The sequence below is a fragment of the Protomyctophum bolini genome (assembly GCF_963924005.1).
Source record: "Protomyctophum bolini genome assembly, chromosome: 2".
Classification (NCBI taxonomy): Eukaryota; Metazoa; Chordata; class Actinopteri; order Myctophiformes; family Myctophidae; genus Protomyctophum; species Protomyctophum bolini.
Genome location: NC_137863.1, coordinates 668,395 through 812,573, shown reverse-complemented (window position 1 = coordinate 812,573; position 144,179 = coordinate 668,395). Strand labels below are relative to the sequence as shown.

Sequence of the window (144,179 nt, the reverse complement as noted above, 5' to 3'; positions counted from 1 at the left end):
TCCCCCGCTGTGGGTGTGGTGTGACGATGACCTCATCAGGAGGTCGGGCCGCTGCAGGGATGGGATGGAGACCGGCAGACTGCAGCGCGACCGGCCGGGGCTCGGGTCCACGGAGGAGGAGGGGTCCTGGGGTTGGGGAGGGGACATGGGTTAGGGAGGGGACATGGGTCATGGGTTAGTACAGGATCTCCTCATTGGTCAACAAAAACACCTTGAAGACCTTAACAGGAGGCTCCGGGGACCACCAGTCACCAATCAGTGTGTTTAGAGTGGAATAATAAATATTTATCTTATAATAAGAGCGTACAGAATGTCACTAACATGACTCTGTATGAGGGACTACCGAGGGTGAGCCAGAAAATAGCAGCCAGGAGAATGAGACTAGCAGGACACTGCCAAAGACATCAAGAACTGCCAGCCAGCAAACTGGTGCTCTGGGAACCAACACACGGCCATCGATCACGAGGACGCCCCGTGCTAACATACGTGGATATACTCAAGAGCGATGCAGGAGTGCAAAGTACCAACGAACTGGCCGGATGTATGGAGAACCGAGATGACTGGAGACGACGATGGAGGGCTCGTCTGAGGACGACCTAGAGAGAGAGAGAATGACTCTTTACGGGACTGTTTCATCCAGCAGAGAGAGGGTTAAATTATCGTTGTTCGGCAGTAAAACGGTGGCGCTGAATTTGCAGCTCCACAAAAATCTACTTCCTCCCGGTGTACAGTAGGGTGTACAGTGACTGTACAGTACGACATTTCACCATACGATTATCGCGAGTGTTTTCTTTACCAGGACAAAACCATCATTTAGCCCAAAATATTCATGTGCACTCCCGGCTTATATGAGACGATATAACAATGAACCTTCTACGACGGTGCCGACACGTTCGGTCGCACATCGCCCTATATCAAGGCGTCTTATTGGTAACGAGTGTAGAGCGTCGCAGTCCCTCCCCCTTTCAGAACGACGAGTGGCCCAGGAAATGAATCCCAATGCATTTTTCCCTCATAGGCATTTCTTAAAGTATTTATTTAAAGACGGTGACGCCGCGGACAAAGCCAACTCGGATCGTGACAAATCATGACAATGAACACAATGTTTTGGGGCCGATCAAATAACTTATAAGAAGAAAAACAAAACAAATAGTGTTGCCTTTATTTTCTTCTTTCTAATGATTTGATCGGCCCAAAAACATTGTGTTCATTGTCATGATTTGTCACGATCCGAGTTGGCTTTGTAACCGCGGCGTAACCGTCTTTAAATAAATACTTTAAGAAATGCCTATGAGCCTCCACGCGCTACGTCCAACCAGGGAAACTCCCCCCTGTCAGGTGTAAAGGAGCAACTTGGACACTCGGGCATGAAGGAAGCATGAGTTAAGTCCGTTGCTCTCCCCAGGTTGGCGGAGGGTGTGTAGAGCCCAGGATCACAGTAGATGATTGACACAGGGGTGAAAAATGGGTTACAAAATCGTGGGATAAAAATTATATCTAAAAGAAAAAGAAATGCCTATGAAGGAAAATGAACGGCGATTTCTTTTCCGGGTCTCTCGAGGGGGGGCGGGACTGCGACTCTCTATTATCGGGCGGTGTCTAGTATGTCTACTGTACCTGTGACGATGCCACGATGGAGACCGGCAGGCTGCAGCGCTGTGAGCGGCTGGCGTTGGTCTCCGCGGCACCATCCGGTGGCGTCATGGAGGCGGGCAGGCTGCAGCGTGAGCGCCGCCCCCCCACCCCCCCGCCCCCGCCTCCTCCTCCTCCGTTCAGCCCCTTCAGGGACAGCAGCGGCGTGGGAGCCGCCAGCGGGACGTTCCCGCCGTAGAGCTCCGTCTGAGGCCGCGGCGTTACGTCCGACGGCGCCCGGTGGGCTACGCCCCCCTCCCTGTCCCCCCTGCGTACCCCGCCCCCCTCCCCCCCTCCTCCTCCTCCCTCAGAGGAGGAGGAGGGGGAGGGGGAGGGGGAGGCCCCCGCCACAGAAGACGATGCTCTCATCGGGTCTTTGATGACGACGGCGGGAGGAGGAGGAGGAGGAGGCGGGGCGACGAAAGAGCCCTTTTTTCTACTCGTGCGGATAATCACTGCGTCTTTGGAGGCTCTGCCGTGATTGGTCGGCCTCGTCTCGTCCTCCCGGGCGGGGCCGCCGCCGCCGCCATGACGCTCCTTCTGCGCCGTGGGGGCGGGGTCTCCTCCCGAGGTCTCCTCCCCGACGCGCGTTGCTCCACCAATCACCTCCTCCCTGTGTGTGGCTCCACCAATCACCTCCTCAGCAACGCGTGTAGCTCCACCAATCACCTCCTCAGCAACGTGTGTGGCTCCACCAATCACGTCCTCAGCGACACATGTAGCTCCACCAATCACCTCCTCAGCAACGCGTGTAGCTCCACCAATCACCTCCTCAGCAACGTGTGTGGCTCCACCAATCACCTCCTCCCCAAAGCGTGCGGAGGAGGCGATTGGTGGAGCAGGTATTTCAGGTATTATTTCCACCATTTCGTCCGCCCTCCCATTGAACTCATGCTCATGTTTCTCAGGACCCCGTCCCTCCTCTTCCTCCTCCTCCTCCTCTCTCCCCAGGAGAGCGCTGCTAACGTCGTTGGGGGTGGGGTTAGGGGGCCCCCCCTCCTCCTCCCCCTCCTCCCCCTCGTCAGAGGACAGTGCCTCCACCTTCACCAGGGTGAGGGAGATGAGGTAGGTGGTGGTGGTGCGTTTGGGTAGCTCGCCCATGGCTGGCGGTGGCGTCAGAGGCAGCACGACAGGTACAGCTACAGCTCCTCGCCGATAGAGGAGCGCCCGCGGACAGAAGACCCTCCCCCGGAGGAGACCGCCGCGGCATGACGGTGAGGACGAGCCGCCATCTTGGCCAAAAAAAAGCAGGAAGGAAGAGAAGCTGGATGGAGGGAGGGAGAGAGAAAAGGAGAGTGTATTAAGAAATCACACCCGTGTGAATTGAGGGGCCGCTGTTCTGTCTGGCATTGGCAGCCCATTCATCCAAACAGAAAAGTCCTCTCTAATAGTATTAAACGTTAAACTCAACATTGCAGCTGTTACGGAAAGCTTGAAATCCGCACTGTAGACTGTATGTTATTATGAGCTACTTTGTGTCCTTGCAGGTGATTATTTTTATTATAAGTGCTGGAGTTTGGAAGCGCTCGTTATATATCACTCAACTGCCCTGTGTGTCTGCGTACCACCTGTTTTGAATTAGCACATATAATGCAGGAGGCAGCAGGACAAATATTGCTTTACTGAAAACTTTAGCCCAAGGTGCTATTAACACCTTGTTGTCCCTAAACTATACTTTGCCCGTTTTTTAAATAGTTTAACTAGCCGATCTACGACGCATTGTGGGCTTGTAGATCTACGACACATTGTGGGCTTGTAGATCTACGACACATTGTGGGCTTGTAGATCTGTACGACTAATTGTAGATTGGCTATTTTAACTATTCAAAAATGTTTTTAAAATAGTAGAAAAATAAATAAAAAATAATAATAATACAAATTATGAAAAAAAGGCAAAGTAGTTTATAGGGTTAGCATAACATTGAGCCAGACAGACTGGCTGGAATTATGCAACAGGGTCTATTAAAAAGAGGGTGCTTGGTCCATGCATTCTCTCTCTCTCTCTCTCTCTCTGAACATATAAAGTGAATGAGGCTCTACCGACGTGACTTATTCATTTATGTATACAGGCTATTTGCTCAGCTACCCAAATTCAACCCTTTCTTACCTTTATTAATTATTGTTGTCGACGCTGACGAAGACTATTTAGCTGTCCGTCCGTCCGTCCGTCCGTCCGTCCACTCCATTCACCGTGGCGTTCATGTCCAGTTGTGTAGGCTACATGCTGGACTGAGGTCTGCGTGCTTCCATCACATCCTTCCGTCTGTGTGTGTGTGTGTGTGTGTGTGTGTGTGTGTGTGTGTGTGTGTGTGTGTGTGTGTGTGTGTGTGTGTGTGGAGGCTATTAGCTCTATGCCTCATGAATATCAAACGGAATATCATCAAACCAGGGGGAAGAGAGAGAGAGAGAGAGAGAGAGAGAGAGAGAGAGAGAGAGAGAGAGAGAGAGAGAGAGAGAGAGAGAGAGAGAGACAGAGAGAGAGAGAGAGAGAGAGAGAGAGAGACAGAGAGAGAGAGAGAGAGAGAGCAGCGGTTGATCACGTAGAGGTAAAAAAAAAAAGATGAACAGCAAAAACAGGTTCAGAAATTAAGAAAACAAAATGATAATCAAAGCCTTCATATAAATAACAATTAAAAGGATAATGAAAAGCCTTCCGAGCAGGAAATCCGTTCACACGCAGCGCGTGTGTGTGTGTGTGTGTGTGTCAGCCTGCAGCCATCAGCTGGATGGATGCAGTCAGTCAGCGACACTAGCATGCATGCGATGCAAAACACGCACTAATGTCGCGCGCACGCAGGAGGAGAAACACACGCACGCTGCCTCCTGCAAAAAAAACAAAAACAACGTGTTGTTAAATTAATCCATGATCCTCCTTCAGGCCGCGTGCCGTACGTGGAATACAGGGAGTGTGTGCGTGCGTGCAGGGTGCACGTACGTTACGTGACCGTGCGCGGAATGAACGTGTATGTATGGATGTGATCAGATCTGCTAGCCTCTCTCTATAGCAGCCGATAGGCTAGTCTGGAGAACCCGTAGCGTGGCCGTGATGCGCGTGCGTTCATCCTTCCATCCATGTGTGTGTGTGTGTGTGTGTTGTGTGTGTGTGTGTGTGAGAGATGCTAAGATGTGTGTGTGGAGACTGTAGAAGAAGCGATCCTCTCGGTCACCGCATCCTCTCTCGCTCTCTCTCTCTCTCTCTCTCTCTCTCCGACGTGTGTGTGTGTGTGTGTGTCTCTCTCATCCAATGGATTCTTCTTTGCAAAAATTGCATGTGACGTCCCGTACCCCCCCTCCATGATCCCCCCCTATCGGGGATGGAGGGGAGGGGGGGGGGGGGGGTAACTGAATGATCAACTGAACGACCACCTAATCAACGCATATTAAATATAGTCTTTGTAAATTATAACCGCTCCTCCTATCCAGCAGAACAACAAACGCTCCCAACTGATATCTCAAGGTTGTTTATTTCCCCAAGACAACGTGAAAAACTGCAACACAAAACATAACAATATTATTTTTAAACACAATGAATTAAACATGAAATATGAATGTCCTTGTTGTCAGTCAATCATGACGTCCGTATTATACGTAAACAAACAATGAAACGATCGACAGACTTACACCACACTGTTTACAAACAAAGAAAACACCAACATGTGACATACCGTGTGCGCCTTCTGCAGATTATTGTAGGAGAGCTACGACGTTATCTTCTCTTATATTCTTTATTTAAGGACACTCTTTTTAGACGTGGGAAGAGCTCCTTATTGCACCACTGAAACTCAGCTTGTTGTGACTGAGTTCGGCTCACACAGGTGCAATGAATCAATGCTGCCTCACTCTAATCACAGGGCTCTGCTCCTGCATGCATGCCCTTCCAGGTCATAATGAACGGCAATAAATGACCAGGCACCACACACACAGCATACAAATACAGCGTCCAAACTGTTCATTTGAGGGACAGAAGTAGGCTAGTGTCCCACTTGTCCCACACAAGCGATACTGGGGTACGGGGTTAGTAAGTTACTACTTGAGTTGCAATTAAATGCCTTGATGTCATATTCAAACCATAGGCCTATATTAGCTATAATTTATAAACTCCTCTGGTGTTTTACATTTTGTTTTAAAAATCATGCTATATTTTTATGCTATTTTAACAGGCTTAAAAACACATCTTGCACGAAGAGACAATGAGAGAGCTTTGCCATTGTTTTATCATTTTAACTACTTGTGTTTTATTGTATTCTATTTTTGCCCAGTGAAGCACTTTGAGCTGCATTTATGTATGAAAGGTGCTATACAAATAAAGTTTATTATTATTATTATTTACAACAGAAGGCCAACTATTGGGGGACTTAACTATTAGGGGCATTTGGACACTGCCTGTCAGTCACAATGTGGGACAGACAGGGGTCTCAATTTGTGGGACGCCTGAAAAGTCTTGGAAATGAGGGACTGTCCCACGCAAAGAGGGACATCTGGTCACCCTAAATATGTACCCAAATAAACATACATACAATGTTCACATATTATTATCCATTTTCAGAAAGGTAAGCAATAATAATAATAGAATATTACAAAAATACCCATCGCTGGGAGGGACAGCTACACTGACTGCCCCCAAAATACAGTGATTTATTACTGCTTTGATGAACTATTTATAGGCTGTAGAAATCTGTATTTTTCTTATTAATTGAACCCAATAAGTGTCGCATCATTTATTTTATATTATTGACCTTTGAAACCAACCAAAACAATAATACCTTTTGTTCCCCTTTTTGTTTGTATTCTTAACCCATTCTAGGCGGGAACCCCTTTTGGTGTTAGCATTACGTTATGCTTTAGCTATTGAAAAATTAGCAGACCCTACAAGCTACGAGCTTGTAGGGTCTGCTATTTTTTTTTAATCGAAGAACGACTGACATAGAAACATGGCTTTTTCAGAAAACTGTCATTTTCAAACAGACATTTTTTTAATCTGATCTCAGGTCAGAATGGGTTAAATAGCAACTCTAGGTTTGCATTATTTGAATTGGAGGCTTAAGTTTTTGTCAGACACTTCTTTCCTAAGTTTTCTTTCCTTTCCTCCTTTTTCTCTTCCTTTTCTTTGTTCCTTCCTGACAGTCTGGCATCCTCTAGCTGTCCAGGCTGTGGATACACATCAGAAATGATGACGACGTTCTTCTCCCGTCCTCCTACTTCAGTGGAGTTCTTGGATGCTTAATATCTTTTCCTTCTTTTTTCAGCTTCTTCCTAGTTTCCTCCTCTTGTGGTGGTACCGAGCTCTCTCGGCCAAGCTACACCAGGCAATTGTGCGCGCGTGCGTATGCGTTTACTGCGCGCATTTACTGCGAGCGTACAGTGCGTTTGGACAGGACCAATATATGTCAATGATACCAGCTACACCAGACGCACGGATACCGCGGGCCATCCTACGCGTGCTCTAAAAAAATAGGATCGGTTCTAATTTTTTTACGTGCGTATCTATATATCCTCCCGGAAGGTCCCGCACAAACCTCCCGCGCGTCTGACAGATCGATGTAGCCAGGACATTTGGCTTACGCACGTTTAGAGTAATCGCGCGAGAGAAAAGCCTGGTGTAGCTCGGCCGTCAGTGCCACACTCAGCCTTCCTTTTGGCCATCACTGTACCGTACTGTACTGTACCGTACTTGGCCTCTTCAGGGTTCCATGTTTTGAGCGTGCACCCGTTGAGCATCCGACCACACTCCAGCCTAGGTCAGTCTTCACCGCGTATGGCTTATAATCTTCCCCATCTATTACTATTATTCTTGGTTTCAGTGCGCACAATCATAGCCAATTAGGAGTCCTACTGTATATACAGGACAGTCCAACAGATCAGGCATCTCCTCAGACATACTGAGAAGAAGGTGAGTCCAGCGCGTCGCTGTTTCTCTATAGTGGGAATACTGTTTTCCTCCATTTGGGATGTATTCTCGAGTATTATGCCGGTGGCAAGTCAATGCTCTCCTTTGAGAAGTATAGCCTCTTGACTGGCTCTGGTGCTGGAAGTTTATTCAGCGTCAGGTCATCTCTTGTTTGTTCTCAGTGGAAGGAAGGATTGGCGAACTGCGAGGTGCCTTGATCACATGGAGTGCCACTCCGTTTATTATTTTTATTATTTGCTGGTTCCACATCCCTTCTTTGGGTATTCAGCTTCAATTCCTCTTCAACATAAGTGTTATATTCAGCTTCTAAAGCTCCCACGTCTCTCGGTTTCTCCAATTTACTCAACTTCCTTAAATTCTGACGGAACGGAAGCTCCGATCATGAGTAAAATATAAACGCTTCCGTCGTACAGTCTGGAGCAACGGAAGCTCTGATCACGAGTAAAATATAAACGCTTCCGTCGTACAGTCTGGAGCAACGGCAGCTCTGATCACGAGTAAAATATAAACGCTTCCGTCGTACAGTCTGGAGCAACGGCAGCTCTGATCATGAGTAAAATATAAATGCTTCCGTCGTACAGTCTGGAGCAACGGCAGCTCTGATCATGAGTCTAATATAAATGCTTCCGTCGTACAGTCTGGAGCAACGGAAGCTCTGATCATGAGTCAAATATAAATGCTTCCGTCGTACAGTCTGGAGCAACGGAAGCTCCGATCATGAGTAAAATATAAATGCTTCGGTCGTACAGTCTGGAGCAACGGAAGCTCTGATCATGAGTAAAATATAAATGCTTCCGTCGTACAGTCTGGAGCAACGGAAGCTCTGATCATGAGTAAAATATAAATGCTTCCGTCGTACAGTCTGGAGCAACGGAAGCTCTGATCATGAGTAAAATATAAATGCTTCCGTCGTACAGTCTGGAGCAACGGAAGCTCTGATCATGAGTAAAATATAAACGCTTCCGTCGTACAGTCTGGAGCAACGGAAGCTCTGATCATGAGTAAAATATAAACGCTTCCGTCGTACAGTCTGGAGCAACGGCAGCTCTGATCACGAATAAAATATAAATGCTTGCGTCGTACAGTCTGGAGCAACGGAAGCTCTGATCATGAGTAAAATATAAACGCTTCCGTCGTACAGTCTGGAGCAACGGAAGCTCTGATCACGAATAAAATATAAATGCTTGCGTCGTACAGTCTGGAGCAACGGAAGCTCTGATCATGAGTAAAATATAAACGCTTCCGTCGTACAGTCTGGAGCAACGGAAGCTCTGATCATGAGTAAAATATAAACGCTTCCGTCGTACAGTCTGGAGCAACGGAAGCTCTGATCACGAATAAAATATAAATGCTTGCGTCGTACAGTCTGGAGCAACGGAAGCTCTGATCATGAGTAAAATATAAACGCTTCCGTCGTACAGTCTGGAGCAACGGAAGCTCTGATCATGAGTAAAATATAAACGCTTCCGTCGTACAGTCTGGAGCAACGGAAGCTCTGATCATGAGTAAAATATAAAGCAGAAGTGGAGCCTCCTCCCCACTTCCGTTAAGTCTTTACAGTCGCGCAAATTTATCCTAATATAAATATAAATCACCTAAGCCTATATAACTTGTTGCTTAGCAGAAAGGAAATACTCAGACTAGTGAAGAAACACAGGAAAGGTTTATATGTGTATATTATTAAGAGAAGGCGATGAGGTGGGTGTAATTAAGTGTCATCCAACCGTTTCTCTTATTTCTTTGAAAGTGTCCATTTCCCTGAGCCATAGAGTAGAATCGGCTCGACGGTCGTCCTAAATATTTTTACACACACACACACACACACACACACACACACACACACGCACACGCACACGCACACGCACACAAAAATAAGCTCTTTTTGTGAGTATTAGGACAGTTTATTGTTGGTCTTTGCAGCAGTGGTTCAGAACAGCTTTAGCTCTTGGAATGAAGGGAACAACGTACATCTTGTACAAGTATAGGCTACACCTCTCCCACAAACACAACCAAGTATAGGCTACACCTCACCCACAAACACAACCAAGTATAGGCTACACCTCACCCACAAACACAACCAAGTATAGGCTACACCTCACCCACAAACACAACGGAGGAAACTCTGTATGCCCAAAAAACTTTCAGGAAATTAAAAAACACAAATAAACAAACCTGAGTTCAAATATATCCAATAATGTAGTCGTTATACGCATCTAAGGTGGTTGCACACTGGTGTGTTATTTATCTGTAGTGACTTTATCACTATAGCTGTCAGCCTGTCACCATCACCCCACTAGACAGTAGACAGTAGTAACTATCACTATAGCTGTCAGCCTGTCACCATCACCCCACTAGACAGTAGACAGTAGTAACTATCACTATAGCTGTCAGCCTGTCACCATCACCCCACTAGACAGTATAGTAACTATCACTATAGCTGTCAGCCTGTCACCATCACCCCACTAGACAGTATAGTAACTATCACTATAGCTGTCAGCCTGTCACCATCACCCCACTAGACAGTAGACAGGAGTAACTATCACTATAGCTGTCAGCCTGTCACCATCACCCCACTAGACAGTAGACAGTAGTAACTATCACTATAGCTGTCAGCCTGTCACCATCACCCCACTAGACAGTAGTAACTATCACTATAGCTGTCAGCCTGTCACCATCACCCCACTAGACAGTAGACACTAGTAACTATATCACTATAGCTGTCAGCCTGTCACCATCACCCCACTAGACAGTAGACAGTAGTAACTATCACTATAGCTGTCAGCCTGTCACCATCACCCCACTAGACAGTATAGTAACTATCACTATAGCTGTCAGCCTGTCACCATCACCCCACTAGACAGTATAGTAACTATCACTACAGCTGTCAGCCTGTCACCATCACCCCACTAGACAGTAGACACTAGTAACTATATCACTATAGCTGTCAGCCTGTCACCATCACCCCACTAGACAGTAGACAGTAGTAAATATCACTATACAGTAGCTGTCAGCCTGTCACCATCACCCCACTAGACAGTAGACACTAGTAACTATATCACTATAGCTGTCAGCCTGTCACCATCACCCCACTAGACAGTAGACAGTAGTAACTATCACTATAGCTGTCAGCCTGTCACCATCACCCCACTAGACAGTAGACAGGAGTAACTATCACTATAGCTGTCAGCCTGTCACCATCACCCCACTAGACAGTATAGTAACTATCACTATAGCTGTCAGCCTGTCACCATCACCCCACTAGACAGTAGACAGGAGTAACTATCACTATAGCTGTCAGCCTGTCACCATCACCCCACTAGACAGTAGACAGTAGTAACTATCACTATAGCTGTCAGCCTGTCACCATCACCCCACTAGACACTAGACAGTATAGTAACTATCACTATAGCTGTCAGCCTGTCACCATCACCCCACTAGACACTATAGTAACTATCACTGTAGCTGTCAGCCTGTCACCATCACCCCACTAGACAGTAGACACTAGTAACTATATCACTATAGCTGTCAGCCTGTCACCATCACCCCACTAGACAGTAGACAGTAGTAAATATCACTATACAGTAGCTGTCAGCCTGTCACCATCACCCCACTAGACAGTAGACAGTATAGTAACTATCACTATAGCTGTCAGCCTGTCACCATCACCCCACTAGACAGTAGACAGTAGTAACTATCACTATAGCTGTCAGCCTGTCACCATCACCCCACTAGACAGTAGACAGTAGTAACTATCACTATAGCTGTCAGCCTGTCACCATAACCCCACTAGACAGTAGACAGTATAGTAACTATCACTATAGCTGTCAGCCTGTCACCATCACCCCACTAGACAGTAGACAGTAGTAACTATCACTATAGCTGTCAGCCTGTCACCATCACCCCACTAGACAGTAGACAGTATAGTAACTATCACTATAGCTGTCAGCCTGTCACCATCACCCCACTAGACAGTAGACAGGAGTAACTATCACTATAGCTGTCAGCCTGTCACCATCACCCCACTAGACAGTAGACAGTAGTAACTATCACTATAGCTGTCAGCCTGTCACCATCACCCCACTAGACAGTAGACATTAGTAACTATATCACTATAGCTGTCAGCCTGTCACCATCACCCCACTAGACAGTATAGTAACTATCACTATAGCTGTCAGCCTGTCACCATCACCCCACTAGACAGTAGACAGGAGTAACTATCACTATAGCTGTCAGCCTGTCACCATCACCCCACTAGACAGTAGACAGTAGTAACTATCACTATAGCTGTCAGCCTGTCACCATCACCCCACTAGACAGTAGACAGCTGCGGAAAACGGATACAATCAGATAAAAAACTTTATACGGACGAAATATTCGCTGGCAGTGTCACTTTGGTTTTTTTAACGTCCTTTAACGAAATTCGGCCGAAACAAACGAAAAACCAATGTGCAAACACCTTTTCATTCGCTGAATATTAACACAACTCAAGAGACGCGAGAGAACGTTCGAAAAGTAGCAAAAACAAAATAGCCAATCTACACACGTTCACAGCAAGCTATTTTTTCTACTTTTCGAATTTGCGTCGATCTGTTACTGTAGGTAAGAGTATGAAATATGGGGATACAAGGGGCTGTATTTTGCGTGTCTTAACTAGTACCAGGTCTTATTCCCTAAACTTGAGTAAACTAAAGACCTGGAGGCGTGATCAATGCTCTTTGGCCACTCAGAATAGCCAAATGGCATTGATCACGCCTCCCAGGTCTTTAGTTTACTCAAGTTATAGGGAATAAGACCTGGTACTTAAGACACGCAAAATACAGCCCAAGGTGTGGTGTGCACAACAGCGACGAAATTCCACAATGACAATTAACATTTAACAATTGCATAATTATGTGCACAATTATTATTGTTACTGTACTGCTATTCTTACAGTATTCCTCTGTCTGTGTGAATACTGTACTGCTATTCATATACAGTATTCCTCTGTCTGTGTGAATACTGTACTGCTATTCTTACAGTATTCCTCTGTCTGTGTTTTAATACTGTACTGCTATTCATACAGTATTCCTCTGTCTGTGTGAATACTGTACTGCTATTCATATACAGTATTCCTCTGTCTGTGTTTTAATACTGTACTGCTATTCATACAGTATTCCTCTGTCGGGTTGGGGTGAAATAGTTCCCACTAAGGTTAAACATAAGGTTTTTCAGAAAGCTTTTTAGGATTTAGAAGACTTTTTAATTATAATTTTTTTAACCCATTCAGTCAATGGGTTTTAAAGGGTCCATTTGGAACCCCCCCCCGGCCCCCTATACTCCACAGGAAATCTGAAGGGTCCCATTTGGACCCCCACTTTGAGAGGCACTGAACCTGGAGCTATAGAAATCTCCACCTTCACAACGGCACGTCCATATAAGGCATGATGTGGTTATTAATACAGTAGATACAGTAATGGTCACAAAGGAAGCAGGATAACACGCATGTATACCAAACACTGGTACCGCTTTGGGGTGCACACTTAGTTTACACTAGGCATTGGTTAGACATGGGCTAAGGTTAGGTTTAGGGTGCATACTTAGTTTAGACTAGTCATTGGTTAGACATGGGCTAAGGTTAGGTTTAGGGTGCATACTTAGTTTAGACTAGTCATTGGTTAGACATGGGCTAAGGTTAGGTTTAGGTGTGCTGCCCCGTGGGAGGTTAGGTTTAGGGTGAGGGTTTGAGACTGGTCTAAACCAAATGACTAGTCTGAACTAAGTACTGTCTAAACTAAGTACTGCACCCTACCAAACACCGGTACTGCTTTCATGATGAAAACTAACGAAACACTATGAAATCAAATAATCAATTACGATATTCTAAAAGTTCAAAAAGTAAGGAAAAAAAAACAGAACCTTTCAGTCTGTTCTTCCTTTTTTCGTATTTATATATCCCAGACACCAATCAACCAATCAATCAATCAATCAATCAATCAATTAATCAATCAAGGAAGGAATGCATTTTGGGCGCAACAGATTATATTATGTAACGACCGATATCACACCGCCACGGCGGACGAGCCTGGAAGTCGTTGAAGGCCGTAATGCCACTGAAACAACGAAGCGTCGCGTCTAGAAACATAGAAAGACAAGACGTTTCCCTGAACCAACATAGAGTCGTGTCTAGAAACATAGAAAGACTGAAGGAACGCAGAGTCGTGTCTAGAAACATAGAAAGACTGAAGGAACGTAGCGTCGCGTCTAGAAACATAGAAAGACTGAAGGAACGCAGAGTCAGGTCTAGAAACATAGAAAGACTGAAGGAACGTAGAGTCGCGTCTAGAAACACAGAAAGACAAGACGTTTCCCTGTCGTTGCTCAGCCGTTGCTCTGAGTCACTGTGTCGTCGTCCTGAAAATAAGGATGTTCTAGAGAGTTGAGGGCAGAGATCCTCCTCACAGGGTCAAAGGTCAGCATTTCCTGTGGTAGGGGGAAAACAAGAGTGACACGCGAAGGGTTAACAATCTAATTGCCCGGGGTTTATTTAATCCATTAAATCATATTAACGCCCAATCGACTTATAGCAATGGACCCCTTTCCCCGGCGGTCCGGATGTTATCCCGGATGTGGCTGGAGCAGCTAAATGCTACATGTAGCCAAAACACTCTAAATGCGATCGACAACAACTGGAGGTATGATTAAATCGACTAGCGACTGGACAGTCTTTTTATTTTTATAATATATATATTTTTATCCCACGATTTTGTAACCCATTTTTCACCCCTGTGTCAATCATCTAATGTGATCCTGGGCTCTACACACCCTCCACCAACCTAGTCCCCATATATGGGGGACAAGGGGAGACCAACCTAGTCCCCATATATGGGGGACATGGGGAGACCAACCTAGTCCCCATATATGGGGGACAAGGGGAGACCAACCTAGTCCCCATATATGGGGGACAAGGGGAGACCAACCTAGTCCCCATATATGGGGGACAAGGGGAGAGCAACCTAGTCCCCATATATGGGGGACAAGGGGAGACCAACCTAGTCCCCATATATGGGGGACAAGGGGAGAGCAACCTAGTCCCCATATATGGGGGACAAGGGGAGAGCAACCTAGTCCCCATATATGGGGGACAAGGGGAGACCAACCTAGTCCCCATATATGGGGGACAAGGGGAGACCAACCTAGTCCCCATATATGGGGGACAAGGTGAGAGCAACGGACTTGAACTCATGCTTCCTTCATGCCTGAGTGTCCAAGTTGCTCCTTTACACCTGACAGTAACGCCCAACGCTCAGCACGGACATTAATCACAGGACGGAACATTAATGATATCATAACGGAGCACACCGCTCCACAGGCTGGGAGCGCCTGTTGGGCAACATGCGATGTCATTTACGGTTGGGACGTCATCCAAAGTGATCCCCATCCATTTTAGTGGATGAGACCTTAAGTCTTAAAACGTGAATAACTCTTCATCTAAATCAGGGGTGGGCAACTTTGACGATGGAGAGGGCCATTATATTTCCATGCTCACTCCAGAGGGGCCACAGTGCATGCATGTCGTACCAAAAATTGAAATCCTGAATAATATTTTTTGCTATTTTTAAGAGATCCTGAAAAGTCATTTTAACTAAATACAAATATACTGGACATAAAAAAGACTGACATTATTTGTAACACAGCAAGCTACTAATTTAGACTAAGTAATTCAAGCGGGTCATGTTTGCATGTTTGGAATTGTAAACAGCTTAAATCAATAACATATCAGTATTCCGAAATTAGGGAAAGGAACTGGTTGGAATAATGTGTTCCTTCCACGCGCTACGTCCAACCAGGGAAACTCCCCCCTGTCAGGTGTAAAGGAGCAACTTGGACACTCAGGCATGAAGGAAGCATGAGTTCAAGTCCGTTGCTCTCCCCAGGTTGGTGGAGGGTGTGTAGAGCCCAGGATCACAGTAGATGATTGACACAGGGGTGAAAAATGGGATCTTATATAGGATCCATTAAATCAGAGCGCCCGGCGATTTGCAGCAACGGACTTCCAAGTCCGTTGCTGCTAATCGCATCCTACATATATCCCTACATACATCCTATGCGATCCTACATCCTATCCTATCTACATCCAAGATGGCGCCTGGTGCGTCTTCAAATCGCCGGGCGCTCTGATTTAATGGTCCTAAATGCCCCCGGGCATTCGGGGTGTTTAAATTCACCCCATACATTTATAATTTGGATAAATTCACCCCACACAGTTTTTAATTTGGATAAATTCACCCCACACAGTTTTTAATTTGGATAAATTCACCCCAAACAGTTTTTAATTTGGATAAATTCACCCTATACAGTTTTTAATTTGGATAAATTCACCCTATACAGTTTTTAATTTGGATAAATTCACCCTATACAGTTTTTAATTTGGATAAATTCACCCCATACATTTTTAATTTGGATAAATTCACCCCCCACAGTTTTTAATTTGGTTAAAATGTTAATCCTTACCCGCAGCAGCTGTGCCCCCTGTTCGTCTATTTCTGGAACAAAGTCTGTGATTGGTCGAGAGAAATAAGGGGGGAAGTTTTTTCTTTTCAGCGTGACGTCACTCGGCCACTCCTCTTCTCGTGGTAATCCAATGAGACTGAAATGCACGGGTCACATGACGCGTCACACACCACATGTTATCCAATGAAACGAAATGCACACCCGACACATTACATGGAATAGAGCGTCGCAGTCCCGCCCCCCCCTCGAGAGACCCGGAATGGAAATCGCCGTTCATGTCCCCTCATAGGCATTTCCTAAAGTATTTATTTAAAGACGGTTACGCCGCGGACAAAGCCAACTCGGATCGTGACAAATCATGACAATGAACACAATGTTTCGGGGGCCGATCAAATCATTAGAAAGAATAAAATAAAGGCAGGAAAGACAACACTATTTTTTTTGTTTTTCTTCTTACAAATTATTTGATCGGCCCCAAAACATTGTGTTCATTGTCATGATTTGTCACGATCCGAGTTGGCTTTGTCCGCGGCGTAACCGTCTTTAAATAAATACTTTATGAAATGCCTATCAGGGAAAATGCATTGGGATTCATTTCCTGGGCCACTCGTTGTTCTGAAAGGGGGAGGGACTGCGACGCTCTATACACACAGAATTAAGGCAACTCAACGATTATTTTGCTTTGCGTTTGTTTAACATTGTTATTGTTTTACATTGTATTGGTTGTTCAAACTCACTCAAATATCTTCGCCAGCTGGTCCACTTCCGATTCTCCACAAAACAAAGGTCTGAACGGAAGAGATTGTACAATACATGTTAACATGTTGACGTATAAATGTGTATAATCTGCTAGTTAATAAAGAGATTGTACATGTTAACTTGTTGACGTATAAATATACATAAACTGCTAGTTGATACAGAAATAACTGAATAATTAAAATGAAATAAATGAAGTTAAGCTTACAGATGCAGTTCCATTAACACCTGAGAACCCAGATCTCTGTCCTTTTCATTAATTACATGCCACGCCCCATTGATGAAATTATTTGTATAAAGTAGCCCAGACCAAGTATTGAGTGCTTAAAGTAACATACTTTTCAGATGGTCTGTATTGTAAACATGTTTTTTTATAGTGGTCTCACGAAATATTCTAATATTTTGAGAAAGGATTTTATTTTTATTTTCATGAGCTGTACAGACACCATAATCATCCAGATTAAAACTTTTCTTTTTAATGTTTCACTTTATGCACAATTATTAATCTAGAATAGGTTTATAATCATGTAAGGTGGATTTAAAACACCCAGAAAGAGCCAACGGTGGGAGTTTGCTGCCATCTAGAGGCCACAGGCCGACATGGGTATTGTGTTACAGGTAAATGATAAATGGTGCATTTATATAGCGCCTTTATCCAAGGAGCCACACAGGAGTGTGTGTGTGTGTGTGTGTGTGTGTGTGTGTGTGTGTGTGTGTGTGTGTGTGTGTGTGTGTGTGTGCTGTGCTGCATACTAATTAGGAGAGAGAGAGGACGAGAGTTTAGGCGCGGAGCAAGAGAGATAGAATGTAAAACACGTTGTTTCAAAGTCTTTATAGTTTTGACCAGATTTTAGTGTGTGTGTGTGTGTGTGTGTGTGTGTGTGCGCGCGCTGCTGAAGCAAGTCCAAGTCGGAAAATTAATATAACGTTGCGCGTGAGTATTATTGCAGTAATATTATTATTTGTTTTTATTAATTCGGCAGGCTTCTTAGCCTATATCCTAAAGCTATTATTTTTTATTATTATTATGTATCTGTTGCTCCGCACAGCATGCAGTGTTCAATCAATCAGCTAAGAGGCTCAGTGCGCCGAGTCATTAATAATTATTGAGCCAAGTCGTTAACCAAACTGTCTCCGTTCTTTGCCATGCCAAAGTTAGTTTACTCCCACCTTGAGTAAAAGTCTGCTGCAGGCCTCTGTGTGTATTTTAAACTTGCTTTATTGTATTGTATTTCTTTTCTGTTTTGTTAGGCGACCTTGAGTGACCTGAAAGGCGCCATATAAATAAAATGTATTATTATTATTATTATTATTATTATTACTCTGTTTGCATTTTATTGTATTCTTTGAGACAGTCATAGAGCTTTATGCATGCCTATTAGGGCTGCGAATCTTTAGGTGTCCCACGATTCGATTCGATTCAGATTCTTGGGGTGACGATTCGATTCAAAAACCATCTTTTCGATTTTTCCGATTCTCGATTCAAAAAAGATTTTTTTTCCGATTCTAAAGCAGTTTTTTTTTGTTTTATTAAAAACAATTAAATAGAATTTTAGCATGATCTACTCCAGTCTTCTGGCATGAAAGCAGAGTACATTTAGTAAAAAGCTTGTATAATTGTAAAGGTTTTATCAACTGAATGATTTAAACACACAAAAGGTTAAATCCAAGAGTAAGAACATATGTCTCATTTATTTAGCTTGCACAAATTTGAACCAGTACAAAAGTTACAAAATCTCTTCTCACTCAATACCAGAACAATACATTAGTATTAAAACAGGTGTAAAATAAATACAATTGGCAGGCTTAGCTTATAGCTGGTAGTAAATGCACTATGCAGAAACCCAGGCCATAATCTTTGGAAAATGAGAATAGATTCTGAATCGGACGGCATTAGAATCGCGATTCTAACTTGAATCGATTTTTTTTGACAGGCCTAATGCCTATATCATGCAAGAGATTAATTTTAGAGTAGGCCTATCCTAGCAGCAGTATATGCGGCAGGCCTGGGCCCGTAAGGCCACATTTATTTGTTTTATATACCGCCCAAGTTCGAGTTGCGGACAACTGTCAGTCACTTGTGAAGTTACAGTATTAAGAAGTTATTTCTAACAGTTTATTTCTATAACAGTGCTGTACAGATAAATGATAAATAAAAGTTTGCTCTGTAGAGTAAGTTCTGCTGTGGTGGCTCTTTTATTTTTGCACTGTAAACCCTCTTTGAGGCGCATATTCATAAGGTCAGCGCAACTTAATGCAAATTAAGCCAGATCTTAAATGAGTTTGAGTTTAAAAATGCATTTGTATGTCAAGAAGCCGGTGTTTCAGCCTTCTTTTTTCTGAGCCACTGTTGTGTATGTGTAATTGTGTATATACGGTATATTAAAAATACACACACACACACACACACACACACACACACACACACACACGCTGCTGTTTTGCAAATAGGTGCATCTCCTGAGTCTCAGCTGTCCTGTCCGTCTGTCTGTCTGTCTGTCTGTCTGTCTGTCTGTCTGTCTGTCTGTCTGTCTGTCTGTCTGTCTGTCTGTATCACTGTGGTCCGTCAATGACACCGTGACCATGCACGTTTATATGAAGAACGACTGACATAGAAACATAGGCTTTTTCAGAAAACTGTCATTTTAAAACAGACATTTTTTAGAATCTGATCTCAGGTCAGAATGGGTTAAACAGGAGGAGATTGCATATAGCCTACCGTAACTCCAGACAGATGGTGATGGGTCTGCTGTAGATTATACTAGACTTGTATTGACTCTCCAGACAGACATGATGGGTCTGCTGTAGATTAGGCTATAGACTTGTATTGACTCTCAGTTCACTCTGCACTACTCAACGTCCCGTCATGACAATATTCCAGCAGAGGGAGCCAAATCCTCCCATCATGCAAAACAATGTTTAAATGGCTTAAGCATCTAAACTTGCAGCATTGTTTTTAATTGCTTGTAAAGTTGGAAATCTCCTACCAATTTCATAATATGACACAAAGACCTCATTGATGTATTCCTTTACATTTTTGGGGGGTAGCCCATATACATACAGTTTTATATAAACATTTTAGGGGTGAATACATATGTTTCGATGCCTGTGACAGCCTCTCAGCTGGTCAGTCAACGCTGCTCCGCTGTTCTACGACAGAAAAAACAGCTGAGGACAAAGCCTATACGACAGCTCCCGACCTCACGTGATATTTGTCCCGGCTCACGTTCAAGTTCAAAGGTTTTGCGGAAATGATAATAAATGACGATTAATTAATTGCGGTAATCCCGGGCGTGCACCCATATGTTGGCGTACGCCGCGTCGATAAATGAGGGCCACAGTGTGGAGGAAGTGTCCTCGAGCAAGACTCTGAACCCCTGAATGCTCTCCTGATGTGCAGCTCGGTGCCTTGCATGGTTTCCTCCGCCATCGGTGTGTGAATGTGTGTGAAGAGAAGCTTTGAATAAAAGCGCTATATTTACACGTGAGATTTGATGCTTTTGTATATTATGAACGAGTAGGACGTTTATTTACGAAAACTAAAACTATAGTTAAAGGACAACTTTAGTTTTTTTCAACCAAGGTTCATGTTTTAGGTTATTATTAGAGAAAGTAAAAGATGAGTGTTCATTTTTCTTCATTTGCTGCTTTCTTTCATTTTAGGGATTTTAGCTGTTTTTGACAGGGGGGCGGGGGCATTCGAGCATGGGGCTAAATATGTATTTTTTTTACAAAATATTATGGCGATTTATTATTTTATTATTTACTATAGTCCTAATAGACCCCAAGAAATTACATCTAGCCACAAAAGATCACGGGATCTACTGAATGTGAAGGTAGCCTACTGGGGGGAAGCCACACTGTGGGCTGTATTTTGTGTGTCTTAAGTACCAGGTCTTATTACCTAACTTGAGTAAACTAAAGACCTGGAGGCGTGATCAATGCCCTTTGGCTATTCTGAGTGGCCAAAGAGCATTGATCACGCCTCCAGGTCTTTAGTTTACTCAAGTTAAGTAATAAGACCTGGTACTTAAGACACGCAAAATACAGCCCTGTGTGTCATAGGCTCAATATGTCAGTTTGACACATTCAGTAGATCTCGTGATCTTTTGTGGCCAGATGTCATTTCTTGGGGTCTAGTAGGACTATAGTAAAGAATAAAAAAATAAATCGCTATAACATTTTGTAAAGAAATACATATTTAGCCCCATGCTCGAATGCCCCCAGCCCCCTGTCAAAAACAGCTAAAATACCTAAAACGAAAGAAAGCAGCAAATCCTTTACTTTCTCTAATGACCTAAAACATGAACCGTGGTTGAAAAAAACTAAAGTTGCCCTTTAAAACGTGGAGATCAGTTATTTCTCTGGTCACTCACTTGCGTCTGAACATCTCGGCGAAGATGCAGCCGGTGCTCCAGATGTCGACGGGCGTGGCGTAGGACGACTGGAGGAGGACCTCTGGAGGACGGTACCACAGCGTGACCACCTGGAGACACAAGAAGAACCCGTTGTATCTTATCCCATTCTGACCCGAGATCAGATTCATACCAGGTTATTCCACTGGACAACACACACTGGTATGATTTAACCCATTTTTCAAAAATAGCAGACCTACAAGCTCATAGCGCGCCACTCGGTGGCGCGCTATGAGCTTGTAGATCTGGACTCTGAGCCCTATACCACACCCGCTCGAGTGGTTTCCCCAAATTCAAGGTACCAAAAGTTAACTCTGAACTTGGTATAGATCTGCTTTTAGCTTCTGTGGCCCAAATACATGCAGAATGAGCTGCAGACGACATTGAAACTGACCACCTTGTAAAACAACTGCCCCTTTTACCCGTCTGTAAAACAACTGCCCCTTTTTACCCGTCTGTAAAACAACTGCCCTTTTTACCCGTCTGTAAAACAACTGCCCTTTTTACCCCGTCTGTAAAACAACTGCCCCTTTTTACCCGTCTGTAAAACAACTGCCCCTTTTTACCCGTCTGTAAAACAACTGCCCCCTTTTACCCGTCTGTAAAACAACTGCCCCCTTTTACCCGTCTGTAAAACAACTGCCCCTTTTTACCCGTCTGTAAAACAACTGCCCCCTTTTACCCGTCTGTAAAACAACTGCCCTTTTTACCCCGTCTGTAAAACAACTGCCCCTTTTACCCGTCTGTAAACCAACTGCCCCCTTTTACCCGTGCCATACTGGAAGGAAGGCAGCATTCAGGAGATTTTTTTTCTCCTGAACTATTTTGTTTCTAATTCCATGTCGTTACACCTGCAGATAAAGCAGATGAAGAGTGCAGGGTTGCGTGACAGCTGTACTGTGCTGTGCTGTACTGTACTGTACTGTGCTGTACTGTACTGTACTGTGCTGTGCTGTGCTGTACTGTCCTGTGCTGTGCTGTACTGTCCTGTGCTGTGCTGTACTGTACTGTACTGTACTGTACTGTACTGTACCGTCTCTCACCACGGGGGTCAGGGCCATGTGACAGCTGTAGATCCGCGCCAGGCCGAAGTCGGCCAGTTTCAGCGTCCCCTGGCTGGTCACCAGGATGTTCTCTGGCTTCAGGTCCCGATGCATCACCCGGTTGGAGTGGAGGAACGCCAGGCCGCACAGCAGCTGGTTCATCAGGTCCTGGAACACAGCAACGCAACGTTTAGCCCATAATCTGACCTGAGAGCAGCTGGTTCATCAGGTCCTGGAACACAGCAACACAACGTTTAGCCCATAATCTGACCTGAGAGCATCTGGTTCATCAGGTCCTGGAACACAGCGCAACGTTTAGCCCATAATCTGACCTGAGATCAGCTGGTTCATCAGGTCCTGGAACACAGCGCAACGTTTAGCCCATAATCTGACCTGAGATCAGCTGGTTCATCAGGTCCTGGAACACAGCGCAACAACGTTTAGCCCATAATCTGACCTGAGATCAGCTGGTTCATCAGGTCCTGGAACACAGCAACACAACGTTTAGCCCATAATCTGACCCGAGATCAGCTGGTTCATCAGGTCCTGGAACACAGCGTAACAACGTTTAGCCCATAATCTGACCTGAGATCAGCTGGTTCATCAGGTCCTGGAACACAGCAACACAACGTTTAGCCCATAATCTGACCTGAGATCAGCTGGTTCATCAAGTCCTGGAACACAGCGTAACAACGTTTAGCCCATAATCTGACCTGAGATCAGCTGGTTCATCAGGTCCTGGAACACAGCGTAACAACGTTTAGCCCATAATCTGACCTGAGATCAGATGGTTCATCAGGTCCTGGAACACAGCGTAACAACGTTTAGCCCATAATCTGACCTGAGATCAGCTGGTTCATCAGGTCCTGGAACACAGCGCAACAACGTTTAGCCCATAATCTGACCTGAGATCAGCTGGTTCATCAGGTCCTGGAACACAGCAACACAACGTTTAGCCCATAATCTGACCCGAGATCAGCTGGTTCATCAGGTCCTGGAACACAGCAACACAACGTTTAGCCCATAATCTGACCCGAGATCAGCTGGTTCATCAGGTCCTGGAACACAGCGTAACAACGTTTAGCCCATAATCTGACCTGAGATCAGCTGGTTCATCAGGTCCTGGAACACAGCAACACAACGTTTAGCCCATAATCTGACCTGAGATCAGCTGGTTCATCAAGTCCTGGAACACAGCGTAACAACGTTTAGCCCATAATCTGACCTGAGATCAGCTGGTTCATCAGGTCCTGGAACACAGCGTAACAACGTTTAGCCCATAATCTGACCTGAGATCAGATGGTTCATCAGGTCCTGGAACACAGCGTAACAACGTTTAGCCCATAATCTATCTGACCTGAGATCAGCTGGTTCATCAGGTCCTGGAACACAGCGCAACGTTTAGCCCATAATCTGACCCGAGATCAGATTAAAAAAAAATGTCTTCTATTGTCAGTCGCTCTTCGATTTTTCAAAAACAACAGACCTACAAGCTCGTAGCTCGCCACTCGGTGGCGCGCTACGAGCTTGTAGATCTGCTATTTTTCAATAGCTAAAGCATGACATAGTGCTAACACCAAAAGGGGTTCCCGCCCAGAATGGGTTAAAATGCATGCACGCACACACGCACACAGCGCGCGCGCACACAGCGCACACAAGGTCCAAAGTTCTGCTCTGCTGCTGCAGCGTTGAGTCCGATGCGGTTATTCAAGTGAAATGCAATAACGGCAATATTGGGGATAATATGCCAATAAGTACGACACTGTAAAATGCTCCCGGACAGCATCATCTGAGAAAATATGGCGCAGTGTGTACGAGCCATTACCTTGATGCAGCTCTCTGATAGGCCAGACGGAGGGGCCAGAGGGAGGGGCCAGAGGGAGGGGCCAGAGGGAGGGGCCAGGCCGGAGGGAGGGGCCTCGTTACCTTGATGCAGCTCTCTGATAGGCCAGAGGGAGGGGCCAGAGGGAGGGGCCAGGCCAGAGGGAGGGGCCTCGTTACCTTGATGCAGCTCTCCGATAGGCCGGTGGGAGGGGCCAGGCCGGAGGGAGGGGCCTCGTTACCTTGATGCAGCTCTCCGATAGGCCGGTGGGAGGGGCCTTGTCCAGGAAGGTTTTCAGGTCTTGGTCCACGTGTTCAAACACCAGCGTGACTTTAGTCTCCTGGTCGGTCCGTTTGGACGCACACACGTCCATGAGCCTGAAGGGTACCACGCACACACACACACACACACACACACACACACACACACACACACACACACACACACACACAGACTCAGGGTCCTTACTTGACGACGTTGGGGTGGTTAGGGCTTAGGGGGTAAGGGTTAGGGGGGTTAGGGCTTAGGGGGTAAGGGTCAGGGGGGTTAGGGTTTAGGGGGTTTAGGGGTTAGTGTTTAGGGTCCTTACTTGACGACGTTGGGGTGGTCGAACTGGTCCAGGCGTCTCAGCAGCGCCACCTCCCTGACGGTGGAGACGGGCAGGCCGTCCTGGTCCGTCTGCACGCGGACGCTCTTCAGCGCCACGAACGTCCCGCTCTCCACGTGGCGCGCCTTGTACACCGTGCCGTAGGCCCCGCCCCCGATCTCCGCCACGCGCTCGTACTGCAGGGCCCCGCCCCCAACGCCGCCGCTCTGCGCCATGGCCATGAGGCTCATCGTCTAGGACCACACCCCCGCTGGACGCTCTGCACGCACACACACACACACACACACACACACACACACACACACACACACGCGGCACGCGCACACACGCACACACGCACACACACACACACACACACACACACACACACACACACACACACACACACACACACACACACACACACACACACACACACACACACACACACACACACACACACACACACACACACACACACACACGCACACACACACACACACACACACACGCACGCACACACGCACACACGCACACACGCACACGCACACACGCACACACACGCGCACACACGCTGTCAGGGCTGATGTCACTAGCCTGGTTAATAATAAACCAGACCGAATCAGCCGTTGGCAAAAAGAAAATTGCCTGCCGGCGGATTACGGTCTGGAGAGGCTCAATTGTATACGCCCATTTCCTACACCAGAGAAATGGGGGCGGCCAATCGGGACACGGTATGCAATCTGGGCGGGCTTTGGTACAGTGACTTTCAATGCTTGACAGCAGCTCTGACCAATTGCGTCAAAGAGAAAATGTTTCAACCCGCCCCCCCTGGAAATGAAATCCAAGCTGAGCCTCCCCAGACTAATATCCCGCCGTCCGTGCGATATTAGTCTGGTTTATTAACCAGGCTATGATGTCACGCCTATACCTAGTTGTGACGTCATCCCCTCCTTACATAAGGCATCTCGCCAGAATCGTTCTCTGTCGGATCATAATCTTCAATCTAGTCTGTATGAGAATCTAAACCCAAGCCTTTCTTAACTTGTCCGTAAAGATAAAGATATCGCCCCCAAGACCTAACTTCGGATTATACCAGCTGGTCAGCACTTCCCCGCTCTTGTGACCATGAAGAACCTTCTCCAACCTTACACACGCACACGCACACGCACACACACACACACACACACACGCACCCACACACACACACACAACAATGGAATTGAAAGGGCAAACCTGTCCCCACTGTCTGTGTCTGATTAGGACAGATAGATATAATTATGCGCTGCTCTGCCGTTCACAATCGCGACGGGTACAAATCACAACTATACAGTACAGAGTCCACTGTGCCCTGCCGGTTCTGAAGAACCGGGGGTACCGTTCCCCAAGCGGGGTGCGTTTGGGGTCCATTTGGTTCCAAATGGAACACTCTCAAGAGTTAAATTAACCCATTCTGACCTGAGATCAGATTCATACGAGGTTTCCACTGGACAACACACTGGTCTGATTAACCCATTCTGACATGAGATCAGATTCATACGAGGTTTCCACTAGACAACACACTGGTCTGATAACCCATTCTGACCGAAGATCAGATTCTAAAAATGTCAGTCGTTCTTCGATTTTTCAAAAATAGCAGACCTTCAAGCGCGCTATGAGCTTGTAGATCTGCTATTTTTCAATAGCTAAAGCATAACATGATGCCAACACCAAAAATGGGTTCCCGTTCAGAATGGGTTAACATTGATTTTATAAATATAAATTGGGGGTCCCAGAGATGGAAATGCCATTAAATGGGGGGTCCCGTTAACTAATGCATGTCAAACTGTCTCAGGGGGTCCTGTCTCAGAACTGTCCATCCATTTACAAACAGCATTTAACCCATTCTGAACGGGAACCCATTCTGGTGTTAGCATCATGTTATGCTTTAGCTATTGAAAAATAGCAGATCTACAAGCTCGTAGCGCGCCACTGGTATTTTTGAAAAAATCGACTGAACGACTGACATTTATAGAATCTGATCTCAGGTCAGAATGGGTTAATCAGACCAGTGTGTGTCCAGTGGAAACCTCGTATGAATCTGATCTCAGGTCAGAATGGGTTAATCCGACCAGTGTGTGTCCAGTGGAAACCTCGTATGAATCTGATCTCAGGTCAGAATGGGTTAATGTTTGTGTTTTACAACAAACCCTCAAAACTGTCCATCCGTTTACCAACAGCATTTAATGTTTGTGTTTAGGCCAATGTGTTTACACAGAGCCTCAAAGTTGGACATGGGAGGGGCTAGGGAGGGGCTCAACAACATTGATTGATTGAAATATGTATAAGCACAAACTCAATACAAAGACTGTTAACTGTGACCCATAATTATAAGCATTACACTTCTTGTTTACAAGAGGCCATGTTCAATTCATCAAAACAAGAGAGGAACTTATTAATTAATTATGTATTTATGTATATTCTCCACTTGCTGCTGATTGGCCAGTACCATTCGCCTGCCCCAGAGCGTCATAACATGATGAAATGTGGCAGGACACGACGTCACCCCCCCCCCCCCCCTCTCTCTCTCTCTCTCTCTCTCTCTCGACACGTGGTGATCTTTCCTACCGCGTCCATTGTGTTCATTAAATCGGAGCATAAATTATAAACAAGTTAGTAGTTGCTAACAATAAGACAAGTTAAGACAACACACAGACAGACACACACGCGCACACACACACACACACACACACACACACACATGGGCGCACACTCTGGTGCTAACGCGCACGCACGCATGTGCACTGACGTGGCAGAGAGAGGAAAAGCCCTTCTTTGGTCGCATGTTGGCGAGTATAAAACTTAGCAACATGTTCCAACATTGTTGTCTCTCCTTCTTCCACAGATATAACATCCTACACGAACAAACAAACACAGGACAGTGTAATCATGTGACTATAATAGTTGGTGTTTCAGGGACCCCCGGCCCCGCCCCCACCACGGACCCCCTAGCTGTGTTCTAAACTCACCAGGACTGTGTTGTTGTTTGTTGACTGTTGTTGATCCGCTTTTCGGGGTGTTTTTTGGGGGTAAAGTAAAGCAGATCTCAGCCCCGGCTCCGACTCTCCTCTGCTATGTTCTGCTCTGAGGAGACTTCCTGTTGTTCTGACTGAGAGTCGGAATCAGTATCAGAGACGGTCGGAGGCGGAGCTACACAGCAGCAGATGTCCTTTCTAACTCGGTGGTTCCCAAGGTGGGGTCCGGGGACCCACTAGGTGGTCCGGGGACCCCCCCAGGGGGTCCGGGACGTGCAGAGAGAGAGAGAGTGTAAAGGCTAGGCATACCATATTCTGAATTACCAAAAAAGAGGACACATGCGCGCGTGCATGTGCACTTGTCAAAAAAGTTTGGCTCCTAAATTTGATCAAATATGCTCTATATTAGTTATGTATTTATTTAAAGCAGTGGCTCTCAAAGGTGTGATTCCAGGGACCCTCATGGTTCCTTGAGGGGGTTCCAAATGGACCCATTATAGGTCTGTAACTCTGAGAGTGTAACACATGGAACCAAATGGACCCTTACAGGTCTGTAACTCTGAGAGTGTAACACATGGAACCAAATGGACCCTTACAGGTCTGTAACTCTGAGAGTGTAACACATGGACCCAAATGGACCCTTACAGGTCTGTAACTCTGAGAGTGTAACACATGGAACCAAATGGACCCTTACAGGTCTGTAACTCTGAGAGTGTAACACATGGACCCAAATGGACCCTTACAGGTCTGTAACTCTGAGAGTGTAACACATGGAACCAAATGGACCCTTACAGGTCTGTAACTCTGAGAGTGTAACACATGGACCCAAATGGACCCTTACAGGTCTGTAACTCTGAGAGTGTAACACATGGAACCAAATGGACCCTTACAGGTCTGTAACTCTGAGAGTGTAACATGGACCCAAATGGACCCTTACAGGTCTGTAACTCTGGGAGTGTAACACATGGAACCAAATGGACCCTTACAGGTCTGTAACTCTGAGAGTGTAACATGGACCCAAATGGACCCTTACAGGTCTGTAACTCTGGGAGTGTAACACATGGAACCAAATGGACCCTTACAGGTCTGTAACTCTGAGAGTGTAACATGGACCCAAATGGACCCTTACAGGTCTGTAACTCTGAGAGTGTAACATGGACCCAAATGGACCCTTACAGGTCTGTAACTCTGGGAGTGTAACATGCTATAGGTCAGCTATCGGTCAGGAGGTAACAGGGGGTTTGGGAACCACTGGCTTCATTTAGGACAATGACCATCCACTATAGGGCTATATTTTGCGTGTCTTATGTACCAGGTCTTATTCCCTAACTTGAGTAAACTAAAGACCTGGAGGCGTGATCAATGCCATTTGGCTATTCTCTGAGTACTAGTGGCCAAAGAGCATTGATCACGCCTCCAGGTCTTTAGTTTACCAAAATGTGGAACGCCCTACCAACAGTCATTAAGACATGTGAATCCCTTGACTCCTTCAAAACCGCTCTCAAAGGGCACCTATACGGATGGCTGCAATTCGAAACTGGCCTCTGTAAAATCTGAATCCCCGCCCACCCCCATTTCCCCTCACTGTATATGTATCTTTTCCCGTTTTGCTTCCTTTATGATGAATTCCTGTTCTGTTCTTTAACTACATAGAAGTGTCTATTTGTACGTCTCTAAATTTTTTGATGAATTGAACAATGTGGACCCTGTTGTAAACAAGTGTAATGCTTAATTGGGTCGTCCACTCACAGTTAACAGTCTCTGTATTGAGTTTGTGCTTGAAATGTACTGTAATTCTGCAAACTGTTAATAAATATTTCAATCAATCAATCAATACTCAAGTTATAGGGAATAAGACCTGGTACTTAAGACACGCAAAATACAGCCCTATAGTGTCATCAACCAATCAGTGCATGGGATTGGGCCCATGTGTGCTTAACCCATTTTGGTGTTAGCATCATGTCGTGCTTTAGCTATTGGAAAAATAGCAGATCTACAAGCTTGTAGGTCTGCTATTTTTGAAAAATCGAAGAACGACTGACATTTTTTAGAATCTGATCTCAGGTCAGAATGGGTTAATCAGACCAGCAGTGTGTGTCCAGTGGAAACCTCGTATGAATCTGATCTCAGGTCAGAATGGGTTAAAGGCAGGAAGTGACTCTCTGCCTAGTACAGATTCACATTTGTTTGACGTTGAACTTGACGCCAACATTGTTCCACCTCCCTTTTTCCCAACGTTTCTTTAGTATTGTTAAAATATATAGGAAATAAAATTGATTTTAATTGCAAGCAAAGAAGTTGTTCCCGTCTGGCGGTATTATTGGCCCCTGCTGCAGCCCTGCTCAATACCGCCCCCATCTGGCAGAGTCAGGTTAGGTATTGGCACCTCTGCAGCCCTGCTCACATCTCTCTAAATGGAGGGTCACCCGTTGTGGGCGGGAACCCCTTTTGGTGTTTTAACTAAGCATTATGTTTGCGAACGCAGTGAGCACTAACTATGAGACCTAGCAGATCATGTCTGTCTGTCTGTGTGTGTGTCTGTCTGTCTGTCTGTGTGTCTGTCTGTCTGTCTGTGTGTCTGTCTGTCTGTCTGTCTGTCTGTGTGTCTGTCTGTCTGTCTGTCTGTCTGTGTGTCTGTCTGTCCCGCTGTTACACCACATGCCCGCCAACAGAGGGCGCAGCTGTATCACACACAAAACACACACACACACACACACACACACACACACACACACACACCTTAACTTAAAAAAAAACGTAACTTAAAAAAACTTAACTTAACTTAAAAACTTAACTTAAGCATGAGTTAAGTCTGTTGCTCTCCCCAGGTTGGCGGAGGGTGTGTAGAGCCCAGGATCACAGTATGATTGGCACAGGGGTGAAAAATGGGTTACAAAATCGTGGGATAAAAAGAATATATATAAAAATAAAAACTTAACTATGTACGAGCTGCGTTCGCTTCCCGCGTTTGCGCGTCTTACTTGTATACTTTTAGCTATTGAAAAATAGCAGATCTGCAATTGTAGGTCTGCTATTTTTTGAAAAATGTTGAAAATGCAGCACAAATCTTTGAATATATATTATTCTTTCAGAGCGAACGTTTTTCTTATTTCGTCGTCAGGCCCAAATGGACCATAACGTCCACGTCAGACACACGAGGACCGTCCATCTCCGATTAGAAAGATAAGAAAGAAGAAAAGAAAGTCAGGAGACAACACTATTTGTTTTGTTTTTCGTCTTATAAATTATTTGATCGGCCCCAAAACATTGTGTTCATTGTCATGATTTGTCACGATCCGAGTTGGCTTTGTCCGCGGCGTAACCGTCTTTAAATTAATTAAATAAGAAGTGCCGATGGGAGAATGCATTGGGGTTTCATTTCCTGGGCCACTCGTTGTTCTGAAAGGGGGAGGGACTGCGGCGCTCTATATCCACTACAGTTTACTAGTCGGGACGTCGGAGGGGATTTAAACTTTTAGCCAATTGCAGCGCGAGGCAGCCCAGTAGTATTATAATGAAAACGCGATGCGATTTCAATGTATAATATTATCCCCATATCTTAGTTTCACCAGGAATACTGCATGTTTTTTGTGAGGGTATACCTAGGGGACACGGGGAGAACATGTGAGGGTACCTACCCTAGGGGACACGGGGAGAACATGTGAGGGTACCTACCCTAGGGGACACGGGGAGAACATGTGAGGGTACCTACCCTAGGGGACACGGGGAGAACATGTGAGGGTACCTACCCTAGGGGACACGGGGAGAACATGTGAGGGTACCTACCCTAGGGGTCCGGGGACACGGGGAGAACATGTGAGGGTACCTACCCTAGGGGACACGGGGAGAACATGTGAGGGTACCTACCCTAGGGGACACGGGGAGAACATGTGAGGGTACCTACCCTAGGGGACACGGGGAGAACATGTGAGGGTACCTACCCTAGGGGGACACATTATTTGACACATTTGGTTGTTGAAAAACAGCACCTAAAACATTATTTGACACTTTTGGCTGTTGAAAAACAGCTTCTAACCATTATTTGACACTTTTGGTTGTTGAAAAACAGCTCCTAAAACATTATTTGACACTTTTGGCTGTTGAAAAACAGCACCTAAAACATTATTTGACACTTTTGGCTGTTGAAAAACAGCACCTAAAACATTATTTGACACTTTTGGCTGTTGAAAAACAGCTTCTAACCATTATTTGACACTTTTGGTTGTTGAAAAACAGCTCCTAAAACATTATTTGACACTTTTGGTTGTTGAAAAACAGCACCTAAAACATTATTTGACACTTTTGGCTGTTGAAAAACAGCTTCTAACCATTATTTGACACTTTTGGTTGTTGAAAAACAGCACCTAAAACATTATTTGACACTTTTGGCTGTTGAAAAACAGCTTCTAACCATTATTTGACACTTTTGGCTGTTGAAAAACAGCTTCTAACCATTATTTGACACTTTTGGTTGTTGAGAAACAGCACCTAAAACATTATTTGACACTTTTGGCTGTTAAAAAACAGCTTCTAACCATTATTTGACACCTTTGGTTGTTGAAAAACAGCTTCTAACCATTATTTGACACTTTTGGTTATTGAGAAACAGCTCCTAAAACATTATTTGACACTTTTGGCTGTTGAAAAACAGCTTCTAACCATTATTTGACACAACGAAACATATTATGTTGTATGTGCTCGTCTGTAGGTGTGTGTGTGTGTGTGTGTGTGTGTGTGTGTGTGTGTGTGTGTGTGTGTGTGTGTGAATGGAATGCACAATCCCTGTAAAGCGCCTTGGATAAAGGCACAAATACACCATTTACCATTCATAGACCCAGTGATGTAAATAGGTTTTCAATGTAATGAGTCCCAGGATGCAGGGATGGTCTTTTAGAAATGAGTCCCAGGGACATTTTGAGGAGTCCCACTTCAACAACGTTAGGAGTCACATTTTGCCATTTATACAAATTGCAGCATTTAAAGTAAGTAGGTACTACCAGTAACCTATGAGCTGGAGGGAATAATGCAAGAGAAAATACTAAACTAGAAAGAAATTAAACTATTAATGTGTGTTTTATTCAGTCAGGTTGATATCGTCAGATTATGTAATTCCTCTACATTTGCATCATTGTCATCCCGGATTAGACTGACTGATCATAATTGTGTCTTAAAGGTTTTATGACATTCATTTTCATTTATTTTTCTTTTAGGTTTTATGACCTCAATTACACCCAAAAAACCTGAACTTTGAACATTCAGTGGATTTTCTGTGGTCTGAAGTTTCCTTTGGGGTTTGGAAGCCTTTTGAGCTACAATGAAAACAGTGAAAACAGTGACATCTGCTGGCAAATCCCATTGACATATATGGGATTTGCAGGATCTTACATCACAAACTGCCGGCAAATCAGAGGCCTGTTTGAGCCAGAAAACCCCAGATCACAGAAAATCTACTGAATGTTAAAAGTTCATGTTTTTTGGGTGCAATTGAGATTAGAAAACCTAAAAAAAATAAGAACAATTCCAAAACCTTTTTTTTAATGTCACAATCCCTTTAAACTTTTCCCCCTGTGTGAGTTCTCATGTGTTTTTTTACACTACCCGTCTGAGTAAAGCCTTTACCACAGACTGTACAAGAAAATGGCCTTTCACCTGTATGAGTCATGATGTGTCTTTTTAGATCAATCATCTGAGTAAAGCCTTTACCACAAACTGTACACAAAAATGGCTTTTCACCTGTATGAGTCCTCATGTGTGTTTTTTGACTACTCGTCCGAGTAAAGCCTTTGCCACATACTGTACAAGAGAAGGGCTTTTCGCCTGTGTGAGTGCTCATGTGTCTTTTTACATCAGCTGCCTGAGTAAAGCCTTTACTGCATACTGTACAACTAAAAGGTTTCTTCCCTGTATGAATCCTCATGTGTTTTTTTAGATGATCCTTTCGATTAAACACTTTTCCACACTCTGTACAACTAAATGGTTTCTTCCCTGTGTGACTCCTCATGGAGTCAGTTTGTTTTGATGATTTCAGGTCCTGGGACAGTTTGCGCTGTCCTCCCACATTTTGTGTGTTTTGTGATTTCAGTGTGTTTAAAGCGGACTGTTCTCCCCTAGGCTCCTCCCACTCATCACTGTCTTCAGTGTCAGATTCAGAACAGTGTGAAGAGTGGAGCTGCTCATCACTAGTTGGTTGTGATCGTACCCAGTACTCCATATAAGCTTGTGTTTTCATGTGTTCAGTTGAGGTGCCGGCTACAGGCTCGGTCTCTCTGTTTTCATCATCATCATCATCATCAACAACTTCGCTTTTCACTGCTAGTAATGTCAACGTTGACCCACCAGCCACTTCTGCTCCTTGAAGTATCTCCTCCTGTTCCTCTTTAATGTGTGGAGGTTGTGGTTCCTCCTGGACCAGACTGGAGCTCCTCTCCTCTTCAGATGGAGCCTCCTCTTTACACACAGGGACGAGCAGGACGTCTAGGAACAGCAATACAAGGAGACAATAAAAGGTTTGAATCCCGTACCTCAGTGCAGGCTAGTGGATGGAAAAAGTACCAACAAATAACATATAACATATAAACTATACATATATACTACTATGCTATACATAGTAGTATAGATGTATAGTTTATATGTATAGTTTCATTATATAGATATTCCACTGTTACTTTCTTAGCTTACGCATGTTTCATGATAAATGCTTTTATGTGATGTATTCCCATGCTTTTTTGTTCTTGCTTAATGTAAATCGCTCTGGATTAAAAGCGTCTGCTAAATGCCTAAATTGTAAACATACTGTGGTTATTAAAAAACGGCAGATCTACAAGGTCACAACATGTTGCTTGTTAGATTAGAATCGATAAAGTGATATATTATTGTATTTACCTGAGACGGTGTCACAGCTCGTCTCCCAGTGTAGTGATGTCAATGTTGACACATCAGCCTCCTCCTGTTCCTCTTTAATGTGTGGAGGTTGTGGTTCCTCCAGGACCAGACTGAAGCTCCTCTCCTGATGTTCATCAGCAACCTCCTCTGTGGAGGCGAGGAAGTCTAGGGGGAAAGAAATGAATAAGGAAAAAAGCAGGGAATGTTTTTAATTGACACTTTCTGTCTCTCTTCCTTACACTGGGTTGCCATAGACTTATCGGTTGAGTCGGTTAAAAATAATAATTCCACATTTTGGTTCAAACTGATAACTGTGACTGACTGGGGAGGGAGTCTGGGAGTCCAACGATCATTACATCCTGGTGTGAAAATAAATAAATAAATAGAAGGTACACAATAAATGTTATGTACAGCCTGTGGACTAGTGGTTTTCAACCAGTGGTCCGGGGACCACCAGTGGACCTTGAGGGGGTTCCATGTGGTCCCCAGCTAAATGGTGGAGAGTTGCTATCCAAATGGACCCTTAAAAGGACAACTTTAGTTTTTTTCATGTTTTAGGTCGTTATTAGAGAAAGTAAAAGATGAGTGTAATTTCTTTTTTCATTTGCTGCTTTCTTTCGTTTTAGGGATTTTAGCTCTTTTTGACAGGGGGGCGGGGGCATTCGAGCATGGGGCTAAATATGTATTGTTTTTACAAAATGTTATCGTGATTTATTTTGATATGAATGTAAAGGTATCCTACTGGGGGAAGGCTCATACTGTGTGTATAGTGTATAGGCTCAATATGTCAGTTTGTCACATTCAATAGATCCTGTGATCATTTGTGGCCAGATGTAATTTCTGTAAATATGTAGTAAATATTTTCAAAATAAATCACCATACAATTCTGTAAAATAAAATACATATTTAGCCCCATGCTCGAATGCCCCCGTCCCATTGGGGGTCCTTGAGTGGGTTCCGGGGGGTCCCCAGCTAAATCACTAGAGCATCAAACTCTGTTTTTTGATTGATTGATTGAAATATTTATTAACAGTTTGCAGAATTACAGTACATTTCAAGCACAAACTCAATACAAAGACTGTTAACTGTGAGTGGACGACCCAATTAAGCATTACACTTGTTTACAACAGCTAGGCTCCACATTGTTCAATTCATCAACACATTTAGAGACGTACAAATAGACACTTCTATATAGTTAAAGAACAGAACAGGAATGTTCAAACACTTTAGACTTATATATATACTTTGGCTGTTTAAAAATAGCTGATCCACAAGCTCAATATGACTTAAAGCTTGTATAACATAATTTCAAATACATGTATATTAATTTAAACACACACGCACACACACACACACACACACACACACACACACACACACACACACACAGACCTGCAGCGGTGCGCACACACACACACACACACACACACACACACACACACACACACACAGACCTGCAGCGGTGCGTAGCAGTGTGTCCATCTCTCTCTGGAAGAGGCTGCACATGAACTGTGCGGCCACGCTGAGGCGCTCTAACACAAACACTCTGAGCCGAACGACATCACCAGATTCACCGCTTGTTGTGTGTTTGTCCAAAACACACAAGATCTGCTCTCCCACCGACGTCATGTGTCCGTTTATCTCCAGCCGTACAGACTCCATTTGATTCGCTTTAACTGCTTTACGAGACATTTAAACTTCTTTAAGACACGTTTTAACTTCTTTGAGACGTTTTAACTTCTTTGAGACGTTTTAACTTCTTTAAGAGACGTTTTAACTTATTTAGGAGACGTTTTAACTCTCGGCACTGTCTAGTGAGCTAATCTAGTGAGCTAATTTAGTGAGCATCAGACTCCTCTTCCTCTGCAGGGGAGAGCAATCGATGATCAAAGAGACTCAACAAGCAGATCACAGATTCTATGATACTTTTAATCTTTCACAGGACGGATGTAGACTGTATTATATATCTGTACATTCATTTGTTATCACGAAGCTGTTTGTGATTTCATAGGATTTATTTTCATTTTCATTTCATTTTCTGCAACTCATTTACAATCATCAAATCTACAATTCAATTTGCACAAAGACATTTATTAGTGACATCTTTTCAACAGATCTCCATCTCTCTGCCTCACTGAGCGCATAACCAACGGGACGTCCATACGACGTCAAACAGACCTCTCTGTAACCACCAACCAACCCAGAACGTCCAGGTCGCCGGCCGTCACAGCCAGACGTCCATACGACGTCCAAACAACGTCTTCGATACGACGTGACAGTCAAACTCAGGATACGACCTGCAGACTCAGTCCGTTGCAAAAAGACGTCCATACGACGTCCATACGACGTCGACAGCTGTGGGTACCAGATCTTCTCGGCTCGGCTGCAAAATGTGCTCGCTCGGTACACTGACGTCATCCGTTTCTCACTAACTTTATTGAACCACGTACGGTACAAAACAGCGGTTTTACAGCACAGAGGTTTAATCTTATATTATGCAACATAACATGACGTCACAGATGTATGTTGTGTGTTTAATATGCTCTATGGTATGACGTTCATCTGATGAAAGAAATAGGAGCTAATCTAGACAAACACATTGATAGACAAACAGCAATAAAGCTCTGCCTTATTTACATCTTGTTCAAGGGTCTATTTTGATGAATTGAACATGGTGGACTGGAGAACCTATTAATTATATTTCCCCAGAAATGATTATTGTGGCTTTCTAAACATAACTGAGCTATAGATAGTCAGTCAGTCAGTAGACCTATTTATTAACATAACTGAGCTATAGATAGTCAGTCAGTCAGTCAGTAGACCTATTTATTACATAACTGAGCTATAGATAGTCAGTCAGTCAGTAGACCTATTTAAACATAACTGAGCTATAGATAGTCAGTCAGTCAGTCGACCTATTTATTACATAACTGAGCTATAGATAGTCAGTCAGTCAGTAGACCTATTTATTACAGCAGATCTAAACATAACTGAGCTATAGATAGTCAGTCAGTCAGTAGACCTATAACATAACTGAGCTATAGATAGTCAGTCAGTCAGTAGACCTATTTATTACAGCAGATCTGCTGAGCTCACAATGTTGTGATCTTGTAGATCTGCTCATTTCGTATAGGCAATATGTATTAGGGTAAAAGGTTAATTATAGTGAGAATGATGTCATACTGTGCAGATTGCAGATTGTAGGTCTATTCACATGACAGTAACTTATAGGCAAAAGTGTCACAAAGGGAAAAATAGACCACTGGTGCTATAGTGTGATGCTGAAGGTTACTTGCTTACGTTAGGTTCATATACATTAAAAATGAGACACGGAGGCATTAAACTCTTTACCGGTCACAATGTTTTCATTAAACTCTTTACCGGTCACAATGTTTTCATTAAACTCTTTACCGGTCACAATGTTTTCATTAAACTCTTTACCGGTCACAATGTTTTCATTAAACTCTTTACCGGTCACAATGTTTTCCCTCCATTTTCAGTACACGACCACACCACACAACAACAAGCTCATAGCGCGCCACCGAGTGGCGTGCTACAAGCTCATAGCGCGCCACCGAGTGGCGTGCTACAAGCTCATAGCACGCCACCGAGTGGCGTGCTACAAGCTCATAGCACGCCACCGAGTGGCGTGCTACAAGCTCATAGCACGCCACCGAGTGGCGTGCTACAAGCTCATAGCACGCCACCGAGTGGCATGCTACAAGCTCATAGCGCGCCACCGAGTGGCGTGCTACAAGCTCATAGCACGCCACCGAGTGGCGTGCTACAAGCTCATAGCACGCCACCGAGTGGCGTGCTACAAGCTCATAGCACGCCACCGAGTGGCATGCTACAAGCTCATAGCGCGCCACAGAGTGGCGTGCTACAAGCTCATAGCGCGCCACAGAGTGGCGTGCTACAAGCTCATAGCGCGCCACCGAGTGGCGTGCTACAAGCTCATAGCGCGCCACCGAGTGGCGTGCTACAAGCTCATAGCGCGCCACCGAGTGGCGTGCTACAAGCTCATAGCGCGCCACAGAGTGGCGTGCTACAAGCTCATAGCGCGCCACAGAGTGGCGTGCTACAAGCTCATAGCGCGCCACAGAGTGGCGTGCTACAAGCTCATAGCGCGCCACCGAGTGGCGTGCTACAAGCTCATAGCGCGCCACCGAGTGGCGTGCTACAAGCTCATAGCGCGCCACCGAGTGGCGTGGTACAAGCTCATAGCACCACTGATACAGAAACATGAGGTGTTAAATATTGAGCACCACTGATACAGAAACATGAGGCGTTTCAGAAAACTGTCAGAATTTAGAAGACATTTTTTTAATGTCGATGTCAGGCCTAAATGGGTTAAAGTGATCTCTGGACTAGTCTCAAAGTGTGGTCCTCCAGGGGCTCCTGGAAGCTAAATGATCAAATATTAACCACATACTATGGTATTCCAAAATAGCAGATCTACAAGCTTACAATGCATCACAATGTGACACGTAAAGAAAGTACTCTTCACGTGACCACCGCGCTCCGACTGTAGGTGGCGCTACCCGCTCAAAACATATCAAAATAACGGTAGTGGGTCGCACACACCAAGACTGCAGTTCAACATGTTTATTTCAATATTGAACAGGGACAAACGTTTGGGCTGTCCAGCCTTCATCAGTGTGGAGTGTGACTGAACGTAGGTTCCTTTTAAAAGGAGTGGTGACAAAGTGCAGGTGCACAGAATCACCGCTTATCACCTCATCACAGATTACTGGGACAGTGTGATGAAGTCTCTGTTCCCCCATCTGTTGCTCAATCAACAATGTGACTATAGCAATTACATCTCAAAATATACATATATACAAAGCAGACGACAACACAGCATGTATAATATAGGATACAGAGGACAACACATGTATAATATAGGATAATATAGGATACAGAGGACAGCACAGCATGTATAATATAGGATAATATAGGATACAGACGACAACACAGCATGTATAATATAGGATAATATAGGATACAGAGGACAACACAGCATGTATAATATAGGATAATATAGGATACAGAGGACAACACAGCATGTATAATATAGGATAATATAGGATACAGACGACAACACAGCATGTATAATATAGGATAATATAGGATACAGACGACAACACAGCATGTATAATATAGGATAATATAGGATACAGACGACAACACATGTATAATATAGGATGCATCAGAGCTTCTCAAGGTCTTTGTCTCTCAGGGAACGACTCAGGTGGAGAGAAGTGGATTGGGTGGATGTTTATCGGAGGTGCCGTGCCCCGTCGCGGTCCATTTGGTTCCATTTGAACCATCTGGACCCAATGCACACACACTGTGTGTGTGTGTGTGTGTGTGTGTGTGTGTGTGTGTGTGTGTGTGTGTGTGTGTGTGTGTTTCCTTGAGGTATATGATTGTTATAGAGTAGAATATAAATAGAATAGAATACAAAAGAAAAGAAAAGCCAAAAACTAATCTTAAGAAAAAACATGTTGGGACCCCCGAGGGTCTCGACCCACAGGTTGAGAACCACTGTGCTAATTTTACATGTCAACGACCCCAGATGACCCTAACGGTGACCCCAGATGACCCTAACGGTGACCCCAGATGACCCTAACGGTGACCCCAGATGACCCTAACGGTGGCCCCTAGATGACCCTAACCGTGACCCCAGATGACCCTAACGGTGGCCCCAGATGACCCTAACGGTGACCCCCAGATGACCCTAACCGTGACCCCAGATGACCCTAACGGTGACCCCAGATGACCCTAACCGTGACCCCAGATGACCCTAATGGTGACCCCAGATGACCCTAACGGTGACCCCAGATGACCCTAATGGTGACCCCAGATGACCCTAACGGTGACACCAGATGACCCTAACGGTGACCCCAGATGACCCTAACCGTGACCCCAGATGACCCTAACGGTGACACCAGATGACCCTAACGGTGACACCAGATGACCCTAACGGTGACCCCAGATGACCCTAACGGTGACCCCAGATGACCCTAACAGTGACTCCATGGAAACCAAAACATATTGATTATGTAAACACCCCCCCCCACCACACCTGTTCCTGATTATTACATTATGATACAACACACCGTCTGTCTGTCTGTCTGTCCTCACAGCCTGTCTGTCTGTCCTCACAGCCTGTCTGTCCTCACAGCCTGTCTGTCTGTCCTCACAGCCTGTCTGTCTGTCTGTCCTCACAGCCTGTCTGTCTGTCCTCACAGCCTGTCTGTCCTCACAGCCTGTCTGTCTGTCCTCACAGCCTGTCTGTCTGTCTGTCCTCACAGCCTGTCTGTCTGTCTGTCCTCACAGCCTGTCTGTCTGTCTGTCCTCACAGCCTGTCTGTCTGTCCTCACAGCCTGTCTGTCCTCACAGCCTGTCTGTCTGTCCTCACAGCCTGTCTGTCTGTCTGTCCTCACAGCCTGTCTGTCTGTCTGTCCTCACAGCCTGTCTGTCTGTCTGTCCTCACAGCCTGTCTGTCCTCACACAGAGACACAGAGGAGTCAGTGCTAACATAGAACCCAGCGTAGAGCGGTTGAGTGAAGGTGGTCTGGAAGGTGTACAGGTGAGTCAGAGTGTCCTCTAACACTCTGTAGAAGGACAGAGTCCCAGAGGGACGGTCCAGATAAACTGCTACTCTATTAGAGGGTTCGATAGGAAGGGCAGTCCCCTTACTATTGTGACTGACAACGTAACGGTCACTATGCTGACCATCAGCACAGTACAGACTCCAGGACCGTTCATTCTCTCCAAGCTGACAGTCCCGACCGTCTCCTTTCCTACTGATGTCTCCGTCAGTCACTCCTATCTCAACCGCTCCACTGAACTGTACCTCACTGTAGCAGCGTTCATCTAGACTCTCTGAACTCAGGACCTGAGGCAGTCTATCAAACCTGTCAGGATGATCAGGATATGAATGACGCTGATCATCCTGACGGGTCACCTTCCTGTTGTTCTCAGACAGAGAGAGGAGACAGTGTGCTGTGTTTGTGTCCAGAGTGAGACGCTGGAAATCTGATGAGAAAACAACACAGTACACATTAAATACACATTAAATACACATTAAATACACATTAAATACACATTAAATACATCCTTCACTGAATGATACGTGCACGGACCACACACACACACACACACACACACACACACACACACACACACACACACACACACACACACACAGTATCAGATGTACAAGCTCAAAGCGCGGCACGCAGTGATGCGCTGTGAGCTTGTAGATCTGCTATTTTTAAATAGCCAACGTATAAAATATGGATAAAGTGTTTAACCCATTTTTGGGCGGGAACCCCTTTTGGTGTTAGCGTCATGTTATGCTTTAGCCATTGAAAAATCGAAGAACGACCCACGACCCACGGACCCCCTGGAACCCCCCAAGGACCCCCTGGAACCCCCCACAGACCCCTGGAACCGTCCACAGACCCCTGGAACCCCCCACGGACCCCCTGGAACCGTCCACAGACCCCTGAAACCCCCCACGAACCCCCTGGAACCCTGAACCCCCCACAGACCCCATGGAACACCCCACAGACCCCTGGAACCCCCCACAGACCCCTGGAACCCTCCACGGACCCCTGGAACCCCCCACAGACCCCTGGAACCCCCCACAGACCCCTGGAACCCTCCACGGACCCCTGGAACCCCCCACAGACCCCTGGAACCCCCCACAGACCCCCTGGAACCCTCCACGGACCCCTGAACCCCCCACAGACCCCCTGGAACCGTCCACAGACCCACTGGAACCCCCCACGGACCCCCTGAACCCCCCACAGACCCCCTGGAACCGTCCACAGACCCACTGGAACCCTCCACAGACCCCCTGGAACCCCCCAAAGACCCCCTGGAACCGCCCAAGGACCCCCTGGAACCCTCCAATGACACACACACACACAGTATCAGATGTACAAGCTCAAAGCGCGGCACGCAGTGATGCGCTGTGAGCTTGTAGATCTGCTATTTTTAAATAGCCAACGTATAACATATGGATAAAGTGTTTAACCCATTTTGGGCGGGAACCCCTTTTGGTGTTAGCATCATGTTGTGCTTTAGCTATTGAAAAAATAGCAGATCTACAAGCTCATAGCGCGCCACTCGGTGGCGCGCTATGAGCTTGTAGGTCTGCTGTTTTTTAAAAATCGAAGAACGACCCACGACGCACGGTCCCCCTGGAACCCCCCACAGACCCCCTGGAACCCCCCACAGACCCCCTGGAACCCCCTGGAACCCTCCACAGACCCCCTGGAACCCCCCACAGACCCCCTGGAACCCCCCACAGACCCCCTGGAACCCTCCAAAGACCCCCTGGAACCCTCCACGGACCCCCTGGAACCCTCCACAGACCCCCTGGAACCCTCCACAGACTGGAACCCCCCACGGACCCCCTGGAACCCCCCACGGACCCCCTGGAACCCGCCAAGGACCCCCTGGAACCCTCCACGGACCCCTGGAACCCTCCAAGGACCCCCTGGAACCCTCCACGGACCCCCTGGAACCATCCACAGACCCCCTGGAACGCCCCACGGACCCCCTGGAACCCTCCAAGGACCCCCTGGAACCCTCCACGGACCGCTGGAACCCCCCACGGACCCCCTGGAACCGTCCACAGACCCCTGAAACCCCCCACGGACCCCCTGGAACCCTGAACCCCCCACAGACCCCTGGAACCCCCCACAGACCCCTGGAACCCTCCACGGACCCCTGGAACCCCCCACAGACCCCTGGAACCCTCCACGGACCCCTGGAACCCCCCACAGACCCCTGGAACCCCCCACAGACCCCCTGGAACCCTCCACGGACCCCTGAACCCCCCACAGACCCCCTGAAACCGTCCACAGACCCACTGGAACCCCCCACGGACCCCCTGAACCCCCCACAGACCCCCTGGATCCGTCCACAGACCCACTGGAACCCTCCACAGACCCCCTGGAACCCCCCAAAGACCCCCTGGAACCGCCCAAGGACCCCCTGGAACCCTCCAATGACACACACACACACACACACACACAGTATCAGATGTACAAGCTCAAAGCGCGGCACGCAGTGATGCGCTGTGAGCTTGTAGATCTGCTATTTTTAAATAGCCAACGTATAACATATGGATAAAGTGTTTAACCCATTTTGGGCGGGAACCCCTTTTGGTGTTAGCATCATGTTGTGCTTTAGCTATTGAAAAAATAGCAGATCTACAAGCTCATAGCGCGCCACTCGGTGGCGCGCTATGAGCTTGTAGGTCTGCTGTTTTTGAAAAATCGAAGAACGACCCACGACGCACGGACCCCCTGGAACCCCCCACAGACCCCCTGGAACCCCCCACAGACCCCCTGGAACCCCCCACAGACCCCCTGGAACCCTCCACAGACCCCCTGGAACCCCCCACAGACCCCCTGGAACCCTCCAAAGACCCCCTGGAACCCTCCACAGACCCCCTGGAACCCTCCACAGACTGGAACCCCCCACGGACCCCCTGGAACCCTCCACGGACCCCCTGGAACCCCCCACAGACCCTCCACGGACCCCCTGGAACCCCCCACGGACCCCCTGGAACCCCCCACAGACCCCCTGGAACCCCCCACAGACCCCCTGGAACCCTCCACAGACCCCCTGGAACCCCCCACAGACCCCCTGGAACCCCCCACAGACCCCCTGGAACCCTCTGGAACCCCCCAAGGACCCCCTGAAACCCTCCACAGACCCCTTGGAACCCCCCAAGGACCCCCTGGAACCCTCCACGGACCGCTGGAACCCCCCACGGACCCCCTAGAACCCCCCAAGGACCCCCTGGAACCGCCCAAGGACCCCCTGGAACCCCCCACAGACCCCCTGGAACCCCCCACAGACCCCCTGGAACCCTCCACAGACCCCCTGGAACCCCCCAAAGACCCCCTGGAACCCTCCACGGACCCCCTGGAACCCTCCAAGGACCCCCTGGAACCCTCCACGGACCCGCTGGAACCCCCCACGGACGCCCTGGAACCCTCCAGGGACCCCCTGGAACCCCCCAACAGACCCCCTGGAACCCTCCACAGACCCCCTGGAACCCTCCACGGACCGCTGGAACCCCCCACGGACCCCCTGGAACCCCCCACGGACCCCCTGGAACCCTCCACGGACCCCCTGAAACCCTCCACAGACCCCCTGGAACCCCCCAAGGACCCCCTGGAACCGCCCAAGGACCCCCTGGAACCCTCCACAGACCCCCTGGAACCCTCCAAGGACCCCCTGGAACCCTCCACAGACCCCCTGGAACCCCCCACGGACCCCCTGGAACGCCCCACGGACCCCCTGGAACCCTCCACGGACCCCCTGGAACCCCCCAAGGACCCCCTGAAACCCTCCACAGACCCCCTGGAACCCCCCAAGGACCCCCTGGAACCGCCCAAGGACCCCCTGGAACCCTCCACGGACCCCCTGGAACGCCCCTAGTTCCACAAAATATTTTCAGCAGATTTGGTGTAGAGGGAAAAGGAGGGTCCGAGGATAGATCCCAGACAGACAGACAGACAGACAGACAGACAGACAGACAGACAGACTCACGTGTTGCAAGGAGTTGAGGTTTAGTCCAGTGTTCTCCTCCATGATTCACACTGTAGGAAGTAGAACAACAATGACACATCACACACAATGGTACCATATCTCTGTGGTCATGTGATTAAGACTCTGTCCAAACATCACACACATTGGTACCATATCTCTGTGGTCATGTGATTAAGACTGTCCAAACATCACACACATTGGTACCATATCTCTGTGGTCATGTGATTAAGACTCTGTCCAAACATCACACACATTGGTACCATATCTCTGTGGTCATGTGATTAAGACTCTGTCCAAACATCACACACATTGGTACCATATGTCTCATATGGTCTCAGATTTGGATTAGATTGAGGAGTGTCTCGTTTTGAACAAAATGCTTCAAATCATGAACCCCCCACGGACCCCCTGGAACCCTCCAAGGACCCCCTGGAACCCCCCAAAGACCCCCTGGAACCCTCCAAGGACCCCCTGGAACCCCCCAAAGACCCCCTGGAACCGCCCAAGGACCCCCTGGAACCCCCCAAGGATCCCCTGGAACCCTCCACAGACCCCCTGGAACCCCCCAAAGACCCCCTGGAACCCTCCACGGACCCCCTGGAACCCTCCAAGGACCCCCTGGAACCCTCCAAGGACCCCCTGGAACCCTCCACGGACCCCTGGAACCATATCTCTGTGGTCATGTGATTAAGACTGTCCAAACATCACACACATTGGTACCATATCTCTGTGGTCTCAGATTTGGATTACATTCAGGAGTGTCTCGTTTTGAACAAAATGCTTCAAATCATCAACGATTGCCTGTGAAACATTGCTGGCCCACAATAAGCTACCCGTCCTGGCGGAGACCTGTGTTCTGAGGAGCACATGTTTCTAGTTCAAACAGTGTTAAATTAGAGATATGATTTATAACACTGATACTTCTATCATCTCTATAGATAGATTATAGACATGTTAAATATATCAATACTTCTATCCTCATGTCTTTAGACTATGATGTCATTTAGAACACCGTTTAGATTCAGATGCCGTTTATCATTCTAGTATATCATGGTGAACATCATAACACTCACTGTAAATCACTGTCTGTATCAACCACTGTACATTCAACATGTTAGAAATAGAACCATGGAACACAGACACCGACTATATTGTATATTAATGTTATAAAACTTTGTACTTTCCCCCCTAAAGGAACGCTTGGAGGAAGCTGTCACCAGGTTTATTGACTAACACTAAGACTAGACTAAGACTAGACGATTTCAGATGAGTAAAATAGGACTAAAACTAAAGCGTGTGTTATTCAAAAGACTAAATTGGAATTAGCTGTCAAAATGAACACTGGCCAGGCTACCATATTGCAGCGTTGCAAACTGCATAATATTTTAACCCATTTAGGCCTGACGTCGAAATTAAAAAAAAATCTAAATTCTAAATTCTTTTAGAAAGAGCCATGTTTGTGTATCAGTGGTGCTCAATATTTCATGTCAAGGACCCCAAAATGATATGTAACTGGCCGCAGACCCCCATCTGAAAATATGTTGTTCCAGGGACCCCTCCCCCCACACCCCCCACAAGCAAAGATCTGAGTTAAAAATGTTCGCTCTGAAAGAATAAATATTCAAAGATTTGTGCCACACTTTCATGATTTTTGAAAAATAGCAGACCTACAAGCTCGTAGCGCGGCATGAGCTTGTAGATCTGCTATTTCCAATAGCTAAAGTGTAACATAATGGTTCAAACACCCGGGACCCCATGTATGTTATATAGAACCATGGAACATAGACACTATCTACTGTATATTAATCTATGTTATAGAACCATGGAACATAGACACTATCTACTGTATATTAATCTATGTTATAGAACCATGGAACATAGACACTATCTACTGTATATTAATCTATGTTATAGAACCATGGAACATAGACACTATCTACTGTATATTAATCTATGTTATAGAACCACGGAACATAGACACAATCTACTGTATATTAATCTATGTTATAGAACCATGGAACATAGACACTATCTACTGTATATTAATCTATGTTATAGAACCATGGAACATAGACACTATCTACTGTATATTAATCTATGTTATAGAACCATGGAACATAGACACTATCTACTGTATATTAATCTATGTTATAGATTATAGAACCATGGAACATAGACACCATCTACTGTATATTAATCTATGTAATAGAACAATGGACCATAGACACTATCTACTGTATATTAATCTATGTTATAGAACCATGGAATATAGACACTATCTACTGTATATTAATCTATGTTATAGAACCATGGAACATAGACACTATCTACTGTATATTAATCTATGTTATAGAACCATGGAATATAGACACTATCTATTCTATATTAATCTATGTTATAGAACCATGGAACATAGACACTATCTACTGTATATTAATCTATGTTATAGAACCATGGAACATAGACACTATCTACTGTATATTAATCTATGTTATAGAACCATGGAACATAGACACTATCTACTGTATATTAATCTATGTTATAGATTATAGAACCATGGAACATAGACACTATCTACTGTATATTAATCTATGTTATAGATTATAGAACCATGGAACATAGACACTATCTACTGTATATTAATCTATGTTATAGAACCATGGAACATAGACACTATCTACTGTATATTAATCTATGTTATAGAACAATGGACCATAGACACTATCTACTGTATATTAATCTATGTAGTAGAACCATGGAACATAGACACTATCTACTGTATATTAATCTATGTTATAGAACCACGGAACATAGACACTATCTACTGTATATTAAATCTCTGCTAGAATGAACCATGGATCATATGATAATATGATATGATAATATGGGAAACTGCATTTATAAAGGGCTTTACATTACAATGTAGTTCACATTCACCCACCGATGGCAGAGGAAAACATGCATGCTCATCGGGAGCTGTTAGGGGTTCAGAGAGTCTTGCTCAAGGACACTTCGACATGTAGCAGCCAGGAGGAGCCGGGAATTTAACCTGGAACCTTTGACGGCCGCTCTACACAAGTCTACTCACTTGACAGTCTCCAGGGCAGCAGACAGCTTCTTCAGAGCAGAGTCTCCTAAGTGGCTGAAGTTCAAGTCCAGCTGTTTCAGCTGGGAGGAGGGGTTGGAGGTCACAGCTGAAGCCAGAGAAGAACAGCCTTCCTCTGTGACTCCACAGCCTGACAACCTGCAGAGAAATACACATTTAACAAAGTGCTGTGTTGATGTTCAAGTAGAGATCCACACAGAGAGAACACACATTCTTTACCCCAGGATCTGCAGTCCACACTGTGGACTCTTCAGTAACGCAGAGAGCTGGAGCAGTTGTGATTCCTGCAGGCAGATGAAACTGAGGTCCAATTCTTTCAGATGGAGAAGATTAGAGCTGAGAGCTGAGAGCAGAACTTCAAATCCTGTCTGTGTGAAGGTACAGCCAGCAAGTCTGTAATTACACATGAAATATCTGGACTGAATATCAGAGGTTTGGAGTAAAGCCCCCAAGAGATGGAAAGAGAAGGCAGGCAGGGATAATGTGAAGTAAATCATCATAATCTTAATCTTCCAACATAGGACTTGTGTGTGTGTGCGTGCGTGCCAACATGACTACATACTGTAATCACTGTACCCCATTAGTTCACATAATGATAATCCCCTAGCAGCCATGATGGATCACATATTGTAGTTACTGTACGGTAGCATTGATAATGATAATCCCCTAGCAGCCATGATGGATCACATATTGTAGTTACTGTACCGTAGCATTGATAATGATAATCCCCTAGCAGCCATGATGGATCACATATTGTAGTTACTGTACCGTAGCATTGATAATGATAATCCCCTAGCAGCCATGATGGATCACATATTGTAGTTACTGTACCGTAGCATCGTGATGTGAGAGTGTGAACTAGACAACACAAACTCTGACCATATTATTATTCTAATCAGTGGGATACCATGATGTCAACTTTATTAACACTAATTATTATTAAGAATTAAACAATAAATAATAAAACAGAACTAATAATAATAATGTGACCTCAGTATCTCCAGATGACAGTTTGGACTCTTCAATGCAGCAGAGAGCAGGTCCATGGATGGATCCGTTATGTCATTATAACTGATGTCCAATTCTCTCAGATGTGAAGGATTAGAGCTGAGAGCTGAAGCCACAATCTCATATTGTGCCTCTCCGAGTTGACAGCCAACAAGTCTGTAAATGTAGATGATGTGAAATCAGTGATCATCAACACAGATTAGATCAAATTAATGTTCAATGAAATGAACTATAAAGTGTAATGTAAATGTACCAATGTCTATTTGGTCAGATATTGACAGGTCATATAAGAACAGTCTAGTTGGTCAGATATTGACAGGTCATATAAGAACAGTCCAGTTGGTCAGATATTGACAGGTCATATAAGAACAGTCTAGTTGGTCAGATATTGACAGGTCATATAAGAACAGGTCAGATAAGAACAGGGAACCAGAAAACATCAAAGTGAAAGACAGATAATCTGTATTAACCCATTCTGACCTGAGATCAGATTCTAAAAATGTCTTCTACATCCTGACAGTTTTCTGAAAAAGCTGTTTCTATGTCAGTCATTCATCGACTAAAATAGCAGACCTAGATCTGCTATTTTTCGATAGCTAAAGAATAACATGATGTTTAAAACACCAAAAGGGGTTCCCGCCCAAAATGGTTTAATACTACAGTGTGTAACGTGCATTGATCTATGACTGTTATCTTATTTATTCTTTTTACTTTGTTCTCTGTGCGTGTACACACACACACACACACACACACACACACACACACACACACACACACACACACACACTTTGAGACCTGATTATTATTATAGTAATTAGGTGTGATGGTAGATTGATTCTAACAGGTTTTCTATCCACATGACTACTAACCGAGCCTTTCTGCTGTTCCTCACAGCTGGGAGTAGTCTGAATGTCCCCCATCCTGATGATGTGTCGTATTGTTGCGGGTCAAACTCCTCCAGAACCTCCTCTGACGTCAGCAGAATGAAGGCCAGAGCTGAACACTGGCTCTGAGACAGTTCTGTCTTTGATCTGTCCGCTGACTTCAGGTACTGTTGGATCTCCTGATGTACTGAGAGGTCGTTCATCTCCATCAGACAGTGGAAGATGTTGATGAATCTGTCAGGAGAGACACTCGTATCTTCCATTTTCATCTCCTTCAGGTTGTTGATGACTCTCTGGATGCTCTCTGGACTGTTCTCTGTGTGACCCAGCAGGCCTCCTAACAGACTCTGGTTGGACTCCAGTGAGAGGCCATGAAGGAAGCGGACAAAGAGGTCCAGGTGGCCGTTCTTACTCTTCAGGGCTTTTTGAAAGGCTCTCTGCAGGAAGTCGTCCAGGGTCATTTCTCCATTCATACTCTTCAGGGATTCTTCAATGGAATCTTCTTCTTCTCCTCCTCCTCCTCCTTCCATGGCTCTCTGCAGGATAACGTCTTCTTCTTCTTCTCCTCCTCCTCCTCCTCCTCCTCCTCCTCCTCCTCCTCCTCCTCCTCCTCCTCCTCCTCCTTCCATACTCTTCAGGGATTCTTCCATGGCTCTCTGCAGGATGACGTCTTCTTCTTCTTCTCCTCCTCCTCCTCCTCCTCCTCCTCCTCCTCCTCCTCCTCCTCCTCCCATACTCTTCAGGGATTCTTCCATGGCTCTCTGCAGGAAGACGTCTTCGTCTTCTTCTTCTTCTCCTCCTCCTCCTCCTCCTCCTCCTCCTCCCATACTCTTCAGGGATTCTTCCATGGCTCTCTGCAGGATGACGTCTTCTTCTTCTCCTTCTCCTCCTCCTCCTCCTCCTCCTCCTCCTCCTCCTCCTCCCATACTCTTCAGGGATTCTTCCATGGCTCTCTGCAGGAAGACGTCTTCGTCTTCTTCTTCTTCTCCTCCTCCTCCTCCTCCTCCTCCTCCTCCTCCTCCCATACTCTTCAGGGATTCTTCTATGGCTCTCTGCAGGAAGACGTCTTCGTCTTCTTCTTCTCCTCCCAGGAATGTCTTCAGTACCTTCATGTTCTTCTGTGTGAAACAGTGCATCAGGTAGACTGCAGCCAGGAACTCCTGGATGCTCAGATGAACAAAGCTGTAGATCTTTCTCTGAGATCGAACGGTCTCTTCTTTGAAGATCTCTGTGCACACTCCCGAGTACAGCGCGGCGTGGTTCACATCGAGACCACACTCTTCCAGGTCTTCTTGGTAGAACGTGATGCTGCCTTTCTCCAGATGTACAAACGCCAGCAGGCACAGCTGCAGAAGAACATTCCTGTCAGTCTCGCCATACTTCGTCTTCATCTTTTTTATCATGAGCGATATGAAGAGGCTGAACATCCCGGTCAGGTTCTTGGGCATCTGTCCTCTCTTGCCTGTCTTCACCAGGTCCTCCACAACGGTAGCGGTCATCCAACAGAAGACTGGGATGTGACACATGATGTGGATGCTCTTTGATGTCTTCACGTGTGAGATGATGGTGCTGGCCAGCTCCTCATCATCACTGAACATCTTCCTGAAGAACTCCTCCTTCTGGGGGTCTGTGAACCCTCGTATTTCTGTCACCATGTCAACGCATTCAGGAGGGATCTGATGGGCTGCTGCAGGTCTGGTGGTTATCCAGAGGAGAGCCGAGGGGAGCAGATTCCTCTTGATGAGGTTCGTCAGCAGCAGGCCCACCGATGATGTCACCGTGACATCAGAGACGACGTCATTGTTGTCGAAGGCGTCAGAATCGACGTCGATGTTCTGGAATTTCAGCGGAAACCTGCTTTCATCGAGGCCATCGAAGATGAAGCCAACTTTCCAGGCAGCGAGCTCCTCTGCTGTGACCTTCTTTAACGTTGGATGGAAAACATGGATCAGTGAGAGAAGACTGTGCTGCTCATCTCGGACCAAGTTCAGCTCCCGGAATGCGAAGAGAACCAGGAGATTGATGTCTTGGTTCTCCAAACCTCTCGCCCAGTCCAGAGCGAACTTACGCACGGAGAATGTCTTCCCGATGCCAGCGATGCCATTGGTCAGAACTCTGCTGCTGGGTGTGTCTCTGCCAGGGAGGAGGGTCTTAAAGATGGAACGGCACTTGATTAGGACGTCATAGAGGGTCTTCATGCTGGAGGCGGTCTCAAGCTGCCACACCTCATGTTGCTGATTAACCCCTTTACTCCCTCCCGCTGATAGGTGGAGGTCTGTGTAGATGTCGGAGAGGGAGGAGGGCTCTTCAGTGACGTATGCCACATGTTCAAGACCGTCCAAAGTGACCCTATAGACCTTTAAATACTCCGGCAGACGGACATCTGATATGAGGAGACAATTAATACATGTTAAACATTATGCTTCATCTACAACTTTACATTGAACAAGCCATAGCATTAGAACTACTATGTATATATCCTACAGAGAATCTGAATTTGTAAAAGAAAAAAGGAGAGAATTGGCTAAAATAAACATTGGATGGTTTTTTTAGTCTAAATGGTATGTGTTTATCATCAGTATTTGTATTTGGACAATGAGACAGGAATACAACGAGTATATTTCATCTGATGAGTCTGCTGCTGTTTAAACATTTCATTCATTGAAAAAAAATGTTGGTGTAAAATGTGTCCAGTCTTACTGTGTCCAGGTGTGGTTCGACTGAATGTCTTCTGTCCAGGTGTGTTTCTGAATGTCTCTCTGTGGAGATGAAGACAATAGAATATATACATATAGATGAAGACAATAGAATATATACATATAGATACATATAGATGAAGACAATAGAATATATACATATAGATACATAATTGTATCTAACGGTTAATTTTCCAGCCGGGTAGCCGATGGCCCTAACCTAAATGTAATATGCATGTATAGGCTACAATAATTAAAGTTGGTAGACGAATGCTATAAATTTATTCAGGCTCATTTTTAAAAGACAAACTAAATGTTGTTAAAGCAACATTTAACAATATAAATAAATAGTTGTAGGCTTAATCATCAATAAACAACACATCGCATCTGCGCGTCTACAGTACAGAGGTCCGCCGGTTCTAGTCCAAAACATAAATAAGTCCAGTCCAGATCTGAGCAGCCTATAGCCTAACTATAAAGCCACTGGACGCATCATGGGCTGAGCCTTTTTTAATTATTAACCCATTTTAGGCGGGAACCCCTTTTGGTGTTAGCATTACGTTATACTTTAGCTATTAAAAAATAGCAGATCTACAAGCTCGTAGCGCGCCACCGAGTGGCGCGCTACGAGCTTGTAGGTCTGCTATTTTTGAAAAACCGAAGAACGACTGACATAGAAACAGCTTTTTCAGAAAACTGTAATTTTCAAACAGGCATTTTTAGAATCTGATCTCAGGTCAGAATGGGTTAAGGAAGATCAGCATGCATGTCACCGTGTTCTGTTTGTTGACTTTTCGCTGACGAGAAACCCCTCAAACATGGATAGCACATGGCTAACTTGATAGCCGTAAGCCGTGCCAGTGTGGGGAGACGGAGTACAACAGAGAACTTTGGGACATGTGTGCAACATGACAACTGTTTTGTACAGTATTGTACAGTGACAACTACAGTCTCTGTAATGTTTATGTTGTACTATTACTAAAAACAATCTAAAATAAACGGTCGGCTAACCGGCTAGCCGGTTACCCCCTGACATCGGGTATGGGCTCTGATGACGCAGAGGAGAGAACACGCCCCCAGCGCCCAAAGCGGGAATCGAACCCAGGACCTTCTAGCTCTGAGGCGACAACACTACTGGCTGTACCACTGTCCCCCCTCTTGGTTTTATTTTTGATAAAGATTTTAAACTTAATAAACAAATCAGCTCCGTCGTTAAAACTCTCTTCTTCCAATCATCGCCACGGTCAAATCCTACCTCCCCCTAAAAACAGCTGGAGATGGTTATCCATGCTTTGATTTCATCAAGAATAGATTATTGCAACTCTTTGTATATTGGCATCGACCAGGCGTCACTCAGGCGTTTACAGCTAGTGCAGAACACAGCTGCCCGCCTTCTCACCGGCACTATAAAATATGTTATAGTGTAAATTGTATAGTGTTACAGTGTTATAGTGTTGTATATATTTATAGGAGGGTTGACATACTGTGAATCAGGAGGTCCAGGTTCGTTACTGAATGCAGGAGGATTTCCTATAGACCTGTCACTCTTCACAGACAGAAGGCTGGGAGTTGGAGACACTGCTCTGTGGTGGACACTTCTGGAATCATACAGAAAGAAATAACAATACATAAACAACAGAGACAGTGAATAATACTACTAGAAATAATACTAAGTAAATAACAGACAGTAATTAGCATAACAGTAGCTTGTATTCCATGTAGTACAAACGGTACAATGGAATGATTTGTCCAAGGAGATAAAGACAAGTGCCTCTCTAAACACTTAAAACTTAGGTCAGGATTGAGAAGGCGTTTTTAGAATCCTGAATGGGTCTGTTGAATTGAGCAATTGTAACGGTTTGCTCCTTAACACATTCCTACCAGGATTACTTCATGCTTTTGTGAGGGTACCCTAGGGGACACGGGGAGAACATGTGAGGGTACCTACCCTAGGGGAAACGGGGAGAACATGTGAGGGTACCTACCCTAGGGGAAACGGGGAGAACATGTGAGGGTACCTACCCTAGGGGAAACGGGGAGAACATACAAACTCCACACAGAAAGGCCCTTTCGCCAACCCCGCCTCGGGTATGGGCTCTGATGACGCAGAGGAGAGAACACGCCCCCAGCGCCCAAAGCGGGAATCGAACCCAGGACCTTCTAGCTCTGAGGCGACAACACTACCGGCTGTACCACTGTCCCCCCTCTTGGTTTTATTTTTGATAAAGATTTTAAACTTAATAAACAAATCAGCTCCGTCGTTAAAACTCTCTTCTTCCAATCATCGCCACGGTCAAATCCTACCTCCCCCTAAAAACAGCTGGAGATGGTTATCCATGCTTTGATTTCATCAAGAATAGATTATTGCAACTCTTTGTATATTGGCATCGACCAGGCGTCACTCAGGCGTTTACAGCTAGTGCAGAACACAGCTGCCCGCCTTCTCACCGGCACTATCAAATATGTTATAGTGTAAATTGTATAGTGTTACAGTGTTATAGTGTTGTATATATTTATAGGAGGGTTGACATACTGTGAATCAGGAGGTCCAGGTTCGTTACTGAATGCAGGAGGATTTCCTTTAGACCTGTCACTCTTCACAGACAGAAGGCTGGGAGTTGGAGACACTGCTCTGTGGTGGACACTTCTGGAATCATACAGAAAGAAATAACAATACATAAACAACAGAGACAGTGAATAATACTACTAGAAATAATACTAAGTAAATAACAGACAGTAATTAGCATAACAGTAGCTTGTATTCCATGTAGTACAAACGGTGCAATGGAATGATTTGCCCAAGCAGATAAAGACAAGTGCCTCAGTATTGAGAAGGCGTTTTTAGAATGGGTTAAAGGTGTCTGTTGAATTGAGCAATTGTAACAGTTATCTCCTTAACACATTCCGACCAGGATTACTGCATGTTTTTGTGAGGGTACCTACCCTAGGGGAGACGGGGAGAACATGTGAGGGTACCTACCCTAGGGGACATGGGGAGAACATGCGAGGGTACTAGGCATGTGAATCTCGTCTCATCTCACGATTCGATACGCATCTCGATGCACTGCCAGCGATACGATACATTAGAGATACATGGAATCCCCTGGCGATACGATGCGATACGATTCTCCCTCTTCCCGATGCGATGCGATGCGATAACCATTTAGTTCAAATCAATGCGATACGATTCACCCCTCTACCGATACGATTTGATGGCGATTCATCACAATAGAAAGGATTTATATTAAAGCTCTATTAATTTCCCAAAACATGTAAAAATGCATTACATTTAAATTCAAAGCAATTTATTGTTTTACTGTAGGTTAGTATTATAGCTCTGCATCTCAAACAACCCAACTTATAGAATTCTGTAAGTAAACAAAGGGTCTGCTCTCTGCTGGTTATTGTGGAATTGTTAGATTACTAATAATCATAGGCTATAGTATAATTATTATATCTCAAAGGTCAATTTGAGGTTTTGAGTATAGAGGTTTCAAGAGATTAAAATGTAATAGCCTATCGTTCATCAATTAATGTTACCAACATATAAATAGAAAATAAACAAATAAACAAAACAAAAATTACAGGTCACACTTGTAGTGCTGTCAAACAAGTCTATGTCTAGTTTAATTTGCAACAGTTTTATAATATAATTGCCTATATGGGGGTCCCTACTTGATCTCTCACTCTCAGCTAAGTGGTCCTTGGCTTGACCTGAAAAACATTGAAGACCCTGGCCTGCATGTATTATTAACGTTATAAATACATAGCAGATGTACAAGCTCACAACGCGTCTCATCCACGCCCCGCTGTGAGCTTGTGGATCTGCAATTTTAGGCGTGCGACACCATCTTGCTGCAGAATATAAATAAGGCTTCTATCCCAGAGAACAGCAGGGGAAAGCTGGACAGTGGAAAGTTGCTGTGGCGTTGTTGTTGTTGTTGTACACGTGTGTGCAGACTGAAGAAGCTTTCTTTAATTACAAATTGATAATGATCGCGACGCAGATTTGCGTCGGATAATCAGCAAGCACAGCTGTGGAGTGTGGCTCATTACCAGCAGTCCAGCACGCAGCGCTACAGTGAAAAGTCAACTGATCGACGGACAAAGCTACTCGGACAGCTATTTTATAAAGCTAAAGAGTAAAGGTGGTGCTTCTTGTTTAATGCGTGGGGCTCACTTCTGTTAGTCGCGGGTGCTATTATAGTCTGAGTCTGTCTGTTCTCAATGTGTCTCCTCTGCGGGAAGCACCCTCTGCACCGTCGTACGGTAGCTTCTGTTCACTGACTGTGGGCGCGTTCGGAAATACCACACCGGAGCACACTCTCCTATTAGTTTGCATTGCACAGTGGGCTCAGTGCGCTATTTCCGAACGCGCCCTGTGTCTGCGCTGCGACTCGCGAGAGGCCTTTTTTTTTCTTCCTTTCTGATGGTACGTTGAATGCGCCTCGGAAACACAGGATAGGGTGAAATTTACCATGAAAAAACAGTGCAACCACGGATTTTACCGATACAAGCACTCCGCGAACGATCCATCGAGATTTCACCCGTCAATTCTACCGACACACAGTGAATGAACCGATTCACTCGCATCGCGCACGTCATAATCGATGTATCGATACGTATCGATTATTTTCCACATGCCTAGAGGGTACCTACCCTAGGGGACACGGGGAGAACATGTGAGGGTACCTACCCTAGGGGACACGGGGAGAACATGTGAGGGTACCTACCCTAGGGGACACGGGGAGAACATGTGAGGGTACCTACCCTAGGGGACACAGGGAGAACATGTGAGGGTACCTACCCTAGGGGACACTGGGAGAACATGTGAGGGTACCTACCCTAGGGGACAAGGGGAGAACATGTGAGGGTACCTACCCTAGGGGAAACGGGGAGAACATACAAACTCCACACAGAAAGGCCCTTTCGCCAACCCCGCCTCGGGTATGGGCACTGATGACGCAGAGGAGAGAACACGCCCCCCAGCGCCCACAGCGGGAATCGAACCCAGGATCTTCTAGCTGTGAGGCGACAACACTACAGACTGTGCCACTGTCCCCCCTCTTGGTTTTATTTTTGATAAAGATTTCCAACTTAATAAACAAATCAGCTCCGTCGTTAAAACTATCTTCTTCCAATCATCGCCACGGTCAAATCCTACCTTCCCCTAAAAACAGCTGGAGATGGTTATCCATGCTTTGATTTCATCAAGAATAGATTATTGCATAGAGCTTGGTCGATTCAGCTAAGAACCATACACCGATTACAGATCTCACCTAGCCTTCGCCATAAAATGAATCCTACTCTATCTCCGCTCTGTCTTAAGTGTAAAACTGAAGAGGGAAATTATATTCACTGTATATGGTCATGTCATAAGATTAAACGATACTGGTTGGGTATCGTGCAGCAGTTGAATGAGATCTTTAATATGGAGTTTGAACCCGACCCTGTGTTTGATTCTTGGGCTGCCCGATGAAAAGATTGTTAACAAGTTCCATACACGTCTGTTTAATCTCTTAACTTATGCTGCTAGGAAAAATATTCTGTTGTCTTGGATTAACGAGAAACCACCAACAAAAAAAGATTGGAACAAAATAATCATGCAGTGCATGCCGTTGGAATTCCTAACCTGCCTGCTACGCTCCACCACAGATACCTTCTATAAATATGGGACCCATATTTGAGATTTGTTGGCCCTCAGTTAGCTACCACCTTGACCATAGGGTTCCTGGACAGAAGCGATGCCACTAACCTTGATGGATAAAGTTATGTATATTATTGTTATGTATGTATGTATATCTTTTATTTTCATTAATTTTCTCTGGAGTCGTTAACCCATCTAGACTTTCAAGCGCCAAACTGCAAATGTGTCCATATTTGTATATTATTTTTGTATTTAATGTTTTGGTATGTGTATAACTGTGTCCTTTGTTCCACAACATGCCTGAGCTGAGCCGTCTGTTTTTGTTAGTTCGTTTTGTTTTTCATGTCTTGTCTTTGTCATTGTCATAAAATGTGAAAATCAATAAAAATATTATTGAAAAAAAAAGAATAAAGATTATTGCAACTCTTTGTATATTGGCATCGACCAGGCGTCACTCAGGTGTTTACAGCTAGTGCAGAACACAGCTGCCCGCCTTCTCACCGGCACTATAAAATATGTTATAGTGTATATTGTATAGTGTTACAGTGTTATAGTGTTGTATATATTTATAGGAGGGTTGACATACTGTGAATCAGGAGGTCCAGGTTCGTTACTGAATTCAGGAGGATTTCCTATAGACCTGTCACTCTTCACAGACAGAAGGCTGGGAGTTGGAGACTCTGCTCTGTGGTGGACACTTCTGGAATCATACAGACAGAAATACCAATACATAAACAACAGAGACAGTGAATAATACTACTAGAAATAATACTAAGTAAAAAACATACAGTAATTAGCATAACAGTAGCTTGTATTCCATGTAGTACAAACTGTGCAATGGAATGATTTGCCCAAGCAGATAAAGACAAGTGCCTCAGTATTGAGAAGGCGTTTTTAGAATGGGTTAAAGGTGTCTGTTGAATTGAGCAATTGTAACAGTTATCTCCTTAACACATTCCGACCAGGATTACTGCATGTTTTTGTGAGGGTACCTACCCTAGGGGAGACGGGGAGAACATGTGAGGGTACCTACCCTAGGGGACATGGGGAGAACATGCGAGGGTACCTACCCTAGGGGACACGGGGAGAACATGTGAGGGTACCTACCCTAGGGGACACGGGGATAACATGTGAGGGTACCTACCCTAGGGGACACGGGGAGAACATGTGAGGGTACCTACCCTAGGGGACACAGGGAGAACATGTGAGGGTACCTACCCTAGGGGACACTGGGAGAACATGTGAGGGTACCTACCCTAGGGGACAAGGGGAGAACATGTGAGGGTACCTACCCTAGGGGAAACGGGGAGAACATACAAACTCCACACAGAAAGGCCCTTTCGCCAACCCCGCCTCGGGTATGGGCACTGATGACGCAGAGGAGAGAACACGCCCCCCAGCGCCCACAGCGGGAATCGAACCCAGGATCTTCTAGCTGTGAGGCGACAACACTACCGACTGTGCCACTGTCCCCCCTCTTGGTTTTATTTTTGATAAAGATTTCCAACTTAATAAACAAATCAGCTCCGTCGTTAAAACTATCTTCTTCCAATCATCGCCACGGTCAAATCCTACCTTCCCCAAAAAACAGCTGGAGATGGTTATCCATGCTTTGATTTCATCAAGAATAGATTATTGCATAGAGCTTGGTCGATTCAGCTAAGAACCATACACCGATTACAGATCTCACCTAGCCTTCGCCATAAAATGAATCCTACTCTATCTCCGCTCTGTCTTAACTGTAAAACTGAAGAGGGAAATTATATTCACTGTATATGGTCATGTCATAAGATTAAACGATACTGGTTGGGTATCGTGCAGCAGTTGAATGAGATCTTTACTATGGAGTTTGAACCCGACCCTGTGTTTGATTCTTGGGCTGCCCGATGAAAAGATTGTTAACAAGTTCCATACACGTCTGTTTAATCTCTTAATTTATGCTGCTAGGAAAAATATTCTGTTGTCTTGGATTAACGAGAAACCACCAACAAAAAAAGATTGGAACAAAATAATCATGCAGTGCATGCCGTTGGAATTCCTAACCTGCCTGCTACGCTCCACCACAGATACCTTCTATAAAATATGGGACCCATATTTGAGATTTGTTGGCCCTCAGTTAGCTACCACCTTGACCATAGGGTTCCTGGACAGAAGCGATGCCACTAACCTTGATGGATAAAGTTATGTATATTATTGTTATGTATGTATGTATGTATATCTTTTATTTTCATTAATTTTCTCTGGAGTTGTTAACCCATCTAGACTTTCAAGCACCAAACTGCAAATGTGTCCATATTTGTATATTATTTTTGCATTTAATGTTTTGGTATGTGTATAACTGTGTCCTTTGTTCCACAACATGCCTGAGCTGAGCCGTCTGTTTTTGTTAGTTCGTTTTGTTTTTCATGTCTTGTCTTTGTCATTGTCATAAAATGTGAAAATCAATAAAAATATTATTGAAAAAAAAAGAATAAAGATTATTGCAACTCTTTGTATATTGGCATCGACCAGGCGTCACTCAGGTGTTTACAGCTAGTGCAGAACACAGCTGCCCGCCTTCTCACCGGCACTATAAAATATGTTATAGTGTATATTGTATAGTGTTACAGTGTTATAGTGTTGTATATATTTATAGGAGGGTTGACATACTGTGAATCAGGAGGTCCAGGTTCGTTACTGAATTCAGGAGGATTTCCTATAGACCTGTCACTCTTCACAGACAGAAGGCTGGGAGTTGGAGACTCTGCTCTGTGGTGGACACTTCTGGAATCATACAGACAGAAATACCAATACATAAACAACAGAGACAGTGAATAATACTACTAGAAATAATACTAAGTAAATAACATACAGTAATTAGCATAACAGTAGCTTGTATTCCATGTAGTACAAACTGTGCAATGGAATGATTTGCCCAAGCAGATAAAGACAAGTGCCTCAGTATTGAGAAGGCGTTTTTAGAATGGGTTAAAGGTGTCTGTTGAATTGAGCAATTGTAACAGTTATCTCCTTAACACATTCCGACCAGGATTACTGCATGTTTTTGTGAGGGTACCTACCCTAGGGGAGACGGGGAGAACATGTGAGGGTACCTAACCTAGGGGACATGGGGAGAACATGCGAGGGTACCTACCCTAGGGGACACGGGGAGAACATGTGAGGGTACCTACCCTAGGGGACACGGGGAGAACATGTGAGGGTACCTACCCTAGGGGACACGGGGAGAACATGTGAGGGTACCTACCCTAGGGGACACAGGGAGAACATGTGAGGGTACCTACCCTAGGGGACACTGGGAGAACATGTGAGCGTACCTACCCTAGGGGACAAGGGGAGAACATGTGAGGGTACCTACCCTAGGGGAAACGGGGAGAACATACAAACTCCACACAGAAAGGCCCTTTCGCCAACCCCGCCTCGGGTATGGGCACTGATGACGCAGAGGAGAGAACACGCCCCCCAGCGCCCACAGCGGGAATCGAACCCAGGATCTTCTAGCTGTGAGGCGACAACACTACAGACTGTGCCACTGTCCCCCCTCTTGGTTTTATTTTTGATAAAGATTTCCAACTTAATAAACAAATCAGCTCCGTCGTTAAAACTATCTTCTTCCAATCATCGCCACGGTCAAATCCTACCTTCCCCTAAAAACAGCTGGAGATGGTTATCCATGCTTTGATTTCATCAAGAATAGATTATTGCATAGAGCTTGGTCGATTCAGCTAAGAACCATACACCGATTACAGATCTCACCTAGCCTTCGCCATAAAATGAATCCTACTCTATCTCCGCTCTGTCTTAAGTGTAAAACTGAAGAGGGAAATTATATTCACTGTATATGGTCATGTCATAAGATTAAACGATACTGGTTGGGTATCGTGCAGCAGTTGAATGAGATCTTTAATATGGAGTTTGAACCCGACCCTGTGTTTGATTCTTGGGCTGCCCGATGAAAAGATTGTTAACAAGTTCCATACACGTCTGTTTAATCTCTTAATTTATGCTGCTAGGAAAAATATTCTGTTGTCTTGGATTAACGAGAAACCACCAACAAAAAAAGATTGGAACAAAATAATCATGCAGTGCATGCCGTTGGAATTCCTAACCTGCCTGCTACGCTCCACCACAGATACCTTCTATAAAATATGGGACCCATATTTGAGATTTGTTGGCCCTCAGTTAGCTACCACCTTGACCATAGGGTTCCTGGACAGAAGCGATGCCACTAACCTTGATGGATAAAGTTATGTATATTATTGTTATGTATGTATGTATGTATATATTTTATTTTCATTAATTTTCTCTGGAGTTGTTAACCCATCTAGACTTTCAAGCACCAAACTGCAAATGTGTCCATATTTGTATATTATTTTTGTATTTAATGTTTTGGTATGTGTATAACTGTGTCCTTTGTTCCACAACATGCCTGAGCTGAGCTGTCTGTTTTTGTTAGTTTGTTTTGTTTTTCCATGTCTTGTCTTGTCTTTGTCATTGTCATAAAATGTGAAAATCAATAAAAATATTATTGAAAAAAAAAAGAATAAAGATTATTGCAACTCTTTGTATATTGGCATCGACCAGGCGTCACTCAGGTGTTTACAGCTAGTGCAGAACACAGCTGCCCGCCTTCTCACCGGCACTATAAAATATGTTATAGTGTATATTGTATAGTGTTACAGTGTTATAGTGTTGTATATATTTATAGGAGGGTTGACATACTGTGAATCAGGAGGTCCAGGTTCGTTACTGAATTCAGGAGGATTTCCTTTAGACCTGTCACTCTTCACAGACAGAAGGCTGGGAGTTGGAGACTCTGCTCTGTGGTGGACACTTCTGGAATCATACAGACAGAAATACCAATACATAAACAACAGAGACAGTGAATAATACTACTAGAAATAATACTAAATAAATAACATACAGTAATTAGCATAACAGTAGCTTGTATTCCATGTAGTACAAACTGTGCAATGAAATTATTTGCCCAAGCAGATAAAGACAAGTGCCTCAGTATTGAGAAGGCGTTTTTAGAATGGGTTAAAGGTGTCTGTTGAATTGAGCAATTGTAACAGTTATCTCCTTAACACATTCCGACCAGGATTACTGCATGTTTTTGTGAGGGTACCTACCCTAGGGGAGACGGGGAGAACATGTGAGGGTACCTACCCTAGGGGACATGGGGAGAACATGCGAGGGTACCTACCCTAGGGGACACGGGGAGAACATGTGAGGGTACCTACCCTAGGGGACACGGGGAGAACATGTGAGGGTAACTACCCTAGGGGACACGGGGAGAACATGTGAGGGTACCTACCCTAGGGGACACAGGGAGAACATGTGAGGGTACCTACCCTAGGGGACACTGGGAGAACATGTGAGGGTACCTACCCTAGGGGACAAGGGGAGAACATGTGAGGGTACCTACCCTAGGGGAAACGGGGAGAACATACAAACTCCACACAGAAAGGCCCTTTCGCCAACCCCGCCTCGGGTATGGGCACTGATGACGCAGAGGAGAGAACACGCCCCCCAGCGCCCACAGCGGGAATCGAACCCAGGATCTTCTAGCTGTGAGGCGACAACACTACAGACTGTGCCACTGTCCCCCCTCTTGGTTTTATTTTTGATAAAGATTTCCAACTTAATAAACAAATCAGCTCGGTCGTTAAAACTATCTTCTTCCAATCATCGCCACGGTCAAATCCTACCTTCCCCTAAAAACAGCTGGAGATGGTTATCCATGCTTTGATTTCATCAAGAATAGATTATTGCATAGAGCTTGGTCGATTCAGCTAAGAACCATACACCGATTACAGATCTCACCTAGCCTTCGCCATAAAATGAATCCTACTCTATCTCCGCTCTGTCTTAAGTGTAAAACTGAAGAGGGAAATTATATTCACTGTATATGGTCATGTCATAAGATTAAACTATACCGGTTGGGTATCGTGCAGCAGTTGAATGAGATCTTTACTATGGAGTTTGAACCCGACCCTGTGTTTGATTCTTGGGCTGCCCGATGAAAAGATTGTTAACAAGTTCCATACACGTCTGTTTAATCTCTTAATTTATGCTGCTAGGAAAAATATTCTGTTGTCTTGGATTAACGAGAAACCACCAACAAAAAAAGATTGGAACAAAATAATCATGCAGTGCATGCCGTTGGAATTCCTAACCTGCCTGCTACGCTCCACCACAGATACCTTCTATAAAATATGGGACCCATATTTGAGATTTGTTGGCCCTCAGTTAGCTACCACCTTGACCATAGGGTTCCTGGACAGAAGCGATGCCACTAACCTTGATGGATAAAGTTATGTATATTATTGTTATGTATGTATACATTGTATATCTTTTATTTTCATTAATTTTCTCTGGAGTTGTTAACCCATCTAGACTTTCAAGCACCAAACTGCAAATGTGTCCATATTTGTATATTATTTTTGTATTTAATGTTTTGGTATGTGTATAACTGTGTCCTTTGTTCCACAACATGCCTGAGCTGAGCCGTCTGTTTTTGTTAGTTTGTTTTGTTTTTCCATGTCTTGTCTTTGTCAGTCATAAAATGTGAAAATCAATAAAAATATTATTGAAAAAAAAAGAATAAAGATTATTGCAACTCTTTGTATATTGGCATCGACCAGGCGTCACTCAGGTGTTTACAGCTAGTGCAGAACACAGCTGCCCGCCTTCTCACCGGCACTATAAAATATGTTATAGTGTATATTGTATAGTGTTACAGTGTTATAGTGTTGTATATATTTATAGGAGGGTTGACATACTGTGAATCAGGAGGTCCAGGTTCGTTACTGAATTCAGGAGGATTTCCTATAGACCTGTCACTCTTCACAGACAGAAGGCTGGGAGTTGGAGACTCTGCTCTGTGGTGGACACTTCTGGAATCATACAGACAGAAATACCAATACATAAACAACAGAGACAGTGAATAATACTACTAGAAATAATACTAAGTAAATAACATACAGTAACTAGAACTGCACTCTGCCGAGTGCATACTTGCTTGTTGCACACTAGTAGGCCATAAATGGCCTACTAGTGCGCAAGCAGAGCGCGCAAGTACATTCGAGAGAGAAAGTAGTCTGCGTAGTCAGTTCTGTAGAAAAATTCTCTTCTCTGAAATGGTATGGATTTCTGTCCTTTATCCTAAAGTTCTGTTTGGTTACAAATTACAACTACATACTCTGTATGTAGTTGTAATTTGATTAGCAGTATACTGTGGTTACTTGGTTCCAAAAAGTGAAGCCAAGTTTTTTTCAACCGTAAGTCTGTGCCTGGTTTGCTGGGACCAGTTACAACATTACATCATCGTTGAGAACTGGGACCAGAGTACATGGTGTGTATATGTATGACTAGCTCTCAGTGATGACGTAAGAGATATGGTCATCTGTGTAGTCTGGTCCCAGCAGACCAGGCACAGATTTACAAATTACAAATCACATTACAGTTGTAATTTGATTAGCAGTATACTGTGGTTACTTGGTTCCAAAAAGTGAAGCCAAGTTTTTTTCAACCGTAAGTCTGTGCCTGGTTTGCTGGGACCAGTTACAACATTACGTCATTGTTGAGAACTGGGACCAGAGTACATGGTGTGTATATGTATGACTAGCTCTCAGTGATGACGTAAGAGATATGGTCATCTGTGTAGTCTGGTCCCAGCAGACCAGGCACAGATTTACAAATTACAAATCACATTACAACTACATACAGAGTATGTAGTTGTAATTTGATTAGCAGTATACTGTGGTTACTTGGTTCCAAAAAGTGAAGCCAAGTTTTTTTCAACCGCAAGTCTGTGCCTGGTTTGCTGGGACCAGTTACAAAACTGTAACTTGTAACAGTTACAACATTACGTCATATACACACCATGTACTCTGGTCCCAGTTCTCAACGATGACGTAATGTTGTAACTGGTCCCAGCAAAGCAGGCACAGACTTGCGGTTGAAGAAAACTTGGCTTCACTTCGAAGAGACCAAGCGAAATGATTACTTGCGCGCTCTGCTTGCGCAAGTAATTAGCATAACAGTAGCTTGTATTCCATGTAGTACAAACTGTGCAATGGAATGATTTGCCCAAGCAGATAAAGACAAGTGCCTCAGTATTGAGAAGGCGTTTTTAGAATGGGTTAAAGGTGTCTGTTGAATTGAGCAATTGTAACAGTTATCTCCTTAACACATTCCGACCAGGATTACTGCATGTTTTTGTGAGGGTACCTACCCTAGGGGAGACGGGGAGAACATGTGAGGGTACCTAACCTAGGGGACATGGGGAGAACATGCGAGGGTACCTACCCTAGGGGACACGGGGAGAACATGTGAGGGTACCTACCCTAGGGGACACGGGGAGAACATGTGAGGGTACCTACCCTAGGGGACACGGGGAGAACATGTGAGGGTACCTACCCTAGGGGACACAGGGAGAACATGTGAGGGTACCTACCCTAGGGGACACTGGGAGAACATGTGAGGGTACCTACCCTAGGGGACAAGGGGAGAACATGTGAGGGTACCTACCCTAGGGGAAACGGGGAGAACATACAAACTCCACACAGAAAGGCCCTTTCGCCAACCCCGCCTCGGGTATGGGCACTGATGACGCAGAGGAGAGAACACGCCCCCCAGCGCCCACAGCGGGAATCGAACCCAGGATCTTCTAGCTGTGAGGCGACAACACTACAGACTGCCACTGTCCCCCCTCTTGGTTTTATTTTTGATAAAGATTTCCAACTTAATAAACAAATCAGCTCCGTCGTTAAAACTATCTTCTTCCAATCATCGCCACGGTCAAATCCTACCTTCCCCTAAAAACAGCTGGAGATGGTTATCCATGCTTTGATTTCATCAAGAATAGATTATTGCATAGAGCTTGGTCGATTCAGCTAAGAACCATACACCGATTACAGATCTCACCTAGCCTTCGCCATAAAATGAATCCTACTCTATCTCCGCTCTGTCTTAAGTGTAAAACTGAAGAGGGAAATTATATTCACTGTATATGGTCATGTCATAAGATTAAACGATACTGGTTGGGTATCGTGCAGCAGTTGAATGAGATCTTTACTATGGAGTTTGAACCCGACCCTGTCTTTGATTCTTGGGCTGCCCGATGAAAAGATTGTTAACAAGTTCCATACACGTCTGTTTAATCTCTTAATTTATGCTGCTAGGAAAAATATTCTGTTGTCTTGGATTAACGAGAAACCACCAACAAAAAAAGATTGGAACAAAATAATCATGCAGTGCATGCCGTTGGAATTCCTAACCTGCCTGCTACGCTCCACCACAGATACCTTCTATAAAATATGGGACCCATATTTAAGATTTGTTGGCCCTCAGTTAGCTACCACCTTGACCATAGGGTTCCTGGACAGAAGCGATGCCACTAACCTTGATGGATAAAGTTATGTATATTATTGTTATGTATGTATGTATATCTTTTATTTTCATTAATTTTCTCTGGAGTTGTTAACCCATCTAGACTTTCAAGCACCAAACTGCAAATGTGTCCATATTTGTATATTATTTTTGTATTTAATGTTTTGGTATGTGTATAACTGTGTCCTTTGTTCCACAACATGCCTGAGCTGAGCTGTCTGTTTTTGTTAGTTTGTTTTGTTTTTCCATGTCTTGTCTTGTCTTTGTCATTGTCATAAAATGTGAAAATCAATAAAAATATTATTGAAAAAAAAAAAAAAAGATTATTGCAACTCTTTGTATATTGGCATCGACCAGGCGTCACTCAGGTGTTTACAGCTAGTGCAGAACACAGCTGCCCGCCTTCTCACCGGCACTATAAAATATGTTATAGTGTAAATTGTATAGTGTTACAGTGTTATAGTGTTGTATATATTTATAGGAGGGTTGACATACTGTGAATCAGGAGGTCCAGGTTCGTTACTGAATTCAGGAGGATTTCCTATAGACCTGTCACTCTTCACAGACAGAAGGCTGGGAGTTGGAGACTCTGCTCTGTGGTGGACACTTCTGGAATCATACAGACAGAAATACCAATATATAAACAACAGAGACAGTGAATAATACTACTAGAAATAATACTAAGTAAATAACAGACAGTAATTAGCATAACAGTAGCTTGTATTCCATGTAGTACAAACTGTGCAATGGAATGATTTGATTTCATCAAGAATAGATTATTGCAACTCTTTGTATATTGGCATCGACCAGGCGTCACTCAGGCGTTTACAGCTAGTGCAGAACACAGCTGCCCACCTTCTCACCGGCACTATAAAACGTGAACACATTTCTCCATTCACCTCCCCATTAGATCTGCTCAGATAGATGCTTTAGAAATAAAGTTTGATTTGATTTGACTTGGAGTACACAATTCAGACACCAGATGGAGCTGTTGGTTGTAAAAGAGTTCATGTTTCAATCACCCCAAATTCAAACCTTTGATCAGTAGAGTGGTGTCCATCTTTGAAGTCAATAAGTCCATAGTAAATAATCAAAAAAATAAATCGCTATAACATTTTGTAAAAGAAAATACATATTTAGCCCCATGCTCAAATGCCCCCGCCCCCTGTCAAAATCAGCTAACATCCATAAAACGAAAGAAAGCAGCAAATGAAAATAAATGAACACTCATCTTTTACTTTCTCTAATAACAACCTAAAACATCAACCTTGAATGAAAAAAAAATCCATTATTATTATTTGGATATGCACAACAACATTACAATTTAAAACGGTTAAAATCATATGTAACGTTGTTTTATGAGCAAACATTGTTTTATGAGTGGGAGTCAGTGTAAGCTTGTAAATCTATTTACATCCATCACTCGTCTGTCCTCCTGACAACTTTTTCATTATTTTGACGAACAACAACACCGCTGCACGATGGAGTAGATTAATTATGCTTCAGTGTATTTTGCAGGAACAGAGATAGATTAATTATGCTTCAGTGTATTTTGCAGGAACAGAGATAGATTAATTATGCTTCAGTGTATTTTGCAGGAACAGAGATAGATTAATTATGCTTCAGTGTATTTTGCAGGAACAGAGATAGATTAATGATGCTTCAGTGTATTTTGCAGGAACAGAGATAGATTAATTATGCTTCAGTGTATTTTGCAGGAACAGAGCGGTGCGTCTGTGATAAGGAACAGAGCGGTGCGTCTGTGATAAGGAACAGAGCGGTGCGTCTGTGATAAGGAACAGAGCGGTGCGTCTGTGATAAGGAACAGAGCGGTGCGTCTGTGATAAGGAACAGAGCGGTGCGTCTGCCATAAGGTGGTTGAAAGCAGCGTCGCGCTACATCGGTAACGACGCGCACGCATCTGTAAACACGCAGGAGAAATGAGTCAATTCAAACCTTTCATCGGTCGGGTCGTCTCCGTCACTAGAGGTCAACGATGACGCGCCAGAAGCAGAACTCCCACTCATTTTCTCCATAGAGATATTGTATTATCAGCTACAGTAAAATGTCGTAACAATCCAGTATTTAGAAAGAGAACCTGACGTCACACCATTATAGACCTAGGTCTGGTTCCAAAAATGAACCAGTATTTAATGTGTAAAATCCATGATATTTACATTGGAATGAATGAGCCTGGCTGGAAAGTTCTTGTGACTGGAATCAAATGTGTTACGAGTTAATTTATCAGGTCGCAGGTTGGTTTGATTCCAGCCTTCAAACTCTTAATAAAAGGATGTTTTTTAATGTTCTATCTATCTATCTATCTATCTATGAAGCAAAATGAATGGGACATTCTCTTCTGGCCCCATGCAGTGCTGTTGAAAATGATGGCGGCTTCTCTCCTGATGACTCCTGGTAGAAAAGAGAGGATGAACAATATTTAGTGAATCATTATAATCCATGTTGAATCTACAGCCACTGGTCACACATCTCTTACATTATAGCACTCTGAATTTAAAACACATTAAACTAGAAAGGTCTCTGATAGGCCAGATCGTTGGTCATGGTTTCAAACTCATGTCGGGTGTGTGTAATCTGTGGGAAGTATGTGTCTCTGATGTCTTGGTACAGTGGACAGACAGTATGTGTCTCTGATGTCTTGGTACAGTGGACAGACAGTATGTGTCTCTGATGTCTTGGTACAGTGGACAGACAGTATGTGTCTCTGATGTCTTGGTACAGTGGACAGACAGTATGTGTCTCTGATGTCTTGGTACAGTGGACAGACAGTATTTGTCTCTGATGTCTTGGTACAGTGGACAGTATGTGTCTCTGATGTCTTGGTACAGTGGACAGTATGTGTCTCTGATGTCTTGGTACAGTGGACAGTATGTGTCTCTGATGTCTTGGTACAGTGGACAGTATGTGTCTCTGATGTCTTGGTACAGTGGACAGTATGTGTCTCTGATGTCTTGGTACAGTGGACAGTATGTGTCTCTGATGTCTTGGTACAGTGGACAGTATGTGTCTCTGATGTCTTGGTACAGTGGACAGAATGTGTCTCTGATGTCTTGGTACAGTGGACAGACAGTATGTGTCTCTGATGTCTTGGTACAGTGGACAGTATGTGTCTCTGATGTCTTGGTACAGTGGACAGTATGTGTCTCTGATGTCTTGGTACAGTGGACAGAATGTGTCTCTAATGTCTTGGTATAGTGGACAGACAGTATGTGTCTCTGATGTCTTGGTACAGTGGACAGTATGTGTCTCTGATGTCTTGGTACAGTGGACAGTATGTGTCTCTGATGTCTTGGTACAGTGGACAGTATGTGTCTCTGATGTCTTGGTACAGTGGACATACAGACTTACACAATTGACAAATTAAGGTTGGTGGGGGTGCGTTAAAACGACCAGATTAAGGTTGGTGAGGGGTGCGTTAAGGGTTGGGAGAGGGTTAAGGTTAGGTTTAGGTGTGCTGCCCCATGGGAGGTTAGGGTTAGGGTGAGGGTTTGAAATAGGTTGTAGGACTAATGACTGGTCTAATCAATGACTAGTCTAAACTAAAGGTTTTATTTTCTCACCACAGGGGACAAAACTCATACGCTATAAACAAAATAGATCAATTGTAGATCTGCTATTTTCAGCATGAATCCAAGTGTAACATGACTAATAGGGGATCTCTTGTCCACTAGTCCCTTCCTGACATTTTAGTGTAGTTTAATTTTTTTTATTCTTTTAATGTATATTGATTGTTTTTTGATTTGTTGACGTAATTGTCAATATATTTAGTCTTAGTTTTAGTCGTCATAGCTTAGTTTTCACGTAGTTTTTGCAAGTGAAAAAAGGAAGTCGACGAACATTTCTCGTCAGTTTCAGTCGACGAAACGAAATCAATACTGGTTGTAGGTAGCCGTAGAGCCCGTTGTGCACATGATGCGTCCTATTGGACAGGGGTGTGTGTAATGCAGAGCCTATTAGAATAGGTGCATGCAGGCCATGATGCGTCCTATTGGCCAGGGGTGCGTGTAATGCAGAGCCTATTAGAATAGGTGCATGCAGGCCATGATGCTTTTGCGGCCACATTAATTCACTAACGACGCACAGCCACTCCCCTGACAGAAAGGCTGGGGTGGTCGGTTTATTTTAGTTCTTATAGAAGCGACCTAAAATCGCCCTATGGAGATTTCACTGCAAATAAAAAAAAATACATGAACCTGTGACAGTGTATTGGAAGTGTATTGAAAGTGACGTCAGACTTCGATGCTCTATAGGTGAAGGTAACCATGACCTATTTCAGCCTTTTTCAATATGTTCAGCCACTGGGATTTCTGACCTTTGATATGTTGTTACTAACAAACAAGTTGAAGGAGTTTCGAGCAACTTAAAACTGTGGTGTTGGCATAAGCCCGAGTAGACGATAAAATGACCAATTTCTTTTTTTTTTTCATAGGACCCTGTGTGCAGTCAGTCATAACTAGATGTTATGTCTATAGGACCCTGTGTGCAGTCAGTCATAACTAGATGTTATGTCTATAGGACCCTGTGTGCAGTCAGTCATAACTAGATGTTATGTGTAGGACCCTGTGTGCAGTCAGTCATAACTAGATGTTATGTCTATAGGACCCTGTGTGCAATCAGTCATAACTAGATGTTATGTCTATAGGACCCTGTGTGCAGTCAGTCATAACTAGATGTTATGTGTAGGACCCTGTGTGCAGTCAGTCATAACTAGATGTTATGTCTATAGGACCCTGTGTGCAGTCAGTCATAACTAGATGTTATGTCTATAGGACCCTGTGTGCAGTCAGTCATAACTAGATGTTATGTGTAGGACCCTGTGTGCAGTCAGTCATAACTAGATGTTATGTCTATAGGACCCTGTGTGCAGTCAGTCATAACTAGATGTTATGTCTATAGGACCCTGTGTGCAGTCAGTCATAACTAGATGTTATGCGTAGGACCCTGTGTGCAGTCAGTCATAACTAGATGTTATGCATAGGACCCTGTGTGCAGTCAGTCATAACACATTACTGTTTATGTATTAGGGATGGGTCCGATTAATCGATTATCGTTAATAGGACCCGAAATCGATAACAAAATAAATAATCGATAATCTTTTTTTTTTTTTTTGGAAAGGCAATATTGTCATCCAAACAGGACAGGGCTATAGGCCTACCAAAGTCTGCTTGGGATGTGTCTGTGTAGCTGCATGACTGAGAGGACTGTGAGTGTGAGTGGAGATTGATTCCAGATACAGGTTTGGAGGATTTAGCAGGTGTTGGGAATTTACCTAATCAGGCCTAGGCTGGGGTTGCTACGGTGATCAATTGGCTCAACACTGGTCCAGGGACCACCAGTGGTCCTCATTTAAAAGATGGAGTTAGTAACCAAATGGACCCTTATTAACTCTCAAGAGTTAAAATTATTGTTAATCATCTACATCAGGGGTTCCCAAACTTTTTTGACTTAGGTACCACTTGGGGGGAAGATTTTTATTTATTTGTAGGATTAAAAAAATATCTTAATGCCCCCCCCCCCCCAAAGGATTAATCAATTAATCGTTAATATTTGATTATACAAATCGATTTTCATTTTGGACACATTTACACATCCCTATTATGTATCATAAAACCCCCCCAAAGGCTCGCTGCCTCGCTCTGAACCTGAACAAACACTGATTAAAATACTAAGTATGATGTAGACCTACAAGTCATCAAATGTTTGTTTGGATCTTTACCCGTCATGAATCCTGTCCGCCCGGTGCTGTACTGTAGACTTTGGACTGGATAAAAGATGACTCCTGTGTCCAGACAGAGAGACAGAGAGAGAGAGAGAGACAGAGACAGAGACAGAGACAGAGACAGAGACAGAGACGAGGTTGTCAAACTGGTTACCTGGTTCACACAAACAACTGATCATGACACGTCTACACAGAATGTTGATGAAAACAAGACAAATGACGGCCCTTCACACATTGAGAACGGTTGTATCTGGTGTGTCTTATCTTATACTAAGCCCTTCACACATTGAGAACGGTTGTATCTGTCTATCTAGATAGCACAAAGTGAGAAGACTTGCTTTATAGCTAGATATTCACACTTTGTTGTGTATATATAATTCTCAATTCAATGACATCCGTCTCTCTGTGCGTCTTACTGTGAGCACAGTTTCAGTTTTCAGCACAGTTTTCACATGGCGTGCGCCAATGCCAGTTGGTACCACAAGGTGGAGCACTGCTCCCTCCCTTACCCACATCTCTCTCACTCACTGCATGAATTGAAATGCTAAAATGGGCCATCTACCCTGCATGTTTTTCCAGCATCAGTTCAAATGTTTTTGGTAGGATATAAGGTAGCCCCATATAATAATAATAATAATAATAATAATAATAATAATAATAATACTTTATTTGTATAGCACCTTTCATGACATGAAATGCAGCTCAAGGTGCTTTACAGAGCAATGACAAAAACAAAGCAAGGCAAAGACATTAAAAAACAAGCAGTAATGCAATACAGTGAGGACATGAATATATGTGGTATTAATTAATTAATATATCTTAAATAACTGTATATATATATATATATATATATATATATATATATATATATATAGTGTGACGTTACTTTGTCTCTCGGCTGGGCAAACATGTCATGACTTGATAGGCTAGGAATCTCAGAATAGCCAGTGGCCACTAACTAGTGACCACAAATAAATGGTTGGGGGATGTTTGCCATGTTAGGACATGGCAAACATCCCCCAACCATTAGTTTGGGGGATGCACCTATACTGTGTTCCACACCCTGGGCCCCCCCCACCGCGGTTCAGAAACGGCGCATGTTTCCACAATACACGCTTCTTACCCTTTTGTAATGTGCACAATGAATCCAAAACGTGAAGGAGCAGAAAGCGTTTACACTAATTCAACCTTAGCAACGCCAAAGAAAATCCAACTAGCGATTTGAACCGAGCCGAGTCTTTTGTAAGTCGCTGCCATGTTTATCAAGGAAGTCGTGCGTGTGCGCGTGCACGTCGAGTGTAACTTTATTTAACTGTTAACTAACTTAACTGTGTGTAGTTGTATGTCATGTCTTTATATGTTCAGAGATTAATTGAAAATGGAGGATAATTCAACAGATAAAATGCCAAGGGGCTTGTCTTTGGTGTATAATACAAATTATATTGTACTTTCAAAGCAAAGTTATTTTAAAGGGAAGTGGACTAAGCCAAGTAGCCTACTTGTTTACAGCCACACACTGCTCATAGAACATTTCATGGTAGGGGTTCTAAAGTACATTTAACCTTTATTTGTTTTCTTATAAAAAGGACAACGTCTTCATTTTCGAAAATATTTAAGGATAGGTAGCTGTTGCAATTCGTTTAGTATTAGAAAAAGTAAAGAACTATTCAATATTCAGAGATACATATTGTAATAGGTCTATTGTTAACCACAGGTTAAGTGTAAACACAACATACTAACGGCATAAAGTATATTTTATACATACATACCTGGCAGAGCAGAGCTGGCCGGAGAGCAGAGGGAAAAGATCAGAACTGGAGAGCAAAGGGAAAAGATCCAGAATGATCTTCTGCCTGTTTGGGGGAAGGGATACGAGACACTTCCTCATTCCTCCAACACTACAAGAGCAGATCTACAAGCTCACAGCGCGTCGCATCGCGCCGCGCTGTGAGCTTGTAGATCTGATGATGGCTGCGACGTTTAAAGACAGGACAATGAGGCCTGGGGGGGAGAGAGAGACTCGTGCAGACGCGTCCATCTTACCATATATTAAAGTTAATGGCAAGGTGCTACCTACGGGTGCAATGGAAGCCCATTCACCCAAACAGAAAAGTCCTCTCTGGTTGTATTAAACAACGTCCAACTCACCAACATTGCAGCTGTAGGGAAAGCTTGAATTATCCTCTTTCTATCCTCAAATGAAGTGTCTGTTTCATAAAAGTCCACTGTAGACATGTTTATTATGAGCTACTGTGGGTCCTTTGCAGCTGATTCTTTTTTCTCAGTGCTGGAGTTTGGAAGCGCTCGTTAGAAATCTCCTTCTTCTTCTTCTTCTCCTGTGTACCACCTGTTTTGAATTTAAGCACATAATGCAAGAGGCAGCAGGACGTTGCTTTACAGAAAACGAGTGCTTCTAGTAGTAAAAACACATTTTTACATTTCCCTATGCTTTTAAATGTAATGTGTTCATTGTCCACCACCTAGTGGACTCATTGTAAAACTACAGTTTAAACTACAGTCAGTTAATCTGACTCATCTCTCTCTCGCTCTCTCCTTGACCTCACCCCCCGAACCCACCTCACCCCTACCCAGTGCCCACTTTGACAGGCTCACTGTATATGTTTCCTTTCCCTTTTTACCTCCTTTATGATTTCCTGTTTTTACTATATAGTTGTGTATATTACTATATTCGTACGTCTCTAAATGTTTTGAAGAATTGAAAATGATGGGCCCTATTGTAAACAAGTGTAATGCTTTATGGTGTCGTCCACGACTGGATTGGTCGTTATTTTGTCATTTTTATTAACGTCTTTTTCATTCATGTTTGGCGACCGAAATGACACGACCATTTTGTTTAATTATTATGATGATATTGATTATGTGATTCAGGCCATCGTGTTTATTCATTATTACATATAATTATAAAACATATGATCGGACAGATGTTACTACGTCACACACACACACACACACACACACACACACACACACACGTATCTGTGTAGATATCGGTACGTTATATTAGCATATATCTAAATCCCGGAGCAGTTGCGCCCATTTTGGGGCGGGAACCCCTTTTGGTGTTTTAATGTTATAATGTAGCTATTGAAAAATAGCAGATCTACAAGCTCATAGCGATTGTTAAATCGTGAAAGTGTAGAGGAGATCTGGAATAAACAAGAAGGTGGCCGCAGCACACACCAATAGCTAGAGTACCAATATTTATTAGGACAGCAGGTAAGACAGGAATATCCAACGTTTCATCAGGGAATACCGGGCACATAAATCATGAAAATGTGCCTCAAATCTTTGAATATATATTGTTACAGAGGGAACATTTTAACTTGAGCTTCTGGGGAGGTCCCTGCATGGAACAACATATTCTCAGATGGGGCTGAGGCATTATTACACCGGGGTCCCTGAGCACCACTGATACAGAAACATAAGGTCTTCCCCAAAACTGTCATGATTTAGAAGACTTCATTTTTTATTTCCACGTCAGGCCAAAATTGGTTAAACTATAGTGTATTATTTACACGCACAAATAAGTTATATTGACAGTGCTGCCGGGCGGGTCTTTAACCGCTCCGGCATTGGAAAATAAGCATTAAATATTATACGATAGTTACTTTAAAACTAGAACCCTTGAGGCAGCGGTGGCCGAACGGTTTGCGGAGCGGTCTTGATATCGGAAGGTCGCTTTGCTACAATAACGTCACTGGTATGTTCATGTTCATTTCAACTGCTCAACAAACTTGCTCAATAAAGTCACCAAAAGTGGATTTAAGACGGGATATCCATCCGTTATGTTTCTGTTAGTACTCTGCGTATAGGATCACTCCCAGCACCTGTGAAGTATACATTTACCAAATATACATTGGAAGGTGAAGGATTGCCGTTACAGTCCCTTTTTCCTTCTGTGACAAACATTATTTTTGCCGCAAAGCTAATGTGACTGTGTGTGTGTGTGTGTGTGTGTGTGCGTTAAATGTAACAGTAATTCAAACTTTACCTGGTACCTATACCTAAAAGTCACACCTGTGTGAAGTGATGACGCTCTGGTCAGTGGTCGTCGTACATCATGACGTAAAACAGACACTATGACATAAAGTTCTCTATTCATTTTCAATGGGAATTGAATACAAACTTCAATCAATCAAAGCTTTGATTAAAACATTAGAAATGAAAGATAATGTGACACAGATGAGACGGGAATTAAACTTATGGCACTCATGGTTACACCCAGATTTAGATTGTGAATTTATTGTGCTTCTTTTTCATTTAAATTAGATTTACATTTTCACTGCATTAAATACACGAATCAACCGTTATCAGGACGTTGTGGCTGTGTTCACCTGGACTGCAGCATGCAGGGTGGTACTGCAGACATAGCCTGCTAAACCACTCCCCCTGCTGGACGTGTCAGTCAGGGCCAGGACATGGAAACTAGTAATATTTAAACTTAATTTCTAAACTCGAACGGCACTTGACATTACAATACGAAACAAGACAAACGGACAACAAACAAAGTTATTAATACAACATCGGAGCCATGCAGGGAGGATTAGATTACTAACAGAAAACATTAAAGAATGAACAACAGAGCAACACTTCTCCGCAGCCTTCATATTTTTCTTATTTATAAGTGCTGAAGGCGTTTGCTGAAGGCACGTGGGCACCTGTTACAGTTCTGGAGCACTGTTGTCTTTCATTTTACTTTTAGTCATATTTGAGTCACCTGGAATGTCTTAGTGTTAGTCGACTAAATAATAAACATCATAAGATTCTAGTCGACTAAATCTACAGTTGATTTACTCGACTGAAATCCATTTTGGCGGGCCTTAATGCCGTCGTAATGGCTGATTTTACGCATGCTGAAAATAGCCGATCTACACGCATTGTGAGCTTGTAGATCGGCAATTTTCAGTTTTAGTCGACAAAATCAACACTTGCAGTTCGCCAGGTCCTGGAGCACTTACTGGGACTTCACCGTTGACCCATTACTCAATGTTAACACACGACCACCGTGAAGCATCCTCATGTGTGTCGTCCTCTTTCCACTAGTGGTAAAGCGTTTGCTACATACTGTACAAGAAAAGGGCCTTTCACCCGTATGGATCATCATGTGATTCTTCATCTGTCCACTAGTGATAAAGCATTTGCTACACACTGTGCAAGCAAAGGGCTTTTCACCTGTATGGATCATCACGTGCGTTTTCAGAGTTCCAGAATGGTTAAAGCATTTGCTACACACTGTGCAGGAAAAGGGCTTTTCGCCTGTATGAATGCTCATGTGTTTTTTCAGAACAGCATTGGAACCATAGACCTTTCCACACTCTGAACAACAGAAGCTTTGCTTTTTCCTCATGGACGGCTTTTGTTTCTCTGGCTTTTCCTTTTCCTGTGGCTTTTGGCGACCGTGAAGCATCCTCATGTGTGTCGTCCTCTTTCCACTAGTGGTAAAGCGTTTGCTACATACTGTACAAGCAAAGGGCTTTTCACCCGTATGGATCCTGACGTGTTCTTTCAGAGTGTCATCTCGGTTAAAGCGTCGACTGCAAAATGTGCAAGAAAAGGGCTTTTCACCTGTATGAATCCTCATGTGTTTTTGCAGATTGCAAGCTTGAATAAATCTTTGACTGCACACTGTGCAAGCAAAGGGCCTTTCACCTGTATGGATCATCATGTGATTCTTCATCTGTCCACTAGTGGTAAAGCATTTGCTACACACTGTGCAAGCAAAGGGCCTTTGACCTGTATGGATCATCATGTGTGTTTTCAGAGTTCCAGCGTCTTTAAAGCATTTGCTACACACTGTGCAGGAAAAGGGCTTTTCACCTGTATGGATCCTCATGTGTTTTTTCAAAGCATATTTGGAACCATAGACCTTTCCACACTCTGTACAACAGAAGCTTTGCTTTTTTGTTTCACTCCTCATGGATGACTTTTGTCTTAACGATTTTGATTTATTTTCTTGCCCGTTTCTCAAAGGCATTTTTTCTCCTTCCACATGTTGTCTCTTGTGTGGTTCCAGTGTGTTTAAATCTGACTGCTGTTCACTGCTCTCCCGCTCATCACCGTCTTCAGCATCAGATTCAGAACAGTGTGAAGGCCAGTCATCACTGTCCTCAGTGATGTCAGAGTCAGAACAGTGTGAAGGGAGGAGCTGGTCGTCACCAGTTGGTTGTGATCGTACCCAGTACTCTATGTAAGCTTGTGTTTTCATGTGTTCAGTTGAGGTGCCGGCTACAGGCTCTGTCTCTCTGTTTTCAGTGCCATGCTCTGGTCTTTGAAGTAACTCCTCCTGCTGTTCCCCTTTAATCTGTGGAGGCTCTAGTTTCACCTGGACCAGACTGGGACTCATCTCCTGCTGTTCCCCTTTAATCTGTGGAGGCTCTAGTTTCACCTGGACCAGAATGGGACTCATCTCCTCCTCTTCACACACTGGCAGGAGTGAGAGACCTAGGAGGAGGAGGAGAGAGAGATCAGCGGAGAACAACTTGTTAGCAATGTTAGTAAATGGAAGACCTGGTAAGGACGCGCTGTGATTGACCAGTAGTCCAGTTCTGCCCTGTTGAACTAATTCATATTTTTGAGGGGCGCAAGCCCCTCCTATATCCAGCTTTTGGTGTGTGTAAGCCAAATCTAGTCCTAACACAAACATTAAATTCCATTGACAATGACAAGTGTTTGAGTGTTTGTTGACAAAGGTGAGGACGCAAATTGTGATGATGAATGATGTACGATGATATGAGCGCCCATCACTTCATTCATGTGATCTTTACTACTACTACCACCATTATGCCACAGATGAGGTATAGAGGGTCATCTGGAGATCCTTCAGTCAGATAGATGGATGAGGGACATGTTTTAAATCCTGGCCGAGGAATATTGCATGAAGTACTTTGTGTTTTCAAGGCTCGCCTACGTACACATTAATGTTACTTAATGCAGTTACCGCAGTTATATTGTTTTTATTAAAGGGACCACTTCACCACTTTTCAACCTATCTTCACATAATTGGTCCTCACTAATGTTCATGATAAAATGTCCTACTCAGTCTCATAGGAGGGCTGTGGGCAGTTCAGAAACCAGCATGTGTCTCAAAGGAGGGCTGTGGGCAGTTCAGAAACCAGTCTGTGTCTCATAGGAGGGCTGTGGGCAGTTCAGAAACCAGTCTGTGTCTCATAGGAGGGCTGTGGGCAGTTCAGAAACCAGTCTGTGTCTCATAGGAGGGCTGTGGGCAGTTCAGAAACCAGTCTGTGTCTCATAGGAGGGCTGTGGGTAGTTCAGAAACCAGTCTGTGTCTCATAGGAGGGCTGTGGGCAGTTCAGAAACCAGTCTGTGTCTCATAGGAGGGCTGTGGGCAGTTCAGAAACCAGTCTGTGTCTCATAGGAGGGCTGTGGGCAGTTCAGAAACCAGTCTGTGTCTCATCGGAGGGCTGTGGGCAGTTCAGAAACCAGTCTGTGTCTCATAGGAGGGCTGTGGGTAGTTCAGAAACCAGTCTGTGTCTCATCGGAGGGCTGTGGGCAGTTCAGAAACCAGTCTGTGTCTCATAGGAGGGCTGCGTGCGGTTCAGAAACCAGTCTGTGTCTCATAGGAGGGCTGTGGGCGGTTCAGAAACCAGTCTGTGTCCCATAGGAGGTCTGTGGGCGGTTCAGAAACCAGTCTGTGTCTCATAGGAGGGCTGTGGGCAGTTCAGAAACCAGTCTGTGTCTCATAGGAGGGCTGTGGGCAGTTCAGAAACCCGTCCACCAGTGACATGATTGATGGGGAATCCAGGCTAATAGAAACTATAGGCTTTCTATTCCTGAAAAGTTGCAATGCAAAAATGGAAGCCATCGTTCTCACGATAATAAAAACCTAAATACATATATATTTTTGACTGGTTATGTAATTAATAACGACCAATTAAGCACTACAAAGCATAACAAGTAATGCTGTAGTTCAGGGGTTTTCAACAGGTGGTCCGTGGACCACTGGTGGTCCATGGAAGTATTGCATGTGGTCCCTGACCGTTCATTTAGTAAAACAAGGATTTGTTGATTTATTTCTAAATGTCTTTCCACTAGTTGAGAAACAGTGAACTGAATGACCTGGTGACCTATGACCTGGTGACCTATGATGAGCGTCCATGTAGTCATTTTACTGACAAGTTGGAGGTCAAGAAATTCAACAGAAAAAGGGAGTTATCATCTCAAGAGCGGGAAGTGCAGCGGACTGTCTGGTTGAGTCATTATTATTAGGAAATTATACTTAGTCAGTGGACAATTGGTTGAGAAACAGTGGAATTGGTTGAGAAACAGTGGAATTGGTTGAGAAACAGTGGAATTGGTTGAGAAACAGTGGACAATTGGTTGAGAAACAGTGGAATTGGTTGAGAAACAGTGGAATTGGTTGAGAAACAGTGGAATGTACTGTATACACATGGGATGCATAGCAAGTGTTACAAAAGCATTAATCTTAGCCCTTACCCCATATCCCCACCCAACACAACAGTGGTCCCCAGGTTGACTCTAAGTCAGGGTGGGGGTCCCTGGTTCACATCCCCACCCAACACAACAGTGGTCCCCATGGGTTGACTCTAAGTCAGGGTGGGGGTCCCTGGTTCACATCCCCACCCAACACAACAGTGGTCCCCAGGTTGACTCTAAGTCAGGGTGGGGGTCCCTGGTTCACATCCCCACCCAACACAACAGTGGTCCCCAGGTTGATTCTAAGTCAGGGTGGGGGTCCCTGGTTCACATCCCCACCCAACACAACAGTGGTCCCCCAGGTTGACTCTAAGTCAGGGTGGGGGTCCCTGGTTCACAATCAGTTGAAAACCCCTGCTGTAATTAATACGTTGAGTGAGGGGTTACAACTGGCTCGCAATGGTGACGTAACAAAGATGGCGGATTAAAGGAAATGTATATACATGTATTATGTAATTTGTAAGTTGATTAGCGGTATACTCAGTGGTGACTTGGGTCATTTGATGCATACGGTATGTCCCGTAGCAGCGTATGACGTGATGAAGATATGTACCGACGCCAGGGTATAACTGGCTCTCGATGGTGATGTAATGAAGATATGTACCAATGCCAGGGTATAACTGGCTCTCGATGGTGACGTAATACAAATATGTACCAATGCCAGGGTATAACTGGCTCTCGATGGTGACGTAATACAGATATGTACCAATGCCAGGGTATAACTGGCTCTACATGGTGACGTAATACAGATATGTACCAATGCCAGGGTATAACTGGCTCTCGATGATGATGTAATGAAGATATGTACCGATGCCAGGGTATAACTGGATCTCGATGGTGATGTAATGAAGATATGTACCAATGCCAGGGTATAACTGGCTCTCGATGGTGATGTAATGAAGATATGTACCAATGCCAGGGTATAACTGGCTCTCGATGGTGATGTAATGAAGATATGTACCAATGCCAGGGTATAACTGGATCTCGATGGTGATGTAATGAAGATATGTACCAATGCCAGGGTTTGACTGGCTCTCCATGGTGACGTGATGATGATATGTACCAATGCCAGGGTTTGACTGGCTCTCGATGGTGACGTGATGAAGATATGTTTCAGTGTCGGGTGGATTAAAGGTAATGCCCCTATGCATGTACAGTATGTATACATGTATGTCATCTGAAACCAATGCCATATCAAGCACAAATTAATCATTACGTCATACGCAGCCTGCACGGACATACGCATCGGATGTGTGTGTGTGTGTGTGTGTGTGTGTGTGTGTGTGTGTGTGTGTGTCTGTGTGCTACTCACAGGCCGTCTCAGTGTCAGTGCAGTAGGTGGGAGTCATGCAGGCAGCAGTCCTCCAGGGGGCAGCAGAGCTCAGGTCCTGACTGGATAGATGGACGTCACTGGTAGACATCTGCTTTATACAGCCATCACACACACACACACACACACACACACACACACACACACACACACACACACACACACACACACACACACACACACACACAAATTGCAGGATGTGCAACAAAGACACAATAAAATTATCCATATTATCCACAATATGAAAACATTAGACTTGACAAATATCAAAACATCAATGCATTATTATGAATAGCATTAAACACATGAACCCCCGCTATGCTTATTCTGCCGATCTACAAGCTCACACCGTGTCGTGCTGTGACACATTGTGAGCTTGTAGATCTTAACCCGGGGTATCAGTTCATTTATTTTTTATGGGCGCTACATTGATGATCTGCATATTCAATGGTTCTGAGACTCAACTACTCAACTTCCATCGCTAAGTAAACTCTATAAACAAAAACATCAAACTGGCGATTGAGTACTCGCAGCAGAGCATCAATTTCCTTGACCTTACTATATAAAGATATATCGGGCATGCTTCACACTACCTTGTTTAGGAAGGAACCCTAAAACAATACTCTCTCACGAGCGGACTCTTTCCATCCGTCTCATCTCATAAGAAATATCCCCTTTGGGCAGTTTCAACGCCTATACGCCGCATTATGCGACAGTGATTTCGGTCAGAAAGCCACTGACATTGACCACCAGATTTAAAGAGAGAGGCTATAAACCTGGAAATGTAGCTCGGGCGCGCGACAAGGCACTATAGCCTTAAAGGGACACTTCACCCTTTTTGCAAAAAAATATATGTTAATGACGTTTAGAAGCTTTAGAACACTTTCCTGGAGATCTTTATGTGTGTAATATGTGGTTTTAGATATTTTAGATTGTAGCAGTGAGCACACTTGTCTCTGATGTCATGGACACTGGTCTCACTACCTTCCTGGACTACAATTCCCATACTTCTTTGGTGCACTGCTCCTCCTTGTGGATAGGGGGAGAGCTGTCTTACTGAGACAACATGTAGTCCAGGAAGGAAGTGAGCCCAGTGTCCATGACATCAGAGACACTGGGCTCACTGCTACAATCTAAAATATCTAAAACCACATATTACACACATAAAGACCCCCAGGAAAGTGTTCTAAAGCTTCTAAACGTCATTAACAGATCTGACTTGCTAACTAAAAACAAACGGAAGACCACTACTCAGAACCGCCCCTTTTTTGTCACGCAATACAGCAACATGTCTTCACACATTCAATACAGCAACATGTCTTCACACATTCAATACAGCAACATGTCTTCACACATTCGGCGCATTATAAAAAACAACTGGTCGATTGTGGAGTGTGACTCCTCCCTGAGAGGTTTATTTCCTAAGCTGCCTATTTTCTCTCTTGGATGAGACCCCACCCTGAGGGATAAACTCATGCACAGCTACCTTCCACCTATTAAAAACCATTAAGTATGTTCAAGTGCATGTGTTTCCCCCACTGCTCCAGTGTCTCACAGACTAAATCATTTATAGATTTCAAAACACAGAAAACCTAGAAGATTAACGACTTTATCAATTGCAATACTATACTCACGTCATATGTCGTTTGACATGTACCTGTCCTAACATCCAGGGATGGAATGGCTGAACACAAATATGCTATTCACATTCAATATCAATTATTCGATTGCTAGACATTTCAGCCAATGCCATTAAACAACAACACACTCTTGAGAATTACAGGTAGGCCTACTGTATAGAACACATCAAACCTTTTCCAAGCGGTGGTGAGTAAAAACAGAGAGAAGGGCTGGAGCGGTGGTTTGCTCTTCACCGCGGCTCGTGACGTCATGTTGTAGTTCGGTGGTCACCTAACCACCGTAAATCCAGACTCCCTTCTCTCTGTTTTTACTCACCACCGCTCAATGTTATTTCAGCGCGGTCACCGCTTATTTCCGGTGGTCACCTCACCACCGGAACGGTGGTCACCTCACCACCGAAAATCCAGACTATGAATTGAATCAACAGGAAACTTTTTGGATTAATACCTTAGACGCCCTCACCCCTCCTGGCCTTAAGGAATGCGATACCCTTATCGTATTTTTCATTATGATGTGTTTTCTTTCGTTTTTTCGTTTTCTGCTTTGTTTATTGTTTACTATTGTTTTTTTATGATCTATAATACAGTGTTATTTTCCTTTTGTTGAATATTTGGTGTTCCTCTGGCTGTCACACACACGTGTGTGGCGTCAGCTGTTGATTGAGTGCATAATGGCATGTCCATGTTATTACGGCTGTATTAACTATATAATGGGCACATATCACGTGCCTCTGACACTGCTAATTATCTCATTGCAAAGCTGTGTTTCCTGTTGCTATATAATGAGTATGTTTGATGTTGTCCTTCATTCTTGCCCTGATGAAGACCCGTTAGGTCGTAACATGTTGGCAGTTCAATGCCCTTTTAATTTAATAAAGGCGTTCCTCATTTTTTTTATTTTGTGTGCCCGGATCCTTCTCTGTTTTTTTTTTTAATCTAAGTGTAATGCTTTATGGTGTCGTCCACTGCCATTAACAGTCTTTGTATTGAGTTGTGCTTGAAATGTACTGTAATTCTGCAAACTGTTAATAAACACTTTAGTTCAATCAATCAAAAACTTCATGTGGCTTCAGTCCAATGGCGGCTCGATCTTCTACACAGACTTCTGTTGGTTTGTCCCAGTAGATTCGCAACTCTATTATGGCTCAAACATTCTTATCAAACGAATGGACAATAATAATAAACACAGCTTTGACTCACCGCTTAGTGCAGAAGATATACATTAATAATCACCATGGTTACGCAACGTAAACAACCCCGCAGACCAGAGGTGTTGTTGTGCAGCGTTAGCATTAGCATTAGCATCAGCATCAGACTCCTCTTCCTCTGCAGGGGAGAGCAATCGATGATCAAAGAGACTCAACAAGCAGATCACAGATTCTATGATACTTTCACAGGACGGATGTAGACTGTAGTATATCATATATCTGTACATTAATTTGTTATCACGAAGCTGTTTGTGATTTCATAGGATATATTTTAATTTAATTTTAAATGTTTAATGTGTCAGTTTTACCAATAACCTGAAACTACAGATCTATACAATGTAAGGCTATATTTAATAAACATCAGGCCAAACTGATTATCTTAGACTTGGCAACTCACATCTTTTCCAACACACCCTCAAAAGTGTAAAGTATTTTTAAATGGCCAAAGTTTCTAACTCCATGTTTGGTTTGTGAATTAATAGATGATTAATCATTAAAATAGTGTGAATAAAATCACAGCCCTATTATTTGAGGGGCGCTACTATATACAGGTTTAATGTTTGTTTTTAGTTCAATGTTTGTATTAAAAACGCAATTAACAATACATATAATTTAATGTTTCTTTTGTCTCAATGTTTGTTTTACATAATCAACATGATAAGAGCACCCCTCACTTCACACGGGTGTTTCAACACCGTTATATAATTCTATCTAAAATATTAATGTAATGCTTGAGATGGGAGATCATGGGACAATGTGTTTATTTTAATATTAAAATATGAATGTAATGCTTGAGATGGGAGATCATGGGACAATGTGTTTATTTTTTAGGGACAATGTGTTTATTTTTTAGGGACAATGTGTTTATTTTTTTCAATTTCACAAGTTGGTGGTTTTCCGCATTAGGCCCCCGATGGAAACAAGACAAACAGGCTTTCTTGGATTGATTGCTTGATTGATTGATTGAATACTTTAACAGTTTGCAGAAAAAAGTACAGTAAAGTACAGTTCAAACAATACAAGGTCTGCTAAAGAGGATTGTCCTAACACAAGAAAAGCACTAAGGCCTGTTTCCATTGGGGTCCTTCATATAGGCTACTCAATTAATCAAATAATTATTTTTTAGAAGATCTTGCGTTGTACTATAGCCTACTTTCCTGCTCTTGTCCATACAACCTGTCTGTCAATCAATCAATCAATCAGGCCAACGTGTAGAAATCCTGCTTTCTATTTCAGATGTGCTCTACACTGTGTTGTTTATCCTGTGTGACAGTGACCCCTAGTGGACTGCATTCATTCCTGCACGGATAATCATCCACAGCTCAAAGCTTGAATGAAACACAGTGCCGTATCCAGGGAATAATCAGCAGGAGGGCTGCGGCCTGCGGGCATTCATATTCATAAAACATTAAAAATAATGGTGGGATAGGGTTCTGGACTGGGGGGGCACCAATAAGTCTATCTGGGGGGGCAGCGCTGGTGAAACACTTCATAGGCCAGTGAAGTCACGTCAACAACCTAAGATTTGACCCAAAATAAATTGCAATAGTAAATCGATCAAGGTTTTGTTTGATCCTTAGGGTAAACTGATTATTATATATACATTTAGATCATGGTAAATTCAGGGGTTCAACGTTGGAGTACCATGGAGTTGGAGCACTTGTAGATCTAGTAGATCTGCTATTTTTGAAAAAGTAAAATGTTCCGCAAAAAAAAGGAAATGGGGGGGGGGGGGGGGGGGTACCTGGAACAACGTATTTTCAGATGGGGGTCGGCAGCCAATTACATATATTCTTTGCAAATTGCAAGTTTGCAAGCTTCAAATGGTCGCAAAACTTTATCTTCAAAGACAAATTCAGTTCAGGGTAATCTCAGTGTATTTTGACAATACAAAATGAAAACCACATACGACAAACAAAATGAACTACCGGTATATTGATTTATAACTCTGTATTAATGAATTCATTAATGAGCCTGTCGGCTGGGAATGTTGAACGGGAGGAGTGAGGTCATGTTTCCTCTCTGTAGGGAACAACAGTACTTTCATGGGAGCCAAACTACCCGGAAGTTTGGCAGAATGCACTGGAGTCAATGAGAGCTCAGTGACCAGCTCATGAACACTGGAGTCAATGAGAGCTCAGTGACCAGCTCATGAACACTGGAGTCAATGAGAGCTCAGTGACCAGCTCATGAACACTGGAGTCAATGAGAGCTCAGTGACCAGCTCATGAACACTGGAGTCAATGAGAGCTCAGTGACCAGCTCATGAACAAACATTATTTATGAACAATGGAGACCTTTTGTAAAGTAATCACTTCTGGAAAATAACATAAGACATGTAACACATTATTGTCTGCTGGGTTGCTTTTTGATGTGTACACCATGTAATTTTTTTTATAGAGGTATGGTATCTAAAGAGCACAAAGTACCTTTCTGAACGCACCAAAGTATCGCGAGACTTCCCACCGTTTCCTGTCTGGCAGCCAAATATCGCGACACTTCGGAGCCAGAAACGATACCCGCTGCTGTTTAGATCCTCAGATTAAATGATATACTGTGCACTCTGTGCACATCGAAAAGTAAGTGATTAGAAAACAACCTGTGATAATTATGTCTTCTTTGATATTCCTGAACCGATTATATGACAAAGGTATCAATTGTTCATAAATAATGTTTGTTATGAGCTGGTCCAGCCGGCTCCATTCACTGCCATGTATTCATTGCACTTCCGGTGTGAGTTTGGCTCCCATGAAAGTGTCATGGCGCAGCCCAGACACGTGACCACTTCCCTTCCTTCTCAGAGCTTCCTTGACAGTGGGGGAACCAATCCAATGAATCCAGAACGTCCCAGTTCCACGTTGAATTATTATTATTATTACTAAATGACTACATATAGAAGAAAAACAATCCATGTAAATTCATAAGCCCAAAAACGATTTATTTTCTATCTGAAATCAAAAACAAAAACTCAGCTTTGTATTCTAGGCTTGACGGGGAGCGTGGCAGAAAAGACAAGCCTCCCTATTGGCCAGGAGTCAGGATGACAGGAAGTGATGTCAGTTCTTCTACATGTACATGTCGTCATATCCGGGAGGCGGGAGGTGGTCTGGATCCGGCCTGTCAGTCAAACAACACAACACGACAATTATAAAATAGTTACACAACAACACAACGCACACATTACATACATCATCATTGTTCGACCGCGGTCGAGATCATGGTTTCCACAACGCCACGCCAGACTACCCGGTCCTTCATTGCCACCCCCGGTTCCTGCTTTACTGATGCATGTGTCCCTAGCGATGACAATTTACAATTTAGGCATTTAGCAGACACTCTTAATCCAGAGCGATTTACATTAAGCAAGAACAAAAAGGCATGGGAATACATCACATAAAAAGCATTTATCATGAAACATGCGTAAGCTAAGAACGTAACAGTGGAATATCTATATAATGAAACTATACATATATACTAACTATACATATGTACTATGACGTGCTATGACTACATACAATGCAATTATAGTGCTGTCTACATAACATGCTATAAGTCTGTATCAAATGCTATCTAAAGCCCATCACACACCGTTTGCGACGCGTTGCCGCGCGGCGCCGCCTGGAAAATAGAACTGTGTTCTATCTGCGCGCCGAACGGCGCGACGCGGCGGACGGAGCCGGTGTGCGATAGGTTAATTGAAAATAACGGATGCGGCTGTGTCCGGCGCGCGGCGCCACGTGGCGGACGCAGCCGGTGTGTGGTGGGCTTTAGTCTACAGAAATGCTATCTAAGGGGGTAGGGTAAAGGCCTATTCATAGTCTGGATTTTCGGTGGTGAGGTGACCACCGCTCCGGTGGTGAGCTGACCACCGGAGCTGAAATAACGTTGAGCGGTGGTGAGTAAAAACAGAGAGAAGGGCTGGAGCGGTGGCGGTGGCGGTGGTTCGCTCTTCACCGTGGCTCAGTGACGTCATGTTGTAGTTCGGTGGTCACCCAACCACTGAAAATCCAGACTATGTATGAGCCTTAAGTGCTATGGGCCATGATGGAGTCTGAAAAGGTGGGTTTTCAGACTACGGCGGAAGATTGGGAGTGATGCTGCAGTTCTGACTGCAATGGGAAGTGCATTTCATAGTTTTGGAGCTAGAAGGGAGAAGCGTTGGGGACGTGTGGAGCGTTGTTGTCCCAGCGTTTTTATTGAGTGTACTTCCAGCTTCCCTGCGTTGGCTGATCCGAGTGTGCGGGGCGGTTTGTAGGGTTCGATCATACTTGCAAGATATGGGGGAGCCATGCCTTGCCATACCATCAGGGAATGACAGTTTTCTACGTCTGGTCTGCTTTGAGGCAGGACTCACAGGAAGAAACACGGGGAAGGTTGCTGTATTAGATTGTATATTAGATGAGTCGATGGGTTGGCTCTTCCAAGACAGATTTTGCGCTCTCATTAGAAGGCGCGTGTGTAAGTGCCATCCAACCGTTTCTCTAGTTTCTTTGAAAGTGTCCATGTCTCGGAGCCATAGAGTAGAATCGGCTCGACGGCCGTCCTGAAAATTTGTACTTTGAACATCTTACTAAACTGGGATGACCAGGGGCCTATTTCACGAATCTTGGATTAACTAATCCAGGATATAGGCCAAAGCGAGGCTTTTTAAATCCTGATCTTTACAGCCTGGTTTATTCCGTTCCACTAAAGCCAAGCGAGGCTCAGAATTGGCGGATTTGGCGAGCCGGGCTCAGCAAGCCTCGCTTACAAGCGCGTGCACGCATTCCTTGAAAAGCCATGATGGCGATTATAGATTTCTTGAGCGAGACCAATCATGAGCGAGGCGAGCAAATCTGCAGGGAGAGCTGCGGCTTTCACCGATGAGGAGCAAGAAAATCTTATGATAATGATATACTACGAGGAAGCCAAGGAAATAATTAAAAAAAAGGGAAACACAAGCGCTATTAACAAGGCGAGGGAGAGAGCGTGGCAAAATATTGCCGACAGATTGAACGCGTAAATTGTAAAGCATATTATATATATAGGCCTATAGTCGAAGTCCATAAATATATAATTCAGTGAACCTATAGCCCCGAGTTGTGGAGGGTGAGCTATAGTTCCAAACGAGCTTAAACTTTAAGGGCACTTTCTCGAAATAGCGCACTGAACTCATTTGTGCAATGCAAACGCCAAACTAATAGGCGAGTGTGCTCCGGATTCGGTACGGTATGGAATTATATCCTACTAATCTACATGTATTGTGCGCCATGAAATGTTACATTACATTAAGTCTGTCTGTCTATCTGTCTGCATGCACTGTAGTGTCACGATTGCATGGCATGGCAATACCGATTTTTCAGAATGTATTATTCCATCATAATTTGAGCCTATAAATGTCTCAAATTTGAAAGCACTATATTTCTAAAACTATGAAACATTTCAAAGATTCCTTTTCATGTCCACCGTAGGATGAACCTACGGTAAATAGGTTTGAATGGGGTTTCTAGGTGTAAGTATGTAGGACTAGTAGTGGGTGAAACTTTATAATGGTTATATGTTGTAAAACAATGAGTAATGGTAATATTTAGTGGTTTTCACTTTTACAAAAATAAATAAATAAATAAAAATCTTCTTAACCGTGCACTTGCACGACAGCAAACCTATTCATGGGGAACATTCACCAAAAGCAGCTGATCTACAAGCTGTCATGATGTTGTGCAGCCTATTCTGGTTATTTGATTTTATATAGTGCTTAAATTAGTCCTTTAATGCAGACCGATACAAATAAGGCAACATAAACCCATAATAATTGAATAAATCTGGAAAACATCATTGGTTTGTGATCAGTTTGACTGCTTAATGAACAGTAAAGACATCAGGATTAGGGTAAACCTGGCTGTTAGCCTGGTCCGGAGCAGGCTAAGTCCAAAGCATAAGTTCCCATGGTAACTTATGTAGCATCCCTTTCATGAAACCAAATCAAGCCTCAACATATCCAGGTTAACTGGTTAAGTTAATCTGGCAAGATCAACCAGCTTTCATGAAACCGGTTAAGCACTGATCCAGGATATATTAAGCCAGGATATGTGTTAAAGCCCGGCTTAATCTCTAATCCAAGTTTCGTGAAATAGGCCCCAGATCTCATGCATGTCAGTGCAGGCTGGTTGTTTACTGTAATCAGGGAGTCGTTGAAAGAGAGAGCTGACCTTCCTGAACAGATATAGCGTTTTGTATACGCTGCTCTGAGTCCTAGACTAAATCAACGGCAGATTTAGTCGACTAAAATCCTATGACATTTAGTTGACAAAAAAAAAAAAAATAGACTAACACTAAGACATTCCAGGTGACTAAAATAGGACTAAAGTTTCATTACAGAGACTATGACTGAACTAAAAATAGAAATTTGCTGCCAAAAAACAAACACTGAATGTGTGTGTGTGTGTGTGTACCCTGGTCGGTGCCGTCCCACGGGCCCAAAGGGGTCGAAGCGGGCCCCCGGGGGCACGGCTCCTGGAGGCAGGATGTCTGGGATGCCGCTGGGCGCACGCGGGTAGAACCCTGAACGCAGGGGGTCCACGATCATCCCCCCTCCCCCGCGCATCCTACACACACACACACACACACACACACACACACACACACACACACACACACACACACACACACACACACACACACACACACACACACACACACACACACACACACACACACACACACACACACACACACACACACACACACACACACACACACACACACACACACACACACACACGCACGCACACAAAGTTTATAGATGTATGGAATGGATGGAAAACATTGAGCAGCATGATGGAGTGTCGGCGTTTGGAAGCGCTCGTTGTGTAAATCACTCAACAGGCCTCCTGTTTCTAAACGTCCCATAGAATGCAGGAGGTCGTGTTGTTCTATTGAAAACAGGCGCTTCCAAACGCCGACACTTGGAACAAATGAAGTTATCACTTGCACGGCATTTCTCCGGCAAGAGTTTTGAAAAAGAAAAAATAAGTAAAAAGAGGATAATTCAAGCTTTTCTTGATGTTGGAGAGTTTAACTCATTCAGGACGGAAACCCCTTTTTCGGTGTTTTAAGCATTATGTTATACTTTAGCTATTGGAAAATAGCAGATCTACAAGCTCGTAGCGAGGCACTATCTGCAATTTTTCTGCAACCACTCCAAGGAACAGCAATGTGTTCATTAATGAGCACCATAATGAGTACCAGTAGGGGGCGCTGTTTGCCAGAAACAGAGAGAGGGATAGTGCTGCACTGTTGCCTGCTAAAGAGAGAGAGAGAGAGAGAGAGAGGTGGGGGGGGGGGGGGTTGCAACACTCAGTTCACACGGGTGTGATTTTCTTTTTTTAATCGTGAAAATGTGGCGCAAATCTTTGACCATAATATCTTCAACTCAAATCTTTGCGTCTGGGAGGTCCCTGGAACAACATATCTTATCTTCAGATGACTGTGAGGATTTAGAAGACTTTGATTTAATACAGTCAGATTGGATCAATGGGCTGTCAAGGCCAGGAAGTCGTTTTTTTTTTTGCCACTCGGTAGGCGTTCCCGCATAACCTCTATTCACAAAGTTAACCTATTTAGACCTGATATCAGATTCTACAAATGTCTTCTAAATCATGACAGTTTCCTGAAAAACGTATGTTTTCTACCCTAATGGGTGGAGTAGAGGAGAGAGAGGTGGGAGGAGACTCACCCTAACGGGTGGAGTAGAGGAGAGAGAGGTGGGTGGAGACTCACCCTAACGGGTGGAGTAGAGGAGAGAGAGGTGAGAGGAGACTCACCCTAACGGGTGGAGTAGAGGAGAGAGAGGTGGGAGGAGACTCACCCTAACGGGTGGAGTAGAGGAGAGAGAGGTGGGAGGAGACTCACCCTAACGGGTGGAGTAGAGGAGAGAGAGGTGGGAGGAGACTCACCCTAACGGGTCCAGGTCTGCACCTCCTGCTGCGAAGGGAGGAACCATGGGATCTGACCTGAGACACACACACACACACACGCACACGCACACGCACACACACACGCACACACACACACACACACACACACACACACACACACACACACACACACACACACACACACACACACACACACACACACACACACACACACACACACACACACACACACACACACACACACACATAAATGAACAAACCATAGAATAATAACTTTACATAAACAAATAATAATAAACAAATTAATGCCAACTCTGGCGGACCGGACTAGATGTCTGGCTGCTCTGACTTGGAAACGCAGTGTCAGGGTCACTGTGGAGGTCAAACGTCTGATTAGTATTTATTAACAGTTTTACAGAATTACAGCACATTTCAAGCACAAACTCAATACAAAGACTGTTAACTGTGAGTGGACGACACAAGAGGGTCCACCATGTTCAATTCATCATAACATTTAGAGACGTACAAATAAACACTTCCTGACTGTGTGATGTGCCGGGCTTCGTGTGGCACACATGCGATATCGTCAGAAAACTTTCACCCAGCCCTGGAGAGGGACAAGCTGGAGTTTGAAATACATTGTTTTCAACGAGGGCGGCGCAAATAAGAGCAATTTCTTTTGCATTGTGTGCGACATCATGACGACTGTTTTAAAGTATTGTACGGTAACAACTAAAGTCTCTGTAATGTTTATGTTGTACTATTAATAAAAGACGATCTAAGGTCGCCTTCACACCAGAAAGCTTTACTGCGATCAAAACGAATCCTGCTGCACATTGTCGGAAAGTGCGCTTCGTTTGGCAGGTGTGAAGCATCATTCGAATCGTAATGCGCCTCAAAGAACCGCATTCTACTCCGCCAAAAAACGGGGTTTCGCTTTGCTTCCAATCGCACTTGATTTTGATTCGGGGCAGGTGGGAATGCAATCCGCAGCAAATAAAGGAAATGAAGCTAAACACAGTTGGAGACGGAGAAGGGATATAAATTCTACGCAGCGCAAAGATGTCCCGTTTAACCGTGGATAGACGTGAGCAAATAATGAGAATGAAGCCCTAATTTAAATATGAGAACCGACATTAATCAATTGCTTAAGGAAACACATAAAAACACTGTAGTGGACAGAATATTCAGTCCGTCTGTGCGTAAACATGGAGTGTTGTCACTGCTGTCACTGGGGACTTTCTTCATGTCCATAAACTTGTAAACGGAGGTCGGATTAATTTTGTGCCGTTGTCTGCACTGTGCCTCCACATGCCCAGAGAAAAAGAGCCTCCATTGGACTGAAGCCAATAGAAGTCTATGTAGGAGAGCCTCCATTGGACTGAAGCCAATAGAAGTCTATGTAGGAGAGCCTCCATTGGACTGAAGCCAATAGAAGTCTATGTAGGAGAGCCTCCATTGGACTGAAGCCAATATAAGTCTATGTAGGAGAGCCTCCATTGGACTGAAGCCAATAGAAGTCTATGTAGGAGAGCCTCCATTAGACTGAAGCCAATAGAAGTCTATGTAGGAGAGCCTCCATTGGACTGAAGCCAATAGAAGTTTATGTAGGAGAGCCTCCATTGGACTGAAGCCAATAGAAGTCTATGTAGGAGAGCCTCCATTGGACTGAAGCCTCATGAAGTGACCGGAGTTGTCATAACTCTGTTGCATTTCAATGGCTCTGGCGTAGAGGGTGTGTTCCTGAGCGTGGGGATGTGGAGACTCACCAGTGTGGGTGTGTTCCTGAGCGTGGGGATGTAGAGACTCATCAGTGTGGGGTGTGTTCCTGAGCATGGGGATGTTTAGACTCACCAGTGTGGGTGTGTTCCAGAGCATGGGGATGTAGAGACTCACCAGTGTGGGGTGTGTTCCTGAGCGTGGGGATGTTTAGACTCACCAGTGTGGGGTGTGTTACTGTGTTCCTGAGCGTGGGGATGTAGAGACTCACCAGTGTGGGTGTGTTCCAGAGCATGGGGATGTAGAGACTCACCAGTGTGGGTGTGTTCCTGAGCGTGGGAATGTTTAGACTCACCAGTGTGGGTGTGTTCCAGCCCGCGGGTGTCTCGTAGGGATGCGTAGAGGGTCGTGGTCGTCCCGCTGCTCTTCCTGCTCCGTCTTGGTCTTCTTGTCCTTCTTCCGTCCTCCTCCTCGTTCCTCTGGAGACACCAGATGTCTCCTCACCTGCTCCGAGAGAGCCTGGGAGTCCTTGTAGACCCTGGGGGGGTGGGGGGGATACAAAATCAAATCCTTCATACAAAATCAAACCCTTCATCAATTATTGCAACTCTACACGTTGTGGTATGTTTAGTGAAATGCCCATGTGGTTTGGCTTATGTCGGGCGAAAACCAAACAACCTCTAAAAACCAGAATTGGGGAACATGAAAGGCCTTTCGCGTGTGGCTGAAACGCACACATGTTTCTTTCCGTTTTGCAAAAAGATCCATACAGTATTATGACCACCGTGTCTCTCCTCTCCGGGAATAATCCTTATGCTTTCTTGCTATGCTGTCAAGGAAAAGAAGTCCGTGTTGCAGAACTGGTGATTTAATAAACAAAATGATAATTCAAAAAGGACAAACGTGATCATAACCAGGGTTCTAATTCTGTATCCAACCTCCGTAGTGAACAACAAAGTAAACTCTCTCTTCCTCTCAATAACGCGACCGCTTCCCTGCACACCAGAACAGAAAGAACACACAAGATATCCCATAATACTCCTCGTCCCAGCCTCAGCCCGCCAACACAGTTAAAGGAACAATCCCCCTGTATATACACCCAGGGCTACAGACTAACTTTTTCACAGGTAGCACTGGTGCCACCTACCTTTTCAGTCGGTAGCGCCACCACAAATTAGGTAGCACCAACTTTCTTTTGTATAGCGCCGCAGCGCTGTATTAATACATGACCTCATCACCAAGGCTAGCAAAGGTTTTCTTGGCTGAAGCATAAACGCCTTAAATTAAGCACATAACATGTTATATTTCTCACTCACGCATTCTATAGGAAATTATTATTATAATGAATTAAACTATAGTGCATTTTTCCATATCGTTATTATCATTTGGCTACTATATATGAAACAGAAATGAGACACACCCCTTACCTTCTGCATGGGCATGTTCAACCTAATGGCCAATAAGGATATTTAACACCGAGGTGCCCACTGCCCACTCTTCCTGCACCCTTTTGCAATGTGAAATGCCACCGAATTCATAATCTTTGCCCACTTTCCTCCTGTCTTTTCTTTATATGGAATGAACATGTGAAAGCTGATGTGCTTTTATTGTGAAGGGGGAAGTTTCTAAAGGTCTCCGCCTGCATATTTCCATGTGCTGATCTACAAGCTCACAACGTGTGGTGGACGCGACGCGTTGTGAGCTTGTAAATCTGATATTTTCAGCATGCAACACCACGTCGTACGACGACGAATATACCAGGTTTCACGTGGGAGATGTATTTTGTTCGAGGCGATCATGTATGTAGCCTGGCCTGCACACAGCGCTACTCAGAGGTGATCATGTATGTAGCCTGGCCTGCATACAGTCTATGGCCTGCACACAGCGCTACTCAGAGGCGATCATGTATGTAGCCTGGCCTGCACACAGCGCTACTCAGAGGTGATCATGTATGTAGCCTGGCCGGCATACAGTCTATGGCCTGCATACAGTCTATGGCCTGCACACAGCGCTACTCCACGCAAAATAACAAGCTATTGGAAGCTATTTTTCGACAACAAGTTTACCGTGTTTGGGGTCTGGGACGAGGCGCAGTCCCCCATATTATGTTGTGTCTGCTGTCTCCGTGGATTCAGCGACAGCAATGCACAGCATGCATCATCATTCCAGTTGTAAAGAAAAGTGTGCGCTCCAGGGAAACTTATGTAGCCTACAGCCGAGGCTGAAATCAGTTTCGTTTTTTTCGGGGTTGATCAGTGAGCGCGCCGCCGCTGTTGAACTCACGCGTGTCGTGTGCAGACCGGTGCAGACAGACAGGCAGAGAGAGAGAGAGGGAGCGAGAAAGAGAGAGAGGAGGCGCGGAATGAGCGAGAATAAAGTAATATTTTATTATCGCGCTAATGCCCGTGCTTCATGGTTTTAGGCTGGGAGTGAAAGCAATAAGTAGCACCGGTGCGACCTCGTTCAAATTTAACTCGCACATTAAGAAATTAAGTCGCATATGCGACCTAATAGGTCGCACGCTGGAGCCCTTAGGATTAGGATTAGGATTAGGATTACAGTAGGTGTAGCCTTAGGGCCGATTCATACTCCTATTTCACAGCTGTTCCGGCGCTGTAGTGCCGAAATGATTTCGGCTCGTCAGAAATTTTCAGTAGCACCGAAGAGTCGACTTTAGGACGGTACCCGCCCCCCCCCCCCCCCCCCCCCGAACCTCAAAATGACGTCACATTGTAGGCTCCACAGCGCCGAACCCACTTTTATTCTGCTTTAAAATAGGAGTATGAAACGCGCCTTAGTGACATCACCTACCTGTCAAATGAGTGCAGCTGGTCTTCATTGATGTGATCAGCGATGACCACCGTTAACTCTGACACCTGCTGCGTGGTGGTGTTCTGAAAGCACACACACACGCACGCACGCACGCACGCACGCACGCACGCACGCACGCACGCACGCACGCACGCACGCACGCACGCACGCACGCACGCACGCACGCACGCACACACACACACACACACACACACACACACACACACACACACACACACACACACACACACACACACACACACACACACACACACACACACACACACACACACACACACACACAACCTAACAATTTACAATTTAGGCATTTAGCAGACGCTCTTAATCCAGAGCGACTTACATTAAGCAAGAACAAAAAAGCATCACGTACAAAGCACACAGGCACGCACAGGTGTTGTATTTACTCGCACATGAACCAGTACAAACACTGAGGCCGGTTAATTAAACTAGTAGATGAATCCAGCAGTAGTTCAATTAAAAGTGGATTGATTAATGAACACCGACCATCAGGTTGAAGAGGAGGGAGGAGTCAACGCTGATGGCTTTGAGCACGTGGGCGTGGCTTCCATCGTCACCGCGGTAACGCAGAGTGTACACTTCCTTGTTGTCGTTCCAGCCTGCAGGAAGTAACTCTGACTTCCTGTCATCACTGCTCGACTGATGGGGAGGGAGAGAGAGAGAGAGAGAGAGAGAGAGAGAGAGAGAGAGAGAGCTTAATGTCAATGCTTATCTTCCTTTTCCAGCAGAAATTGGCACCTGCCCACAGAGCCAAAACTACTAGTAACTGGTGTACCGACCATGGTATTACTGTGATAAAACTACTAGTAACTGGTGTACTGACCATGGTATTACTGTGATAAAACTACTAGTAACTGGTGTACTGACCATGGTATTACTGTGATAAAACTACTAGTAACTGGTGTACTGACCATGGTATTACTGTGATAAAACTACTAGTAACTGGTGTACTGACCATGGTATTACTGTGATAAAACTACTAGTAACTGGTGTACTGACCATGGTATTACTGTGATAAAACTACTAGTAACTGGTGTACTGACCATGGTATTACTGTGATAAAACTACTAGTAACTGGTGTACTGACCATGGTATCACTGTGATAAAACTACTAGTAACTGGTGTACTGACCATGGTATTACTGTGATAAAACTACTAGTAACTGGTGTACTGACCATGGTATTACTGTGATAAAACTACTAGTAACTGGTGTACTGACCATGGTATTACTGTGTTAAAACTACTAGTAACTGGTGTACTGACCATGCTATTATTACTGTGCTTAACTGACCAGCCAACTGGCCTGACCTGAATCCCACAGAGAATCTAGGTTGTATTGTCAAGAGGAAGGTGTGAGACATGAGACTGAATACAAATTAATTTACGGCTGTTATCAAAACAAAACAAACATCTCAACAGTGCCACAGCCTGATCACCTCCATGCCACGCCCCCATTGATTATTATTAGTAATGATGAAATAATTAAAAAGTTTTAAAGTAGCCCAGACCAAGTATTAACTGCATCAGATGGTCGATATTTCTCGTAAAATATTCGAATTTGTTGATAGGATTTTTTGATTTTCATGACCTGTACGCCATAATCATCAAGATTAAAACAAAACAAGGTTTTAAATACTTCACTTTATGCACAATGAATTGAGAATATGAAAGTTTATTACGTGCAGATCCCAGACACATTATATTATTATAAATATTAATGTATAGTGAGTCAGAGCCACCACCACATATATGAATTATATATTGTTTTATATATATTAGGCCTACATATGAACTATGGATGTTTATTATATTGACCCAATTTGATTGATTGATTGATTGATTTGAAGTATTTATCAACAACTAGTATGCAGAACTACAGTACATTTCAAGCACAACTGTTAACTGTGGACGACAATAAAGCATTACACTTGTTTACAACAGGGTCCACCATGTTCAATTCATCATACCATTTAGAGACGTACAAATACCTACTAGTCTCCAGAACCCAGATATTTGCACCCATGGTGTAATCTCCCAGTGAGTCAGAACCACCACATATGAATTATTAATGTATACATTTAAGGCCCTACATAATTATGAATGATTATTAATTTATTACCCAATATCTGCTCTCCAGAACCCAGACATTTTTGCACCCATAGGCTATATATTTGATCATCTCCCAGTCAGTCAGAACTCAGAACCACCACATTATATGAATTATTAATATGATATGTAAACATATTATGGTTATTATTACCTGGTCTCCGGAGCCCAGACACCTCAGGCCGTGTTTGATCATCTCCCAGTGAGTCAAAACCACCACAGCGTCCTGAGAGCAGCCGATACCGGACTGGACCAGATGGTACAGAACCTCCAGACCCGCCATGTCACCACGGTACGGTACCGATATTACAATAACAACAACACACCACGGTACGGTACCGATATTACAATAACAACACACCACCGTACTGTACCGATATTACAACAGATAAACACCGGGGTAGCGACACTATAAACGACCCAATACCACGGTCTATCAACAGCCTATAGTCCTCCAGAACCAGGTGGTCCGCCGTACGGAGGTGGTCCGCAAGGTACAGAAACAGAACCAGGTGGTCCGCCGTACAGAACCAGGAAGAAAGAAGCGTCTAGTGTGTTTTGTTTCCTCTGAAGTGAAAAATAAATAAAAACACCTCCTGCCGACAAGAAAACCACACGGAAACACTATACTGCTTCCGCTTCCGGCCCTTCACAATAAAACGGTAGACACATAGTCTCGCGTTACCAGACTGCCAACATCGTTCGGAGACTGTGGAATAGTCTGGTAACGCGAGACTATAGGCTCGCGGCGTCTCAAACTGTTTGTTTTTTATAACCAAAACAATTTGCAGTGGGCCTATACCTACATATGACTGCAGAGTATTGCATTAAGAATTTTCATAATTCATTAAAAAATACATTCGGCCTGGCTCAACCGTCTGGGCACCTTAATGTTTGTGTTTGCACCGTTTGTTTTATTATTATATATTTATGTATATATTAGCGCCCCTCACTTAACCCGGGTGTAATTATTATTATTATTATTATTATTATTTGACGTGGACAATGCACGTTAATCAACACGTCAGTTTTCACATCCATGTAAATGGTGCGATAGCTACTTTCTGTCAGCAGATGGCGCCACGATCAAAGGTACGGCAGGCAACCATGGCCACTGGGGATGGTGTAGCTGGCGTTATTGATTGATCCAGTGTGGTTGTAGAAGCCATCCTCACTGTTTGTATGTCTATTTATTATTATTATTATTATTATCACAATTGTTGTAGCTACTGCATTGGTTTGAGGTTATAATTTATAATTATTGTTTGGTCAACACACCACCGTACTGATTTAGTCGACTAAAATGTGTTTTGACAGGCCTTGATGTCGTTGTAATGACATATTTTACACTTTGGTTGCATGCTGAAAATAGCAGATATACAATCTCACAACACGTCGCAATAGCAGATATACAATCTCACAACGCGTCGCAGCAGAGCGACGTGTTGTGAGATTGTATATCTGCTATTTTCAGCATGCAACCCAGCATAAAACTGGATCTCTTGACCACTAGTCCCTTCCTAACATTTTAGTCTAGTTTTTATTTGTTGACGAAATTGTCAGTATATTTAGTCTTAGTTTTAGTCATCATAGCTTAGTTTTCATTTAGTTTCTATTTAGTTTTTGTCCGTGAAAAAGGTAGTCGACGAACACTTTTCGTCTTAGTTTTAGTCGACGAAAACAACACAGCTTGCCAGAGGGTATAAGTAGGCCTGGGGGGTGATTGCGGAGCAGCATGCACCTGGTGGACAAACGGTGTTCACCAGACAGACAGAGAGAAAGACAGCACAGTAACACAGAGATACTGCCATAAGGAAGAGAGAATGTGCCTGTTTGTATCGTAATGTTGATGAATGTCGAAACTGTAGAATTTAGAAAGTAGTTGTACCATATAGTAATTTATAGTATGAGTGATTATCACCAAAATTATTTTACATATAACACTCTATAGCTCTAATGTGTTGCATTTAGAGCTATGTTACTCTCGACTTCCGCCGCTCGCATGAATGCAGACCAGCCACTGGTCTTTAGCATAAATAAAAGAACGTTTTTGCTACTCACCAAAACAAAAGCGGGTTGTGTCATCAGAAAGCCTACTTTCCTTAGTGGGAGCACTGTTTATGACAGTCGGTCACACGTCTAATGTTGCTCTGGAGAGGGAAGTCTGGAGCACTCTGGTGGAGCTGTTGCCCCCGCGACCCGACTACGAATAAGCGGTTGAACATGGATGGATGGATGGATGGAGTCACACGTCTGTTTCTAGCGAAACTAATTCAGTAGCAGTAACAATAGCGTTTACCCTCAGTCAGTTGATTCTTCATATCCATATGAGTCAAACGGCATGAATGACAATGACACAGTTCTTATATGAGGCGATCTAAAATCCCCCCTATGGGGATTACAATGCAAATAAAAAGTACATTAACCCGTGGACTTGGCGCCCTTTGCTATGCGATCAAGTAAACAGACAATGAACGGGAAACACCTCCAGTTATATATTTTTAATTGCTTTTATCTTGGATTATTTTCCCAGATTCCGATTCTAAATCAAAACAAGCTTAATTCACGGCCGCTAACTAAAGCACTGCCGATCACGGCTCCTTAAAAGAAAAAACCTTGACAGAGGCGCAAGAATGAAATGAATTAATACCATGTCTTACAAGAAGAAAACAAAAGCCCTGGGGAAAGACTGCAAAAGACAAGACCTAATTCCGTTGACAGAGCAGCGTAAATATCCATTACATCTTTGCTTGTCTATCCAACTCCCAGACAACGTACGGCTGTTTAACATGACCCTGCCAGTGGGGTAATTGAGAGTGGACATTTGTGTGTCTTCAGGTGACAGGACTCACGGAACCTCTTGTCACAATGTGTACAGTAGAAAGGTTTCTCTCCCGTGTGGATACGCTGGTGTCTCCTGAGAGCGCCCGACTCACGGAAGCTCTTGTCGCACCGTGGACAGTTGAAAGGTTTCTCTCCGGTGTGTGTCAACAGGTGTCTCCGCAGGTCATTTAGCCCGTTGAAACTCTTGTCACAGGAAGTGCAACTATGCGGTTTTACTCCAGTGTGGATGTTCTGGTGTGCCTGTATAGGAGATGAGCAGACTTATGATAGCAACCATCACATCAGATCATGATAGACAATAATAGATAGTATATGATACAATGGCAGTAGGGCCATATTGTTCATTATGTAAAGTACTCAGGATCAATAAATACTTAATACTCATTTTTAGGATTGATTTTAAAATTATTTTACTTTCTCTCTCAAAGGTCTCGCACCTTCCTACCTACATGACTGCCTGCCTAAATATGTCCCAAACCGCCCCCTAAGGTCTTCCTTCCACTGCTGGCCTGCTTGCTTTGCCAAAAAAAATGGCAACTAAAAAATACAGGGAAGCAGCTTTTTGCTTCTACGGGCTGTCGGCATGGAACAAGCTCCCACTGTACCTTCGACAGGCAGCCTCTGTAGACATTTTTAAAGCTCAGCTCAAGACCCACTTCTACAACATTGCTTTTAATTGATATTTTTGTTATTCATGTCCTCACTGTATTGCATTACTGCTTGTTTTTAATATTGTTGCCTTGCTTTTATTCTCCATTTTTCTGTAAAGCACTTTGAGCTGCATTTCATGTCATGAAAGGTGCTATACAAATAAAGTTTTATTATTATTATTATTATTATACAACCTCTGCACACACACAGGGACAACGGGCTTTGTGGTCATCCTGCACCAAACAGACACAGGGAAGCACACATACATGGCGGGGAGCAAACCCCCTTCCAGTTACTAGGATTAAAACGTGGACCAAGGACACATTCACGTCAGTTGAGGTGAAGGCCTGATTGGCACAGAGAAACCGCAGTACACGCATGGAGCCAATGGGTGCATTTGAGGACAGCATTTAGATTGTCATTGAACGCAGACAAAGCTTTAGTCCAGCCCAGATGCCTCTACGGCAAGAGGGACAGAAGATGGCATGCATTCGAGACGGGGCTAACTCCACTCACAGCCTTTAGTGGGTGCACTATTTCATAACTATCAATGAAGCATCTTCACTTTTATACAACTTGTTGACCTGTCGCGACCTCATCATTTCTGCCAAAGCATCAACTTTAAACACACTATACCTGCAGCTTGGACGAGGTGTTGAAGCTCTCGCCACACTGCGTACAGTGGAAGGGTTTCTCTCCAGTGTGTGATAGACGCTGATGCGTCCTCAGATGCGCTGATTGATTGAAGCTCTTGCCACAGAGTTCACACTGGAAGTGTTTCTCTCCAGTGTGGACGCGCTGATGAGTCTTCAGATTGCTTGAATTAACGAAGCTCTTGTCGCAATGTGTACATTTAAAAGGTTTCTCCCCCGTGTGGACCAGCTGGTGAATCTTCAGATTATTTGAAGTCATGAAACTCTTGTCGCAATGAGTGCATTTGAAAGACTTCTCTCCGTTATGGCTCAACAGGTGTCTCTTCAGGTTCTGTGAGCGGTTGAAACTCTTGTCACACAGTGTACAGGGGTAAGGTTTCTCTCCAGTGTGGATAAGCTCGTGTGTCCTCAGCTTAGATGATGTATTGAAACTCTTGTCACAATGCTTACATTTAAATGGTCTTTCTCCAGTGTGGATACGCTGGTGTTCGTTCAGCTTAGACGACGTATTGAAACTCTTGTCACACTGCGCACAGTGGAATGGTTTTTCTCCAGTGTGGATACGCTGGTGACCGATCAGCTGGTGAGACTGAGTGAAGCTCTTGTCACACAGTGTACATCTAAAAGGTTTTCCTCCCGTGTGGAGACGCTCGTGGGTCTTCAGGTGATGAGCCTGCGTGAAACTCTTGTCACAATGTCTACATTGAAAAGGTTTCTCTCCCGTGTGGACAAACTGGTGAGCCTTCAGTTGACCCGGTCGACTGAAGCTCTTGTCACACTGTTGACAGTGGAAAGGTTTTTCTCCGGTGTGGATACGCTGGTGTCTCTTGAGAGCACCCGATTCACGGAAACTCATGTCACAAAATGTACAGTGGAAAGGTTTCTCTCCGGTGTGGACACCTCCACTTGTCTCCGCGCAATGATCTCCGGTGGCAGATTCAGGACGGTGTGACGAGAGGAGCTGCTCTTCACCGGTCGATTGTTGCATTGCAACCCAGTACTTTATATAGGCTTGTGTTTTCATGTGTTCAGTCGAGGTGCTGGCTGGAGGCTCTGTGTCTCCGTTGTCGTCGTCGTCATCGTCATCTTCACTCGTCCACGCTGACCCTTCAGCCTCTCCTGTTGTTACTAGTAGCTCCTCCTGTTCCCTTTTAATCTGTGGAGGCTCTGGTTCGTCATGGACTAGACCGGAGCTCCTCTCGCCCTGTAGTTCAGGGCTCAGACAGTCTAGAAAGAGAGAAAGATAAATACTTTATTATACTTAAAGGTAGAGTAAGTGATTTCACTTAATTCAAATATCACTTATTCTTTTGTTTTGTTGTGATAATCCTCTCTACTATAGAGTGTGCTGACCATATAAGGAGTTCCTCCCTGTTCGCAGTTAACGCCTGGGGGTCAAAAAACCTTAGGTTTCGTTTTTGACTCTCTATCCTGATTGGACGAAGGCTTAGGTCCCACAGCCAAAAACGAAACCTACGGTTTTTTGAGTGAAATCACTTACTCTACCTTTAATTTAGAGACTGCATTGTCTCTAAATGTATTTATCTCTCTACGCGTTGTTCGTTTGTGGGACCATTAAAAGGGTAAACTTCTCCTAGGGGTTTGCTCAGAATGCAAATTACGTTTTTAAACACACATCAACCAGTTAAGATTAAAAGTTGAAAAGTGGTGAAGTCGTCCTTTAATGATGGCCAGGCTATTTGATTGGTTGATTTACTAGTACTTGTCTTTGAACAGAAGTACTACCCCGCCTAGACCTGTTAAGTCAAGGCCAAGCCTACGCACCTGCGACACCTTCCAGGGAAGCATAAAAGGGAAGGACTGACTGCCTCTGCGCTCATTCATCACTGACTTCTGAGAGGGACAGTTCGGGCACCAGCTATGAGTGGCCTTGTGGTTAGAGTGTCTCCTCAAGTGTCTCCTCAAGCTCATAGCGCGGCACCGAGTGCCGCACTATGAACTTCTAGGTCTGCTATTTTTGAGAAAATTGTGAAAATGTGGCGCAAACCTTTGAATATATATTCTTTCAGAGTGAACGTTTTTAACTCAAATCTTTGCTTCTGGGAGGACATATTTTCATATGGGGGAGCGGAGGGCAGGCATATTAAATATATGTTTTGGGGTCAGAAAATTGTCAGGACATTTTTTTTATTTCGACGTCAACATTGTAGTGAAAATACGTACCGAGTTGTGGGTCTTCAGGTTCCTGTTTAATAGAAAGGTCTTCAGGTTCCACCTGTTTAATATAAATGCCCCAGGCTGAGTCTGGAGAGTTCTGGTCTGAAATGAAGGAATTGAATCATTACTTTATTTACTGGAGACCTAGTGAAGAATAACAGTAATATCTGCAACTCTCTAACCAGAGGTGAAAAGATAATTAGATTCATATTTTAGGGTAGAATTATCCCTTAATTAAAATTAGCAAATTGCATCCCCAATCTAACAACTCATGTTCACAAGTACAGATGAGTGATGGAGTGCACGGAAACTGTGCCTTCAGAACTAGTGGAGCTGAGATCCAGTAGGCTGCCTTCAGAACTAGTGGAGCTGTGTTTTGCATAAAATACCTTGATGACAAATCTCTCCCGTTGACAATGGATGGAGAATTTACGTCATATGTTGTGTCTGAGCAAATCAATATGACGGTGGGAACCCTTGGCCAATCAGGGTGTGATTTTTTTTAGGAACAATCTCATGAAACACGTCTGACTACTATCACTGCTCTCTGAACACGTCTGAACACGTCTGACTACTATGACTGCTCTCAAAAGCAATATAATAGTATAAACTCAAAACAGAATCTAATTGATTGAATAAAACAACCTCAGAATTAACTATAATAGTAAAGTTGGTCAAAACTGTGTTCCGATAAGAGTCAGTATTTACCAGTATGTCCAGAGAAGCCGCTGTGGGCGTGGTCTGATTGGGCGTGGTCTGTGTGGGCGTGGTCTTCCTGTTTGATGGCGATGGGCTCAGAGGTCTGGGTGGATGTCGACGTGGAGCTCTGCTGTCTGACCGTCTCTCCGTCTCCATTGGATGAGACATCATCCAATGAGACATCAGCATCCAGAACGCCTTTCACGGTTTGTCTCATTTCTGGGGAAGAAAAAAAAAAGACTAATTATGTTAGGAGGAAACATGAGAGACTGTCACCCACCCGGAGACATGTTCATTAGCGTTTTGATTTATTAGTGATGGGCGATACATCAGCAAACGCATCTGTATCGGTCTAAGATAGTCATTTATTTTAAATTGATGGGCAGCGATCCGATGTTAAGAATGCAGCCGATGTCAACAACCGATGATTGCCTGTGGCCAGCAGCTGAGTTGGTGCACAGCCAGGCGGAGTAGAGACAGAGTGTCTCTCTGTGTGTGTGTGTGTGTGTGTAGTCCGTCTTATTTATTTCCCCCGGATACGATATTTTTCGACCAATCACAACACTTGTTTCATACACAGATAATGTAAACAGATTTGTAAAGCATCAACGTCATTTCCTTGAGCGCTACTTCAGCCGAATTGCAGCCACGCACTCTACAGCGCATAGTGCCCAGCGTGCCCATCGCTACCCGCCACGTATGACAGACTAACGTATGCTCTCCGCATAGAGCGTTGCAGTCCCGCCCCCTCGAGAGACCCGGGAAAAGAAATGCCTGTTCATTTTCCTCATACGACTTTTCAAAAAGCATTTATTTAAAGATTTTTACGCTGCGGACATAACTGTCTCTACATAACGGTCTCAGCTGTTGGTGCGCAAATGTGACTTAACGCGCAGAAAACATTTTGACGACGTATGCACACTGGCGCATCGGTTGTACGTGTGCCCCCCTGATTATTAATAACATCTAAACATGTAACATGTGAACACAACATGATCATAGTACTCTTATTATGCATGTCGCATTATCGCCGAGAAATATTTCAGAGTAAAAAAAAAACACACAAAAAACGAATGGTTCAAGCCCATTAATTAAGATTCAAGTGCCAACCCTAACGAGCGAAGGTTCGAAACCCTGAATGTTCTGGGACAGCCTCCTAATCTTGACGATCATGAAGACGTACATCATCAAGATGTACTTCATAATGTTACTGATTTTCTTCAGGTAAGGTATAATTATGACATAATAAAATGTTCAAAACGAGTGGTATTCCCCTTTCATCGACAGGGATGTTTAATAGTCAACCGTAAAGGTGGACATAGGTGATAGGACACATTTAAAGGTGGACATAGGTGATAGGACACATTTAAAGGTGGACATAGGTGATAGGACACATTTCTTCGCTGCATTTTGGCTATCCAAAATCCACAAAGAAAAAGAGTGTCACGCAAAACATCCTTGCACTCTGCGCGCAATGTGTATGTTACTTATATTTGTATCAATGTTTTGGCAGAAGGAAACGGAGTGGAGCAGCAGCAGTGAGGATGACCACATGATCCCGTCGTTATTTTGAATACGTTTAATGTACAGCACAGTTTTATATACAGTAAGAGCCTTTAGTTTAGTGGGTCCTAAAGAGCCTTTAGAGTGACAGACGACATTGTGCACATTTTCCATTTCATTTTATTCCTCACACCATTGAGATGCCATTGCCTGGCCCTGTATCTCAAATGGTCAAATACATGATTTTGATTAATTTTAATATAATATGCCTTTTGGAATATTTCTGTTTATCAGCAAAGTATAGATTTGACATTGAGGGAAATTAAGACCGATTATTTTCGTACCGCCGCTGATCAACTAAGCGGTTAATCAATCAATAAGGTTATCGATGAATGACTTAATCGATAATCAATTGGGCGAGAGGCCTACCTTTTCACACGGCACTTCCTCAATATGCAAATATAATGAATACAACACTAGAGCGGTGCCGGTTGGCCACTGGCCTACTTGGAACGATCGATGCAAGTTGGAATTGGATGCCCCACCCAGATATTATACATTGACACGAAAACGCGTATTCAGGGCGGAGTCACCCCCCCAGGGTAAGTTGTGATTTGCTCTCGTTCACTGCAATGGAATTTGCGGCATTTCCAAAACAATATTGCGCAGAGTAGTGATTATCAAACGTATTTAATATGCCATACGTTGAAAGATCTGTTGCCCGTAGACAAGGCACGTTACCTCCGCAAGTTAGATATTATCGGCATAGATGTTTGTCCGTATGTGATTAAGGATTGGAAAAAGTTGCATTGGCAGCCATAGAAAATTCTGCCCAGGGTAAAAAGACCGGATGTGACGTTTTTGGGCGTTCCTGTCTTGTTTCGTGTCAGTGTATGCCCATATATGGAGTTATTTCGGGCCTTGCCCAAATATGCAGAACAGGCCAGCTCCATATATGGATGGACCCTGGGCAGGGCCCCTGTCCAGAGCCTGGGCAGGGGCCCTGTCCAGAGCCCGGGCAGGGGCCCCTGTCCAGAGCCTGGGCAGGGGCCCTGTCCAGAGCCCGGGCAGGGGCCCCTGTCCAGAGCCTGGGCAGGGGCCCTGCCCAGAGCCCGGGCAGGGGCCTTTTGTGGCGGTTCTAGACAACTGTGGGTCCGACCGACTCGACACTGCCCTCCCTGTCGAATGAAGTCGGCGGGGCGAATGGTTCTGCAGTTAACCACTGTCTATGGTCCAATATGGTGTGTAGAAATAATTCTATTATAATTAGCCCTCTGATAGAATATATTCTCTTTAAATATTTTTTGAAAATATAAACTTAAATGATTTAGTCATGATGTGTAAATGATGATATTGCTGCCTACTATAGTACTATAGTCTACTAATGAAAACATTGTTTTCCTTTTTTCCAGATAAACACTGCTCATGTTTACTATCATAATACTGAAAACGTGCCTTTTCTTTCAGGCCAGCACTCCCAACTAAGTCACATTCTTATTGTAAGGCCATATAAACAAATCTAAAACATTATAAACATACCTTCTTTCCCCGACGGTTTCTTCCGGTAGAAAACACACTGTTTAAACACCTCCAAAGGGTTACGGTTACACCTCCTAACCCCAACACTGTTAAACACCTCCTAACCCTAACACACTGTTTAAACACCTCCAAAGGGTTACGGTTACACCTCCTAACCCCAACACTGTTTAAACACCTCCAACGTGGGAAAGAATAAGGATAGTCTCGGCTGTACTTGAAGCTAGCTTAGCATTACCTCCATTAGCCCACGAAACAAACAGTTTGAACTTCGTGTGTAAATGTTACCACAACGAGCCTTTCAGCCCGTCTCTCTACTCCACTCTAGTCTACAGACAGCCTCACCCCCAGTCAGTTACACAACGGTCTGTTCACTAACAGCAGACTCTCTCTCTCTCTCTCTCTCTCTCTCTCTCTCTGCATGACGTTCACTCTCTGCTGTGTTTGTTTTGGTGGATGATTGACGACCAACGGTCCACAGAACACAACGGAACGGCAGCGCCGTTTAGAGGAGAGAGTTACGACATCTCCGTTCACCTCATGAGGCTTAATTCAGTCCAATATGGCGGCTGAAGAGTGACAATGTCCTGGAATCGGGCAACAACACACAACAGTCAACAGCCCAGCTTTAATGATCTTAGTTAAACGTAAATCCCTTTATTTTAGATCGTTTTTTTAGTAACAGACTAGTACAACATAAACATTACTTTTCAGTTGTCACTGTGCAATACTTTAAAACAGTTGTCATGTTGCACACATGCTTTAAAATAGCTCTTATCTGCGCCGCCCTCGTTGAAAACAATGTATTTCCACCTCCAGCTTGTCCCTCTCCATCCAGACTGCATGGACAGGTTTCTGACCCCTCAATGACGCAACTCTCCTTCAACGCTGAGGGGGCGGGGCTGTCGCTCCCCGTACGCCCTGTGGCAGTGGTTCTCAACCAGTGGTCCGGGGTCCGGGTCCGGGACCACCAGACTAGTGGTCCTTGAAGAGGGATTCCAGGTGGTCCCCAGTTAATTGACCATGGAGAGTTGGTAACCAAATGGACTGAGAGTGTAAAATGAAACCAAATTGGACCCGTATATATACACACACTATGGGCCTGATTCACAACGGCGTTTACGGTGATAACATGACGTGAAGCTAGCGGAAAGGCATTTACGTGGATTTCCCACATTAATTTGGAATTCATGGAAATGGCCGTGAACTTGACGCTCACGTAGGTTGGTCGGAAACTCCGTAAAATCCCACGGGACCTCTTTAGGTGGCGGACGAATTTACGGATATATTCAGAAGGCTTTAGTCTTCATGCTGAATCAATAAATAGTTCCCAAATCGCAGATAAAATATGTAGGCATGTGTCCCGACCCTAACATTGTTCAGCACATAAAAAAATGATATATAAAAGCCGAGTGCACTTGCACTTGTATGCCTATGCATGCATTCTAGAGTCAAGTCCCATAAGGAAACTGCCCCTGCAAGCGACACCTTTTTATTTATTTATTAGGATATTTCTATAGCATGCGCGATTGCGCTGCTCACTTGACAGCCTTCTCTAGGCTACTCGCAGTGCGTTGTGAGCTTGTAGATCGGCTCCCGTGGACTCGCGCTGCATGTTAAAAAACAAACTCACAATTATAATAAGAACATAGGCCTACACTTATCTGCATTCTGCACTGTACGAATCCAACGTTGTTTAGTGTGTGTTAGTGTTGTTTAGTGAGTCAGTTCTCTGACTGTCGGTGTGTGTGTGTGTGTGTGTGTGTGTGTGTGTCTGTGTGTGTGTGTGTGTGTGTGTGGGGGGGGGGGGGGGGCGGACAGCAGCATGCGGCCGCTGAACCGAGTCCAATCTGGGTGAAATTTACATTGGAAAATTAATATAACGGCGCGGTGAGCCCGGCAAGGACAGAACACGGCCTGGCCCGACTGTTATAATGGTCTATCTATGGCATTCTATGGTTCACAGACTGACAGACATGCCGGTCTGACAGACAGACAGCAGTCACGACGAGGGCTATAAATCCACAGCGTGCAATTTGGCCAGTCAGTTTTAAGCCAGCTCACCTTAATTAATTATAATATGGGCAACGTTGTAGCTGTGTAGGCTATATGCTGTAGGCTACTACATTGATCTCATCATGAGTTTGCCGTGTCCCGCGAATCATTTTAATATGACGACATCATGAAATTAATTTACATCTGATACATCGGATATCTATTTTACTTCTGCAGGCGAGTGTTGTTTCTTTTTTTATAACCCTCAGGTGCATTCATCAGTAGCCTATAAGGGCTTATCATTGCCGAGTTGTAATATAGCATTTGGTCGTGTGGTGAACAGTAGCCTACAAATTAAAAAGTATTGATATTGATCACATGCATGGATGCCACACACAGAATAGTTTAACTCACTGGATAAACTCACTGGATTATAATTTCTTAAATTCTTCAGACAAGAGGATCCCAATTATTCACTTATGAATGTATATGCTTGTACTGTTCTTTATCGCGCAAGCCATGCCCCCCTCCCTCTCTCCCCCCCCTCTCTCTCTCTCTCTCTCTCTCTCTCTCTCTCTCTCTCTCTCTCAAAAGACGACTTTTGCATTGACATATATCCGATATTTTAAATATCGGATAGCCTATATTTTACCTCTGACTGCAAAGGTGTGAGTGCAGCACCCGCCTTGGTCCCGAACTTAATTAAATAAATTATAATGATATTGCTTCAGCAGCGGAGCACGCACCGTTGTGGACATTTTAATAGAGTGCGGGCTATATTCATGCATTGACCGCGGCTGTGAAGCCGCGTAGTCTGCGGCTGCAAAGCCTTTTTTCTTTTTATGACAGACCAAACTGCTGTCTGCTGAGTCATGCTTGAAGCCTTTTATGGTGCGATATGGGGCGTGGATCAATGCAAATGAGGTTGTCGGGTGCTTTTCCGATCACTTTGCACCCACTGCATTCAGTATGACATACACCTGCGATACGCCAGCGCACCTGTGGTACACACCGCTCTCTGAATAACACGTCATCTCAACGTAGCTTGATCGGACGGATAAATACGATATCTGTTTCCGCCACAGTGTAACGGTGGCGTATTTCTTTTTAATGAATCAGGCCCATAGGTCCAATTTGGTTTAATTTTTACGCTATCAAAAGTTAAATTATTGTTAAACATCTGAATTATTAAATTCACAAGACATCTACATTCTACACAATTAGAGAATGAAGTAGATTATATGTAGAAGGATCCAACGACGACAAAATATCCAAACTATTTGTTCTGTGAGGCTAAATGAAAAGGGTTGAAAACCACTGGACTGGATTTTGGTCAACACAGTTTGTCCAGGCGCCAGCCAGACGGAGTATTGCTGCCCCCTACTGTTGGTCTAGAGTAGTGTCGATTTACTGTGCAGGGTTGCCAAGTCCGCTTATTTCCCACAACTTTTGGCTTGTTTTTGAGGGGCGCTCCTGCTTCAGGTTTACAAACATTAAAAACGCCATTGACAATGGACAGAGTTTAATGTTTGTTTAGTCGCCACTCGGTGGCGCGCTATGAGCTTGTAGATCTGCTATTTTTCAATAGCTAAAGTATAACATGATGCTTAGTTAAAACACCAAAAGGGGTTCTTCTCCAGGTTTTATTAGCACCCCTCACTTCACACGGGTGTGATTTTTAATTAAATTATTATTATTTTGTTAAGAATACCCATGTTTTGGGGAGTGACAGTGAACCACATTGAGTGACAGAATGGGTCTGGTGACCTTCGACCTGTAGAGAACATCCATCTAGGAGTGCAACAGTGTCTAATCCAACTAATACATTTAACAACAGTGTACAGAAAGTTTTAAAAAGTGATACCTTGACATCTGAAGAGCAATTATAACATTTCCTCATTCAAATGTTTGCCTGGGCATACAGTTTGCAGTTATAATCTTGTGGTCCAGCGCGGTATTCAGTTATTGACCCTTTCTTTGAGTTACTTAGTGGATTGGATGATTGCACTCTCACACAGTAAGAAAGAAAGAATCAAATCAAATCAAATCAAAATCAAATCAAAATTTATTTATAGAGCACATTTTCAAAAACCAAAGTGCTGTACAGGAAACATGACACAAGTAACATAATAAAACAAAATCAAAGCAACACAAAGTACACAGGTTACATTACAAAATCAAAGCAACACAAAAAGTAAAGTAAAGAACACATATTGGTCATTTTTACACTTTATACATTTTACACTCAGTGGTATGGAACTCGGTAGGTACTCTCACATCACAGGTACTCTACCTTGGCTCTGTGGGGGGTGAGCGTTGTCATCCTGGAGGATGGCCTTAGGTCCCGATATCTCAGCGTATTGAGAATTTCCTTAAATGACGACAAGTCTGTGTTGCCTGAGAGAGAGAGATACTGCCACATACCATGTCAAGCTGAGGCCTCTGTTGACAGGAGCAGTATGAATATCCATAGCCATAATAGTTCAGCTTTTCTATTTACCTCCCTGGCAACATACAGGTGTTTATTTACTAAACTAGACAAGTTTTCATTGTATTTCCTCATTGCGTGAATACACTGGTGTCCTTTCAAGTGACCAGAGTTATCGAATTTGAACCTCCCGTCACTAGATGTTTACAGGATAGATTGTTTTTCTCCACTGTGGACACGCGCTGCTGTTTATTCATGGCACCTGACAGATTGAAACTATTGTCACAATGTTTCGTCAAATGTTCTTTCTCTAGTGTGGATATGCTGGTGCAGAGATGGATATTTTAAACTCTTGTTACACTGTGTACAGTGGAATGGTTTTTCTCCAGGGTGGATACAATTATGAGGTTTTTTCTTTTTCAGTGTGGATACGCTGGTGTGCCTTCAGGTTACATAAATCCAATGTGTACATTGGAAGGGTTTCTCTCTCGTGTGGATATGTTGGTGTTACTTCAGATTAGATTTTTGTTTAAAACTCTTGTTGCACTGTTTACAGTGGACTGAATAAGTGCTTATCCATCTGCAGGGTGGATACGCTGGTGTTTAGTCAGGTCAGCAAAGCTATTGAAACCCTTGTCACAATATCTACAATTATAAAGTTTTTCTTTGTGGAAATGCTGGTGTGATTTCAGATTAGATGGATATTTGAAACTCATGTCACACAGTGTACAGTGGAGAGGCTTTTCTCCGGTATGGACAAGCTCGTGACTCTTCAGGTCATGTAAACTATTGAAACTCTTGTCACAGTGTTTACAACTGTAAGGTTTTTCTTTGTGGATATTCTGGTGTATTTTCAATTGACATGACCGATTGAAACTCATGTCACACAGTGTACAGTGGAAAGGTTTTTCTCCGGTATGGACGAGCTTGTGACTCTTCAGGTCACGTAAACTATTGAACCTCTTGTCACAGTGTTTACAACTATAAGGTTTTTCTTTTTCAGTGTGGATACGCTGATGAGCCTTCATGTTACTTGAATCACTGAAACTCTTGTCACAATGTGTACATTGGAAGGGTTTTTCTCCAGTGTGGATACGCTGGTGTTTATTCAGTTCAAATAACCTATTGAAACTCTTGTCACAGTGTTTACAACTATAAGGTTTTTCTTTTTCAGTGTGGATACGCTGATGAGCCTTCATGTTACTTAAACCACTGAAACTCTTGTCACAATGTGTACAGTGGAAAGGTTTCTCTCTGATGTGGCTACGCTGGTGTGTTCTCATATGCGATGAGCGGCTGAAACCCTTGTTGCATTGTTTACAGTGGAAAGGTTTCTCTCCAGTGTGGATACGCTGGTGTGCCGTCAGCAGAGATGGATATTTGAAACTCTCGCCACAATCTTTACAGTGGAAAGATTTCTCCCCGGTGTGGAAACGGTAGTGTATCTTCAGCAGAGATGAGCTTAAGAAACCCTCGTCGCATTGTTTACAGACGTGGGTTTTCTTCGCTGTGGAAATCAGATGAGATGCATTTACTTCTCTCGGCCCAATTGAAGTAAAGACAGAAGTCCTGTTCAAGTGATGACTGGAAGATGATGGCTGACCTGTGTTAGAGAGAGGGACAGACCGTGAGAGCTGGGTTAAAATGGTGGCTCATTATCAAGAAAGTCCCTCTTACGGGAGCAATGAAGCTTCTGTTAATACTACGTGTTTTAATTAACTTTTTCAATAATTATACCAACTCCATGTTTTCCCACTCATGTAGTTCTGGTCGCCGTGTTTAACACTGACTGACCTTCATTGGTCTCGTCCCAATCATCACTGTCATCAGTGACGTCAGTGTCTGATTCAAGTTCAACTTCGATTTCAAAGCAGTGTGGAGACTTCTCTTCATCATCAACTTCACTTGTCACTGCTGGTAAAGTCCCTGACCCAACAGGATCCTCTGGTCTTTGATGTAGCTCCTCCTGTTCCTCTTTAATGTGACGAGGCTCTGGTTCCTCCTGGAGCAGACTGGAGCTCCTCTCCTGTCCAGGAGAAACCTCCTCTTTACACACAACCATGTGCAGGATGTCTAGGAACAGAAACATAACATGACAGTCAACACAGGATTCCTCAAATGTAAATCTATTTCCATCTTCCATGTGAATAGCTATTACCTACTGAAGACTGACAACTAAATATCTACAGGGTTACAGGTGGGTTTAACGTTAAACCGTGATCCAAAGTTATCCTTTTTAGCCTAAATGTTTTATTGTAGGCTACTGTACATCCAGGCAGATTAATTTGTTTGAGTGATATGTTTTTTTAAACAACCAATCAATCAATCAATCAATGTGAGCTCTGATTTGGAGGCAAGTTATTCTGCAGGCCAAGCCATATACAGCTGGATTTGTATCTAAAGCATGTCTGTCTGTCTGTCTGTCTGTCTGTCTGTCTTGTAGAAAGAATATACAATGTGGTACAGTTTTCCTTTTGTATTGCATATTCAATGAGGGTTATGCATGTTGCCTTATTATTAATTACTTAATTAGTCAAACAATGCAAATATCACAGAGGTACAGTAACAACAACTGAAAGGTCCTGGGGACTTTGTGCATTGTGGTCCTATCATATCTAGATACAGTATGTACATTAATTGTCATGATATTTTTTGCCAAGCTTATCATAGAATAAAGACGTACTGAGGTGTGGCTGGGCTTCAGGTTCCTGTTTAATAGAAACGTCCCAGGCTGAGTCTGGAGAGTTCATCTTCACCTGCAGTCTGGACTCCACACACCGCTCTGAAATGGAGGAAGTGAATAATGACTGTAAGAACTGGAGATCTAATGGAGCCAGTTCTACATGAACCTTGAATGCAACGATACTCAGATCGATGGTGCCATTTCTGTCGGCTATGCTCCTTTTAACAGACAAACATTTAACAATACAAAGAAATTGTGGTAAAAAGGGAAATAGAGGTAAAAAGGGAAAAGAAACATACAGTGAGGGGGAAATGGGTGGGGGGGGATTCAGATTTTACGGGGGCCAGTTTAGAATTGCAGCCGTCCGTAGGTGCCCTTTGAGAGCGGTTTTGAAGGAGTCAAGGGATTTGCATGTCTTAACAGTCGGCTAGCCAGCTATCCGGTTACCCGTTGACATCCCTACCCTCTACCATATCGTTGCGTTTCGTGAAAAACAAATGCACGGTTAAGCCAGAACTGCAATAAGTGGCGGAAGAAAAAGAAGTCGAAGAAGAAGAAGAAAAGGTATAAATTCAGGCTTGGCTCCTCAAAAACAATAAGGGACCAGAGGCCCTTCTGGCCCAAAAACAAAAACAATGACAATAAAAACAGTACTTACCTATTGTGTGTAACTTGATGACTTGTTTCAACACGGTGGTTTGCATCGCTGCTACAAATCCTTCCCTCGCACACTGATGGATGTTGTTAGAGCTGGACGGCAAATTGTATCTAAATATCTCTGGATCTAAAGAAGAAGGAGAAGACATTACAAAATTAAGTTTAAGTATAGCTGTAAGCACCAATAAGACAGGACCAAGCATAGGCTGCTCAATGTTAGGTCACCCTGCGGTATTGCAGCTGTTCGTACACCAGCCAGCCAGACAGACAGACAGACAGGCAGACAGACAGCCAGACAGACAGACAGACAGCCAGCCAGACAGCCAGCCAGACAGACAGACAGACAGACAGGCAGGCAGACAGGCAGACAGACAGACAGACAGACAGACAGACAGACAGACAGACAGACAGACAGACAGACAGACAGACAGACAGACAGACAGACAGACAGACAGACCGTGAGTTATGCCTGTTCAATGTGTACGTTATCAGATCACTACATTTATTTTACAACTGTTTGCACACAAACCTTTCATCAACTGGGATTTCAGTTAAGGGTCCATAGATTGTGTGTAGAACATGAGGGCGGAGCTTACTGGTCAAAGTGACAGATGTGTTCCCCATGAGTCAAGTCACATGTGTAAACAAGATCCATGGCTTTTGGCCAAACGAAGCCAATTGGAGTACGACTGGGTTCAGTGCTATTTGGCATCACCCTCTACCATACTGTAACGTTGCATAAGCATATGACGCTGCATGCATGTATGTATTAGGGAGGAAGAAGAATGGAGAAGAAGACGAGGAAGGAAAAAACAGACAATGACAATAAGGGACCAAGTAGTCTTGGTCCCTTAAATATAGCTGCAAGCATCGATAACAGGGGCCAAGCAATAAGAAAAATACCATAGAAACATACTGTACAGCAGTGAAGTTGAGAGAAAGAACACCATGAAATTAACAAATGAGCATTTTAAATAGCTGACCGTAACCTAACCTCAGTCAAAACTATTCCTTAACCTAACCTTAAAACCCTGACCGCAGCAACACTATGTTAGACCTACCCTTAACATAAGGTACACAAACAATAAGGGACCATAGTCCCACAGCCACATACCTATCCTGTGTAGAACATAAGGTACACAAACAATAAGGGACCATAGTCCCACAGCCACATACCTATCCTGTGTAGCTTGATCACTGGTTTCTTCACGAAGACTTTAGGATGGATGTTGTTAGAGTTGGACGTCAAATGATGCTTTAATAGCCCTGGATCGAAAGAAGAAGACATTACAAAAACAATAATAAATGTACCTGCGAGCAGTGATAACAGGGGCCAAGCAATGACAGAAAAAAGTATATGCAATATACTAAAATAATTTATAAAATATTGTTCTCTTGCTTCTGAAGAAGGCGATCGCATCTTTTCTCTCTCTTTCTGCCTGTTCGCTGCACTACGTGTCTCTCTCTACACTGACTCTCGTCTAAATCTCTGACGAAACAATGGAACTAATTAGCCGGTCTTTGAGCGCTTTCGACAAAATCTTTTCGGAACAGTCACTCTGGTGCTGGGGAGCCGAACTGCCCATCGGGTTCTTATCCTGCTGGTTATGTCAGAGACCCTTATCGTGAAAATTGGGGTCTTCGATGTCTCTCCAACATCAGCACCAACATTCTAGACAGGTGTTACAGCCCCTGTAGTTGGGCTACTAGGGCCTGTATCAATATTGGTTTGTGCACTTTTAAACAGGAAACTAGTCTTCCTCCTTTGTTATGGCCCAAGAGCCAGGTCATAACAACAGGCCAACCACAAACCGTTGTGGTCTCCCTCGCTGGCCGTGTCGGTCGTTGAGTCGCTGGTGGAGTTGCTAGCCGAGTCGTGTCTGAGCGGGTCGTGCCAGTCCCTGCGGCGTGGGTATATTTTGCCGTTGCGTGAGAGGGTGAGAGGAGACAGAAACAGAGAGGACTTCCTCTTCTGAAGACCAGACCAAAGGGAAGGTCGACGGGGGGGAAGAGAGAGTGTTTTGAGGGAGAGAGTTATACTGTTATTATAATATATATATATATATATAATATAATAGGTATTGTTATATGTTATGCTGTTGCTGTCAGGCATAAAAAACCTTGTATGTTTTTAAGTGAATGAACGCCGTGCTTCATCATGCAGGAGTGGCGCACAGATCTACAAGCTCACAATGTGTCACGTCACAATGCGTTGGTGAGCTTGTAGATCGGCTATTTTCACTAGTCGTCATCGTCAACTAAACATGTAGGGCTTCGATACTAAATGGTCTGAACTTACCAGTGGAAACACCTTTTCTTCTTTAGGCGGCTACGAGGAGAGAAAACATCTGGGTGAGAGAAATGTACAGACAGCAAAACACCGACCGGAGACACGGGGGAAACAAGAATGACTCGGTCTTAACAGCATTTATGATGCGTGTGCTGCAGCCTCTGTGCTGCAGCCTGTGCTGCAGCCTCTGCCTCAGAGCACAGCTTTTGATTGATTGATTGATTGAAATATTTATTAACAGTTTGTAGAATTACAGTACATTTCAAGCACAAACTCAATACAGAGACTGTCAACTGTGAGTGGACGACCCAATTAAGCATTACACTTGTTTACAACAGGGTCCACATTGTTCAATTCATCAAAACATATGGTAGGGCGTTCCACATTTTGGTGGCATAGGAGCGAAAGTAATTTAGTCCCTTGTTTGTGCCGAATCTGGGTTGTACATGGTTTGTTGCACTCCCTCTGGTGTTGTGGGTGTGGACTTCGTTTACATTAAGGAAGTATTTAGACAGGTACATGGGTATCTTAGTGGTGTATCGAATCTTGTGGACCAGACCCATTGCAAGATGCTGTACTCTGTCGTCGACCCTAAGCCATCCCAGCCTGTCAAAGTGGGCTTCACGTTGCAGCGTTCAGAGGATGGGTTTTATGCTGTTCAGACTATGGGTTTTAATAGTTAGTTACTGTGAGAGTGAGGTCTGGCCAACTCGAGATTCCTCCACACTTTACTATCTACAAACTATTTCTAAAAACGGCCATAGCCGCCATCGCAACACAATTGTTGGCAAGTGGCTATGGCCGTTTTCAGCCCAAGGAGGGTTTTCCGTGCAAAATGAATGCTTGGAATGGGTTCAGAATCATGAAAACCCCCTAGTTTGACACGTCACATTAAAGTATAATGCAATTTACAACACTTTGCCATATATTGGTTGTGGATGTTACCCAGACTTTCAGCAGCTTCCATCGGGTGACGTGCGAGAGTGTTGGTGGTTTACGTACCTCTGGGTCAGTACCTCTGGGTCAGTACCTCTGGGTCAGTACCTCTGGGTCAGTACCTCTGGGTCAGTACCTCTGGGTCAGTGGTTTACGTACCTCTGGGTCAGTGATTCCATGGGGTGACGTGTGAGAGTGTTGGTGGTTTACGTACCTCTGGGTCAGTACCTCTGGGTCAGTGGTTTACGTACCTCTGGGTCAGTACCTCTGGGTCAGTACCTCTGGGTCAGTGGTTTACGTACCTCTGGGTCAGTACCTCTGGGTCAGTACCTCTGGGTCAGTGGTTTACGTACCTCTGGGTCAGTACCTCTGGGTCAGTACCTCTGGGTCAGTGGTTTACGTACCTCTGGGTCAGTACCTCTGGGTCAGTACCTCTGGGTCAGTACCTCTGGGTCAGTGGTTTACGTACCTCTGGGTCAGTACCTCTGGGTCAGTGGTTTACGTACCTCTGGGTCAGTACCTCTGGGTCAGTGGTTTACGTACCTCTGGGTCAGTACCTCTGGGTCAGTGGTTTACGTACCTCTGGGTCAGTGGTTTACGTACCTCTGGGTCAGTACCTCTGGGTCAGTACCTCTGGGTCAGTGATTCCATGGGGTGACGTGCGAGAGTGTTGGTGGTTTACGTACCTCTGGGTCAGTACCTCTGGGTCAGTGGTTTACGTACCTCTGGGTCAGTACCTCTGGGTCAGTACCTCTGGGTCAGTACCTCTGGGTCAGTACCTCTGGGTCAGTGGTTTACGTACCTCTGGGTCAGTACCTCTGGGTCAGTGGTTTACGTACCTCTGGGTCAGTACCTCTGGGTCAGTACCTCTGGGTCAGTGGTTTACGTACCTCTGGGTCAGTACCTCTGGGTCAGTACCTCTGGGTCAGTGGTTTACGTACCTCTGGGTCAGTACCTCTGGGTCAGTACCTCTGGGTCAGTGGTTTACGTACCTCTGGGTCAGTACCTCTGGGTCAGTACCTCTGGGTCAGTGGTTTACGTACCTCTGGGTCAGTACCTCTGGGTCAGTGGTTTACGTACCTCTGGGTCAGTACCTCTGGGTCAGTGGTTTACGTACCTCTGGGTCAGTGGTTTACGTACCTCTGGGTCAGTACCTCTGGGTCAGTACCTCTGGGTCAGTACCTCTGGGTCAGTGGTTTACGTACCTCTGGGTCAGTACCTCTGGGTCAGTGGTTTACGTACCTCTGGGTCAGTACCTCTGGGTCAGTACCTCTGGGTCAGTGGTTTACGTACCTCTGGGTCAGTACCTCTGGGTCAGTGGTTTACGTACCTCTGGGTCAGTACCTCTGGGTCAGTACCTCTGGGTCAGTGGTTTACGTACCTCTGGGTCAGTACCTCTGGGTCAGTACCTCTGGGTCAGTGGTTTACGTACCTCTGGGTCAGTGGTTTACGTACCTCTGGGTCAGTACCTCTGGGTCAGTACCTCTGGGTCAGTGGTTTACGTACCTCTGGGTCAGTGACTCCATGGGGTGTGAGAGTGTTGGTGGTTTACGTACCTCTGGGTCAGTACCTCTGGGTCAGTGGTTTACGTACCTCTGGGTCAGTACCTCTGGGTCAGTACCTCTGGGTCAGTGGTTTACGTACCTCTGGGTCAGTACCTCTGGGTCAGTACCTCTGGGTCAGTGGTTTACGTACCTCTGGGTCAGTGGTTTACGTACCTCTGGGTCAGTACCTCTGGGTCAGTGGTTTACGTACCTCTGGGTCAGTGACTCCCTGAACACACTCGGGACACTCCCAGCAGCTGGGCAGGTCTCTATTCACCACCCCGTCACCTTCGACCTGCACAGAAACGCACACAATGTTACATTTAACCCACTCAGGCCTGAAAGCCTGAAAAACCCTTAATGTTGCTATAGACTTCATTCCCGGAGGATTTCAGGGTGGAGGTCCCCCCCCCCCCCCCCCCCTGTTTAGCTGTCGAAGACCGAAAATCTTAAAACGTACAATAACTCTTGATCTAAATCATCCCGTCCAATTCTAAGAAACAATCGGAGTGTTAATGGATATTAACATATAAATATATATATTATTTGTTCGGGATTTGCTGGTTGCATTCTGTACGGCACCGTGTAAATATTTGTGTCCTTGTATTTGTATCTCTTATGTGGACATAAATAAATGATTAAAATGTGTGTGCGTGCGTGTGCGTGTGTGTGTGCGTGCGTGTGTCACCCACCGTGAGACAGCCAGGATGGACAATCTGGGTACAAGTGATGCATTCCATCAGCATCATGAAGGCCTTCTCCTGGGTTGGCTCCTTACAGACTCTACACACCGCTGAGAGGGCCAGGCCAGGCTGACAGGACGAAAATGATGATGATATGAGGTGAGAGACAAGAAATAGCGCCACCTCTGGGTTATGGTATATTAATAGAGAACGCATTGACACTCACAGCGAGACATTGGCGCAGAACACAGGTCTGTTTGAGCTTCCCCGCTCCGCCAAACTTCAGCATGTCACTGCAGAATTTACAGTGCCCGCAATGTGTCCTCACGCACGCCGTACAGCGCTTACACCTTTAGACACACACACACACACACACACACACACACACACACACACACACACACACACACACACACACAATCACAGCAGGAAAGCACGATCTACGAAGTGCATGCAGTATATCAGCGGCTCCCAAACAGAGTGCCATGAGACCAGTAGGTGTGACCACACATCTATATTGCAATATAATACACAGTACAACTATACAACAATCACACCCGTGTGACACCATTCTGTTGGCGCTGGCGCCAACAGAATGCACATCAAAGAAGCCCCCGTAATCCTGGTCTCTTAAACTGCCTCCCCCTGGCCAGCCGGGGCGCCTGATGGAGGGGAAAGGAACTGGTTGGAATAACGTGTTCCTTCCACGCGCTATACGTCCAACCAGGGAAACTCCCCCCTGTCAGGTGTAAAAGGAGCAACTTGGAGTTCAAGTCCGTTGCTCTCCCCAGGTTGGTGGAGGGTGTGTAGAGCCCAGGATCACATTAGATGATTGACACAGGGGTGTAAAAATGGGTTACAAAATCGTGGGATAAAAAATATAATAATAAATAAATAAAAAAGAAGCCCCCGGCGTGAGTAAGTAGTAATCGGCCATTTTCTTCTTACCGGACTCGTCTCGGTTTCCTCAGCGCCGAGCAGGCTGGTCTCTGTGGGCGTGGCGGGCCCATGGGCGGGACCAGCGGCGGGACAAGGGGCGGGGCCAGGGGCGGGACCAGGGGCGGGCTGTCAGAGGGTGGGGTTGTAGGTGCGGCCGCTCTCCGGCCTTCCAGCTGTCAGTAGATCACCATCACACAGCGTTACAGTCAGTAGACACTTTCGGCTGTATTTTGCGTGTCTTAAGTACCAGGGGCCTGTTTCACGAATCTTGGATTAACTAATCCAGGATATAGGCCAAAGCCAGGCTTTTTAAATCCTGATCTTTACAGCCTGGTTTATTCCGTTCCACTAAAGCCAAGCGAGGCTCAGAATTGGCGGATTTGGCGAGCCGGGATCAGCAAGCCTGGCTTAATAGACAGTCTGGCTTTTTGTCTCTAGACCCATTATGTGGATCACAGATTTACTGATCCTTCTTCTTCATGGGGTATTAAGGCAGTTTGCATCCTTAATAGTTGCATTACAGCCACCTTCTGTATATCACATTATCTTTACTAATCTATTCAAGACTTACTGATACAAGGACTTAAGCTTCTAAAATAAATACTGCTGCTGTAATTAAAGAGAGAACATACTCTCAATAGTGGATAGACTGAATGATTAACTACCCCAAAAATATAGTTTACATTTTACCACTACTATTAACTTAAAACAGAATTCTTAATATTGTAAGCATAATGATATTGTCGCATTGTGATATTTGGCCATAACTCCCTCCTCTGAGGGAGCTACCTTTGGGGAAGGGGGTTGTTGTCCAGACAGGGGCCAGACTGATGAGGGTCATGGGTTCATGTAGCATGCCAAAGTTTGTGCTATTGCCATTGAGAATGCATTGGGCGTTTAAGTTAAATAACTCAGAAACTACAAAACATTTCAAAGTAAAAAGTTCCAGCATGTGTCTCCACAGTAAGCTGAATTTTACAAAGTGTGAATGGAGTTTCTAGGTGAAAGTGATTTTTTGAAGTGCCACTATCTGCCTATAAATGTCTCAAATTTGAAAGCACTATATTTCTAAAACTATGAAACATTTCAAAGATTCCTTTTCAGGCACACATGTCCACCGTAGGATGAACCTAAATAGGTTTGAATGGGGTTTCTAGGTGTAAGTATGTAGGACTAGTAGTGGGTGAAACGTTACAATATGTTGTAAAGCAATGAGTAATGGTAATATTTAGTGGTTTTCACTTTTACAAAAAAATAATAATAATAATATTATATATAATATAATGCCATTTGGCTATTCTGAGTGGCCAAAGAGCCTTGATAGCAGTGAGCCTGGTGTCTCTGATGTCATGGACACTGGGCTCACTTACTTCCTGGACTACATTAAGACAGCTCTCCCCCTATCCACAAGGAGGAGCAGTGCACCAAATAATTATGGGAATTGTAGTCCAGGAAGGTAGTGAGCCCAGTGTCCATGACATCATTAGCCACACTAACACATTCCCAAGTTGTTGAAGAACTTGAGAAAGCTTGGAGGGGCGAAATGTTGTTGTATTTATAGGTTGAAACAAAAAAGACGGGGGGCAGAACTTTATCCTGTGCGGACATTCCACTTTTTTCTTCATTGGGTTAAATAACCAACTAATTACACCCCAATACACTGTTGCAGACGATGAATGTGCAATTGTTGACTAGTTTACTTCATGCATTTTGACTGTACAAATTATGATTTGGTTTAAACTTACCAGCCGTCTGCTGAAGCGTGCCTTGGAGTTATCCATTATCATAATTCTGAGCGGATCTCTGCAGTGTCTGTTACTGTAGTTTATATTCCTACTGTCCGTTACTGTAGCGTTTATATTCCTACAGACTGTAGGTCTATTGATACTAAATAGCCTACTGGTCTAATGATGCTGTAATAACCAGTAGAACATTGATCACTATAACACTGAAATGTCCCTTTTCTTTCAGGCCAACAAGTTAAAATTGTACTGTGTATAATTAAACAAAACAAACACATGCCTTCCCTAATGATGCATTCTGGTAGAAAACAGCTCTAAAGTGGGTAAGGGGATTCTAGTCTCCTCTCGGCTGCACTTCAAGCTAATTTAGCATTAGCATTAGCCCACAAAACAAAAAGTCTTTGAATTTAGTGTGTAGATTCCTCCCGTTTTCACAATGAGCCAGCCTGTGACTCAGACAACCTCAGACACAAGTTACACAACGGTTTGTTCACTACAAACTTATATATTATAACACTTTCACTCTCATTCTCTGTATCACGTTCACTCTCTGCTGCATGTTTGTTTACTTGGCGAGATCTCGGAATCTCCGTCCTTCGTGCTTGAGTCACGCCCCCGATCAGTGTTTACACTCTGCTTGCGGAACTCTAGAGACGTGGGTGATGTTTCACCCGGATGACTTGAGAGAGTGGGACGGACACGGTAACAGGTACAGTCGCCCGGTCGCCCATTATCCATATGGATGTCCCGCCGGTACAGTCGCCCAAAATGTCCGGACAAGTCGCCCAGTAAAACCATTGTATTTATTCGTGAGGTAACACAGAGGGATTGATTGATTTGCAGAATGGGTAGATTTCAAACGAAGGCACAACTCAATACAAAAACTGTTGCTGTGGACGACATCATGATAAACTTAAGGATGGTACACTTGTTTACAACAGGATCCACCAATTCAGAGAGACAGAGAGAGATGATGGGGGGGGGGGGGGGGGGGGGGGGGGTTGGTAAATGAGCGACTTGTTTGGTATTCATAGACAGTTAGACACAGTCCTCGCCCGTGCCTCTCTCTCGCCTGGGTTGAAAGTTGAAACACACACACACACACACACACACACACACACACACACACACACACACACACACACACACACACTATTCTGAGTTCCAGGCAGCTGAAGCCCCATAAATACTCGTTTAGATTTAGAAAATAAAAAAACTCATAAAACATAAATAATGTACCATGAATTTAATTGTTTTCTAAAAAAAAAATTAACAAACAAAAAATCTGCATAGGCCTACGTTTTAATTAAAAGGTTTAGTGGTTTACAAATAGATGAAATATTGCATTAGTTAATCTTCTGTTGCTTAACATTGATCGTACAATATAAATTGCTGGTCCCAGAGATATAAATGCCATTAAATGTGCTCTCGAGTGGAGACTGCCCGAGGTTCCCAACCACTGGTGGTACTTGAGCTCTCCCTGGTGGTACACAGAGGAGTCACCCAAAAAGGAGAGAAAAATACCGTACACAAGTGGAATTCAATATAATTACTAGATACTATACAGGTAGGTATAGTTATTCTGACCAATAAGCAATCAGTTGAAATAGGCTCACCAGCCGTGCTGAAATGAGCGTCACACCCAGCCGTTAGGCCTGGGACCGAGGCTAGCCGTTAAATTAATCACATTAGAAATATCATCAGTTGTGCTGATCAGTGATTTAAGACTGAGTTTTGTCACAGCAGCAGCATTATTGGCTCATAGGAATGGAACAAAAAGGGCAGGTCTACGCTTCTGTATTTTAACTAAATAAATACCGGTAACACGTTACGTTTTCAGCCCTTTTCAATTCATATCAAGGCCAATTATATGTATTTGACATTTGAGCCACGGAATGACGGAACCACCACTGGATGAGATTCATAACCAAAACTTTGAACATTGTGTTGTCGTTGGATGCTGTATTGATGTGGTGCGACAGGAGAGATGGTGTGCATTGATGCTGTATTGATGTGGTGCGACAGGAGAGATGGTGTGGATGCTGTATTGATGTGGTGCGACAGGAGAGATGGTGTGCATTGATGCTGTATTGATGTGGTGCGACAGGAGAGATGGTGTGCATTGCATTTGTCACCTTGTTTTGAAATGTGCTATAAAGCATACAAATATTATGTATTATTATTATTATTAATTTGAACCAGCACGTACGTGGTATTATTATTATTATTAGATCTAAAAATATAATAATATAATAATTGTAATTATTTGTTCGGCCCAAAACACTGTTTGTCGTGATTTGTCACAACTCGAGTTGTCTTTGTCCGCGACGTAAAAACGTCTTTAAATAAATACGTTTTGAAAAGTCGGAGGGAAAATTAACGGAGAATTATGTCCTGCGACGCTCTCTGACCAAGGCCGTTAAATACCAACCACGCCTACACACCGTCTCAGAGATACTGTAGGTTATCGGTGTAGAATATTTGTCTTTTTTTTTTTTATCCCACGATTTTGTAACCCATTTTTCACCCCTGTGCCAATCATCTAATGTGATCCTGGGCTCTACACACCCTCCGCCAACCTGGGGAGAGCAACGGACTTAACTCATGCTCCCTTCATGCCTGAGTGTCCAAGTTGCTCCTTTACACCTGACAGGGGGGAGTTTCCCTGGTTGGACGTAGCGCGTGAAAGGAACACGTTATTCCAACCAGTTCCTTTCCCCTCCATCAGGCGCCCCGGCTGGCCAGGGGGAGGCAGTTTAGAGACCAGGATTACTGCATGTTTTTGTGAGGGTACCTACCCTAGGGGACATAGGGAGAACATGTGAGGGTACCTACCCTAGGGGACACAGGGAGAACATGTGAGGGTACCTACCCTAGGGGACACGGGGAGAACATGCAAACTCCACACAGAAAGGCTCTTTCGCCAACCCCGCCTTCGGGTATGGGCACTGATGACGCAGAGGAGGAAACACGCCGCCAGCACCCACAGCACCCCGAGCGGGAATCGAACCCAGGACCTTCTAGCTGTGAGGCGACAGCACTACCGACCGTGCCACCGTATTTGTCTTTCTGTTTGGCAGGTGAGGACATAACGACGGACTGGTTGTACGATACTGCACCTGTAGTATTTGTCCCTGTAAGTTTCTCCTTTATGTGGACATAAATAAACTGTCAAAATAAAATTGGTGCTACAGTGCTTTTTGCATAGGCTTTAATTTTGGTATCACATCATAACACTACACCTAATACACACACATACATAACTAAGGAGAAGAATCCTCACCTCAGTCTTCGATATTTGAGTTATGCTGTTTGTCGTTTACGCAAACACTCAGACTTGTCCATTCATCGTCAACGGCATTTAATGTTTGTTAGGAAAACATTTGGCACGCACACACACACACACACACACACACACACACACGCACACACGCACACACGCGCGCGAGAGCGCACACACACACACACACACACACACACACACACACACACACACACACCGAAAGCTGGACATAGGAGGGGCTACCGCCCTTCAAAAAAAAGAAAATACATACAAAGTATTTTTCCTCAATTAACTGATATTTAATAAGTAATGAAATAGTGGCCCATTCATTTGGGCATGCAATAGAACACAGAGAAATGGCATTACTTCTATTAAGACAGTCTCTATCTTGTACAATGTTACGTATAATTATGGTGTACATGTGGTGGTATGTATATATATATATATATATGGTGTACATGGTGGTCATATATAGTAAAGATTAAAACACAATCCATGCCAGTACATTACAATAGAAACGCAGACCAGATGCCAGCGTTTCTATTGTAAGACAAAGACGCAAAATTACGTCCTGGCACAGGTGGTTATAGTGCTTAAAACGTAACCTGTCGTTCCTTGGCTTGGATTGGGTTAATGACACAAAAACTAGGAAAAGTGCACCTCAGAGCACAGGTCTCCTGGTGGCGCTAGAACAGGCCAATGTGAAAACGGTGCGATCTTTCGCCTTTGATGGCAATTTGACATTCAAAGTCATGATTTGAGGTCATGTTTTTGTAAAGAAATGCCGTTCTGGAAAATGTGGGACAAAGGTTCGTCGTTGGCATCCAGGGAGTGTGTGTGTGTGTGTGTGTGTGCACATTTTGGCATTGACCGGGCCAATGGTGCCAGAGATTAGCTGTACAAAGACAAACAGATTGCAAAACATACTTTTGCAATCATTTGCAATACCTCTAGGTAAAAAAAAAGAAAGACAAAAGATGGAAAGTTACCCTTACCCTAAGGTTTTCACAGACCCCTTTTCCACTGGTTGGGAACCTGTTCAGTTCAGAACCAAGTGTGCAAAACCTATATTACATTGTTTACAGGGTAAAGTAATTCATACAGGATAACCCTTCCACAATAGTAGCTTTTTCATATTTTCAACTTTTTTTGCAATGACTAATATTTAAATTTCAGAAAAATTGTAATACAATAAAATCATCATCTTCGAGTAAGTAATCAACTGGGGAAGGTTCATAGTGATTATTATTATTATATTAATATTTCACGGTGAAAATAACAAAATGTGTGATAAATATGAAAAAGCTACTACTATGGAAGGGTTATCATGTATTAATCTAAACAATGTAATTTAGGTATGGTTTTTCCCACTCAATGCATAATTAACGTTCCAATTTTGGAGCTGTGGCTCATGGACTAAGAACTGGTTCTGAACTGAACCAGCTCCCAAACAGTGGAAAAAGGGCCAACGAAGAAAACAAAAGAGCTGGGAAAGACCTAATGAAAACTTGTGTAAATATCCATTATATTTTTTCCTTGTCCATCCAACTCCCAGACAACATACAGCTGTTTAATTTGACCCTGCCAGTGGGGTAATTGAGAGTGGACATTTGTGTGTCTTCAGATGACAGGACTCACGGAACCTCTTGTCACAATGTGTACAGTGGAAAGGTTTCTCTCCCGTGTGGATACGCTGGTGTCTCTTGAGAGCGCCCGACTCACGGAAACTCTTCTCACAATCTGTACACTGGAAAGGTTTCTCTCCGGTGTGTGTCAACAGGTGTCGTTTCAGGTCCGTCAGGCCGTTGAAACTCTTGTCACAGTAATTACAACTATAAGGTTTTACTCCATTGTGGATGGTCATGTGCGCCTTCAGCTTGGATGATGTGTCGAAGCTCTTGTCACACTGCGTACAGTGGAAGGGTTTCTCTCCAGTATGGACACGCATGTGAGTCTTCAGGTGGGCTGATTGGTTATAACTTTTGCCACAGAGTTCACACTGGAAGTGTTTCTCTCCAGTGTGAACACGATTGTGAGCTTTTAATTGAACGGCCAAACCGAAGCTCTTGTCACACTGCGTACAGCAGAAAGGTTTCTCCCCGGTGTGGACCAGCTGGTGTGTCTTCAGACCACTCGAGTTAATGAAACTCTTGTCACAGTTTGTACACCTGAAGGGTTTTTCTCCATTATGGCTCAACTCGTGTCTCTTCAGGTTGGACGAGCGGTTGAAACTCATGTCACACTGTGTACAGCGGAAAGGTTTCTCTCCAGTGTGGATGAGCTCGTGAGTCTTCAGGTGTTTCGACTGGGAGAAACTCTTGTCGCAGTGTGTACACTGAAAGGGTTTCTCTCCAGTGTGGACAAACCGGTGTGACCTCAATAGACTGGAGCGGTTGAAAGTCTTGTCACACTGTGTACATTGGAATGGCTTCTCTCCAGCGTGGACACTCTGGTAGTGAGCCTTCAGCTCGCCTGGCCGACTGAAACTCTGGTCACACAGTTTACACTGGAACGTTTTCTCTCCAGTGTGGATACGCTGGTCGTGTCTCCTGAGAGCATCTGAGCCACGGAAACTCTTGTCGCAAAGTGCACAGTGGAAAGGTTTCTCTCCAGTGTGGACAAGCTGGTGTCTGTTCAGGTCAGATAAGCCAGTGAAACTCTTGTCACAGTGTTTACAACTAAAGGGTTTTTCTCCAGTGTGGATACGCTGGTGAGCCTTGAGAGGACTGGACTGATTGAAACTCATGTCACAATAGGTACAGTGGAATGGTTTCTCTCCAGTGTGGACACGCTGGTGTGTCTTCAGGTTTGAGGAGTGTTTGAAACTCTTGTCGCAAAATGTACAGTGGAAAGGTTTCTCTCCGGTGTGGACCCCGCCACTTGTCTCCCCGGTGGCAGATTCAGGACGGTGTGACGAGAGGAGCTGCTCTTCACCAGTCGACTGTTGCATTGCAACCCAGTACTTTATATAGGCTTGTGTTTTCATGTTCTCAGTCGAGGTGCTGGCTGGAGGCTCTGGGTCTCCGTCGTCGTCATCAATAACATCGTCGTCCTCCTCCTCCTCATCTTCATCACTTGTCCACACTGACTCCTCAGCCTCCCCTGTCGTTACTAGTAGCTCCTCCTGTTCCTTTTTAATCTGTAGAGGCTCTGGTTCGTCCTCATCTCCGTCACTTGTCCAGGTTGACCCTTCAGCCTCTCCTGTCGTTTCTAGCAGCTCCTCCTGTTCCATTTTAATATGTGGATGCTCGTCACACACAGGGAGGTGAACGATGTCTAGACAGAGAGAGAGAGAGAGAGATGAATACAAAGACAACACGTTAGTTTTTTAAAGGGTAAACGTTACGTGTGCAACACGTTAGTTTTTAAAAGGGTAAACGTTACATGTGGTAATTCGAATAACTTCAGCTGTAAATAAATGGTCAATTTCCAAACATCCTATCCTCATTCATCAAAGAGTGTTCTTGGCCTAAACCGTTCTACGTGGGAGTTTGCTCAGAAGTATAAATGACACTTTTAAAGCCATACAATTTAACACACTTCAATCAGTTAACAATTGCTTCTATAAAAGCAAAAAGGTCACTTGCCTACTGTCTGTAGGTACTGTATTTGAAGGCCCAAGTAAAATGTAGTGTAGGGCTGCACGATTTTGCGAAAAACAAAAAAAACATAAATAGTAAAAGAAATACATTGTCAAAAATATGTTGTTTTTATTTTATTTTTAAATTAAATAAACAATAGGAATTTTCCTATTGGAATAAAGTCCAAACCTTAAACAAATCCCTTTGGGATTAAACACGTAAAAACGCGTCCATTAACCAGAGGTCATGGCCATGCTGGCTTGTGGTGGACATTTTAGCCTAAATTCCATTTTGTGACACGGACATACAAAATGACTGGACAGTAATATTACCGGAAACACAGAGCTAGCCCTGAATGACCATAACGGGTCTGTAACTCTGAGAGTGTACAAATTTGGTTCCATTTAAAACTGAATAACTGAAATGCAAAAATGTTGAGGTAATGCAATTCGCATATGAAGCAGAGGGCCGTGTACAATCTGTCCCCGGGGCCGCACTTTGGACACCCCATGTAGTACAGCACTAGCCTGGGCACCTCGTCTGTCCACTAGAACAGCGCCTCCAGGCTTCTTCAGGGGGTTCTTAGCACTGGCCCGCTACCGCTACCAGTCCAGAGGGTCGATGAGGAGATGTCGCCACAACAATTCCCTGATTTTGGCCCTCAGGGAAGGCAGTCAGAGGAGCAGAATAGATGCTGTTTTTGACACAGGATAATTCTATCAAGAATAGAGCACCCCCTTTCAGAAAAACGAGTGGCCCAGGAAATGAAAACCCGGCACTTTTTATTTAATTTATTTAAAGGCGGTTACGCCGCGGACAAAGCCAACTCGGATCGTGACAAATCATGACAATGAACACAATGTTTTGGGCCGATTAAATAATTTATAAGACGAAAAACAAAACAAATAGTGTTGTCTCCTGACTTTCTTTTCTTCTTTCTAATGATTTGATCGGCCCAAAACATTGTGTTCATTGTCATGATTTGTCACGATCCAAGTTGGCTTTGTCCGCGGCGTAACCGTTTTAAAATAAATTAAATAAGAAGTGCCGATGGGAGAATGCATTGGGTTTTCATTTCCTGGGCCACTCGTTTTTCTGAAAGGGGGAGGGATTGCGGCGCTCTATAGTGAAAGGTCTCAACGGGGTGAACACGAGTTGCAAGGTACCACTAACCAGTCTCATTCATTGTGCATGAATGGAGGAAGGCAGAATATAGAGCAAGTAAGTAGCCTTGCCGAGCCATGAGGCCCATAGGGGACAGGAGCATATCTCCTGTTTCTGTAGCGTGAGGCAGCTTGGTGTACAAGTACACCCCCTGGACATGACGCTAGTATGTCGCAGGGACTTACCCCCAATCCAACCCTTTTATGCTGAGTGTCAAGCAGGGAGGCACTGGGTCCCATTTTTACAGTCTTTGGTATGACCCGGCCGGGGATCGAACCCCGAGCTCCCAGTCTCAGGGCGGACACTCTAACCACAAGGCCACTGAGCTGGTAATATAGAGCAAAGCTAGAGGAAAGGGATTCTGTATGCAACTGCGAATGACACGTGTTACAGAATCACATCTCAAGACAGTGAGCCGGTGTCTGCTCTTCAATGTCAACAAGAAGAAGATGATGGTCTCCTACTTCTCCGCTCTGCCCGATGCCAAGAGAGAGAGGCTGTACAAAATCCCCCCACGCTCTGCCGAGCCCATGTGCCACCTTGGGTTGCACAGGTGAAGAAAATACTGGATGACTGTGGTATGTCTTACATTTGGTTGGCCCAGAAATGTAATAACATTGACTGGTTGAAGCGAACTGTGGAACAAAGGTTGAAAGACCAGTTTCTGCAAAAGTGGCAAAGTGAACTCAATAGTATGACATCATGTGACTACATGTTGAATACAAACAAGAGTTCAAATTAGAAAAATACCTTCTATGTGAAAACCGTAAGTATAGACAGGCTATTTGCAACCGTAGGCTAAACAACACATCCCAAATCCCAAAGGTCATCGGTAGATATAAAGGATTGGAAAGAAGTCAGAGGATTTGTAACCTATGTGTAATGATGCCAGAATTGGACATGAGTATCATGTTTTGTTGGAATGCAAGAATACTGGCATTATGAATTTCAGGCAAAAATACCTGCCACTTTATTTTTTTTACCCACCCTTCTATGTTTAAATTAATTGCATTACTAAAATCTGAAAAAGTAATCTATAAATTGGGTGCTTTTCTGAAAAATGTTCTTCCACTGTACAAATAGGGAAAGCCTTCCGATATGTCTATGTATATCGTGTAATCTGTAATGTATTGTATACTTCCGATTGTATACTTTTATGAATCTGTGCTCCAAACCATGTGATCATGGTCGTGAGTTAAATAAATGATGATGATGATGATGATGAATGACCAGAGTAGATCAGTTCACTTAGTGATGGGTGGGGCCCAATTTGGACATTTATTTCAGACATGCTATAGTACAGTGATGCCCAAAAGGTAGATCGCAAAATATACCAGTAGATCACAAAGGCTTGTGCAGGTAGATCACATGACATGTCCCTAAAACATAATTATATAATTTAAATGAAATAATATATAATTTGGATCCGACACTTGAATTAAGGTGACTTGATTGATTGATTGACCAAAAATGGCCTGTTAACCAGTTTTCAAGAATGTTGAGCACAAACATCAGTAGCATTACAAAAACTAAAACTATTTCCATTTCCCGTCCCAAGTGTGTTCGTCATGTTATGTAACTCCAGCTCCGCCATTCCAAAGTCCCCTCGGGTAAAATGTTTAACTATTTTCAGCAATGAGATCATATTGTTGAGCTGGCCTTTTTGAAAGGCCAGCTCTCGAGTACAAAAAAAGTCTGGGCACCCCCTGCTCTAGTATGTGAAGAGCCTGCCTGTGCTATTAACTCATTTTGGATTAAAAGAAAACCGCAGTTTTACTCCTCTCCTGAACAGTTAGTCTTAATAATAATAATAATATCTCAAACTTATATAGCGCTTTTCTGAGTACCCAAAGACGCTTAAGACTTAAGGCTTAAGTCTTGCCCCAGTGACTGTCTCTGTAGCAAAACGACTCACATATCCAGATATTGTCATCGTCAATGCCAAACATTATCCCATAGGGACAATACGTACTGAGTTGTGGGTCTTCAGGTTCCTGTTTAATAGAAAGGTCTTCAGGTTCCTCCTGTTTAATAGAAACGTCCCAGGCTGAGTCTGGAGAGTTCATCTTCACCTGCAGTCTGGACTCCACACACCGCTCTGAAATGGAGGAAGTGAATAATGACTTCATTTACTGGAGACCGTGAGGAATAACAATATGTGCTAAAGGTACCTAAGACCAACTCTCTAACAGTGGTTTCCAACCAGTGGTCCGGGGACCCACCAGGGGTCCTTGAGGGGGTTGCAGGTGGTCCCCATGCATGCAGCTAAATGAGGGAGAGTTGTTTTAACCAAATGGACCCTTTATAGATGTTTAACCCGAGAGTGTACAATTAATTTCATTTTACACTCTGCAGAGTTACATTATTGTTAACCCATTCTGACCTGAGATCAGATTCTAAAAACGTCTGTTTGAAAATGACAGTTTTCTGAAAAATCTATGTTTCTATGTCAGTCGTTCTTCGATTTTTCTAAAATCGCAGATCTACAAGCTCATAGCGCGCCACAGAGTGGCGCGCTATGAGCTTGTAGATCTGCGATTTTTAAATAGCTAAAGCATAACGTAATGCGAACACCAAAAGGGGTTCCCGCCTAAAATGGGTTAAACATCTGCATTACTTAATTAACAATAAGTCTACACAATTAGATCAGAAACCAGAAATACTGTCCAACATGTGTTACGGTGGTGTGTGCCACAAGACATTACCATAATGTGTGTAGGCTACTGTATGAGTGTATGACCACTTTGCCTAATTATCTGACATTAAAATGCATAGGAGAGACAGAGAGAGTTTATTTATTTTGGTCATTATAACAAATCAATACAGTGCCTGCTTTTCTTTTTTGCAAAAGAAACATTGACCAAAAAGGTGTAGGCTGAAGCCTAAGTTTATAGTGCATACCCTTCTAACAGATAAATGGCTTTCATTCATAGGTAAAATAATACAACAAAGCAAACAGAAGGGAGAAGAAAAACAATAAAACAAACAAACAAACATAACATAAAACAAAAACAAAGACAGACAGGACAACACAGTCAACAGGAACAAGACAACAAAGAACAAAAACAACAAAACAAAACACAAAACGAGAAAACAAAACATCATATCAATGTTCTATAATATCTACTATAGGGGTCTACGATCAAACAATGAAGCAAGCAAGGGAATAGTGTACACTGTACAAGTATATATATATATTTATATTTCAATGCATTATGTTATTAATGAGTAATCATGTAAAATATCAACACAAAATATATTATAATTATTTCCCCAAAAAGTCGAGCGTGCTATAGCTCCGTCTGGAACCTCAATATCTACGCTTTAGCTCCGAGATTAGCTAAATCTCGGAGCTAGATATTGAGGTTCCAATAAACGTTGTGGCCCAAAACCTCCCGACGGGTGAGTCAAAACAAAGAGAGGTACCTCAGGCTTGAGTCGGGACGTCCCTCCGTCAGTTGAAAGGCGCAGCAGCAGCAGTTAACGTTATTAAACATCCACTAGAAAACGTCTGATTGTTCCGTCTGAAATGGACCGACTCTAGATTGCACTTAAAGCTAGCTTAGCGTTAGCCACGAAAACAAACGGTCTTTGAACTCCCGTGTGGAAATACCTCCAGTTTCCACCGACTGTCCACAGACTGTCTGTAACACGAAGACTATATCAGGGTAACAACTATAAGGTTACGCAGAGGGTTGTGTTAATAATGTTTTATTCTATAGTGTAAAACACTGTTTACTATATAAACTAACTTTCCCTGCGTCACGTTCAGCTCCAGAGCTGCTGCTCGGCTCAGCCTCAGACAGAGTAACAAAGTAAGAGAGTGGCGACACTAGCGTTGACTCTGATTGTAACAATGGAATGCGGAAGTGCTCGTTCTATCTCAATGGGATAGTTCCATAGAGTTAATAACTCAATGGATAGTTCCAGCCATAGGAGGAGCAATGCCCGCTTTGCGGCGAGATCAAAGCTCGTCGCTACTGTGCTCATAATATGATGAATGATGAATGAACATAAGTTTACGTGGGCCCTATAAGGGTTAAAAACGACTGATCTAGATTCTAGACCATTGCTTCTCAACCTTTTATACTGAACTACCACCTAAGAAAATATTTGTCTCTCCATGTAGTTGTACCACCATAATACAAAACATGTATGATTTATTTAGTTAAATAAAATACGGCAGCGTAGACCTTCCCTTTATGTTCCATTTCTATAAGACAATAATGCTGCTGCTCTGACAAAACTCAGTCTATAATCACTAATCAGCACAACTGATGATATTTACAATGTGATTAATCCGTTCTCAAATCTTCCATTAACGGCTAGGTAGTGCTTATAGGTACTCATGTCATGCTCATTTCAGCACGAGAGCCTATTTCAACCAATTATTGCTTCGCCAGGAGAACTACCTGTAATATAAATATTGAATTCCAATTATTTTCTGCTTTTTTTTGGGGGGGGGCGACTCCTCTTTGTACCACCAGAGGGAGCTCAAGTACCACCAGTGGTACCAGGGGTTGGCAACCTGGAAATCCCCCCCACCCCTTTTCCCCCCTCACTGTATACGTTATGGGGATTTTCTGTTCTTTGGCTATAGGCTATAGAAGTGTCTATTTGTACGTCTCTAAATGTTATGATGAATTGAACAAGGTGGACCGACCCTCTTGTAAACAAGTGTAATGCTTTAGGGTGTCGTCCACTCACAGTTAACAGTTTTTGAGTTGTGCTTGAAATGTACTGTAATTCTGCAATCTGTCAATAAATACTTCAATCAATTTAACGCCTATATAGTGCAATGGTTCCCAAAACGTTTTCATGTCAAGGACCCCCAAATTGACACTAATTAGCCCCGCGGACCCCCGTTCGAACTTCTGAAGAGATATTCCAGGGACCCCCATAAGAGAAGATCTATTCTGTACGGCTCTAGCAGTGGTTCTCAACCCGTTTGATTTCAAGGACCCCCCAGTTTGACATGCATTAGTCTACGGACCCCCATTGAATGGCATTTCTATCCCTGGGACCCCCAATTTATATTGTAAAATCAAACTTAATTCAGAGTTACAGACCCATAAGGGTCCAATTGGTTCCAAACTATCATTTAGCTGGGGACCCCCTGGAACTCCCTCAAGGACCCCTGGGGGTCCCCGGACCACACTTTGAGAACCACTGTCTCAGAGCACGCCTAGTGTATCCGGCCAATTTCATGAACGTCATACACAAAGACCTTTCCGTATCCGCGATTGGTCCAGTTTACGCTTGTGGGCTGGGCTTGTATCAGTTGTATTTTTACGAAGGGTAAAACAACGCAGACCTCCAAGCCCACAGCACGTCGCGGTTGGAACGCGCGTAGGTCTTGTACATCTGCTTATTTTGGGGCATTGGTGGACAACAAACAAATCTGTTATAACACAACAACTTTCTCTGCGTCATTACGCTTGAACGGCAGCGTCTTAACAACAACACACCATTTAAACAGTCTTATTTTAAAACAACATACTGTAGTGTAGATATTTTAAATATGTCATTGAAAAGTTAGCTGAAAGACATATTTTTTTTTAGGTCCAGGAGTTGTGTGCACTCATGCATGTGTGCCAATTTACAATTTAGGCATTTAGCAGACGCTCTTAAACCAGAGCGATTTACATTAAGCAAGAACAAAAGCATGGGAATACATCACATAAAAGCATTTATCATGTGTAAGCTAAGAAAGTAACAGTGGAATATCTATATAATTAAACTATACTCATATACTACTATGCTATACATATGTACTATGACGTGCTATGACTATATACAATATATATATATATATATACAATGCAATTCTAGTGCCGTCTACATAACATGCTATAAGTCTGTATGTAGGCCCCCACAATCTAAAGCTATGTTTCCATGTCAGTGGTTCTTCGATAAAAAAATAAATAGCAGACCTACAAGCTCGTAGCGCGCCACTCGGTGGCGCGCTATGAGCTTGTAGATCTGCTATTTTTCAATAGCTAAAGCACCAAAATGGGTTCCCGCCCCAAAATGCGCTGCACAAGGTGCCCTTTTTTTCACTTGAGCACCTGCCCCTCTAAATGCATCTGTGCACGCCACTGACGATATCGGTTCATTCATGGCCATACGATACGATGATTTCAAATTGATACAGTAACTATTTAGCAAAGAACTTTAATCTGTGTGATAATACAGGTTTTTTTCTTTTTTACAAGGGAAAATGTATATTGGTAACAGTAAACAGCGATTCTCTGGCAAATACATGGACATTCGATACCGATTATTTGTGCATTCCAAAACGATATGATACGATACAAAGTCAAACAATATAATATGTTGCCGTTTTCATATTAATAATAATAATAATAATAATAATAATAAAACTTTATTTGTATAGCACCTTTCATGACATGAAATGCAGCTCAAAGTGCTTTACAGAAAAATGGAGAATAAAAGAAAAGCAAGGCAACAACATTAAGAACAAGCAGTAATGCAATACAGTGAGGACATGAATAACAAAAATAAAAAATAAAAGATCAATTAAAAGCAATGTTGTAGAAGTGGATCTTAAGCTGAGCTTTAAAAATGTCTACAGAGGCTGCCTGTCGAAGGTACAGTGGGAGCTTGTTCCATGCCGACGGCCCGTAGAAGCAAAAAGCTGCTTCCCCGTATTTTTTAGTTGCCATTTTCTTTGGCAAAGCGAGCAGGCCAGCAGTGGAAGACCTTAGGGGGCGGTTTGGGACATATTTAGGCAGGCAGTCATGTACGTTGGTAGGAAGGTGCGAGACCATTGAGAGCTTTATAGACAAGTAAAATACTTTTAAAATCAATCCTAAAATTAGAGCTTATATTCCTTATATTCTCTACAACACATGGCTGCATCTAAACGGCGCTGCCTCCGACAGAAAGACAGGGGAACATCTTTTGAGCAAGACAAGCAGAGCAGACCCGATCTAATGGGAAACACACATCGTGTAACAACCGCCAACGCTGCTGTACGTTGTACCCCCAAAAAGTACCAAAGCCAACTGCAGGACAACCGAAAATATTAGCAACCCTATTAGTATTTTATAAACCTAAACCCAAGTCATCTTCTATAATGATGATGTGTGCAGTGCTGTTTTTGGCAGCAAATTTCTTATTTTAGTTTTAGTCATAGTCTCCTGAATAGTTTTCACTTAGTTTTAGTCACATTTTAGTCGCCTGGAATGTTCTAGTGTTTAGTCTAGTTTTAGTCGACTAAATGTCATACGATATTACTAAAATGTGTTTTGACAGGCCTTGTTGTAATGACATATTTTACACTTTGGTTGCATGCTGAAAATAGCAGATATACAATCTCACTCTGTCAACAAATAAAAACCATTCAGTATGCTTCTTGAAGAACTTCCTGACCATGGAGCCCCCGGTGGTCCAGACAGGTGGTCAGGGGGGTCTGGCTCAGGAGGAGAGGGTGGTGACGGAGGTCCGCTCAGCCGTGACTCAACTCAGAGACCGCCTCCCGGACCTGTGCAAAACCAGCCTGGACAACATCTTCAGGATAGTGAACCACAGCAGCAATATGGAGATATTCAGCCCACCACAACAAATACAGGAGTCGTCTCAGTGGATGAAAAGCAAACAAATCCACCATACAGTTTACGACATGACGACCAACCCGACACCGCGACCTCCTCTTCGACCTCAAGCCTCATGTCCGCTGCCGTCTCGAGCTAGTGGCGGAGCTACGCCATCTACCCAATCAGCTGCCACCACCCGCCCTAAAGGCGGAGCCTTGTCGGGTACCCTCCCACCCTCCCACCGTAGAGCATCTCCTGTGACAACCGTTCAGACGACAGCAGTCAACCCAGAGCCCCAAACCAGAGAAGACATGTTGAAATATCACTTTGTGCCCACCATGGACCCCAACACAGCCTACCGCAACGTGCTGGTGTCAGAGGGTGGGTGGAAGGCCACCCTGAAGGCAGACAACCAGAAGCCAGCGGAGCACCCGCACCGCTTCAGCTACTGGAGGCAGATCCTCTGCAGCCAAGGCCTGGCCGGGAGCCCCTACTACTGGGAGGTGGACCGGACGGGCCAGAAGATAACCATCGGCGTGGCCTACAGGGATCTGGACCGTAAGAGTTCAGACGAGCAGAGCCGCTGCTGGGTCGCAACGCGTCGTCGTGGAGCCTGTACTGGTCCGGGACGGGCTTCTCCTTCTGGCACCGAGGCCAGGAGACCCTGCTGGGCTCGCCCAAGGCCCGGCGGGTCGGGGTATACCTGGACCAACACGCCGGGGTGCTGGCCTTCTACCGCGTACACAACGGCCAGGCCCAGCTCATCCACAGGTCCGAGACCCAGTTCGACGGTCCTCTGTATCCAGGCTTCAGGTTCTGGACCGCGGTGGGATCCACCGTGACCATCTGCAAACTGGACTGAGCTTCAGGATGGAGAAACCCCTCGTATGTCCCACTGGGCCCCCCCTAACTGAGGGGCCCCTGGGCCTGGGCCCAACAGGCCTGTTGGACAATCCTCCCCTGACTAACACGCTGGTGTCCTCAAAAACGTTTTTATTTAGTTTTTGTCCGTGAAAAATCGACGTTTTAGTCGAAGAAAACAACACTGGATGTGTGCACAGCCTACCTCCTCCATGACTGCTACTATTTAATCTCAAGGTTAGTTTTGTAGCATTCGTTTTTACTTTTTATGTATTGTGTAAACATTAAGATTTATTAACAGTTAAAACTGGCGGAATTATTATAGATTTCATATGAAATATATAGAGCATTTTTTTCTCTCCTCTAATTGAAAAAATACAGCTGTTTATTTGATCCTCCCAGTGATCGTGAACTTATTTATAGTGGAACGTTTTTTTTCTCCCCTTGGTGTGAATGCGCTGATGTCTTTTCAGAGCACTTAACTAAGTGAAAGTCTAGCTGAAACTCTTCTCACACTGTTGGCACTAATTGTGACAAGAGTTTTCTCCATTGTGGAGAAGTAGGTGTGCCTTCAGGTCAGAAGTAGGTGTCCCTTCAGGTCAGTTGTGGTCGCGCTGGTGCCTTTTCAGGTAATCTAAACGGCTGAAACTCTTGTCGCAATGTTTACATTGGAAAGGTTTTTCTCCAGTGTGGATACGCTGGTGTGTATTCAGGTCACCTGACCGACTGAAGTTCTTGTCACAATACTTACAGTGGAAGGGTTTTTCTCCAGTGTGGACACGCTGGTGGGTCTGCAGGTAATCTGAGCGACTGAAACTCTTGTCACACTGTGTACAATGGAAAGGTTTTTCTCCATGGGTATGCTCATGTTTCTTTAGACTGCTTAGGCGAAAGTAACTCTTGTCACAGTGTGTACAA

The 144,179-nt window shown here is 44.1% G+C and overlaps 7 protein-coding genes, 1 long non-coding RNA gene and 1 pseudogene across 12 annotated transcripts in view; 1 reads left to right on the top strand and 8 right to left on the bottom strand.

The window, feature by feature from the left end:
- The window catches only part of LOC308326001 (uncharacterized protein), a gene marked incomplete at both ends in the record, with an annotated part of 57,527 nt that extends 50,178 nt beyond the window's left edge, over nucleotides 1-7,349 (bottom strand). The window contains 4 exons of the mRNA XM_080778808.1: nucleotides 1-126; nucleotides 1,618-1,839; nucleotides 1,984-2,896; nucleotides 7,303-7,349. The exon at nucleotides 1-126 is cut by the window's left edge and continues 101 nt beyond it. Coding sequence (XP_080634934.1) covers nucleotides 1-126; nucleotides 1,618-1,839; nucleotides 1,984-2,896; nucleotides 7,303-7,349 — 1,308 coding nt within the window. The remainder of the gene's footprint in view (nucleotides 127-1,617; nucleotides 1,840-1,983; nucleotides 2,897-7,302) is intronic.
- A 2,069-nt stretch (nucleotides 7,350-9,418) lies between these two features.
- Nucleotides 9,419-27,780, bottom strand: cdk4 (cyclin dependent kinase 4). 3 transcript variants are annotated; one of them, XR_013965476.1, is made up of 9 exons: nucleotides 27,660-27,780; nucleotides 24,655-24,931; nucleotides 24,307-24,442; nucleotides 22,244-22,411; nucleotides 21,162-21,271; nucleotides 16,767-16,817; nucleotides 16,030-16,165; nucleotides 9,566-13,998; nucleotides 9,419-9,531 (listed from the first exon to the last, which is right to left on the bottom strand). XR_013965476.1 is itself a non-coding variant. In XM_080785036.1 (8 exons), exons 2-8 carry the CDS (start codon nucleotides 24,900-24,902, stop codon nucleotides 13,897-13,899), a joined length of 951 nt encoding a protein of 316 aa, XP_080641162.1. In that variant the 5' UTR covers nucleotides 24,903-24,931; nucleotides 27,660-27,780; the 3' UTR covers nucleotides 9,419-13,896. The 3 variants fall into 3 exon arrangements, 1 of the variants encoding a protein (XP_080641162.1); XR_013965477.1 differs by having other exon boundaries at nucleotides 9,419-10,888; nucleotides 10,997-13,998; XM_080785036.1 differs by having other exon boundaries at nucleotides 9,419-13,998.
- Nucleotides 27,781-39,140: 11,360 nt separating this feature from the next.
- On the bottom strand, nucleotides 39,141-73,663 carry LOC308325993 (NACHT, LRR and PYD domains-containing protein 12-like). The gene is made up of 17 exons (XM_080778795.1): nucleotides 73,606-73,663; nucleotides 69,825-70,280; nucleotides 68,364-68,477; nucleotides 65,258-65,371; nucleotides 63,195-63,308; nucleotides 61,125-61,238; nucleotides 59,062-59,175; nucleotides 55,362-55,475; nucleotides 54,313-54,426; nucleotides 52,833-52,891; nucleotides 51,137-52,515; nucleotides 50,118-50,668; nucleotides 49,231-49,404; nucleotides 48,460-48,633; nucleotides 48,223-48,378; nucleotides 45,135-45,184; nucleotides 39,141-41,594 (listed from the first exon to the last, which is right to left on the bottom strand). The coding sequence occupies exons 2-17, from the start codon at nucleotides 69,902-69,904 to the stop codon at nucleotides 40,996-40,998; spliced, it is 4,020 nt and encodes a 1,339-aa protein (XP_080634921.1). The 5' UTR covers nucleotides 69,905-70,280; nucleotides 73,606-73,663; the 3' UTR covers nucleotides 39,141-40,995.
- A 4,180-nt stretch (nucleotides 73,664-77,843) lies between these two features.
- On the bottom strand, nucleotides 77,844-86,380 carry LOC308328206. Of its 2 annotated transcripts, none has more exons than XR_013965269.1 (3): nucleotides 86,287-86,380; nucleotides 83,396-83,504; nucleotides 77,844-80,070 (listed from the first exon to the last, which is right to left on the bottom strand). It is a non-coding gene; the product is annotated as an uncharacterized lncRNA (long non-coding RNA). The 2 variants fall into 2 exon arrangements; XR_013965270.1 differs by having other exon boundaries at nucleotides 86,254-86,372.
- Nucleotides 86,381-89,174: 2,794 nt separating this feature from the next.
- Nucleotides 89,175-101,457, bottom strand: psmf1 (proteasome inhibitor subunit 1). Its single transcript, XM_080777604.1, has 7 exons — nucleotides 101,007-101,457; nucleotides 99,233-99,385; nucleotides 98,708-98,790; nucleotides 96,252-96,434; nucleotides 94,196-94,252; nucleotides 92,693-92,845; nucleotides 89,175-89,378 (listed from the first exon to the last, which is right to left on the bottom strand). The coding sequence occupies exons 1-7, from the start codon at nucleotides 101,133-101,135 to the stop codon at nucleotides 89,327-89,329; spliced, it is 810 nt and encodes a 269-aa protein (XP_080633730.1). The 5' UTR covers nucleotides 101,136-101,457; the 3' UTR covers nucleotides 89,175-89,326.
- A 2,096-nt stretch (nucleotides 101,458-103,553) lies between these two features.
- On the bottom strand, nucleotides 103,554-111,302 carry LOC308323830 (uncharacterized protein). Its single transcript, XM_080775682.1, has 6 exons — nucleotides 111,095-111,302; nucleotides 110,920-111,045; nucleotides 107,887-108,096; nucleotides 107,185-107,280; nucleotides 104,984-106,227; nucleotides 103,554-103,936 (listed from the first exon to the last, which is right to left on the bottom strand). The coding sequence occupies exons 3-6, from the start codon at nucleotides 108,092-108,094 to the stop codon at nucleotides 103,637-103,639; spliced, it is 1,848 nt and encodes a 615-aa protein (XP_080631808.1). The 5' UTR covers nucleotides 108,095-108,096; nucleotides 110,920-111,045; nucleotides 111,095-111,302; the 3' UTR covers nucleotides 103,554-103,636.
- Nucleotides 111,303-117,514: 6,212 nt separating this feature from the next.
- On the bottom strand, nucleotides 117,515-124,477 carry LOC308325984 (uncharacterized protein; the record flags this gene model as incomplete). Its single annotated transcript, XM_080778783.1, has 9 exons — nucleotides 124,359-124,477; nucleotides 124,142-124,261; nucleotides 123,661-123,744; nucleotides 120,979-121,008; nucleotides 120,492-120,651; nucleotides 119,856-119,945; nucleotides 118,681-118,806; nucleotides 118,023-118,121; nucleotides 117,515-117,522 (listed from the first exon to the last, which is right to left on the bottom strand). Exons 1-9 carry the CDS (start codon nucleotides 124,419-124,421, stop codon nucleotides 117,515-117,517), a joined length of 780 nt encoding a protein of 259 aa, XP_080634909.1. The 5' UTR covers nucleotides 124,422-124,477.
- A 6,788-nt stretch (nucleotides 124,478-131,265) lies between these two features.
- LOC308334813 (uncharacterized protein) lies at nucleotides 131,266-137,088 on the bottom strand. The gene is made up of 3 exons (XM_080791664.1): nucleotides 137,013-137,088; nucleotides 136,814-136,939; nucleotides 131,266-133,372 (listed from the first exon to the last, which is right to left on the bottom strand). The coding sequence occupies exons 2-3, from the start codon at nucleotides 136,905-136,907 to the stop codon at nucleotides 131,667-131,669; spliced, it is 1,800 nt and encodes a 599-aa protein (XP_080647790.1). The 5' UTR covers nucleotides 136,908-136,939; nucleotides 137,013-137,088; the 3' UTR covers nucleotides 131,266-131,666.
- A 5,071-nt stretch (nucleotides 137,089-142,159) lies between these two features.
- LOC308322717 (tripartite motif-containing protein 16-like) lies at nucleotides 142,160-143,359 on the top strand (annotated as a pseudogene). Its single transcript has one exon. The product of its transcript is annotated as a tripartite motif-containing protein 16-like (transcript).
- The last annotated feature ends 820 nt before the right edge of the window (nucleotides 143,360-144,179 follow it).

Bases quoted from the DNA above. Each gene is read 5' to 3' on its own strand.
- cdk4 (XM_080785036.1), bottom strand. From the start codon at position 24,902: ATGAGCCTCATGGCCATGGCGCAGAGCGGCGGCGTTGGGGGCGGGGCC. The intron at 24,443-24,654 runs GTAAGGACCCTA...GGTACCCTTCAG, and splicing joins GACCACCCCAACGTCGTCAA to GCTCATGGACGTGTGTGCGT. The intron at 22,412-24,306 runs GTAACGAGGCCC...GCTGTGTTCCAG, and splicing joins TATCGGAGAGCTGCATCAAG to GACCTGATGAACCAGCTGCT.
- LOC308325993 (XM_080778795.1), bottom strand. From the start codon at position 69,904: ATGGAGAAAATGAGTGGGAGTTCTGCTTCTGGCGCGTCATCGTTGACC. The intron at 54,427-55,361 runs GTATGTCAACCC...GTATGATTCCAG, and splicing joins CCTGGACCTCCTGATTCACA to AAGTGTCCACCACAGAGCAG. The intron at 45,185-48,222 runs GTGAGTAGACTT...TACTTCCTACAG, and splicing joins GCTGCCCTGGAGACTGTCAA to TGTGAATCATGGAGGAGAAC.
- psmf1 (XM_080777604.1), bottom strand. From the start codon at position 101,135: ATGGCGGGTCTGGAGGTTCTGTACCATCTGGTCCAGTCCGGTATCGGC. The intron at 98,791-99,232 runs GTCGGTGTTCAT...GTGTGCTTTCAG, and splicing joins CCCTCCTCTTCAACCTGATG to AACACCACCACGCAGCAGGT. The intron at 96,435-98,707 runs GTAGGTGATGTC...CCACCCCCCCAG, and splicing joins CAGCTGCACTCATTTGACAG to GGTCTACAAGGACTCCCAGG.
- LOC308323830 (XM_080775682.1), bottom strand. From the start codon at position 108,094: ATGAGACAAACCGTGAAAGGCGTTCTGGATGCTGATGTCTCATTGGAT. The intron at 107,281-107,886 runs GTAAATACTGAC...CCTTCATTTCAG, and splicing joins CGGCTTCTCTGGACATACTG to ACCAGAACTCTCCAGACTCA. The intron at 103,937-104,983 runs GTATAGTGTGTT...TCTCCTATACAG, and splicing joins ACACCTCGTCCAAGCTGCAG to GCACACCAGAACATCCACAC.
- LOC308334813 (XM_080791664.1), bottom strand. From the start codon at position 136,907: ATGAACTCTCCAGACTCAGCCTGGGACGTTTCTATTAAACAGGAGGAA. The intron at 133,373-136,813 runs GTACGTATTGTC...CTCTCTGTCTAG, and splicing joins ACCTGAAGACCCACAACTCA to ACATCGTTCACCTCCCTGTG.